The following is a 114,341-nucleotide window of genomic DNA, read 5'->3' as shown; positions in this document are numbered from 1 at the left end:
TGTTCCTCTTATCTCCCTCTTACAACTCTGTGGATTTTGTAATTTTTTTCTTCTAATACCTGTTTATGTAGATCAAAATCAAACAATGCAATGGATTTAAATGGTAAAGCATTATCAGGTATGCTTCTAAAATGATGTTTTATCATCCTGAAAAATACATCACTGAGTAGAAATTGATTAACAACTTTTTTTTTTTTTTAAATATGTATGGATTTAATCCTTCTTTAGAAAAGAGTGGATAATCTGAAATTGTTTTATACAGCTACTGCCATGAAGCAAAGAACAAAATATCATCAGATTGTGCAAATTGCTGTCACTCCATTTATAGCAGCAGAAGATTAGATGAAGCTTGGGTCAAGATTGTTATTAACGTTCCTGTTAAGGCCTATCACAATCATTGCAAGTGAGAGAGGAAAACTAATTTCTACTCTGTTACTGTTATTGTGTGCCTGGAATAAATGCACTGAGGATACATTAACAAGACAGTCTCACATAATGCTACATTTTTAATTGGAAAAGACAGAAATATTTGTAATAAAATCAGCCCCCTTCAATTTGTATAGAATAGTATGGTTCAGTGTTTCTAAATAATTGGCATTTTGGAGACTGCTGCTAGCATTGTAACAGGGTGTGATGGATGCCTTTAAAACCCAATACTGACAACTTTCAGTCTAATTCCACCTTCCCTACTGGTCCAGCCACGAGAAGCTTTGTGTTTGCATTGCTTATCCTGGGCATAAGTCTAAAGAAACAAATTGAATTCATCAAGGAATGATTTATTACCCTTATTTTTCATCAGCCAGCAAGAATTTAGAATCCATCTGTATTCTTCAGAATCACCCTGCCTTGTGCATTGGGAGGTTCATCCCAGAGTGCCTGAGGATGCCTGGCTGGCAGGGCATTAGGCAGGTTCCAGTCTCCAGAGAGAATCCTCGCAGTGGCTGTGCTGCAGGCAGCCTTCAGCATGAGTTTGGAGGGAGGCTGACACCTGGGTGTCCCCCCCAGCTCAGGGCTGGGGCCTGTAAGAAACAACTGTTCACTTTGAAAATTTAAAAAGGCTTATTAAACCTTAACAAAAATACAACAAAGGACTACATAAGGAAAAAGCTACAGCACTGGGATCTGCCCCTTGCACATACCACACAGCCAGTTCATCTTCAAGATGGCTGCTCAGTCTTCTATACCCCTGGGGGTTGTATCATCCAGCCCTGGCCCTTCCCAAGGTCTGTCAGTCAGCTCTTCTTTGCCATTTATCTGTGGAGACTGCTTTCTTGTGACTGGATTGGAGATCAGGTGTTGCCATGCCACACCCTCTAAGCAACAAGCTTTTCCATTCCCAACTGCCCCAGGTAAGGGACACATGTGCAGACCTTCTTTTTATGTGACCTAGACAACAATACAGGGAGGGGAGAGGGAACTATGGGGAGAACAGAGGACATCTAAACTACAATAACATAACTATACATCACTAAAGCTTTTCTTAATATTCACACAATAGTTATCTTTTAATTGTGAGAGCAAATCATCTCATTATCCACCTATAACAGGCCAGTCCTGTTTAATATCTTCATGAACGATAGGGACGAGGGGATTGAGTAGTCCCTCACTTAGTTTGCAGGTGACACAGCTGGGGGGGAATCTTGATCTAGTGGAGGGCAGGATGGCTCTGCAGAGGGATCTGGACAGGCTGGATCGATGGGCCACATCCAATGGGATGAGGTTCAATAAGACAAAGTGTTGGGTTCCACACCTGGGTCACAACCCCACACGGTGCTACAGCCTGGGGGAAGAGTGGCTGGAGAACTGCCTGGTGGAAAAGGACCTGGGGATGCTGGTTGACAGTCAGCTGGGCATGAGCCAGTGTGTTCCCAGGTGGCCAAGATCAGAAGCAAATTGATTACTGAAATAAGTTTCTTTTTTTACTAACCCTTAAAATACATCCATTTGTCCATCCAACCAGCCAGTCAGCCAGCAGAACCACTGGGGAACATTTATGTATTTAAAGAGAAGATAATATAATTTTTTAATTTTATACATCTGCAGGGATATTATTTGAGCTACATTGATTCACACCAGCTGTTAGTGATCTGTTTTATCAATGGCCTTCCTTTCATTCTTAAAGGCAGTGAAGACTTATTACACTCAATTATGAGTTTTGGCTAGGAATAAAGTTTGCCAGTCAGGAGCGGCAATACAGAGGTTCTGATCTTCTTAAAAGGTAATCATGAGGAACTAAAGATGTAGGATTTTAGTATTTGCTCCATAAAAGCATTTTGCTGGAACAAGAAAGTAGGAACTTAGGGATCGTTCTGCTGTTATCATTCTGATATTTTGGGCATTGTGACCAATTTTGAAGACATTAATAACACTGGTGGGATCAGATGCAGCTTACCATCTATTTTGAACAAATTAAAATGTGAACATGTTGAACCTCTAGCTGTTATTTAACTGGCTGTGGGAGTTGTCCCAGAAAATGGAGCAACAAATGTAGTGCCACAAAGGCTCTGGAGGCACCTGCACAGCTTACCCTTCTGAGAACACATGCTGCAGAAACCTAATAGCATAATTTCAAAATGTTAGTGAATGTATGAATAAAGGTGATTTGGCTTCTGCAGTTACCTAGATTTCTAAAAAAGCCTTACACAACGTCCTCACTAAGGGCTTTCAAAGCAACTAATCAGTCACAAAATGACAAAAGAGGCTCCCCTTTCGATTAATAGCTACTAGCAAAATCCATCAAGGGCTATTGAGCATAATTGTCCAGCTCCAATCTCTATTCAGAAAATCCTTAAAATGGTAATTGCTGGAACTGGAATGGCAAGGCTGTCACCACCTGCTTGTCCTTCAGCTACACTCTTTCCTGAAGTATTTGCTATTGGTCTTGTTGAGGGACATAATGCTGGGCAAGAGGATACTTACCCTGACCTAGTGCTGAACTCTTAGCTAAGTGTCTTACTGTGCACTGAGTTGTAGCAACTATGTAGGGTTTTTTTTAATGATAAAAGGACTCTTCCTTTTGTAACTTAATAATTTTAGTCAAAAATAGAGCAATAATTTTCACATAGAACCATAGGAAGGTTGGGGTTGGAAGGGACCTTAAAGATCATCTAGTTCCAAGCCCCCTACCATGGGCAGTGACAGTTTCCACTAGACAGATTGCTGAAAGCCCCATTCAACATGGCCTTGAACATTTCCAGGGAATGGGCATCCACAGCTTCTCTGTGCAGCCTGTTTAGGCTCTTCTGAGTAAAGAATTTCTTCCTAACATCTAACCTAAAACTGCTGCCTTTCCATTTAAAACCATTGACTTTGTCCTGTCACTATCTGCCCATATAAAACGTCCCTCTCCCTTCTTTTTATAAGCTTCCTTTAAGTGAAAGGACCTCATTAGGTCTCTTTGATGCCTTCTCTTCTCTGGGCTGAACAAGCCCAGCTCTCTCAGCCTGTCTTTGTAGGAGAGATGCTCTAGCCCTCTGAGCATATAGCGGGGGAGGGGGTGGGCAGTGCTGAAATCTGTCATTGCTCTTGTTTTTAGAAGATTTTGGAGAAAGGAACGTGGTACGTGCAGTTTGCTAAGTTGTACCAAGATCCCTTCTCTGCAGAATCCTGAGAGACCAAGGAGGGGCACAGGTTGGCCATAATCCTTCAACCAAAGAGCTGCACTTGTGTGGGGAAGGCGAAGGTGGAATTTGGACATGTATGGCTCGCACAGTCACAAGCACTGGAGGACTGAATATAAAAAGTTTGGATGACAGCATGAGCTCTGCATCTGTGTAAACTCACTTAAGAGAGCAACACTCTTCAAGTCAACATTTGTAAATCCAAGTGTTCTCCCTCACTGCTTCTTCTCTCCCAGCGCGACCATACATGTGTTGGAGGCAGGTTCAGGTGTAAGAGCAAGCAGTGCTGGCCCTAAAACAAAGCTGTTAGGTGTAAAGATTTATGTCTGTGTACCAAATGGGCAAATTGCTCTCTCAATCTGTTAAGCTGTCGCTATGATCTCTTGGCAAGCAACAACAGTTTGCTGCTATTTTTTGGAGTGGAACAAATTGCCTGTGTGCAAATATAGCCTAATAGTAAAACACACCATGGATATACTGATCAAGGAACGTTCAAGGAAGTAAATCAGAGTTTATTTTCAGAATACTTTGACTTCATATGGAACCAGTTTTTAAACAGGGAGAAGAACAATCAATGTTTTCAGCAATATAAATTAATATGTTAAAAATTCCTCTGCAGTCCTGTTAACTTCAGCTGAACTGTCTGGTTCTCTGGATCTCCTGCTAGCAGATCACTCTGGCCAATCATGCTTAATTTGGAGTCCTTACTTCAAAGAAAAAAAAAACCAATCTTGAGAGAATGTTTAGATCCAAAATTCTCTTTCAACACTTGCTTATTTGTGAAGATGGACAACTTAGTTATTTTGCAGAAACCAAAGTTAAACTGATTTAATACCATGAAAGTAAAAAACCACACACTGGTCAACAAAAACATACTTCTGCCATTTTTCTTCTCTGGCTTGACAGGTTAGTTTCTGGAACAGTTTTTAAATCTGCTAAATCTGAATTTCATAATTCATGGTGTTCTGCACTGGAGTGGTGGTATTGGAACAGCCACTTAGTAGCAATGATAGAAAAGCTAGAGAAAGCATTCAGAAGCATTGTTATTTCTGAGACTGCTTTGGAATATGCTCAGCACTGATTTCTTCTCTGTGCCTGTGAGATTACACAAGCACAGCAAGGTTTTGTTGCACACATCTTCTTCAGTACACAGCATGTTGAGGTTTGTTATGAGAAACACAGGACTCTCAGTAATTTTCTTTTTTTAATAGAGACTTTGTGCCAGCTCCTCTTTGCACTCTCATTTGTCTTGCACAACCAGCCATACTGTTTTCACACCTATCCTGACATGAACCTTCCAAATGCTGAACTAGATTAACTCCTAATTTTGACTCTAGGACTTTAGCCAAGACAGAAACTTCCTATCTCCTTGCAGCAAACCTATTTCAGGTGGGCATGCAAGGTCTAGTAAAAAAGGCAGTGAGATTTTCTGCCAGCTCTGAGCAGCGAACCAGAGCTTGAGGATAAAAATGTTCTTGCCTACCCACTTGAAATTGAGGTTAGAAGAGCCAGCTCCAAGCTACCCAACAACAGAGGCAGACTTAAATTTCAGTGCTCCAAGAAAAGGAATAAAATAGAATTTGTCTTCTTTCTGAAGTGGTAAAATCTGTGACAGCATTGTGTCAAGTGAGGCAGATGATATAACAGGCCTGAAGGAGGTCAGGTACAGTTTTAGGACAGTGAGGATGGTGAAAGAGAAAGGCCCAAGTGTAGTGGTCAAGATGGTGCTGGATTAAAGGTCACTATCCAGTGTCCATCATCTGGGGTAAATTACAGGCCCAGGGATGCCCTCATCTATCTCTTGCAATGTACCAAATAGAAGGCAACTCTAAAGCTTTCCCAGTGCTTTCTTAAATGATGTGCCTGAGATAAACATCTGGTTCCCTAAGCTCCCCGACCCTACGTGGTCAGTGAGCAGATGGTGGCTAACCCACCAGTGTTTTTCTTTTTGATTTAAAGATGGAGACTTGGGGCAGAGAGCTTTGGGCTATTGGTGATGGGACCCCCAAGTTTCAGGACTGGAGACATGTTTCAGGAGGCAGACAATCTCTTTCCTGCCTGTATATCCTAACATAGATGGTAGAGAATGAAAGTGAAGAGCGTCTACAAGGGCACAATCAGTGAATTGGAGTGAATCATGGAACACTTTGAGCTGGAAGAGACCATAAATATCCTCTAGTCCCGACCTCCCTGCCATGGACAGGGATACCTTTCAGTAGACCAGATTGCTCAGAGCTCCATCTAGCCTAGCCTTGAACACTTCCAGGGATGTGGATGGGATGAATCTGGATTTGCACGTCTGAGCAGGCACAGCCTGGTGTCCAAATATGTGTGATGTAATTTGGGCCTATAAATATGCAGCATATATCTCTGCATATAAAACACAGACATTAGAGCAAAAAGAATACATTAAACCTATAATGACTATTTTCCATTATACCATGCTTATAAATTGAATTTACAGTGTTATGTTGTCAGCTTTACTAGTGACAGATGCTGTCCTGATCCCCAGGTAACATTCCTAGCATTCCATGTAGTAGCAGGTATTTTCATATGCAATAGTACAAATGCTGGAACTCATGTTTATACAAGTCTTTATGCACATTTCCTAAAGAAAACACAACAGATAGAAAGTGCAGAAGAGCTGGGAAGGCTGGCACCATTTTGTGGATCACTCTGTCATTCTCATGTCAAGACTAGATGTGCCATTAGCAGAAAAAGTGGAGCTCTTAAAGATGACTGCAGGAAAGGGAAAAGACCAGTCCCAGAAAGTTTCATTCTCCAGGGGTGAAAAAAAGGGAGCAAACTATAGATCCATTGTACTCCTACGCTGGCACATCTGTGACCATCTCATGGGGATTTTGTGGAAGGGAGTCTTAAAGCAGCAACGCCTCCTCAATTTGCCCGTGTGATCTAGGGGAGAAAGAAAACCTAGATGAAGTAAGAATAGAATGAATTTGAAGGAGAACTGTCTACAACAAAAATGTGCATTGGAACAATCAAGTCTAAGGTAGTTTCACCTTAAAACTGTTTATGTTTGGTAACTTATATTTTAGTTTTTGCTCCTGATATCTGTCATATAACCTGGTTATCCAGATAATGCTTAAGAGCAAAATAATTAAGAGGTTCATGTGCATTTAAGCATCCTTAGAAAATCCTTAAAATGGAGAAAACCCCTATGGAAGTTATATCTTGCCATTTAGATTTTTCAGAATAAGATGTCATACTTTGTTTTGGATGTGGAGCTGTACTTAATTAGGTGTTAATTAAAACTAAAGTTTCGAAATTTTTTTTTTAAACTGCATTTCAGTGTTTCAATGAAAAGCATTTTTTCCTTTTGTTATTTTCACATTCCGATTCCAGGCATTATTCTCTCATGATCAAGTTGTATTGTTCTAAATTAACTAAACTAAAAAAAAACCCCAAAACACCCCCAAAACACACAAACTGAAAAGAAAATGTCAGTTTTTCTGGTTGGGAAATATCTTTTTTGCTGCATATTTCACATCTGTAGTGTAGCAGAGGAAATTCTTGGTTCTCTTGCATGAAACCAAACCAGAAAAAATATATAAGTCTATATTTAGCACTTCCCATGTAGCAAGAACCACATTGTCTGTCCTCTATGTGAAGACTTAATTATAGTAGCAGCTCTATTAAATTTAAAATCACATTCAAGTGAGTAAACATTGCATAAACTCTAGACAATATAGCAAATGAACTTTTCAGTGCCAGCCCCTCAAATAATATGGTTACTTAATGTAGAAGACCAGCCATCTCTGCACATTGTAAACTGTCCCATGGTATGTCTACAAATCTGAAAAGGAAATAATATTTTCTAGTGGACAATTAGAGGAAACGTGTCTTTCAGGGATTATGAAAGTGGAAAAAACCCTCAGGCTGTGTGTCCCCTGCATAGTGAAGATTTGAAAGTCTAGCATTCTACAGTAACCAAGCCCTTTACAGTTGCTAAATTATTGTGGCAGGAAGGAACTTCACTGTAAGTTTGAGTTACGGAAAGACCGCATGCACGATTTCTGTAGTCATCAAACTTTTGTGTGAATCACTGCAGCTGTTCTCACCATCCTGGAGAGCCTGCGAATGGAGGTGCTGCTCTGGCAGCCCAATAATGTATGAATAAATTGGAGATAGGCCTGTTCAGTGGCTCTGCATAAGGACAATGAAGATGATTTCTTCTTGTAACTGTTTGGTAGTTTTGGTTGGAAAGGTTCCCATTTTAATTGCCACCAAGGGAGACATATCTCTGTTCTGCTTTCTAAAACTTCTTATCTCTCCCCAACCCTTTACTGGTGGTTTTTCTGTTGGAGAGATTCTAGCTCAAACTGCCTACCTCAGAACTGATCAAATCTCAGGTATTTTCATCCTTAATCTCTTTCCCTACAGTCTCATTACCTGGTATGATACTTTGGACCTCCAAATCCATCATTCTCTTAAAGATCTTAAATATTTTCTGATTTATTAATACTCCCATCTTACAAGAGCCTGGATAATCTTATACAAGGTTATTTAAGAGGGTCAGCCTGTATCTTCAAATCCATTGTCTATGCCCTAGACATGTTCACCTCCTGAGACTAATAAACACAAAGTTAAGAACTTTGATCTTCAAGGCTGCTTAAATTTGAGATTAATTTTGTGACTAGGTGATGATTTTTTTAGGGGAAAATGTATTTTTGAAACACAGACCATTTAATGAGGGAGCAAGAATTAGACTACAGGTGATCAGTCACACTGCTTGACAACTGAATTATAAAGATTAATTCTCCAGTAATGTTGGTGAGGCACTTCTGAGAAACTTCCTGAAAGAAATTAATTCACTGAATCACTGAAGGTTCCTGAATGGTGAATACATAGAAACAGTCTGTTTTGTAATGCTAACTTGATGCACTCCAAGGAGCTGATTCATTCTGAGAGGTTCTTTCATGAAACATCTTCTCTTGTCCTTTTTCTTTTTTTTTTTTTTTTTCTAAAACAAAAAGTCCTTTCACCCCTCTTGGCAATTTATTTTTTTGCTTTTCAGTATCTCAGTATCCACGTGTTCTCTCCCTGGAGACTTCTCTCAACCAGGCATGAAATCAGTACCTCCCAGGAAGACAAAAAGCAAGCTTATTACTGCTTACATCATTCTTAACATAATGATCCTTACATCTGAAGTGGAAACTCAGATTCAAGTCCACTCTATTGTCTGATTTATTTTAGTCCAAATTACTTGCATTTAGTGTCTTCTATAACTGGAACTTTGTAGTCCAGATTACTCAGATACTAAATTTAAATGACAGCTAACGCCAAATTAATAGCTACTGATGTGCTTAGAAGCCTGTAATATCAGTTCTCCAATCACTTTGTGATGGCATGCACTTAATTCTCCCCAATGTTATTTCTTTTGTCTTTTGTCTGTCTACTGATTCGTGTTTCATTTGTCACTGATGCATCTCGGTGCTTGGTTGCTCTTCCAGCTGTTGCAACCACTGAGAGTCCTGTTCCTGTCCCTTTGAAAGCTCCAGCTCCTTTACACACTGCTCACTACTTAAGAGAAGTCTGAGCATCAGCCTGGCTTTGTCCAGACGACCAAGGTAAGCTGAGTACCTTAACACGCCACATGTTTAGCTGGGACTGCCATCTGAAAGGAGCAGTTCTCCTAGGCCAATTCCCAGAGCTAAAAGAGAATTTATTATTTGTTTTACTTAAAAAAAAAAAAAAATCTGAGACAATAATATTGTAAAACACTTACAGAAGTATCAAGTACATTATAAATAGCATGAGAAGACCTCAGAGATGTCACTGCAGCCTGTATATCTATGACATAAACAAATGAACAAGAGGAATGCTGTGAACCTTGCAGACTGTGAAAACTGAAAATTATTCTTCATATGCAACAATTTTTCTTTCTCTTATTTTTTTTCTCAGTTTACTGCCTTTTTAGCGCTTTCTCCCAGTAACTACAGTTTATTCTGGGCATTTGACAAAACTGCTCCTGGTAGGAAAATTTCCCAACATTTCTACCTGCAACTGGTTCATATCCCCATCCCATATGATCCTTTTGTCTATCTGCTATGGTGTGCAAATGACAGATAGCTCAGAAAAAGTGAAAAAGTTCAGCCCAGGAATTCATACAGTTTCTGACATTACTGCAGCAGCCAGTGTTAGCAGCTCTGAGAGACTGAACTGACCTTAGTTGTAAAGAAACACCTTCCAGACAGCCACACAAGTAAATGTCTTCTAACCCCAGAGATCAGGAACTGTGTGAATCTTCCAACTGAACTAACTTGCTATGAAATTTCTGTCATCACCAGAAGTTCAGGGGTCACTGAATAGACAAGACAAAATCATGAACACTAGAGATGGTTAAGAAACTATTTCACAAAACAAGAACAATTTTGATTGTTTTCCTCACTGCTATAAAGCCAACAGACAGCAATTTTCTAGTGCCTGCATTGAGCCTTTTCTGTGCCTCATGCTGCTAAACTCAGCTATTAGGGCACAGGTAATGGCCTGACAACCTTTCTGCACTGCTTCAGTTGCACTAGGAACTTGGATCTGTGTGACAAAAGGAGTCAGTGTCTTCTCTCTAAATGATGATGCATAAACTGGATGCCACCCCAGCAGAACCATGTCTGAACACACGCCAGCTGGTGACACACAGCTCTGCCAAGTCAGCCCAGGTCTTGACCCATACAATTAAGCACATGTTGATGGTTGCAGTGGAGCAGAGCTTAAGGGGAGACCATGCTTTCCTGATAAGCCTCTGGCAATATTCACTAATGCCTGTGGCCCACCCTATGCTCCATTTGCTGCTCCTGGATCCAGCATGAGCCCATGGGAAGTGATGCACCTTTTCATGGAGCTAAAAGTGACCATCTGTGAAGTAGGCAGAAGAAATCCTTAACTCGGTGTTGTTACCAGCACATTCAGATAATGAAAGCTCAGTCTCAGCTGCCTGTCTTTCTGTTGTAACATCGCAATAATATGTGTCAGGCCTGGAGGATGTTTCACAAAGCTCAGGAAAGGCTCATGAACATATCCACTTTGGGTCTTCTGAGCGTCTGTGTGATGCTGCTTCTCTCCAGAAGTCCAGTCACATTTGACACCCTACCTTGCCTTTTTTGTCTTTTGGGAAATGTACTTACAGCTCTGTTGCTTCGGTTCATTACTTCAAACAAAATCTTTGTCTAATTATTGACCCGAAAGAGAAATGTTTCATCCCCAGCTGGGTGAAACAGAAATATAGACTGGGGAATGACTGCAAGCACATTGCACTTCTCCTTCTTTTTTAGGATATCATCTATTTTTCCTTATTTCATGCTTTCACCCAAGTTAGCTGACGCTGTGTAAATTAGGCTGTTGATTTCAGAGGCATTCCTTTACTTAGTGTGATGCTTTGTGAAATTGTCAGTTAAGCATTAATCATCATTTAGCCTGTCATTTTGTCTGTGTCTGACATATATTAAACTGTACCTCAGGATATACACATCTGGCTGTGACAGTCATTTGTTAATTGAATGTGACTTTTAATGAACTTTTCACCCAGCAGGCTATTCCAGGGATTTATGAACAACTGTATTTGTTACAAGTGCTTCTGTAATTTTTAGAAGCTAACATCGAACAACAGTGTCGTGACTTCATGGCAGCTGCTGCAGCACACAGAGCTGCATGTCTTGCCCATTAATCCCCACAGGCATCAGGTTCACCAAAGTTATGTCTGACTTTGTAAATGCAGATTCCGAATGGCAGGTGTTTTATAGCCCCTCTCAAATGCATCTCCTGAACATGGCCATGCTTCACACCAGCCATCTCAGCGAGGTGCCTGCTCAGTGGCAGTGTCACCAGCCCAGCCAGACTGGGCTTCCTTCTTCTCCATCCTTTGAAGAGCAGACGGCTGTCAATGGCATGGTGCATGTGCTGTTGGTGAGGCTGCCTGTGTGCCTGTGTTCCCCAGGGCAGTGACTTGGCAGCTGCTCCCCTTCCCTTGGAAACCAGAAACAGCCTTCAAAGGGTAGCATAAACTTTTCATACAAAAGAAGTAAGGGTGACCAAAATCGTAGGACTCCAATCCACTGTGTGTATATCTGGGATGCAAAACACCAACTTTGTAGTGGGAAAGATCCTTTCCTTACTCTTTTGGTTCTGTTTATAATAGGGATTTGTTTGTAACAACTAGTTCAAGAGATACTTCTTTATCTCAATTTCTGATTGCCATTGTATATATTTCTTTGGAAGAACTGGAGATCAAACACAGAACAGGATGAGGGAAGCTTTGGAAATTAGCTATGTATACAGAGACTTGGCAAAAACATTAACAGATGCAAAAGAAAACTAAAAAAAAAAAGAAAGAAAATAATCCAAATGAAGGCAACACACAATATGAATATGAAAAGAGAACAGTTTGGAAATGGAAATACACTTGGAATTAATGTAGACTCTTTCTAGGCCTGGCGTGATTCATGCAGTGCCAACAGGCTGTACGATTTGCATCAGTATCTATGTTTCAATGCAATTTTGTAACCAGACTATTTAAATCCTCTAAGGCTTTTATGAATTCATGTGCAAGCCTGGACATGAAGAGGGGCAGGAGGCAGGAACTGGATATCTGCAAAGCACATTGCACATGCAACCTGTCAGGGCCAACTCTGGGCTGAAAAAGCAGCATCTCTGGTCAAACCCTGGCTTTGTCATTCTGATGCAAACACACATTTCAGCAGCAGATCCTCTCTGCAATGTAATCTTCTCCCTTCTCTTCAGAGTGCTTTAACTGGAAGTGCATTTAGAGCTGTCAGTTCTGTTCGAGGTCGCAGCAAGGCATGATGCTTAATGCTGTATCACAGCCGACAGTTTCCATGTATTTGGATGCATGTATGTAATCAATCTCAGAAGCTCGATTTTTGCTTCACAGTTCCTTTCAACTTCTGTGGAGTTCACTCTTGCTTTGTGCTAATTCAGAGGCCAGTTGCTGGAAGCCAGCATGCTGGAGGCCATGTCCTGCTTTGGATCAATGTGAGGGTATGATGGTAACAAGAACAAGATCTGTCATTTAGAGCAAGTGTGCTGTGCAAATTAGGGAGGGAGCATGCACTGCTCATGCTGCTGGTATTTTAATGGAAATATTAGTAAATAAGTAAATTTTAAAAAGTAGTATTCCTAGTATGCACCTTTCCCAACTAACGTTCTCTCTGAGAAGATTTCTGAATGTCTCCAGAGTCTGAGCTTTCCTCAAGAAAAGACAGGTATTAAAGCTGCAAGGAGCTGAGACACAGATGATGCACTTGCTTTTTTATTTCTGTAGCCTATTATAAGCCTTGTTGTTTTGGGCCATTTATTAGAGGCCTCTTATATATATAAAGAACTAGGAATCTCAATTTTTGCACCTGATAAATATTTCTTTTAATATTTTGTTTAATTGCACCTGATAAATATTTCTTCCATAATTTGCACTTTTTTAACCATTTATGATTTTTGTTTTCTGATTATGTGGGCAAAGTGTCATTTAAGAATGTGTGGCATAGAACAAGTACTTCTTTTTATTTGTTTCAAACACAATGCCTAAGGATTTCATTCAGTGATTATTTTCTTGTTTTGTGAGACAGAAGTTGAATCTGGATGACTTTCTTTAATATCCTGTCATGGGCCTTTAAGTAGTTATTAATCCTTTTAATCTCAAGTTGAGACTCCTTATAAAGGTCTTCACAGTTCTTTCCTGAAAGACCTAGACAGAAGTATTAATGAAATATAAGAGTTTTTATAAATTGGATCATTTAGATACAGAGGAGCTTGATGAAGCCTCCAGGAGACAGGAGGAGGCAGAGCTTCCTCATAAGAATTGTACAATAGAATCATACAATAGGATCACAGAATCATTTAGGTTGGAAAACAGCTTTGAGATCATCAAGTCAGCCATTAACCCAGCCCTGCCAAGTGCACCACTAAACTATGTCCCTAAGCACCACATCTACACATCTTTTAAACACCTCCAAGGGATGGGGACACAACCACTTCCCTGGGTAGCTTCTTCCAATGCTGAACAACCCTTTTGGTGAAGAAAGTTTTCCTGATGTCTAATCTAAATCTTACTGGTGCAGCTTGAGACCTTTGCCTGTCATCCCACTGCTTGTTACCTGAGAGAACAGATCTAACTCCACCTGGCTACACCCTCCTTTCAGGCAGTTGTAGAGAATGATAAGGTCCCCCTGAGCCTCCTTTCCTCTAGGCTGAATAACTCCAGCTCCTTCAGCTACTCCTCACAGGACTTGTGTTCCAGAATTTTACCAGCTCCATTGCCTTTCTCTGGACACACTCCAGCATCTCAATTCTTGCAGTGAGGGGCCCAGAACTGAACACAGAATTTGAGGTGTGGCCTCACCAGTGCTGAGTACAGGGAGACAATCAATGCCCTAGTGCTGCTGGCCACACTATTGCTGATACATGCCAGGATGGTATTAGTTCAGAGTCATTCATATGCCAAGTGATACTATTTTTTAGTGGATTGTCTCAAATACAAATACCCTCTGGAGCCCTTCTCAAGATTTTGCACCTTTCCATTTGGCTGAGTTCAAAAAGTATTTGAATGGCAAATTTACTTCAAACTTAGTGGGACAGTTGTTCAATACCTGACCTCTCAAGATACTTAGAGGTGAATAGGACTCAGGCAAGCTGATTTTATTATCCATTTTCTTTATATGAGCTTTTTTTTCCTCCTTAAAGCCATTCAATATGGGAGAACTCTGCAGATCTGATTTTTGTGAAGAAAGTGGATGGATATGAATGTCTCCAAGCTCTTTGGCAGAGAAACTGCAAAGAAAGAGTAGCATTAGCATCTCTTTCATGGCCTTTTTTGTGGTCCTCCTACTCCTTGGTAATCCCTCAGCTCTGCAAAACTTCCTAGTTCTTGTCTAAGGTTTTATGAGTAACTTTTATACTTGCCTTTAGCAAGTTGTTCTACAAACTCTTCATTTATATTTTTAAGCCTAATTTGTTTAGATTTAGGATCTGTGTAAGCTTCCCGGTTTGCATATGACTTCTGCTTCTGGAAAAATGTCTTTTACCTTCTTTACCTTTTACCTTAAAATCTTCTATTTAAAATCTCTTCTATTTGTCGTCTTTCTAAGAATCTTTCTCCCTTTTTTTTTCTTTTTTCTTTTTCCCCAAGGATTATTGATTTCTTTTGCACCTCTTAAGTTGATGCTTTTAAGGAGTCCAAAATGTCAGCTTTCTAAAATCAGTTCTCTAGCAGAAGGGAGAGAGTTCAGAAGCCTTTACTATGGCAAGATTCTGTCTCCAGCTTAAAGGGCACCTTCAGCCTCTGATACGTTGCTACATCCAGTACCACAGCTGCTCAGATCCTATGAAAACCCAACTCAGCAAAGCTCTATCCCAGGGAAGGGCCATTGGCAGGAAGTTTTCTGCATGGCCCACCCAGTGAGGTGGCTGACAGAGAAGGATGGTGCCCCTGCAGCTCCCCAGTGCTCCCCAGGTGTAATCCCCTTCCCCTCCTGGTGGTACTGCCAGTGCCAGTTTTGCAAAGAGCAAAACAGTCATAGAAGTCTGAATTTTGTTTTTGTTTCATTTTTACTTTACTTATGTCCTGTTTATCTTTTAAATCTTAGATGCTAAGTGGAACGTGGAACATGGTCACAGGACTAGCAAGGATCTGGGCCATGGACTTCGTTCTCCGTCTCCTTGGCACCACAGTAAACCATAATCTCCTTCATAAATTTCACAACTGGAATTCAGCACAGTCATCTACAACATTTTCCTCATTGGTTTGTTTCCTGTGACAGCAATTGATTTCATTAGAAGTGTCTTTGGGAATCTGAAACTCCCAACAATAAGTACAATATAATATAAAGAAAGATAGATTTGGCACGATTATGATTAAAGTACACTATGATTTTTTCCTAATCCTGCAGATATTTGAAAATACAGAAATTGCACAGGGCTACAATATGAAAATATTCTCAGCAAGACTTACAAATACAAAATCTCTTTTTCAAGTGACATTGATTTTGCTACAAGAAAGGAGAAATTAAAATAAAGAAATAGCAGTTTATAATAAAGAAATGAAAGAGATACCCAGTTGTGGCGCTAAGTAGGGAAGCTCCACATTTCTGTCAAGGCATGCCCACAGCAGAAAATAAGTTGATCCCAGCTGCTTCAAAGCAGCTTTCCACTGCTGAACACCACTAAGGTATCTGATTCACTCCTTTGCAGAAAGGATTTTTCTCTCAGTGCCACACTGGGAAGACACACATTCCCGAAGAACTTGTTGTCATGGAATAATCATCTCACTTTTAGGCATCAGTGGCTCCTCCAGGCGCTCATGTTGGATCTGATTCAGGGCAGGTGTCTGCAGGGCTCCACTCCAAACCCCACGCACGGAGTCCCACCTGCACACAGCATCTGCAGCCACACCAGGAAAGGTGAGGAGCATCTCCTGCTACCTCACAACTCCCACCACTGCCTCAGCCTGAAGGAATACACGGCTTGGGTTCTCCCTCAGAAGAGATACAGGTGGGCTAGAAGGATGTCAAGGCCTCCATGTTACCATTCTAAGTGCAGGACTGGACCTTGGCACCAGTATCTCTGTATTCTCCTTAACTCATGTGTTCTCACACAAACAAAGCCCTGAAGGTGACCAGCACACTGGATTTCAGTTTCTGCTGAATGTAAATCTATAGCACAAACACTAACTTTGTGAGAGAATAACTGCAGAATCATTCTTCTGAATAAACCTTCCTTATAACCTGGAAAAGGAAAGACGCCTACCAGTTATTTTTGTCATTAAGCTAAAAATAGTAGTCATAAGAGGTTTTTTTGAGAAATCAAGCCATCTGCCCAAATAATGAAATAAATTGCAAAGAAACTAATCATTAAAGGAGATACAGCAAATTATATTCTAAGAAAAATATTTCAGAGGGAGTATTGGCAGGACTCCAAACTACAGCTCTTGTACTTTAAGAGGACATTTGGAAAGATCTGATAAAAATGCAACATAATCAACCAATTCTAAGCCATCACCTGAGTTATTTGGTGCTTAGAGTTCCCATTGTAAATAGGATTACTTTAACAACATGGCTTAAATAATGTTAAAAATAGATCCTAAGTATTCTAGGTCACGCCAGAAATATGTAAGAAATAAAACCAAGGGATTTTAGGTTCATGAAAGCCAACCTCATTTTCAAAATGGAATGAAATTCTAATCCTCTGTTTCTCTTTATTTGTTATCATAAATAAATATGATAAAAAGCTTGACATGGTTTGTAGTCTAAACACTGAAAAGCACAGGTAAGATACCCACCTTTGTCTGCATTTGTCCAGTTCTCAGAATATAAATGGAAAGTTTCTGAGTATAAATGAAAAATCTCTGTGCAGATTCTCTTGTCATTTGGCTCTGACTGGATACAGGGAAACAGCTGGATGAAGTCTCATATGTATATTGGTAGTGATTTTCAAAACTGTTTAAAGTGATTTCAAAATAGATAATCTAGAGTCCTTTTGGTACAATTAAAAAAAAAAAAATAACACAACAAATCTATGCTATGCTCAAAATCTAGATCTTTTAAAAAGCTTTCAAAGCCACTTTGGTACAATATGGTAGAATATGCCTGAAGATGTTAATTTTGTGTTCCCACTGAACACAATCTTTAAGGCAGAGAACTTGCAGCACTCTTCACAGGGCACCATTTGAAGCAGAAAACAGCAAAGATTGCTGGTTCCAGGCCAAGGCTGGGTTTTTCCAAACTCCTGCATGAAGGCATGTCCCAGAGGCCAGCAGCCTTGACAGAGGCGTGCAGCTGCACCACGGCCTCTCCCCGTGCGACACAACGAGGCTCGGAGCCAAAAAGGGTCACATATGGCTACATCCAGGTGCCAACTTTTTTGTCACACGCTCGCTGCTTGCGTCGGGCAGGAGTGGGAGGATGTCCTGTGTCATTTTGCTGGTGCAGTTTGAGGGACTGCAGCCAAAAGGAGGAGAAAGAAAAGGGAGTAAAGTCAGCAAAGCTCCAGGTAAGAGCTGTTCTCCCCATTGTTTTCAGGGCACCGGGACCTGCTCTTTCCCCCCACCTCAGTTTGCAGCGGGACAGCTCTGAGCGCTGTGAGGGCCGCGGGGGACAGGGACCCTCGGCAGGTGAGTCCCCCCGCGCCGGCTGCCGCGGTGTCCCAGCCCGGTCCCCTCTCCCGGCGGCAGCGGCAGCCCGAGTCAGCCCTGCTCGGTGTTTTGGGCAATGGTGCCCCACGCCGGCCACCTCCGGGCCCGGCAGCCCCCGGGGCCCGGCCCCCCGCTGCTCCCGCCGGGACGGGCTGCGGGGGGCGGGCACGGCTTCCCGCCGCCTCCCGGCGCGGCGCCCGGCACCACATCCCGCGGCAGCCCGCCGCCCCCGGGCACGGCCGCGGCTCCGGCGCAGCGCCATCCCAGGGCACGGACCTGCGGCGCCGGGTGAGGGCGGCGGCGGCGGCGGCGGGGGAAGCCGGGGCTGGGCGGGGGGCGACAGGCGCGGGCGGGGTCCCGTGGCCGTGGCTGCCGGGACTGGGTCGCCGCCCGGGCCGGCTGCAGGACGGGAACATCCCGCAGGAGCGGTGGGGTCGCGGCAGGGGCCGCCCGCAAACCGGAGCGTTCCCGGCGACGCGGAGTGCCCAGGTACCGAGCGCGTCCCTCCCGGCCCTGGGCAGCCCTTGGGGCATCGAAGGGAACGGGGAGAAGTTTGGAGCAGAGGGCGGGCGAGGAGCGGTGAAGCTGCTGGGGAGGCTGGTCCTGGGGACGCGATGTCCCGCGTCCGACCGCCGCGTCCCAGGCGTTCTTCGGGACAGGTCACGGGCGATCTGGCCGTGCCTCCCTGCCCGGGATGCTTCCGGACTGACCCGGTTTGATGTTAATAATACCTTAGCCCCAGGTATTATTAACCTTTCGGGGAAGCCGCTAATCGGTGTCACACATGGGCTGCCTCTAATGGGGAAGGAAACTGAAGTGACTTTTTCTCCGGGAGAAAAGCAATCAGAAGTGCGCCAGGTGCGATTTTAAGCGCGTCTCTTTCCTCAAATTATGTTTATATGGTCAAATTAATCAGTGGTGACAACACGAAGGCTAGAGAGTATTTTACTGCTTAGGCATATTACAACACACATGTGAAATATAACGTTGTGCTTGAAGTCCATAATTTAATCTACACGGACACGATAATGAACAACTGACATGTAGTTTGTGGATGCAAAATATATTCCTGGAAGATCAGTTAAAATACATCACTGACTTTCAGCTTTCTGTGTTTGCAAGGAATGTTCTTGTATTTAGATCACATGCAAGGCAGGATTTTTTTTCTTTCTGAAAGAGAATTGTTTCTTAATCCAGTTATAAATGATGCTTCTTAGTTGTAGAAGTTATTTTTGGACTCTGCAGAGCAGGCAAGTGTTTTTAGCAAAGAGAGAAATAAAAAAGTATTAAAAATTCCTGAAGCAATGGATAAAATTACCTTTGGAGATATTGTGGTTAGGATTAGTAATGTGGAAATACACAGGGCATATTGTCTTACACAATATAACTTCATCACCTTCTGTATTTAGGAAAAAAAATGTTGATAATTTTATCAAAACAGAGACCTTAAAAACAGCTGAAGGGAACACAATGACACTTCGTTTATCTTTTCTGGCTGAAGAAGTCATGGGGATGAGAATGGTCTGAGTTACTGAGCTTTTTGTTTTAACTTATAATATTCTCTTTTAAGTTTTGAACTTGAATGTGCGTGCCAGGATGGTTTTGAAATATAACATTGTGGTTGATACAAATACTTACAAATTTAAGTGAGATAATTTGAAACTTAACTATAAATACTCACATAACTTCCAAAAGCACACACTTTAGAGTGTACTAATAGAGTGAGAGTGAAGGTTTAGTTTTCTACCTTGATTTTGTAATAATCCTGTTGGAACAGAGACCAGTCTCTTCTTTTTTTCTTTTTCTTTTCTTTTAAATTAGATGTGTCATGACAGTTACAAATTAAGGCAAAAGAGCATAACACATCACTATGCAGTAAAAATATGCATGAACTTGAAATTCATGACAAATTTTAAAAATATTGATGCAAGTCATGAAATGCAGAGAAACTCAGTCAGGTCGTATTGTTAATCTGTCTGAAAGTGCAAAACTGTTCCCTTGTGTCCATTCACTGACTATCCTGCTAACAAATAATATTTTCTGTTAGTATACTGATGAGGGTTTTTAATGAGCCTTTCAGAATGTAACTGTTTCCTTCAGTTTCTAAAACCTGGGGTGGACAATTTGTGAGGAATCATTTGTATAGTTATCTCCACCAGCTCAAGATCATGTGTTCCCTGAACTCCTGTTGGCCTTTCTGCTGCACTTTGTTGATTTCTCCTCCTGGTGAAGATGCCTCAGGACCACACTCATTCTCTGGGCGTAGCTTCCTCTTTGGCTTTGGGGGGAAAGTGAGGGAAATTGATGTGTTCTCTTCACTTGATGTCCAGAGAGCCTCTTGCATTGCAGCTTCTCCCTAGGGAGCACCTCGTTCTTCCAAATAATTTTGTGAGCAGTGGAACAGTGCAGGATTTTGGATTGATTTTTTGCACTCTGTGGCATCCAGACTGGCCACTCAGTGCCCCATGAGATCACCCCCACCACTGAAAGGGGAGAATTACAAAAATAAATCCAAGTGATCTTGTCTGGTAGAAGTATTTAGACAGTCAAACATCTGTGTTAGAATGGATTAAGATTCTGGTGTTTGTGTTTTTACAAGGGGATCATCCAGATTTTCATTGCAGCCTAAGAGTGTGGCTTAGCAGAAATCCTAGAAAGTCAGAAATGGTGATCTGTTTGTGAAAAGCTCCCAAATCTGGCTTTCCTCACGTGAAATAATGTCTTCTGTACTTGACTTTAAAAAATTCTGGTTTTAGAAGTTTTTCTCATTCTAGATTTATGTTTGTTATTTCTTCCCTTCTTCTGCCCTGACTATATTAATTTCAGCCTGGTTTCCTAAGGAGATGAAGCTGAAACAATAATAATGCTGTCTGACTGATAGCTCCCCTCATTGCCTTGGTGTATTTTGTTTACCCTTGGGGATTAATTTCTGCCAATATAAGTAGAAGAGCAGAGATTTCAAAGTGATGAAATTTTCCAAACCTCAAGGCTTCTGGTGGCCATGGAGATGAGGTTGATGCCCCCATTGAAGGAAGCGCTGTAGAAAGCATTCAGCTTAATAGACACCAGAAAATTTGTGTGGGTCCTTCATAGGATGCTGAGCTTTGTAACTTCTGCTGCTCAAGGCTTGGTGATTATATTTTTCAATTTCTTTGCTTCATGGGAGTGCGCAGTTGTGGAAGTTTTGATCAGGCCTTTTTTTCTCAAAATAAGCTCAATAGGTCTGAGATGTTTCTGATAATGAGCTATGAATACAAACACTGTCATTCCTCGACTTCGTAAGCTGATGTTTTGCTTTCCTTGTTCATAATTTAATACTTCTTGATACAGGGTTGATAGCCAGTGGTGCAATAATTTTCTTTGTTTTCTTGACTCAATGCAAACACTCGATTACTGTGGTCACAATAAAACCTAGCTTCTTCCACAATCAGTTTCTCTCAATTGCTTACAAGTTTTTGATTAGACTTTCATTTGCTTGCTACTGCCACTGCTGTTTCTTCTGGTTAAGGCTGCATGTGAACGTCCTCTCCTGCTTTTTCTGCACAGCGGGATGCTGTAACACTCCCTGTTTCCTGAGAAGGATAATGGAGGAGAAATATGAAAAGGTGTTGTGAGTTTATCTAGCAAGACCTTCATGAATACATGTGCTTTTATTGACTTCTAATTGGTGGTTTTTGTTCTGATTATTTGTTTAGTTACACAACCGAGGAGCTGTGTTTACGGGTAATTGCCCATTTTCTCCTTTCTTGTCTTGCCAACATTAATAGCATGACAATACTTGTGTATCTTTTCTCTTTCATTATCTCCCTGTAAAATTACTGTGGGTAGGTTTTTTTGAGGTGCTTGGGATTGGTTGATTTTTTTTTATTTTAATTTTTTTTTCTTTAGAAAGATTTAATAGTGTATTAAGTTGATTTGCTAGCTTATTTCCTATTTTAGAAATTGTATCAACTGGCCTTGCTCTCTGAATGTGCATATATAAGTGAAATTAATTTAATAAAGTGCTCACTGGATAATGTTGATTTCTTTGAAAATATTTTCCTGTATTGACGTTGCACAAAGCTCTCCTCTATATCTTTTACATTAATTTGTATACATTAAAGCCTTCATTCCCCACTAAAGACAGAACACCGCCATGTTTGTTTAGCAATTCCATTTGACTTTATCCTCGTTAGATATTAGCAAGAGGGAGGACAAGGTGCACAGTGATGTCTTTTTTCTGGGAACAAGCACAAATGCTTATGTGGGGTCTTGCCCTGCCTCATCCCCTTGCACTTGGCCAAACATCCTTCCCTGCTGCAAGGACCTGACGTGGCAGCCCCACGCAGCTCTCCCTGTGCTCCAGTAGCTGCCACCCCACAGCCTGGGCTGGGTGCCTCCCAGCTGGTGTCAGAGACGACTCCCACAGCAGTTTCTCACCAGTGGTTGCATCGCTCCCAGAAGCGTGGGATGTTGCATCGTACGTAGGTGCTACCCAGTCTGCTTCACTTCCAATGCATCCAAGGGATGGATCTGAAAACCCTGCCAGTGGAAGTGTTTAACTTGTGCTGTGGGGAAAGTTTGGGTAGGATGTGCGAACTTGTGCCCTTACCTCGGCAGGGCAGAGAAGGGCAGTGACATCCTGCTCAGAGGGAGTGTGGCCTGTGCCCAGAGACCAGGGGGAGGGCTGGGGTGGGCTGGCAGCAGGAGTCCTTCGCATGGTTTAGCTGTGGCTAAAGCAGCGTGTCTGACTGCAGCCAAAAAAAAACAGTCAAGGAAAAGGCCTGATCAGTCAGCAAAGGGAGGTGATGATTTTACCAGGGTCAGGTTTGCACTGGACATGGGGAGACAGACCTTGAGCAGCCTTGGGGTGAGGAGCTCTGGCCAGGTGCATCCAGGCTGTAGCACTTTGGCAGGAGGATTTCAGCTGGCTTCCCAGAGCACAAAAAGCACTGAATATATCCAGCAGAGGTTTTGCGCATGTCTTTGCTTTGGTATGTGGCACACATCTTTCCATGCTGAAACCAGAGGTAGGGGCAATTTCTATGCTGGTCTGTGCTGGAAGGATGCAGCTCTGAATGAAATATATTCCATTTTCTGTGTCCCTAGGAAGATCCCAGAAGAACAGTTGCAGATCAGGGAGCACTTGCTTTTTCCTTTTGCTGCTTCTTCTTTTAATCTACAGATTAAGCAGTATTTACTGCACATATAATAATAGCAAAGCTGTCTCTGTTGTCTTTCCCCATCCTGTCCACATATTCCATCCAACAGAGGAAGGTGAACTGGGTTTACAGTACACAGTGATGTTTATGCTTGCCATTCTGAGCACCTGCTGAGGCAGAACAGAGGGAATAATTTATACTGCTTTCCAGCCCCCATGGACAAACGGGTAGCCTTTTATTTTAGCCTTTTTCAATTACCTTTGCAACCAATCCACAACATTCTGTTGGAAATCCAGAAGTTTGTCCATAGGCTCCTGAGCAACCTGGAACTGTGATTAGTAATGCAGTTTTGGAGTTGAAATGCCCTTGGAAGATCTGCAGTGTTCAACACCACACAACTTGGTGTTCTATCTGTATAAAGTACTGCCCTTTGCTCAGGCTCAACATCCCTTTTAAATTTTGTTTTGCCTACTTTGGAATCTTGTGTCATTTGTATCCTTTAGCCGAGCACCTGACCCATTGATATTTTATGTCTTCTTCATTACAAGTTACCTTGGTCTTGCTCAGACAGATGCAGAAGCATTGGCAGCTCTTAAATATTTCATACTAACTGATGAAAGTGCTCTGTGGTATTTCACTGAGTAATGACAAAGAGATTGTCATTGAAATGATTCTGTACCCTTCCTCTTCCTCATCAAAAATAGCTTTAGTTCCTGGGCAATACATGGTATGCTTTGTTCATAAGCAATTTCTATGTACAGAGGTGGATTTTATAGTCCTTAATTGAGACCTTAATTAACACCATTAAATAGTGTTGGTAAGATTTGTCCTGGAAGTATACCTTGTTATGTCTCTTCCATCTCTTGTGGATGAAGTTTGGTTGGGTAAGAGGACTAAAGGAAACAGAAGATGGGAAGATGATGCCTAGAAATTCTGTCTCTGAGTGGACAAGCAGTTCTGAAAATAGTGTTTGAACTAGAATTTCCCCATAGTACCAAGTAGAAGGTTTGCTTGAAGTATACATATTTCTCAGGGCTTAGCCAGTTGTGAATAGCATTGTTTGCTTTGGCAGATGACACAAAAAGTGTTAAGCAATCATATGGCACTTCATCTTGATTTTAGTCCACAGTACAGTGGGAGTGCTGAAGTTTTTCTGCTGTTTGTATGAGTAGAAAGCTTGAGGATTGGCTTTAATACTGCTCTGGAAAAAAAAAGGAAAGTCACCCTGGAACTGAGGAGCAGGGCAGAGGTCTGCAATTGTTGCCATTTCTTCCAGAGAGTGGATGGGATGCTGCCACAGAGACAACTTGTGATGGGAAGATCCTGATTTAGCTGCAACCCTGCCTGTAACAGAGCCAGGCTTGGACACAGCATTGTGGTTCCCTGGACACAGGGAGTCAGGTGATGTTGTGGAGTGTGTCAGTGTAGTTCACCTCTCCTGTTTCCTTGCAAAACTGCAAGGAAATGGAAGGATGAACTCTCCTCCAGGGAAGGAGCCATTTTCTAGAGTATCAAAAGCATGATGGTCATGGCTGGAGCAGCTGCCCCATGAGGAACGGCTGAGGGATGGGCTGGCTCAGTCTGGAAGAAGATGGCTCTGGAGGTGCTGACAGCAGCCCCTGGTACCAGGGGGAGGGAGGAGGAAGCCAGAGAGGTTCAGATGGTGCACAAGGAAAAGAATCTGAGGAGGCAGAGGTGTGGACTGCCCACAGTGGCTGCTCTGGGGAGTTCCAGCCCCAAGGGAGCACGGTCTCATCTGGACCAGAGACTCCTGAGCCCTGTTCAGAGCTGTCCCGTGACCCTGTCATTCCAAGCTCAAAGCTGAACCTCTGAAAAGTTGCTGTGACCTTTGTTAACCATCTATGCATGAAAAACATAACAGGGAAGAGGAACCTTATTTAACAGACTGAAATAAGGCTGGTTGACAGTACCTTTAATAAGAAATAACAGATGCTAACAACAGCATAGTGTTTTGCAGTCCCTGCCTTAAAATATCTTGCTAATACAGTCCGCCTTAGATATGGTTAAATTCAATGTTGTAAAACAATTTCTAAGTGTACAATGTGATCTATTTTAGGCTTCAAGTCTAATTAAGTCTGCTGCAGCCTTTGTTCACTTTAGAAAAGCTTTCTCCAAGGCACAATACAGTAAAATAAAAATGCAGAGACTTCTGTAAACATGTTTTGCTAAAGCTTTAATGTGAAAGTTATGTTCTGTGTTCAGAAATGAAACACTGAGCCTATTGCTTTCTTGGGAGCAGGCATCGTATGCAATGGTGTGACTTTAAAATAAAGGTCCCTAAGTGGGGATGGGGTCTTGCTTGTTTTTCTTCTTGGAAAGGTCAGGTGTTAGAAATTCTGTTGTTACCAGCCTTCTGATATTTTCTCTAAATTTCTTCCCAGAAGAGCTGGATTGCAGTGAAGCCTCTCGGTAACAAAGGCTCCAGAGAAGACAGCCACTGACTAATCTATTATTAAGACTGTGAGTTGCTTCTGTTTAACAAGAAAATACTAAAGAACCATGCCAAAAAGTAAACTATAAGCAATTGCTTCTACAATAGATGGAGTTTCATTTAAGCAAACATCAAGCAAAAAGCTCCTCTCCGTGTTGTCAAAGCTGTTTCATAAGCAGTGATTGAACATGTGTTCCCTGAGTAACATAAAAGAGTTGGCATTAAGAAGCCAGTGGTGCTTTCAACCACTTCCCCTCTTTTCCCCATCATTACTCAGAAACTGTCACTAAAAGTGCTTGCTGTTTACCTCAGAGAGCTTAAAGAAGCTTAAAAACATGAGTGTGTGAGAGTTGGAGGAATATTTGTTTTCTTTCCCCTTGAACTTGCATTTGTTTGCTGGAAAAGCTGGAATTGTGGAAGGAATTAAATTGAATAAAAATATTTCTCAGCCAATTTCTAATGGAAACAACCTATCATTGATGTGATTGGAAGGTCTCCACTTGAACATAGAAGGTGTTTATCATAAGGCGTGATGCTTTTAGAAGGCATCACTGAAAAGGCAATGCTGCTTTTTCTGTTCTGAATTGGTAGTTTTATTATTTACAGTTTGAAGAGAGAGAGTACATGCTGTCCATGCAGTTCTTTTTATTAATGAGTAACTCACTTTTATGTGCCTTCTCTCCTTCTGGATTCTCATTAGTTACAGGTAGCTGGAAGTAACACTCCAAAGTAAAACAGAATAAATTGGATGTGTTTCTTGAACAGATTTCCCAATAGACTCAGTGTGTTCTATTCTAGCAAGTTTTTAAGCAAAAAAAAAAAAAAAAAGATTATTATGATACTAATATTGTTATACTGATTCATTTTGCTTTACTGAGTATTAAAATAATTCCAAATGGACACCTACTTGCTGTAATCTCATTTGAGGAGATGCAATTTCTTGGGTTGAGTCAACTATAATAATTCACACATCTTAGCATGGAAATTGAATGTTGTTACAGAAACTTAGTTATCTTGGAGGGATATAATGAGACATTCAGCTGTATAGTCATAGTGTTAAGTGACTGGTTAACAATCCAGCCATTGTAGAGAGGTAAATTTTGTCATATGAAGGGAGAAGGAAGAAAGCTGGAGGCCTCTTTAATAGCAGTTGGTGGTCTACAGAACATAGAAGAAAGATGAGCAAATTTATCCAGCTGATCAATTTTGCACATCCACATGAAGTGATATCCACCTCATGATTCTGGCAACCAAAAAAGTCAATTAAAGCTTCACACCTTAATGATTTTAAAAGTTGCTTGTTCTTTTTGGTAAAACCTAGAACCTGAAATTCTGTTGCTTAAAATTAAATAAATATTCTGGAAGAACTGAAAGATGAGATTTAGAGATTCACCTTTTTTTTTTTTTAATGAAGCTTTTTATGGCTTAATGGCTTGATTATTCCTTACTAGAAATATTAACTATGCATTCTTTTCTTTTTTCTATGTCTTGGCCTCATTTCTGTACTTTTTCAGAATTTAGGAAAAAGCATGTAAGATTAGAGGTGAATCAAAGCAAATTTAAAAAATCAATTTTGATTTGAATGGCTCACTACCACCCCACTCTCACCACATGCTCACTCTCACTTCTCCTCCCAATGTTGTTGCATTTGATTAAAGCCATCAAAAAGCTGGGATTTCCAGCCCAGGCCTTTCTGTATGGCTGCCTTTCAGTGTAGGATTGAGTGCATTTGTTACTGCTCTGTTCCTGAGAACTGGAGAGCAGAGATAACAGCTGGCAGTGCTGTCTCTGGGGCAAAGGATTCTCCCGTAATCCCAGTTTCCTTGCTCAGACTTCCCAGTGTCAGTGTTCCATGGGGAGGAGAGGCGAGGCTGAGAAGCAGCCCGAGCTGCCATCTGACAGGAGTCACATTTGATGTGCCGATGGCAGCAGATCCCTTGGCTGGGGCTGTGGCAGGGGAGGCAGTCCAGCCTTCAGGCTTAGAAAAGCAGGAGCCCCTCAAAAGTGGAACGTAATTACCATCTGAAGTTAAGCTGTTCCCAAAATGGGAATATTTGTTCAGATGCCTTACCAGGAGCTGGCAGGGGGATCTGTCTTCACTCCTCCTGTGCCAGTCTGAGCTGCTCCAGCAAGACAGCAGGTCCAGTCTGTAGCCATGATATTTTCTGAAAAATCCTTTCCTTAGGATTTTTCCTCCTGAGAAGCTGAGAGGCCTCAGCAACAAAATGTAAACAATAATTATCTGCTGCTGTGGAATGCAACAGGTGGATCTGTGATTGGTCTCCGGTGGTTGTTTCTAATTAATGGCCAATCACAGTCAGCTGGCTTGGACTCTCTGTCCGAGACACAAGCTTTTGTTATCATTCTTTCTTTTTCTATTCTTAGCTAGCCTTCTGATGAAATCCTTTCTTCTGTTCTTTTAGTATAGTTTCAGTATGATATGTATCTAAAATAATAAATCAAGCCTTCTGAAACGTGGAGTCAGATCCTTGTCTCTTCCCTCATACCTGCGAACACCATCACACCAGTCTATTTATACAACTGAACAAAAAGAGGTGCAGGGTGAGGCCTCCTTCTGGTTTTGGGGCAAAGGCCTCGACAGCAGAACACATAGAGACATGCTTTTTTGTTGGAGCATGTCTTTTTAAGGCTCCATCTCCTAAGAGAGAATGTAGCATTCAGAAGCATGAGGATAGATGGCTCATCACTAAATGGGATGTGATGAGGGGGAAGATGCTCAACCTCAGGCAGCATGGGAGCTAAAAACAGCTCAGTGGTGTTGCAAGATGTGTTTGCACAGTGCCAGCACAGCCACTGCTGAACTTGGGAGAGGCTGGAGATGTTCTGGAAATGTTCAGAGGAGCGAAATCCTCAGTGGCTAATAGCCCTCAAACTGAGGAGGAAATATTACGGCTTGTTCGTGTCTGGTGTCAGTACGGGAGTTTCAAAAATTGTTAAGAAAATAAGCGTATGGACTGTATAAAAGGCACATAAGCTTATTTTGGGTGAGGAAAATACACAATGTTGTTCTCCTTTTTACATCTCTTCAGAAAGTGTCTTGGCATGTTTTCTGTAGATCTGTGTCTCTGAATTTAGAGGGGGAGGATGAGGAGGAAGGGAAGCTGAGGTGAGGAAGAAAGAAAGCTGAGAAGAGAGTGCTGCTGGGATATGACAGAGTTTAGCACCAGTTTGTTTGCAAGTGGAAGATGCAGAGGACCTGCAGTGATGTGTTATATTGTTAATTATTTTTCAGTGTAGCTCTGGAGTTGTAGATCCTAGGAGAAATGCCACTCTGAACAAATATGACATTGAGAATTTGTTGGTGAACTGTAACATCTGAAATGATACTTCTCTAGAGAAAAATAGAGCTTAACTGTGCTAAACATTCAACAAACACTTATTGCAACTCCAATTTGAATGTTTAAACTGTGAACAAAATGGCAGGAAACACTGACTAATAATTCTGCGGCATCTGCTTTCTGGAGAAAAAACTGTGCCCTCATTTTCTAAATTAGAGGAACAAAAATAACAGTTAATTATTTTATTTTATTTTATTTTATTTTGTTTTATTTTATTTTATTTTATTTTATTTTATTTTATTTTATTTTATTTTATTTTATTTTATTTTATTTTATTTTATTTTATTTTATTTTATTTTTCTCAGGTCATGCTGCACTTGGTAATAAGTCACTAGTAAACAGCTCCTGAACTGTGTGTGCTTCTTCTCTTGGGTGTTGAGTTTACAGGATGTTTACTTGGAAGCAGCTGCCAGTGGGAGAGAGGGGCAGAGCTGAGGTGGCAGAGCAGGGGGAGCTCAGGGAACAAGGTCTGTGGCACGGGCAGGGGGCTTGAGGACCCCTGTCTGTACACTTAGACAGTGGGCACCAATGCTGCTGAGCAGAGGAGTGAAATTAAAGGTCAGGATGATTTTGTTTCTAACCAAAACAGGCAGGATGTCTGTTGAGGAGAATGGTGCCTGACTAAACGAATGTACTTCGGCAACAGCAGCTGCACCCAGGTGTTGTCTCATCTTTTGAGGGCTGTGGCACGGTATTCCAATGCAGGGTACTTTTCTTCTTCAAGGTAGAGGACATTTTGAATGCCATTTTGAATCTTGGGTAACTCCGTCCTCCATTTAAAAATTAATGGATGCTATAAAAGTACCAAGGCTAGAATATTACCTTTGGTCATTAATCTCCCATAGGAAAGCTGCTCCATATTCAACAATTTAATGCTGGGGTTGGTACTGATGCTTGGTTTTAATAGGGTTTATTAAAGCATCTTCATTATTCTGAAGAATAAAATTGTTTCAGTGATTTTGCATGATTTTGCACTGCATAAACAGCACTGTTGTGGTGTGGTAAAGATTGTCTTATTTTTGTCTCCACAATTCAGGAAGAACTGGGATGTTAAGTGTACTGCTGAAACTTTATATCCAGAAAAGATACTGGTAATCAAACACGAGTATTGTAGGAAAGGTCATCTTAGTTATCAGATGCATATGCCCTTTTCCCATCCACCAGCTTGCTGTTTTAATGGCTCTGGGGTGGCACAGATTTGTGACTAATCCTTGCTTTGAATCAGCAGTGCCTACTGAGATAATGCAGGAATTGTTCAGAGCTTTAGAGGGATGGATGGTTCAAAATTAAAAAAAAAACAACCAAGAAACAAAAAAGCCAAACAGATCAAAAGAGCTTTTCTATTACACTACCAAATTAATTACTTCTAATTCAGAAATTCATTTAAGCTGTTCTTATTTTTCATAACTTGATCTTGAAGAAGCATTTTTACTATGTAACCCTGATTTTTTTCCGTTTCCCCTGGTACTGAATGGTGAGGGCAGCTATCCAGTTAATCCAGAATGAGCTTTAACAAAGCCTAGATGTGTGGGCTCACAGTACCTCCAGGCAGCATAGCAAGGGCCACCTTATCCAAGGATATAAACACCGCTGGCTTTCGCCTCACACCTCCACCTCAGCTTGGTGGATTTGTGGCTATCTGTGGCCAGAATTTCTGCTCATCTTCAGCCTTTACTTCAGCCTGATGATGAGCCACATCTTGCTGTCAGAGTTGTTTTGTGCCACAGTCTAGGCTGTGGCACCTGAAAGATCCCCTGCAGCATGTGGTTTGGTGACACGGATGGTTGTGGGGCATCCTGCATTGGCAGTGTTCATCTGTGGCTGAAGGCCATCCTTCCTTTGGGGATCTTTGAGGTATGAGCAGCTTTTCTCATGAATCTCCAGTTTGTCCCTGCTAAAATGGGAAAACATTGCCTTCTAAGTTGTGAGATGAAGCCCTCAAAGCACAGAATAGACAACTGTGTCACCAGGGAGGCTTCTTGAAAGACTGAGCTGTTCGTGTCCTCCAGTGAGGCAGATGAGTGATGTGCCCTGGATTTAGCTGTGCCTACCATGTGATAATAGAAATTCATTGTGAAATGTTTATGGTCCCAGAAACATGTACTGGCATGCTGCACAAAGCAAGGGTTCTGACACTGCACACACTGGGCAATGTTTTTTCACTCAATTTGTTCTTCCCTACAGCCTCTGACTCCAGATCCCTTCAACTATTTTTGGTCACTTTGTTATCGATCTGCAACCACCTCTACTAAATACAGCTTTCCTGGATATGTAGGTTCAGCACATTTTCTTGTTTCATGAAATCTCAGAAAGGCTATTAGTAAATCCTGACTTTGATTTTTCCTTTTATAGTCGTTTACAATTTCAGATAAAATTGCCACTTGCACTAGTAAAGGACTAAGTGTATACCTGCAGCTCGCTCTCTTTTGACTAAGTTATTTTATCTGTGTCAGTTTGTGATATCTGATGCCTGTTTTTCAGCCTTCAGTTCTGTAGATGAAAGATCAAAATTTCAGGAGAGTAGTTTATTTGTAGAAGTTGCTTCCTTTTTCTTCACGTAGATACAATTTTCCTATAAATATCGAGTATTTTGACAATCAGCTCCCAGGTGTGATCAAAGCACATATCTCTAAAGAGACAAGTATTAGCTCATGAAACTCAGTGACCATGACACTGAGAGGATGCTGTAGGACTGGTTAACTGATAGATCCTAAGAGCCTGTGGTAGGAAGAGGGTTAGGCACAAACCCCTGACTGATGTTAATTGGGGCAGAGTATTTTTTGTGCTACTAACAGACATGATAGTTCTGCTAAATACCTGGTGTCTCCTTCTTGCTGCCCTGAGGAGTCTTTGGAGAAGCAAAACATTACTAAGGACAAACAGAAAAAACTCAGAGTGCTGTATGATAATTTGACTGTAGAGCCTGGACATCCTTCAGTGGGAATGGACGTGCTTGAATTGCTATGCACGAATATTTTTATTATATTGAATAAAACTCTGAAAGGAGCTTGGCTGAATACAGGGAATCTTAAGGCCCTATGCCATGTGTCTCTTCCCTTCTGTGAGATGAATCCTGCCCTATTTCTGTTTCAAGGGGGTTTTATGCATTTGTTTGGAAACAGTGCACCCTTGAAGAGCTGTTTAACAGCTATTGGAAGAACAGTTTCCTGCCTCACAGGGTATTTTTAGCCAGCTTAGACCCACAACTCATCAAGACCTGAGGAATGGACCACTCAGGACTTGAAGGATAGACTTTTGTGTCGGTACCTCTCTGCCTTGTGGAAGTTGAAGGTAAATTAGGGTGAATTTGGCTTCCGATATGCATCAGAACATCTGTTACAAATCGTGCCTGGCTACAGTAGCCTCTCAGAGGGATCTCTGCAGCACAGTGGTACACTGGCTCTGCTTTTTTTTTAGATGTCCTTCATACCAAGGGCAAATAAAAAAATCTATAGGTCTGCCTGCTTGTTGCTGTAAAGCTGTGTGGTTAATTGATGTGTGGCCTGACCATGTGCCTATATAGAGCATTGACATGTGATCTGTGTTCAGAATAAGCATTCGTCCTTTTCCTCAGCATAAGTGAAGGGAAGAATTCACTCCTGGAATGAGCAGAGAGAATGTTTTTGCTGTGCATACCTGACAGAGATGGACTAGGAAAAATACCCAGTGAATTAATATCAGAATTATGTTCACTCACAGGCTGCTAAAAGCTGCACAGGTGGTCTCCCACCATTTCAGTGGTGTACATACGCAGCAGAGAGAAGAGCAACAACACCACCACACTGCCTGAGGTTTGGTGTCACAGCACACTGAGTCTGCAGGTGACCTTCAGTTCTCATCCGTGTGATACCCCACGTGCCAAGGCTTTCTTCCATTGTTTTATTTCAGGTTTGATCTCTGTGACACCAGAAGTGGGGTATCACATGGTCAGTCACAGCCTGTGAGGTCAAAAGAAGCATTAGCAAATGCAGTGACAGGGCCTGGCTGATGGGTACCCTTGTGCTGACAGACAGTTTCATGTGCAGGACACTGCCTGAGGGCAAGGCAGGACAGTGTGACATGGAATTAGAGAGGGCAGCAGTGTTTGAAGACACTTCTCTTGAGGCTTTTCATCCAGGCTTCAGGCTAATTGTTCTGCTATTAATACCAGTTATCTGATATCAGCATCTTACTGTTGTTATTTGCTACATGCAGCTATAAATACCATGTTTTCATGACATGTAAAATTGCATTCCCCTACAGATAGCAGCAAGGAATCTTGCAGGGAGGATTGCAAAGCACTTGTAAAAATCCTGTTTATTGAATGAAGCCATAATTGCATATGCAGAGGTTAGGGCTGGGGTTTAATGATTCCTTTTCTTCTTTGCTTTTCTTCTCTGCTCTTTGCAGAGATGCTGTTGTTCCAGGGAGTGCTAGAGAACCCCATAGGCTGCAGCTGTGTCTGGCCTGCGCAAAGCAAGAATAAAGACTGAAGAAACCACTTTTGCACTTCTGCTGTCCCTCTACCTCTCTTTAGGGATCAGATATGATTCATTGTCTTCCCTGGGACTGCCTTCCTCTCACCTCCAAATGCCATTCAGCCCAAGAGAACCCCCATGTGAGAGCAGATTGCTTTAGTTAAACATTGGCAAGTGACCACATCCTGCAGCTGGGGTCTCTCTGGGCTTCTGACCTCTTTTCCTTTTTGTCATAGGTTTTAAAGAGGGATTTAGTTTTGGAACTGCTGACTTCAGCTCTCACATCTATGCTGATGGCTTTATTAACGGTAGAGGCATCACATAAATTGTCATTGTCTCCTGCTCTTGACTGCCCAATGTCAGAGATGTTACCGGAGATGTCCCTGTAGACAGGAAAGCAGGTGCTCATTCTTTGGGACATTTGACTTTTAAATTTCCTCATCATCACCTTGCTTTTAAGGGCACTGCTAAAGGGTTTGGTTGCTTGTGTTGGTGCCCTTTCAGAAGGGCAGCACTGCAGGGCTGCCTCTGCAGCCACCAGCCCAGTGTTGCTGGGTTTATGGAATTATCAGTATAGAAAAAACTATGTATTCTTCATGTCTTTGTTCACTGTGAAACTTTTCATTTTACCATTCAAGCAGAGTTTAGCCCAAGTGAAGGGGTAACACAATTTCAATAGGAAGATAAAACTGATAATCTTAGATTCTTTTCTGATTGAGCTCTTTCAGTCTTTAGAGTGCTTTTTCATTGTCTAATGCTTCTTTGAAGTTAATAAGATCCTTTCCCATTTTCATCAGAAAGCTGATGGCTTATTAGCACAAAATACCCTTGTAATTTTCCACTTTTAGATTTTGCTTTCTACCTCTTGAAAATCAGCAGACACAGTAGACTTCTTGACATAGGAGAGGATCGTCCTTCCTCTCTGCCAGAGATTGTTGTGGGGCTAGTTGGAGGTTATCTTAGCAGTTCTGGAGGTTGAAATCAAAACTAAAAATTTTTTTGTAGTCTTCTTTTTGTTAGAAACATGATGTTCTGCCTTTTCACAGAAGGAATACATTTTCTTAAACAATGTTGAGTAAATGATTTGGACTTTTTTTTGGTATGGAAAGGAAGTTTTGCTAAGATCTGACATAATGGGGATTTCTTTTGGGAAGTTTTTGTTTCTATACTTCTGTCCAGAGCAGCTGGGAACAGTTGAGCTGGTTCCTACAAAATGGATATTTAGTGTGCGTGTGTTGTTGCTGGGAGGTCAAAAATAAGGGAAAACACTATGAACACATGAAGTTGCTTTCTGCTGTATTGTCTCTGTGCTCAGCAGCTCATGGGTTATTTGAGTAAGACATAATATTTTTCTGTTTAATAGCTTTTGATAGATTTTTCTTCCTTGAGGCTTTTTATTACCTCCTCAACATTATCGATTACCTCCTGAGCCTCCCACTCAGCTCTTTCAGATTGAACGCAGTTTCAAATCCAGGTTAGGTTTGCTACAGATATCCAGAAACTGCTCCCTGAAACCACCTTCCTGACATCAAGCAGGTTCTGTCTTGCAAACAATTGATATTTGTTGCCTCTTAATTCTGTGAATATTTGAAATACTAAGATGATGTGTAATGGAAAGCAAACCATAAATCTGTGGAAGTGTGTGAATTTGCAGCATATTGGTTTCTGACAGACATCCGGCCAAGTGACAGGACATCTGGAATGATAGCACAGTCTTCCCAAAGCCAAGCCTTGTTGCTGCCATATTTCACCTCTCTTTTGCATGGTACTGTTGTCTCATCATGACCCTCTGCAAGCTGGTGGGATTCTCTCATTGTCCCTGCCACAGCTGTTGCCATTGTTTTCTTGCCTGCTTCAGGTATGTAGAGATGCTGCCAGTGCATTGCAGACTGAGCAGTTTTGAAGACAAAAGCATTGCTCTTGTGCCTCTCAGCACACACATAAATCATGTGAGGTGAGAAGTGGTGTATGTGCAGTGAGCACCCCTCAGATGACCAATCTATTGATTATGCCGATGGTTTACGTTGAGATGTGTCACAATAAAAGAATGAAACAGGAACTATTTACAACTCCTGGAGAAACAGGAGCTCTGCTCTGTTGAGGAGAACAGTTACTTGGTATATTTGAAGAGCTGAAGAAAATGTATGTTAACAAAACATCTGAACTTGTGTAATTAATACTTAAAACCTAATTACAGCAGATTCTTTTTACACTCTATCATTTAACTTAAATTCTTAGAGATTCCACATAAGAAGTGCAGACACTCAGCAGTTCTGCAAATAAGTAATTTAGTATGTGCTTACAGCCAGGACTGTTAAGGAAATGTTACTTAATTAAGCCTCATTAATACAGACAGTTCTGTTAAAAAAAATAATTCCTGCTGCTCAAAACAATCTTTATTTATTGCTCATTCCTAAATGTTTAGAACAGATTTAGAGTTTTAAATGCTTATCAATAAATATTAATAACACTGTGTATGGAAAGTTTGGGGTTTTTTTCTCTGCATCTGTGAAATTTCTTTTGAAAGTAGGAGGATGTCCTTATGCAAGTTGCTGGTAGAGGAAAGAACTGCAACTGTAAGCAAATTTGGCTTAAGCATAAGATAACCTACCAAGGAGCTATAGATTTGTTTTTAACCTTGATAAAAGAACTCATGAAATGTCATTTTTTTACGTATTTCACTGCAGATGATGCTTATGGCATAAGTTGTTTAGCTTAATAGTTACAACCATGGGCTTGGAAATTGAATTGACCTCTAGTATCTGTTCAGATGTAGAGCCCACCCCTCTCTGTGTATGGGAATGGCAAAAATGTGCAAATTGATAAGTTCCATCAATTTTTGAAAGATAAGCTCCTCAAATATTGCTTTACAATGTGGAAATCTTGCCTGCCAATATCCTTCATGTTCAGCAGAGGCTGTGTGAGGAGGATTAAGTCATTGTGCATCCTCTCAGGTTGCAAAGATGCTTCACAGAAGGCAGAATTACTTGCTGCTAGTCCAAACCTGTACAAAATCCCCCTCTTTGACCCCTGTTCTGCATTTGAGATCATGGAAATGTTCCCACTGACATAAGTGTGAGTTGGATAAATTATTAAATCCACCTTAACATCACATCTTTATTTCTTGAACGTAGGCACCTTTTTTTTACTTCAGAGCCTCTAGAGACTGGGCACCACGCTGAAGTGGGGAAACAGTGGTCCAGATCAATACAATTAAACAGTACACAGTCTAAATTGGTACCATATTTGTGTATTGCAGAAGAAAGAGCAAGTTTGCCTCTTACAGCCTATAAGATGTTGTAATTGCAGGAGGAAGGATGGAAGGAGGAACCATGAAGGAGAAGAGTTTGTGTGTAGGCTGAAGTTTGGTCCCTCCCCTGCAGTGGAGCTCAGTTCAGCCAGCAATCTTGTGCCTCTCAACAAGTGGTATAAAATGCCTCTTAACAGAGGTTAGCACTTAGGAGGCTGCTCCTAACACAGATGGAAACTCAACTGAAGGCTGAATGAGGCAACAGTTAGCCTGAATTGTCTCTTAGGAGGCTGTCACAGATGAGTGGTTTAGGTCACTTAAGGAATCACTGCCAAAGGTAATAGCAGCATCTGGTTTAATCTGAATTTGAGAAGGTGCATCTTGACAAAATTCAGTGGCAAGGTTCATTCTATGAGTGGCTATACAGACAAAGCATACAGAGCAAACTTGGATTAGAACCAAATTTTAGAAGATTTATGTTGAGAGCAAGGATGAAAAGTGATCAAGATCTAAAAGGTAAGGCAGATGATCCCAATGAGTCATGGGTTGCTAAGAGGACCCCTTTGATTTCTAAATTCCTACTGGAGTGTTGGTGCAGCTGAATCCAATCTTAGTCCCTGGCTTGGTCAATGGTTTATGTCTAAAGGACTTCATAGGGAAATACAAGGAGTAGTGCAGACCGTCTGTCTCCAAATGTTTTTGAGCCTTTTTAAGCAATTTAAGGCCATGCTGCCAGCAGCAAGGAGGTGAATTTGTGCCTTTCTTCCACACTGCTTCAGAGGATGTTGGTTTTTGATGTTTTCGAGTGAAAATTCAATAAAGCACATTAACCTCATTAATCACAGTGTGAAGAAAAACCCTGTCAGAGAATCCAGGCTTTATCTTTGCCTTTTGCTTTTTGAGACACTGAAAGGAGGAGAAAAAAAGACATCAGATGTGTCTGAGTGATAGTACTGAGACTCAGAAATTGTAACTGGACTGGGGAAAAAAACCTTTTACCATAGGTGTCAGGAATGGAAGTCTGAATCTGACAGGGAAACTTGAAAGGCAGACTGTGTGACTTGTTTTGCTGGAAAGGTCTGCTGTTCTTTTCCTGTTTTCTCTTTATGGGCCAAATTTTTATGAAATTATCTTTTCACTGCTTTCTTGCACAAATGCAAAAGGAAAATATATAATTAAATCTAGTGGGTTTGTGTTTGTACTTGTATAAATAACTATTTATTTATTGTTACTGCACAGCAGCAAGGGGATAAAAAAGACTCCCAGTGTAGATGTGCCTACACAAATATTGTATTCATAAGAGAGCTCTAAAAATGAGCCCCAGCCTAAAAGGCAGATGCCATGTCCACTGTCTGGAATCTGGTATTTGAAGTTCATACACATAAGCATAGTAGCAGCCTTATCAGAAAGCATCAGTTTAGCATATATTTCAAAACTTCCAGTACTGACAGCTCGTACAGCACTGATGAGTTGGCTGCATAGAGGTGAAAGATTTCTGATCTTCCTGTCAGCAAAAGCATATGTAGACCTGATAGAGAAGGTAATGAAAATATTCATGGCAGTTTTGACCCTCACTGCTATTTTTTTGTGCTGACCCTTCATTTATAAATGGATATGGGAAACAAATGAATCATCATTTTGTGGCAAGTATAAGGTTCAGTTTCCAGGCAGAAGTGGGTAGTTAATTAGTTATTGACGACAGTGCTCTTCAAGAGCGAGGGTAGACTGCATTTGTGTGTGCATTTGTTTCACTGTGTGGATTGTGTTGTTATCTTTAAACCATGGATTTGGGAAGGGCAGGTTTTGAGTGCTGTTTCACAGGCTGATAAAGCACAGGAAGCCATAAGAGCTTTCTCAACAGCTCTCTTGCAGTTGCCTGATATTCCCTTGCCACTTACCTTTGCAAAAGATACTGGGCATAATTGAAGTATGGTGTCTGATCCCAGCCAAAATCAGTGGAATCAATGGGTCTCTTCTGTCATTGATTATGTGCAGGTTGAAAATCGTAATTGGGCCCTGCCACAGATTAAAACCCAGTACACTGTTAAGGACATCTTCATTTTGGTTTTGGAGCTTTGTATTTCTACTGCTGGAATCTGTTGCCCTGTTGAGCAGAAATGCCATTTACTGTGAGACAAACGTCAGAACCACACTGAATAAATGCAACTTCCACACTATGAAAGCAGATTTAGAGCTGGACTTCCTCATGCATAACAAGACTGCATGGCAGCTAGTGCTGACTCGTAGAACATCACAGACAGTAAAAATACCTGGTACAGCTGCTGGGAATTATTTGCATAACATATTGAGGGCTGAGAACAACTGCCACAAATTTTACATATCATCAATTCCCTTTATTTTTCTCGCATCAAAGCAACATGCCTTGCTTTTCTCCTGAAACACACCTGTAGGTAGAGGCCAATATTATACTAAAATGGGAGACAATTGGATTTTTTTATACCTACCTGAGCTAAACAAGTACAATTTGATCTTTCAGTTGGATATATGCAAAGTGACATATATATATATATATATCATACCCACCCAGTTACTACACTTTCTTTCTCAGAAAAATCCTGATAGCAGTCTTCTTGAACAGCAATAGTCACATCTTTTTTCTAAGTGGCCATCTGATGAGTTAAGCAGAAGTCTGGAAATAAGTTTTGGAAGCATTTTCCTAATCAGCTTTTGTGTGCAGTGTAGACATGAGCTCAAGCCCCTGTGGCAGCAGTTCCTGTGCACAAAATCTGCTGTGGTTGCTCAGCAGTGAGGAGGGCATGGCAGAGGGGGCTCTGTTCTAGTGACTTCGGTGAGCCTATGAAAGCATGTCTTGTTACCTCCTTGGACTCATGTGGTTTTTCCACGCATCTCCAGGATGCTCAGAGAGTTTCTGTGCATATTTGTTATCAGTTCTACAGCAGTTGGATATCCAGCTTTTGTCAGTCAATGGTATTTGCAGTTTCAGTGCCTCTTCTGTTCTGAAATCTTACTCAGTCACAGAGAGGCACTGTCAGAATGGATTATTACAGCTCAGAATTACTTGAAAAAGTGAATGTAGAGGAAATGGAAGATGACAAAGATGGAAACCATCTGAAAAAGAAAGTCTTTTTCATAGGAAAATTAAGAAGCAGAGTTTCAAATAATGAAAGTAGCAATAACTTGAGATATAATTAAACAAGACTGTGTTGTAAATACTGCTGAGGCTGTTGAGCTTTGTGCATGAGGTATTTTCTGTGATTATTTGTCCTTACTGGGGTAAGAGGAGGTGTCAGAGAGTTGAAAGAGGTAGAAGAGCAGTCACAGCACAGAGAGCCCAAAGGCTGTTGGGCTGGAACTGAGCTGAATAAAAAAAACAACCTGCCAAAAAAACCCACAAAGACTTTTAGCAACTATATCTGCTCTTTGGCTGCTGGATGTGTCTGGAGGGCAGAATGTGCTTCAGAAACCCACAGTACCAAAGTGAGTGCAAACATCACTTCCTTAAACATATTGTTCTTCTTGTACCCCCACGAAGGACTACAACTCTAATCAATGAAATTGAGTTGTGGATTTAGAAAGCAAAAAGGGAGAAAGAAACTGATGGCATTTCTGGGGGTTTTAAACATTTGAGGGAAATCTGTAGTCCTGGGAAGGTGGGGGGGCACTACAGTAGGCATATTTCTATTTTGTTTTAGCAACCAGAGCATGGCTGTATTCTCAGAAACCACAATTCAGGCTCTAGGGGAAAAATGCAAAGTATCATTTACATGTCAGCTGTACTTCAATGTTTGTTACTCTTCTCAACACAGCACCATTGCCTTTTTTATTTTTTATCACTTTCATAAACTTATACAGGATAGGATTGTATGGAAGGAGAGTCAGATGAAAAGATGGTAAGGTAAAACTTCAATTTTTGTTATAAGAGAGCATCTTCATAGTTTCAGAAAGAAATCTCCATCTGCAGTTTTCCGGGAGGCTGTTTCTTTAAAAAGATGTTTTCAAGATTGATTGGTATCAGGTGTTCACTGCCATGTGCTGCAGGTGTTACCATGGTGACCACTCCACTCCTTTAGGCAGGCTGTCAGAGGCTATAATTGTGCTTTAAAAATCCTGTGTGCACTGTGATAACCTGCACGGAAATAAGCTGTAGCCTTGCTCAGACACAGTCTGCCTCTGAATTTGCTGATTTGTGACTGCAAGCCAGAGAGGATTGTATACTGATGTTTGGGGGAGATTTCTTTCCTCTCTCCCTTTTACATGAGACCAACAAGTACAATAGGCCCTACAATATAATGGGAAAGATTAAATTATTTTCACCACACTTCCTCCCCAGCCCCATTTGAGTCTGTGGCTCTTTCTGGTCTCAGGCCAGGAGATAAAGCTGGTTGGAGCTCTGCTGTGTCTATGTGGCTCTGCTTGTGTCTGCCGTCTGCTATGGCACGTGAAAAACAGGTGTTTTACTGACACACTGGCGTCTGTGTGGCTGTACTCCAGACAGTGGCAAGCCTGAAGTGCCTTCTCTGCCTGTGGCAAATCTCTGACCAGGGGTTAAAATTGAATTACCCTTCAAAATGCTGCTTGCTTACCCTTGTATTGCATGGGTCCTTATGCTGCAAACACTCATTTGCCTTTTTACCAGTGCAGCTGGCAGCAGTGCTTCATTTCTTCCTTAGGTTCTGCAGGATCAGGGACAGAGGTGCTCCTCTTTCCATACACTGCTTATGTCTGTGCAAAGGTAGTTTCCATTTTGCCTGCCACAATCTGCATTTCTGCTTCAAGCCAAGTAAGTTGTAGTTGACACAAAAAAGTAGTAAGATTGCAATGCTTATTTATTATCTTGAATTCTGCATCGGTAAGATGGAAGGTAAAGAGAAAAGTTGGTAAAGAGTGAGGAAATTATTAGGATGGGTTGAAGGTCAAGAGGCAAAGGCCAAAAGTGCAGTAGAGTTAGAGGCTATTGTGCATCATGCCCCAATTTCTCTGTATCCCAGCTACTGCTTCTCAGCAGCAGCCAAAAGTCCCAGGCTCATATTCCTATGGATGCCCTTAGGCAGGATGGTATCCTGGGAACCATGTTTTTTATAACTGGCTGTATCTTTGCTCTGTTGGTCTCAGAGGGCCTGGGTTCAAGACCACAGCAGCAAAAGAGCCCTACAAGAATGACTGAGTCTGTTGCATGAGATCAGATGGCAGGAAAAACTCTTAGAAAAAAAAATTTCCCCCATTAAATAAACCTTTCTGATTAATTCTTTCACATTTCTTTAATTTAATAGGGCTCGATCCTTTAAGTTGCTAAACAGCTTTTACCTCTCCCCAGCAGAGGCAGAGAATTGTAGACATCAGCAGAACTCAGTACTCTGCAGAGTTAAGAACAGAAATTGACCATTTGGACCTTCTGTGTCCTGGTAGTCTCTCTTAAGCCTCCAACTGCTATTTTGGAAGACAAAATTATAAAATAAGATGAAATAAGTATTTATGGCCCCAGTTGTACAGAGTGCTAAAGAAATTGTTTCAAGGATGCAGCTATGAAAACTGGACATGCAATCGAGTGCTCATGTGTACCGGAGCTGTGCGCTACAATGGTGTGTTGTGCTGCAACTTGGATTTCAAATGGCATTTGATTGTATAGTATGCTTCAGTTTATTGATTTTACATTTTCCTCTCTTGTATTTGAGATGTCTTTTGCTAGGTATTAAGTGGGCTTTAATACCACACATAAATGGAAAACCTACACAGAGTTGAAGGTGAGTGTAATTAGCAGTCCTCTAGGTCAATTTTATCATGTCCCCACTGTATTAAGTATGTGCCCTGCAGCTGTGTTGGGCATCTTTTAGCAGCCACAGCTTCTCCAATGTTCAAATTCTTAAACTGAAATTTCCCATTGGCTTTTAATTAGATTAATAAATGAATGTGCAATCGGTGAGCTGTAAGGAAAGTTTCCAAATATAGAAACAACTAAACCAGACCCTAATGCAGTCATCGAGCAGTTTGAATAATTAAATATCAAAAGCAGATAAAGAACAAAAGAAGTCAGACTTTGCATAAGGTAGAGCATGATATGAAGACTGACTGGTATCTGAGGGGATGGTAAACAAGAGCATCTGTCCTTTCAAACACTACATTTATTAATAAATAACAAGCATTATAATGGGTTGCTTTGCATCTAACTGTGTAAATAAGACTGGAAAATGCCAGCCAAAGCTACAACAGACAGCACAATCAAACACTGAATTGTTTGGCATAAAAGTGAGAGCTTCCATGGCTGGTTCCTTAGTGGAGAAAAGTGACACGGAAGGTGATGTAACTTACTAATTATTGACTCATTCTTCATGTTTTTACTTCTGTTTCTCTGATTCCTTCTTTCTTTGTGGGGAAGCGCTTCCCCTTCTGCTTTTGCTGTGTTCCTCTAAGCAACAGAAACATGCAACAAGAAAACCGTCTGGAAACCGGACTCAGTGCCAGCCCTATTGAGAATAAAAAAAGCTGATTTTTGTTGCCTGATTTGGAGTACCACATGCTCTGTTCTGTATGTCTCACAGCCAAACTGGAAATCTGTCACCGTGCCCAGTTTCCAAAACATGGAGACTCTTAGAATACAGATTCCTGCTGTATCAGTGGATAGTTCCCCATCTTTTTCACACCTGTTGGGTTGAGCAGCTCAACCTGAAAACTCTTTATAACTGTAACCATCTTACCTTGCTCTGTGCGTTGCCCACAGTAAACCTGAGCTAAGAAGGAGCCTTTTCTTCATGATGACAGTGAAACCCTGGCACAAGAGGTTGTGGAGTTTCTATCCTTGAAAATATTCAATAGCTGAAAGGACAAATCCCTGATAAATGTGATCTGAATTAGTTATTGACTCTGCTTTAAGTAGGAAGTGGGAGTAGATGACCTCCTGAGGTCTTTCCCAACCTGAATTATTCTATGATTTTATAACAGTGAGTTTTCAGCCTTGATACATCCTCTGCTTCTGGCTCTTTCGCAGTCACCTCCTCCTGTCCTGCTCTCAGAGACCTACACGCAATGCAGAGTAACACTGCTGTTCTTCACAAGAGAACCTTGGTGACATGATGAAAAGTGTGTTGGTTTTGAGATGTGGACAAAACCCTGCCTTGTCTTCATAAGAGAGTTGCTTAGCCAGGACTTTTAGGCAGCTGTCTCAGCAAGAAAATGTTTGCTTTCCTTTCATGCTGCCATATATTTTATTTAGAATGATTCTTTGCTGTCTTTCACATTGCTGTTCATCTGGAAGCTGGTACTTGACTTTTCAAAATGGTGGCTGGCAAGAAGCCATAGCAGTAATTAGCAGGAAGGCAGAACAGAATTCCAACCAACACTTAGCTGAGGTATTTTAGTATCTCAAAAATGAAGGGGTTTTTCTGCTTCAGCAAATGAATAAATAATACTGTCTAGAGTTCCAGCCTCAAGCAAGTTCAAATAACTTGTATTCAGGGTCCAAAATAAAGTGGAGGAATTTCTGGGAGCAGGAGCAGGAAATGAGCCAAAGACAGTGGATACATGTTCATTTAGGCAAAAAGACAGATGGGAAAAAAAAATTAAACCACATACATCAAAACCAGGTGTCATTGGCAAGAGACTGAATGACTTCTTGCATGAGAAAAGTGTAAAACATGTTTCACACCCAGTCAACACCTTTACTGATTCTGTGCCAGGGTTCAAACCTATGCCAGCCTGTCCCTGTGGCCTTGTAAATGTGCTTGGAGAAGAAGATGGTTATGACCAATGCTGAAGTTTAAGCTACTGTTTCTACCTGACTGCCTCATCCATTTACTCCCATCTGAACAGAAGAACTCTGTTTTGTTAACTTGTTTTCACCATGAAAGAGTTGATTGTTCTTTTCTATTTTTTCAGGATGCAGACATTTTAGTGTATTCCTAAATTTATGGGTGTTGAAATTCTGAAGCAAGCATCAGTGGATTGTAGCCTCTGAGAAGCCACCAGAGTCTGCTTCCTCCCAGACCTTTCTTCATGTCTCATGCACCCCATCTGTTCAGAAAGTCTTCAGCAAAGTCAAGCAGGATTCCTTGCTTTGATTTAAATAGGTTTTTTTTAGTTGCCCCAGAAGCAGTGACCCTAATTCATTTTTATATGCAGAGCTCTTTTTCAGAAGACTAAACAGAATAAAGTTGAACTACTTTGTACTTTTCCTAATTATATTACTTGTTCCCTTCTCCTCCTCAGCTGACTTTGAGAAGAGCTCAGCAAGCTCATGCTTTTCTTCAGCAGCAGAGTCACAATTCATATAGAATGGGCAGATACAAAGACATCATCCAAAGTGTGCCTATGAGTAGTCTGAAATAATGACTTAATAATAAATCTGAAATAATGTTAGGAAAATTCCAGAATTTATTTTCTTTCCTAGAATTGAAGAGACTGCAAGGTCAAATTTCTTATGTGGATTAATGAGTGTAGAGTTTCTAAAATTGTGTTGAAGTATATTACAAGAACACTTTTTTTGGCCACTGTTGGGTGCTTGGTATTGCATTTTTCTCTAAAAATGTTACTTTGAAGAGGAAAATTGCAAGATTGGCTTACAATAAGGAGAACAAAGAGTCTCTCCCAGAAAACACAGGGCCTTGGGTTGACAGAGAGGTGGAATGATAACTTTGCCTGTCAAAAGTCACTTCATTTCATCCAGTTATGCCACGTTTAAAATTGGTCCTCATTGTTTTCCTTAGCAATTGCAGAATTTATTAACTTCAAATTCAGTTATTAACTTGAGATGTGTCTGAAAACTTCTCTCCAAAAAAGCCATGTAAGCAAGGCTTTTCAGAACTTTGGCAAAACAACTTTCTATTTGGTGAGGGGAGCAAAAGAAAGGGCATTTTATGACGTGTGATGAAAGATGTGTTGTCATCAGTTCAGGCCTCACTGTGTGATGGTCCAGCTCTTTAACTTGGTGCAGCTTGTCATTGTTTGGCAATTGGGGTGACTGTAGGAGTCACATGACAAACACAAAAATTGATGCCCAGAGGGTCTAAAATAATGGCATAAATAACTTCTGCTTATTTTGGACGTGTTTGTGGTCTCTTTATCTCTGGAACTGTGTGTGTCTAACAGCTTACACTGACCTCCTTTAGTATTTTCAGAATTCTAACTCCAGTGTTCCTCAGAAACTAGAGTTAGAAACTAATGTATGCCATGCACTTAAACTTTACCAAAGGCTGGCAAGAGGCATAGGGTTTTTTTCCTGAGTATACTTGTATTAAAACTGTCAAATAACTCTCTCTCCAGTGTGAATAATCACTGTTTGAGTTTGGTACATGCACATAATATAAAGAATTGGCAATTGACTCTTCAACTTTCTTTTAATGCGGTTACTTTCTTTATAGATGTGGTCACTCCTCATTGGCAGGGACAAATTCTAACAATCTTTCCCCCAGGGAGATTAGAAAAACAAACTATTAGGTGTGGTGAGTCAACATAGCATGCAAAGAGAGGCAATTACAACTGTCCTGTCATCAGATCAGTAGGTCTGTATTGTGATTAATCTCATTTACTTCCAGTTGCAAGAAGCATGTAAATGTCATAAGATGCTTTGTCACTCTTGTCCCCAAGAGAACAGTGTCTTGTTGCGGTCCTTTTTAGTCCTTTGTCAGTATTTTGGTAATGTAATGTTGGCAATACAAGAAAAATATTCCTTCGGAGAAACATTCAGCAGTTCCTTGCTGCATAGCCAATGTTATTAGTGTCAAGTCTTACTTAAATAAATATACAGTGTTTTGGTTTGATTTTGTTTTGGTTTTGCTCATGTTTGGTTTAACCCTTTCTAAAAGCTCTGTGCTTTAGACAGTTTTTAGCTTCCAGTTTTTAGCTAGGAGCTAATTGGAGAAAAGGACAGGTAAGAATTCATGGCTTGTGGGGAGAAAACAAGCACAGTTACTACAGTACTCAGCTGGAAAAGTGGAAGTTATGAATGTTTGGTTCCAAGGACTCTTCTTGTATAAGAAATAGTCACTGCATAAATTACAGAAGCAGGTTTCTTTAGGTTACAAGAATAATATTTTTCCTTTGTATTTCAAGTGGTGGCCTGACAAATGCCAGTCCTGACCCCCAAATTTTGTGACATGGGGTTTTTTCACTCAATAAAAGCATTGCCTTAGTGGTTGAAGTGTGAAGACTAGAGCAAAACTGGAGTTGACATCCAAAAAATAGAATTTCAGTTACAATACTTCTGCACAGTGGAAAGTGCTGTTGCTCAACTTAATTTCTTCCCTGGGGATCAAAGCATTTGCCTGGGAGACAACAGCTCTAGGCAGTTTTTCTTCAAATCCCAAGGTATTCCTCTGAGCATGTTTTCGAAAGGAAGAATGAACCATGCCTGGTGCTTTGAAGGAGTCATTGCAGAGGTGATGATTTCTTTATCAGCTGAAGCGAGCAGTGAGTAGATGCAGGTGCTGCCTGGCAACCAGAGCAAGGCAAAGTCTGTGATGAGTGGGATCCCTAGGCGGGCCCTTCTCCTAGGTGTTACCTGATGGTTAGTTCCAGGTGGCTCTTCCTTCATATATGAAATTTGTAGACTGAAGTAATTTTCTGAAGCATCCAGCTTGGGAGAAAAAACGTTGGCATCCAGTTCTGCAGTTTGGCTTCTCTGTACTTAGCAGATCTGCTACCTCAAGCAAAGGTGACACAGCACCTCTCATACATAGACATGTTCTTGGCTTAAGAATGTAGAAAGTCCACCCCCAGATGCTGTGAAGAATTGTGGTGTGTGAAATGAGAAAAAAAGGCACTATCAGTTACAGGGACAGTAGTGGGCCTTCATCACAGCAGTCCACAAAAGGTTTCACTTTGCAAATGACTACTTGCACTGGGCTTAGCTCCTCCTTTATTCGCTTTAGACAAAGGTCTGGGTTTATTAGTTTTAGGATAACCCTAAACAATTTCATATCCAATGAAATTCAGAGAACTTCTTTTCATCCCTAGTTATCTCACCTTAATGGCTATGGCAAGAGTATTCAGAAATAAACAAAATTGGATGATGTATCTCCTCAGACATCAGCGTAGGAATGTCCACATCTAATAATACAAAATAAATGCATGTTACAAATAAGCTGAAATGCCTTTATATGTGTCTCATAAACCTAAGAGCATTCATCAATCCATTAATGTTTCATGGTCTAATTTTGATTTCGTCAAAAATTTCAAAAATTTGGCCTTTAAAAAGACTTAACTAAGCTTCTCAAATGCACTAAATTCAAGTTCAGAATACTTTGTCCATATGTTAACAAATTAATAAATAGAACTTCTTATTGTAGAAAAAGTCAGCAAGTAAGAGTCTCAGAAGTAATACCTGAAAAATAAATTTCTTGAAATGCAAAAGCGATTTCATAAATGATGACGTGGCAGAGTGGACTTTACACAACCCAAGTATGTTGTTTGGGAGTCTCTGAATGTACTCAATGCTGCAAGACCAACAAAGTTCATCTGGGTTTACAGCAAATAACCTGTCCTTGCATATGTAATGGGCAAACTTTCCTTAAAGTGTTCTGCTGCATATTAGGAAGCTCTTAGATCATTATTTTATCTGGCACCAAACCACTTCCTAAACTTCAAAGTGTGAAAGTTTGGTTTCTAAGTCACAGTTTTGGAAGCTGCAGTAACTGTTCAGAAAAATCTATCCTTTAGCTGGTAGAATCCCTAAAGAGCTGCAAAGATGTGTAATATATGTGCTTTTGTTCTTCAAAGTAGAATAGAGAGAACCTATCAGCAGACCTTTTGTATGTGCATGGTGTTTTCTGCCTCTCCTCAGCACTTAGGTACCTATAAAGCAGCCAAAATCAATACACAAAATGTCAGGTTTGAAAGGGCATGTGTGCAAAGAGAGCATTTTGGGCTAAGCCTGTGGTTCAAAGCACTGACTGTACTAACAATTTGTCCAGTAATGTAGTAAAAGCAAGGGGTTTGGTCTTCAGGTGAGCAACAGATTTGGAACAAGGCAGCATTTTAGCTTGAGATAACATTCACAATTTGATGTTTCCCTGCTTATAGCAGGCATGAATTACTGAAGGGAGGGGAATGGAAGGATGACAACAGTTTGGGAAAAGGGCTAATGGTGCTGTTGCCATTGCATTACCCCAGCTGGGCTGTGTGTGAGCATCAGCATGGTATCAAGGACGTACCTTCTTTCTGCCTCTGTAGAACACGTAGTGTGACTCTGATAACATTTTCTGTCTCCCTGTATTCACATTACTCTCTCCAGATCCTGGTTCTTAATTATAAACCCATTCTTGCTTTGCCTTGCCAACTATTCTAAAATAAATGGAGCATATTTTGTAACTGGTGGCCAAAGAAAGGTACATCACTGAATTTTCTTCTGGATGGTGTTAATTGAGCAAAACTAATAAAATAGGCATAGCTGATATGCACAAGAAGTAAACTAATTTTACAGAGTGCTAAAAGCTTCAGGCAAGATTGTGGTTTTCCTGTACATTTATGCTCTCTTTAGTGTATTAGCTGCTGTGGCAGAAATGTTGAGGTGGAAGCTGAAAAGTAGCACAACTTATTTGGAAGTATTTTGAAATCCAGTAATATCTCTGGGGTGTACCCATATCTACTTCAAAATGCTGACCTTTGTTAATATTCTAATAACTTTCTGGAGCAGCATTTTTGTAACTAGCAGCTGTGAAACAGGCAGGAGTTCTCTGAGCCCTCCACAAAGTTTGTACAGTGTTGCATGAAGTGATTACATTATTTCTCAACATGAAAGTGCAGTGAAAAGAATGTTCATCCAAAAGAGAATCTGGAGAAGAAAAGGTTATACTTGCCAAGAGCTGAATTGTCAAATACATTGGTGTAGACTCTAGTGTGGTTTCATATTGTACCCAAATTAATACATAAGTTGTTTGAAGGCTAAATAAATAGCCATTTAAACAAATTGTTTCCTTTTTCAACCTTTTTTTCCTGTCTAGGTCAAATATTTCAAATAGAGATGATGTTGTAGAGAAAAGGAATCTGTATGTGGGCAAATTATTTTCTGTTTCTGCTACCTAATTTTGTGTCCACTGATATCCACTGAAATATCCATTTTTCACTTAGTAAATAAGTAATCAGCTGATATGAACAATTTGTGGTAAAATCCCTATCTCAGTTGCCCCAGTGCATATCTAGAGAAACATAACTCCTGTGAGATTGATTAGATTTACAGCAGGTGAGTTTTATTCAGCTTGGGTCTTCTGTGCTGGAAGAAACCTATTCCGTGGTAAATAAACCCCCTCAGCCCCCCCCATTTGTAGGTGACCCTTGAAAAATGTCAGATAGGAGCAACCTTGACTTAGTGCAGAACATTGAATCATTTCCTCAACCAAGAAGTTAATTTTTCTTGATTGTTTCTTTCCCTCTTTTTTTGCCCTGTTGACGTACATGGCTCACAAGATGTGTGTGGCTTCAAATTGCTGCAGCCTTTCTGATTTTTACAAGCAGAGAGGCTTTTCCAGTGGCAATTTACTTCTCTTGTAGTTATGTGATGGCAAGTTATTTTTGTGGAGACAGTGGAATGTGGAGCTGCTGGCACAGCTTGAGCAGTGGCTCTCTTCTGTAGCTCATGCTGGTCCCTCCTGAAGGCATGCTGTGGGGCTGAAGGCATACCTGAACCATGAACTTCAGGGTACTTAGCATTTTGGGGGGCAGAATTGTGCAGATCACCAAGAAGCCGTACTAAATGACCCCCACCCCCTTACAAGCTTCTTGATTCTTCATCCAGATCAACTGACAGCTAATACAAAATTAAGCAGTGTGGTTATTTCCAGCTAGCTTTCTTGTCTGCTGTGAAACTCTCCATGTTCAGAAGCTGAAATACAAACTCCTGTTTAGATATTTGCTGAAAATGTGTTGGCAAAGTAGTATTTATCTTAGAGCAGTGTGAGGGCAGTTTTTATGCCGCAGTGACGTGTTCTCTGTTTGGATAGCAGGATGCCACAGAACAGCCACGGCTTGTTGCTTACACGCTGTCCAGGCAGCAGTTGCCACCTTTGGGGAGAACGTAACAGTGCTGCTGGTGCAGAGGGATTTGCCTTCCATTATGAGAGGATGGAGAATTCCTTTAATGGCACTGTTGTTAAGGATTTACTTTTGTACCAGAAGCACCCTGAATGAAAAGGCTGAAGTCCAGAAGTCTACCTGTATGGCATGCTCTCTGTATGGGAATTTGTTATCTGTTCGTTTATTTCAAATGTATGCAAGTTTATCTTCCTTCTTGGCAACAGTTCAGCTTTCCCTTGGTGTTTTGCTGTAGTCAGCTGAGAAGACAGACATTGAGATCACTTTCCAGTTGTTTCTGGGTGTTTCTGGTATTCATCAGCCTCCTCTTTTTGCCGTCCTGTAAGTAGCTTTTTTCTTATGCTCTCATTTGCTGTATTGTATTCTGTACCTTTTTGAGCTGTTTTTAAAACATTTTGACAGGGTTTCATTAGCATCTGCCTTTTCTAAAGAACTTTAGTTAATGAGCTATGCATGTTTCTTTACTGCCTTGAACAGACTAAGCAAACAGAGAAGTTCCCCTTTATTTAAATGTTCGTAGCTTTGCCAGTGTTCTCCTTCTGCTGGGTTTTGCACACTGTGGGTGTCATATTTGTCTTCTTTAGGCTCCCGTTTGAAATGCTAGAGCTAGCTTGTTGTTTGGTATAATAAATGTGTTAGATTAAAAGCCAAAAAACATCCATATTATATGTTAAAATTATTTTCTTTGGCTGTGACTACCAGTGCTTTAGGGAGTTCCCTGCTGAGAAGTACAGAAATGAGTTCAGTTTCTCTGTGGGTACATCTTTTCCTCCTTCAGAGGGGAAGAGGGATTCATTGGGTGAAACCATTTATTTGGCCCTAAAATGCAGGCTGTCAGGTCAGCCCTGCAGAGACATCTGTATCAGAGCCAGGTTTCTGGAGCTCTTTGTGACCATGTGGAATCTGAGATGGAGTATTGGACACAAACAGCCCTGAACTGAGCAAGAATAGCTGGTTTTGCTTGTCCTTGGCCTTCACGCAGTCATCACAAATGTGAGGGACTGCAGTTGAGGGAGAAGTGCTGAAACTTCTCAGGTAGGAGCAAATCTTGCTCTTACTTTTTTCCCTCTGTCAGCAGACATGAGCAGGAATTTTGTGGAGGGGGTATCTGCAGGGATTTATTTTCTGACAGCGCTCTCCTAAACCTCCATTTCATTGAACAAAGCTGAAGTGGTTTGGTTGATGTTGTAAGGAACAGAATGTGATCCATGGTTTTAAAAAGAGACTAGCATACAGGGGCTTTTCAGTGAAAGGTTGTGCCTGTTCATCTGCAGTCAAGACAAGGCAGAACTATTTCTGCATTTTTTAAAAGAAAAACACAAGTTAGAAATAAACCTTTCAGCTGCTCATTTTAAAGTGATACATAACGATGCAGCAGAGAAGAGCAGAGAAAAATGTTACCATGCCTGTAATCTTTGCTAGCTCTTCAAGAACAAGAGGTCATCTGCAGAAAGAGTCCCTTGAAATCTCCCTATCTGCAGTTTTCCATCCAGATTCATGCAAGGCTCTAGAGAGGAGATGTAGGCTCTACTCATCTCCAATGCTGAGTGAAGTTTAGAAAAAGAGAATCCACCATCTCTAAGGGTATGCACTCAACGGGAGACCATGACAAGCATCTTCATATTTTTGACCTTTTTAATATATAGGTCTTAATACAGTAATAAATCCCTGTGGTGGTGTTCACAGGGCTCCTAGGATGAGGGAAGAGACGAGAATCTTGGCTCCATGTTTCAGAAGGCTGATTTATTACTTTATGATATATATATTATATTAAAACTATACTAAAAGAACAGAAGAAAGGATTTCATCAGAAGGCTTGAAAGGAAAGGAATGGAATGATAATAAAATATTATAACTGACCAGACAGTCTGAGACAGCTGGACTGTGATTGGCCATTAATTAGAAACAACCACATAAGACCAATCAAAGATGCACCTGTTGCATTCCACAGCAGCAAATTATTGTTTTTCTTTTCCTCTGAGGCTTCTCAGGAGAAAAATCTTGGCAAAGGATTTTTCATGAAATTATCATGGCTACAAATCCCAGTATATGAACCAAGGAGTAAATATTTTGGGTACTACAACATCAGCATAATCTGTCAATGATCTACACTTGTCAGTATCACTGCCAGGTTTTCTTTTGAAATGTTCAACCCATATTTCCACAAAAAAAAACCCCAAGAAACCCTCCTATGGAATTTCCATTAAGGAATGCACATTAAGGAATGTGTGTTTCTGGGAAAGACACATGTTTGCAGAGTATGTCCTCTAAAATGGTCTTGGTGTTGGTTTCAATCTATTTAGAAACAGATGTATCAGCTTGCAGAAAGATTCGCTCAGAGATAATGTCTGTTTTTTTGCCTTTTCTCTCTTTCTGTGCTTAATAGGATAAAATAGAAAAAAAAAAGACTTCTGAGGAATCTGCATGGAAAATAAAAAAATCAAAGAAGACATTAATTTACACTGTCGAGTGTCAGACTGTAATTTGATTATGCTGAAAATACTAGAAAAGGAAATGTTCAGAGCTCATAGGCATTTTAGGAGAGGTCATTAGCTTAGCAGATGGGGAAAAATTGTTTCTAAGCATTCTGCAGTTCCTGAATTCACACATTACACAGGTAGATACATGCTCTGACCAAATGTTGTGGAGGCTGCAAAACCTTAGGAGTTTGCCAGGGGGTTGTTATTTCCAGTTAAACATAAAATCTGAAGGCTACAGGATGTCAGTGCTGAGCAGTAATCTTTATACAAGGGGAAATGGGTCCTTTTGTGTTCCTCATCCCCCTGCAGCAGAGTGTCTTCAACAAGGGATTGAAATGGCAGGTGTGAGTAACTCCAAATGGCACGTGTGACTCCCCCTCTGCAGGTTGTGTTGCTCATTCTTGTGTCTTTCTGTGGGGAGATTCACCTCTGGTGCTGCCTGGGGAAGAGCCTTTGCAGGGATGGTGGAGAATTTTGCTGTGGTCCTTCTGTGGGGCAGGGTGGGAGAGGCTGGGTGAGGAGGGGGACACTGGCCCTTCCTTGCCATGCATGGAGAGAGCATGTCTGTGAGCATGTGGATTTGCTGCTGTAGCACAGAGAAAGAGGAGAGAAGGCATTTGCTGCCATGGCAGGGTAGGAAGACGGGAGGCAGGGCTGGTGCTGCCTCTTTCAGGGTAAGAGGAGGAGTTGAGGTGAAGGATATCCCATTGCCTGCATGACCTCTGTGGCTGTCAGGGTTTGACTGGTCTTGTCTCAGTGCTGGATGAGAGCACAAAGGAACAAACCTCCTCTGATAAAGCCAAGGTCTGGGATTTCCTTTTCTTCTAACCTTCTAGGAAATGTGCTGTATTACTGAGGCTGTGTATGGGCTCTTTCCAGAGCAAGTTATGTTTGTGGGCTTACAGGGATGAAACCACAAAGTGAAAATTTTCAGAAGGGTCAAAGAACCTGGTGACTTAAGTAGTGGCCATATCCATAGCAACTCAAGCTCACTATCCTCCCACCCTGTGCCAGTCCCTGAATACTGGCAAGTAACTCTTCAGGAGCAGTCAGAGATCTGTGTCTTTCCTAGACCTGGTGAAAAAGTTTTATTAAAATTGATTCAGGAATTACATGGTACCATCCCTACAGAGTGGAAAAGCAGATTAACCTTTTCCTCTGAGCTTTCAAGATGAAAATCCTATCCAATTCTGCTCCAAAGGGAAGCAATGTTTGCTTAGACAAACCTTGCTTGTTACTTCTGCTTCTCTTGTGAAAGAATGGCATTGCTCAAACATGTCAAAATCACCCACCTCTCACTCAGAATATAGCAGGCTGAATGTTAAATTAAAACTAAAAATATGAGGAGAAAGCAAGCTGATTGTTAAACTTTTAAATCCAAAGGATTCAGTATGTGGAACTTACACTCAATGTTGTTTGTATGACAAACAGGAACAAGACTTGATTGCTTGTTTATATTTTGGGTTTCATTCCTTCACTTTCCTTAAGCCCATGAGAGCCCATGGGTTAATGGCCTATGCAGATTAAGAAAGTTTAAAAAATGTTCTGTGGATCATGGTATCCAAGCTAAAATAGCTTAAGGGTCCAGCTGTACTTAGAATCATTCACATAGAATGGTTTGGGTTGGGAGGGATCTTCAGGGGTCATTTAGTCCAACCCCCCTGCCAACGGCAGGGACACCAGCAACAGGATCAGGTTGTTCAGAGCCCCATCCAACCTGTCATTGAAAGTTTTGAGTGATGGGGCATCCACCATCTCTCTGGGAAACCTGTGCCAGTGTTTTACCACCTCCTGTAAAAAAACCATTCTTATGTCTAATCTAAATCAATTTCCTTCCGTTTAAAACCATTTTCTCTTGTCCTGTTACAATAGGCCCTGCTAGAAGTTTTTATACTAGATCCCCTTTCAGTATTGAAAGTCTGAGTATTTCATTCAAATAATTTATGAAAAGCACACTTTAACCTTCTACTGTCATCTTTTAAATCATCCTATATGTACTGGTGATTTTCATAGCCTCCTTATCAATTGAAATATAAATACACCTTTTTTTGGTCCCTATTTAAAGCACTTAATCCAGGTGTTTCAATAGCTGGGCATGTTTATTGAAGGATCATTTATCAAAATGGAAAGGGTTCTTTGAAAGCCATCTGCCTTAATTAGAGATATTTTTAATTGAATTAATTTAAAATACATTAATTCAGCTGTGTGGAAATGACTTGCCTGCCACTCTCATACATGCCCTGGAAAGGTCTGTTTTGTGGTTCTTGTTCTTGAAAAACAGATAGGCTATAATAATTGGAGGTAGGGATTTGCTTTTATGGCTTAGATTTTTTGAGAGACAATAATTTTTCTCAATTGCCAAGTAAGCTTGCTGAGTCCATAAAATAATTTCCTTAGCATTTTAGTAGAATTTTGATTGAAATATGTCTTCTTTTTATGAAAAAGGGTCTATAACTGTGAAGACCTAAGATAGGAAGGCTGGTTTAGTGTCCCAGGCTAAGGTCATTAGAGTGTAATAGAGATGATTCATATGTTCATAAAATAGAAGTATATTGAAAGGCTAAATAAATTAAACCAAATTAATCCCATGTGTATTTTACTGACTTGTTTAGGCTTGTAGCTACTATGAATTTTACCTATTAGACGTATTCTCCTAAGAAAAAGGGACACTCTGAAACAGCATGAAAGTCAGGGAGGTTTATAAATTGCTGTGATCGATGATATCCTTTCAGCAGAGGAAACAGAATCATCTAAAAGTAGGAAGGGGGAAGCAAGTATAGCCCTGCAGATGAACCCTTCACCTGAAGCATAAAATTAATGCAAAATAAGTTTTAAGGGGAAAGTTCTTAATGTGCTTTATGGATAATCATGTAGCCTATTTCTTTCCTTCATTACTCCTCAAGAGATTGTGGAATTGTGGACTTTTGATTTATTTAATTTCTTTCATTGGTGATACTCAGTGGATCAGTACTTAGCTGGCTTATTTCCAGAAAATTTAAGAATAAGATGCTCTCAAATACTTATGCCCCTATATTCCTTATTCTGTGGAAAAAGCTTTTCCCTCAGTCTGAATCTTCTGGCAGAGGATTTAATCTGAGGGTTTTGTTATTCTGATCCTTTGAGCCTGTGGGTGTAAATACCCTGTGGTCTCTGCCCATGGTGCCGTCACAGATTTTTCTGGTGCACAGGTAACCAGAGATGGCATCATCAGGTGTCCTTTCCCCTGGAGATAACTCTAATCACCAAATCTGACTGGGACAAATCTGACTCAGTGATCTGCTCTTGAATGTCAAAGCGCTTGTTCCTAGTACTGTGTCCTGGCTGTATTATCAAATTTCAGTGGAAGCAACACAAGCCTTGCAATTAGGTGAAATATGTGGGGAACTGCAGGGTCAAATTGTAAACCTGTGCTATCAGGATATGTCTCAGTGAATTGTAATTGATTGAATTTATTTTTTTACTTGCAATTTAAAGTCTATTGTAAATATAATTGAGAAAGTCTTGTGAATCAAGGTCATTATCTAACTTAAATTATAAGCCTAAAAGAAGACGGATTTCTTAAATCTCAGTCTGTTTTCTTGGTGAGTCACCATGAGAGGGGGCAAATTTTCCTAGCTGTAATTTCATCAAAATCAGTAAATAGGACCACTGCAAAGATTGAACAGGTAAACTGTGACCTCAGTGAAATTGTATTAGAGCAAGCATGATGTATGCTGGAGAATGAAATTAAAATGAAGGATTATTCATTGAATATTGAAGAAATACTTTTTCTGAAGCAAAAAAAAATATGGTAAAGTATAATATAGTATAAATGGAACATACCGAGCAAGGAGCTGAGGGTCCTCATTTAAAATGCAATTGTTGAAGACAGTGCAGCAAAGTCATATAACTTCTCAAAATGTATCCATATGTCCTATTGATTTTTCATCTTTGTGAGTGTTAAAGCCGCTGACATGTCAAGGAGAGCAGTAGGAAACTTAAGTAACTCATTAAAGGTTGTTTCAGGGCACCAGGTTGACTTGCAGTTGGAGGTAAGCTCCATTTTCCTTGTATTAGACTTCACTTGCCAAATGGCTGTTTCCTGCCTGGGCTCACTTTAACAGTCACCAGATTAAATCTGAAAAACACAGTGTTCTCTTCTCTGTTGGTTCATCTTCCCCTGAGGACAAATTGAACCAGAATGATTTTGCAGAATTTTGCAGCACCTGTGGTGGTCTAAGAAAAAATTCTTAGGGAAAGAAATTATCTTTTATTAGTTAGAAAAATGTAATTGGAAAACCTTTGGGTAGACCAGTAGAGATAGCTTTTTAGAATTATCCTGCGATAGTTCACTTATATAAGCAAAATCAAAGACCTTTTACTGTCCTTGAACTGAGTTAATAAAATAATATTTTATTAACTATTTAAACATTTACTGAATTGAGCAAATAGTATTTTCTTTCCACCATCCTATTCAGTGAAGAATGCCAAATGAGGTTTTTTAGATTGGATTTCCAGGAGCATTCTTGGATGAGCCGGTAAAATAGTTCAGGAAGCTCAGATCATTTGAGGAGTATGAGACACAATTGAAGTGAGAAATAGATTAATAATTTGGGGGGAAATAGTTATGCAGAGCTTCATGGCAAAAGCAAAGAGCACTGAGACTCCAAGAACCGTGTTTGAGAGAAGTGTTGGGGTGATGTTTGCAAGATACCCGAGTGGCTCTCAGACTGATACTTGCTGAAAAGGGTGGTAGAGATGTTCCCATCAACAATAAGCACTACTGAAATAGCTGAAGTTGTCAACTGCTTTGCCTGTCAGGCAGAATAATAAAAAACTTGGAGTGTTAGATTTACAGACTTGCTTATGACAAAGACAAGCAGGCTTTCTTGCAGCTTTCCATGGTAAATAAAATGAAATTAGCCTTTATTAGTATGTTAGTACTTTTACTACTCAATAAAGAATAGATTTAAGCTTACATTGTTTTAAATGCTGTTTCCAGTCCTCTATGAGTAAGTAGCAATTTAATACTAAATTTCACTTCATTTTTGTTCGTTTGGTTTGTGTTGGTATTTTTGCTGTGTTTGGTGTTTTTTTGTTTGGTTGGGGTATTTTGTGGTTTTTTTTCTTTGTTTGGGGTTTTTTGTTTTTTGTTTTTGTTTGGTTTTTTGTTTTGTTTTTGTTTTTTTGGGTTTTTTTTTTTTTTTTGTTTTTTTTTTTTTTATTTTTTTTTATTAGAACAGACAGCTATGAGTCATTCTTGTTCTGGAAATTGTGATTCCGCCTTGTGTGTGCTTGCACTATGAAACCAGAATGCAGAAATTAAAAACTTAAATAGGAAGGTTTATGGTGTATGAATTTTGTTGGGCTTTAGCTTTTCCAAAGTGTTCATCAGACATAAACTGTAAGGCAAAGAGTATCCTCTCCTGTGCTCAGGTGAAGAAATGCTGGGGGGTGTGACTGCAAAACTGGCTAAACCCAAGTATTTCCACATCAGTCAAGTGAAACTGAGATAAGGAGGGAAGAAGTCCATGAAGAGGATGGGATGGTCTGGTCTGAGCCAGGCTAAAAAAATACAGCTTCTAGGTGTGAAGAATGAATAATCATACAAATTAAATAAAATTAATCTGGCTTTATATATAATTATAGAATGTTACTTGGCTGTGACAAAATAAAATATCAGGTTTTATTTGCATAGCTAAATCAATAAAGTACTTCTAAGAGCTTGTCCTTGCTTTTTAGTGGAAATGGTCTCAGTCCCATGCTTTGAAGGCTTAGGAGCTTAGCAAGGTGCCTGCAGCTATTCACACTGCAATTCCTGCTTGCTTCCAGTCTGTTACCACCCAACTGCTGGAAAGTGGAAAGAAGCACAAGTTTCTGTCCCTCACCAATTTCATAATGGAAAGGTAACCCTTTCAACAAACCCACTTCTTCTTCCTAGGGACACTCTGGAGGTCTTAATATGAAATAACAGGAGCTTTTCTCCTAGGAATGGTGCTGCCTGCAGGGCAAAGAGAATGCACATCTGTGCAGAAGCTCTTATTGGAGCTGCTTGTTCTTTTGAGGGTTCCAAACATTATCAGTCTGTAAAGGTTGTCACAAGTACTACATATTTGGTGGCCAAGGTGTTGTAGCATATGTCAAATTAACACAATAATTTATCCCCCTCAAAAAAACCCTGAGAAGAAAGATCCTTGGTGTAGTAAACATTTTTAAGTTAAAAAAACCAAACAAATCTGTTATACTTTTACCTAGCCTGTTTGCTGCTAAGTGTAGGGTCTCCATTGTGCCCATATCTCTGCTCATCCTGCACCAGAGCTGGTCTCCTGCAGTGTTCCTCAGAACTGAACAAGCCTCTTCCTCCCATCTTGCTTGCCTTCCAAAGAAACTCCTCACTACTAATTTTGTTCCTCTTCCTCAGTAAAGTTCCAGAGCTCTCCTTTCTTTCCATGTCCCTTTAGCTTCCTGTGTAATTTCTTTGTCTCACACAGACCCTCAGGTGATCTCTCTTCTCTACACAGAAGCACAGTTAAAGCTCCCTGTGGTTTTTACTTCTCTGTCGGTCTTGTGCTCCCAGCTTTCAACCCTTTGTGCCCACATGTTGCTACCAGGAAATTCTTCTTGCTCCACAACTCCTCTTCTGTAAGCGCTTCCACAAGGACTTCCCTTCCTGGGAACATGCTGTACGTACTGGTACACTTGGATTCACTCTGAGCCAGATGGAAACATCCCTCATTTATGTCAGTAAGATCTCAAGGAGACTTGGGCCTTCCCCAGTGAGAGACTTTGGGTACACAGCCATGTTGGTTTCGTGCATGGAATTGTTACGTTCCCATATATCTGCTAAATTCTAAATTCATCTTCTCACAAAAACATTTTACATGTCACCGGGCTGATTCCTTTACTGGAGTGCATTGTGTAAGTGTACTCCAGTATGCCTCAAGCTCTTTGCTTGCCTCAGTTTTCCCAGTGGTTTTGTCAGAATAGTTTTCTTCCACAGAGCTGGCAAGTAAAGAACCAAATCCCTTGCTGCTTCTAATGAAGAATACAGATTGACACACATATGCTGGTTTATGTAGAAGACTTGTCTGTGTTACAGAAGTGTTTGTGGGATGCGGGGGCAGCAGATATCAAAGCAGAGGGAAAAACTTATTTGATGCTTCCCTAAGGAATTCCCAGTCAAACGGCTGAAGAGAAAGGAGATTGGAGAGGTTGGGGTATACTCATTTCCTTGTGTGCCTTTGAAAGTACAAAAGATTATAAATAAAATTGAACTGCAATGTTGTAGTTGCAGGGACTCTGCATGGCAAGATTAGCTGTAAAAATTACTTCTAATTCTGAAATTACTCCTCATATATATTCCTGAAAGTGGGCAAAATTCTCTTAATTTCAGGCCTGATGCAAATTCTAAGAAAGGATTTATAGCAGGTTGGAATTGTGTGGCTGAACTCAGAAACTGCTGTGTGCATTTGCAACAGGAAATGAAAACTCTGTGGGGATGAATGGACGAAATATAAGAGGAAGAATTAGGTTGGTCAGTTGATTTGTTACCACTGAGCTTCATTTCTCATTCCATAGTAGGGGATGTGTTTGATTTCTTTCCAGCATGGCCGATGAGCTAGGATTGAACTGTGTTTCCCATGAAGTTGACTAACGTTTATGTCTGTCATTGCTCTTGGTCACTCACAGGCATTTGGAAAGTGACATGCTTGGTTCCCTGGTATCGACTGCCTTCAGCTAATGTCACTTTATTTATTACTCACTGCAGATAACTTCTGATTCAGTTGTCATGACCCCTTCTCCTCTCTCCCTTATTTCTTTCACAAAGAGAAAATTGTGCCATTATTTAGAAGTGCTGTTAGTTCTGTAGTGTGTTCTCCTGTGCATCAGAGCACTTTGCATACTCAGTGGTCAAATGCAGCTCACAGTCAAGCTTTCTCCTCTGTACATGTTTGTAGAAGGTGAACTGCACCATTGGTATCTGCACATTCTCCAGAAGCTTAAAAGCAGCAGGATCAATCTTATGTTGCCTTTTTTCCCTACTTGTTTTTCCCATGAGTATAATATTGGCTCTATGGAAGTGATCAGAAAATTCAACTGAAAGTTTCAAAGTTCCATTCTGAGGAAAAAAGAGTCCTACAGCTTTGGCTAAGTTTTTCAGATTCTGTGCCCTAAAATTATGGACTTCTGAACAAAAGGATCAAGATCTTGGGTATTCATTTGGTACTTCTGAGAGCAGGAAATGGAGGAATGGTGCGATCATGATATCCCAGTCTGACCATCTTGGTATTAAGAAGATCATGGAAGCTGTTTTTGCACACTATTGATAAGGATGTTGCTTCTGGTGCAAGAGTGTAGAGCAGGTCATGTACCCAGAGCAGAAGTAAATCATGAGACCTTTGTGTAAAATGTCTATACAGCCATGTACACTGCAAAGAACCAAGAGGGAAAACCCGTTATACAATGTACCAAACTTTGAAATATCATCCCAAAAATACCACATCCTATATGGGCCGTAACAGAAAGACTGAAACATATGTAGAAGGACATGCTTCTTCACTGTAGATTTACTGAGATGGGATATAAGCAGTTTCCCTGCATAGGGACAAAAAAAAAACAAAAACAAAAACAATTTTCTGAGAACATTTTTCTTAGAAAAGCCAACTCTGTACAGGAAACCCAAACCATCTTTTTACATGAAATAATAAAAAGTACTCTTGTTTCTAGTTTAGTGATACATTAAAAAACCTGAAAAGTAACAAAATACTTGTTTTTCCTTAGTGGATCACTTCTAATATTCATATAGTTAGCTATATTGCTTCTGCATACCCAGAAATGTGTGATTTCTTGTCCTAAGCCCTAAATAAAATGGAGACCCCTGTCTTTGGATATATATATGGTAAAGATGCATTGGTAAAGAACACTTGCTTATCTTTCTGTGTGCTTCCCAGCAGTGGGGTTGCCAGTGTGTAACAGATGTTCCTGATATGAAAAATCACATAAGAGAAATTTTTCTCACAAAATTTATGTGAGTGCCCAGGTTACTCTTAGTCATCATCGTAATCTCTATACTGTCTTCCTTAAAAGCATGGATGTTCCTAGGTGTTTTTTTTTTTCCTTTTCTGTGGTCCAGAAACGCCTCAGGATAAAGCATAATGATTACGTGAGCATGGATAATGCGAATGTTCCTATTTTGAGACCTTTGGTAAGAGGAGACAAAGACATGAGGATGCAGCTGCAGCAGAAGTGGATGTGAAAATGTGGCAACTGCAAGCAAGAAGATGTGGTTTCCATCTCAGTTGCACAGTTGGAAGCACTTCATTCAATATGTTTTCTGTTCTCCTTACTTAGAAAGTTTTGAACCTACAGGCTTTTGGGGTAGAGGTACACGGAGAAGACTCATTACAAGTAAATAAAGACAAACTAAACACCATTTGAAGGACGAAAGTTTTTTCTGAATATATTGAGATGCTGAAATGCATCTCACTGTGAGAGACCCACAAGACACAGAATCAGTCACTCTGGTTCTGAAAGTACTACTTGGCTATTGAATTTTTCATCTGTTTTATGAGAGGATTTCATGCTTTCCAGTTTTTTTCTGCTAAAGGGCATTCACAACAAACATTGTTCAGGAAATGTAGCTTTCTCTGATAGCACAGGCAGAGACTATTCATAAGTTTTTGACAAAAGTGCCTGAATAGCAAGGAGTAATGTGTTTGGTCTTTCAGGCTCCTGCATGGAGTGGAGTTGCCACAGTGCCAATGCTGGGAACCTTTTGATATTTATTGAGGAATAGTTTGTCCCTCCAAGCAGAACAAATCTGGTGTTTTGTCTGTGTTAGACAGTAGAAAGATCAGAAGCAAAATTAGGTTTCACAAACACTTAAGGTGGTGATTTATCTGTTTTCTAACAGATAAGAGTGAGGAACACTGACATTAAATGTGGACTGTGGCACCTGCTACAACTGAGCACCTTGAAGCATTCTTTCCCTTGATTCTCAACACAAACTGTTTCAGGAGAATTATTTGCTCTTTTCCTGTCATTTATTTAAAGAAATTGTCACCAGATTCTGAATCATTTCCCCCCAAAGGGCTGGCTATGCTGTCAGCAAAAGAAGACTCAAAGATTAACAAACTAGCTGTCTTTTAGAGAAAATGCCACTTGTAGTTTACTTGCCATTGTTTTGTCTGGGGACATTTACCTAAATATCTGATACATCATTAATTGAGTTTTGCTTTTGGCTGTAGTGAGTTTTCACAAGCAGAGCATTTCCTTCCCCCATGCACGCCTGAGTCATCTGTTGTGCATTCTGGGTGATCCTGCAGGCATTTCAGAGGCACATATGAGAGGATTAATACTCCCAAAACCTCCTTAACACTGTCTTGGCCCAACAATGACCTGCAAAGTTAGTCCTGGTGATGGAGTGCTATCTGGGATGCCAGCATAGCCTTCAGTCTCCACTGGTAGATGAGCCCTTCTGGGACATGCACCTGCCTTCCTGCTATTGACCCTCTGCAGACAGCCTCCATCCCTGCCCAGTTGCCTTATATTTATGGCAAAAAGGGAACCGGCGTAGTACAGAACTTTGTGATTTGGAAATCTGGCGCTGCTCTTTTGGAACTGTGCTCCATTAGTCTGGTGAGCAGTCACACAGGAGAAAAATGACAACAGTAATTTGGAAACTCAAAGAAGCAACTGCACACAGGCATTGGCAACATGGCAACATTATCTTTGTCTTGGATAAGGCTGGAGCAAAATGGGTTCAGTGAAGCAGAAGAAGATGTTGGCAGCAGGAGGAGGAGGAGTGGATTTGAGAAAAATAGTTGCTGTGCACACTGTAATTATTGTTTACTCTGTGAAGAGGCATGAATAATACTGTGCTTAACAGATGCAAGGAGATGCCAGAAAGGTAGATATTTTCCAATGAATGTGTTAAAAAATGTAAAGGTAGAAACATATGAAAAGCAGAGAAATTCTGTATCCTTATTTGGATGTAGGCCTTAGAAAATACTGATAAAAGAGAGCCTCAGAAATGAAATTGAAGAAATCCCTTAGAACATTAATGAACAAAATGGCATTTCTCTCAAGTATAGCTGCAAACTACTTTGAATAATGTCTGTCATATGTTGGGAATTGAGCTTAAGTTTTTGGTTATATGGACCTATAAATGGACTTAGATTTTGCAATGTCAGTTCTAAGCCTATTGGGGTAGTCCCTCGTCTTTCAAATATACTTCGAGAACATGCTGTGCTAGTGCAGTGTTGATAGAAAAAAACAAAGGTAAAAACCCTTAATAGTAAATATTATGTATATAAAGGATGTATTTTTAGATAACCAAATTTTAATTATGGCCACCAGATGGATGGATAATGGATAATGATCATTATCAGCTGATTTTCCGTCTGACAGATGTTCTAGATTTGTCTAGATTTGCATACTTTTTTAATCAAGTGCATAAATCAAAATTCACTTATGCGGAGGCACGTCAGACTGTGTCCTTCATCATTTTCCTGGGTTGTCTAGTATTATGTAGTGAAGGGAGATTACATCAGAGGGGAAGGAGATGTGCTGGAGAGGAAAGGGACAGCTTTGAAACAAGTGCAGAAGTGCAAACTGCACTGCAGAAGAGAGTAGCTTCATATGGCATGAGTTGTAGACAAGATTTTCTCCATTTAAAAAGTAATAAAAAGTTTTTAGGGGCCAAAACATCCATGCAAGAGTGAAAAGTGGGGAGATGAAAAGTCCCAAAGCAGGCTTGAGAAAGTGTGTTTTAATGTTAATGTCATTCTGTAGATCTTACTGAACAACAGCCTACTCACAACAGTACTTTTGGCTCCACCATATTAATGAAATGAAATTCATTATGAAATGAAATGGACAGGAAATGCAAGCATGCTGGTATTTTGGCATTGAGAGTAATTTTGACAATTTTGCTAAACAAAAGGAGACCCCAAACATTTTCTGTGTAATTTACAGTCTCTTTACTTTCTGTGGTGAGCGTATGAGGAAAAGGATTTAGGACACCTAGAGTTTAATAAATATGAACACCCCCAAAAGCCATGAGGCTGTGTATATAATAATGGATTCATACTCCTTCTTTTCATATTTTGTGGCCAGTGCTGATCTCACACTCTGATAGTATAATGCTAAATCTAACTGAGAAAGTCAAAGCATGTTTGACCGTTGCACTGGATCATCTTAAAGATCTCTTCCAACTTTGATGACTCCATGATTTTCACTTGTTTTCTGAAAAAAGTCATTCTTGATGCCCATGTATAGTTTCTACATTTTACCACTGATGGAAAAGTTTCATTTGGATTTGACCTGTTTTCCTGCAGAGCAGGAACCTTCTGCTAAATTTCTAGGTGAGACCTTTCCCTTACTGCCCTTGGTTAAGCAGTTTATTTGCATGTTCAGGTCGCCTCTCAGACTTAGCGGTCCTACTTGTGCCTTTGTTTCTTGTCAAGAAGGATTCATTTCTTCTATTACAAGGTACTTAGAGATGCAAAGAAAATTAAGAACATTTCTTCTTGATTTTGGATTGATGAAAGACACTTTGATGGAGAAAAGAAAATATTTGTGGTAGAAATGGCAGGTTAGTATCAGTAATCTAAGTTCTGCCTTTCCTTCCTGCACATCAGAGCAAGTAATGTTTGATATCTATTTGTATAATTTTTTCTATCCGTGAAAGGAAAGCAATGATATTTTCCAAGCATGGCAGAAATTTAAAAGGGGACTGTGATGCTCTGCATCTTATATGATCAACACTAACATGATTGATGCTTTCCATATCCAGTTCTTAGTCTAAATACAGCCAGTTGTCAACCAAAAGCTGACAGCCTTCAGTCAGATTGGTCTCCAGTACCATCTGTATCCCTTCCCACACAAAATGTTGACCATATTTATACAGAGACAACATTCCTGCTCCCACATGGCAAACAAAACTCCATTCATATGGAGCAAGTAACTATTGTTTTGAATTGAGTAATGGATACCTAATTATTATAAATTGGTCTGTTAATTATCACATTATTGTGTAAATTGATTGTATTATAGCCTTTTGGGACTGCTAAGGGCAGTTTTCACACTCTATGTGCCACTTGCAGCCAAGTATCCTTCTGGTCTAGGTGTTCACACTTCATCTGCTGATAGTGACCATGCAAACATCTCTGAACCTGATCGAAAGCCCATTGTAGTCCTCAGTTTTCCCATTCTGCTCAATGGGCTTTGAGACAGGGATCGCAGGAGCTGAATACAGTTGGTTTCATTATTTCCAGTATTCAGTTATTTATTAGATAGAAGTCACATGCTCAAGTGAAGGTTAAACCAGGCTAACAAGCAGCAGAGGAAAACAAGTGGTTTGATCTGTGAAGGATAAAGAAATTCTACAAAGAGTTTTATTTTGTGCTTTGAGAGGTCATTTTATGTAGTTTGCTTCTTTGTGAAATAAGTTTGTTCTAACAAGATTCTAAATAAGAATCTCAACAAGATTCATAATAAGGAAAACATGCTTTACTTCACACAGACTGTACGACAACAGAGTTTTAGTTTCTTCCAAGTGGTTGTATGGCAAAACGCTTTAAAAAAAGGGAATAGGTCGTTGTAAAAGGACGTAGAGATGGCTGGCAGAAAGGGCTGTTGCTGACCCTATTCACTGGTTTCTTGTCATGCAGAGTTGTTCATTGTGCTAGTCTGATGTGCCAATGGCACGGGTAAGGACGTGCACAGACATTCTTCTAGCCTCTTCAGGGGAAGAAATGAAGTTTAAACACTCAGTATTGAAATGTATCATTTTTAATAACAAAAGAACCGTTGGGCAAAGCCTCTGGCTATTGGACCATTGAGCAGGTGCTTAGAATCTATCAGGCTACAGCTGTTTTCTTCTTCTGTTTGTTCTGTATGCAGATGTTGCTATGAGGAAAGGAGTCAGCAATGACTGATGTAGAGCCTGTGGTCACAGATTTTGCCTCATCAGGACGGTCAGGCCGCCGAAACGCCTTACCAGATATCCTGGGCTCTCCTGCTGGTGCTGGGACTTCAGACCTGCCACACAAACTGGCTGAGCTCTCTGTTTCAGAAGGTAATGGCTGGGCATTCAGAAAAGGACATTTATATGAAGTCGTCCTTCTTTTTTTTTTTTTAAAGACTTCCACCACCGTGCAGTTTTGAAACCAATACTACTATTCCTTTCATCATTTAGAATTAAATTCAACCTTCCAAAGCAGTTATCACTTGTGCCTCCAAATGAGACGAGTTAATATTAACCCATATCCACCCACAGATCCAGTGTTAGCAGCTTAGGGAAACAGCTCAATGCTGGGAACTGAATTCCAGTTCCCTTAAGGGTGAGAAAACACAGTTGTATGTCCGGGCAACTTGGAAAACACATCAGCTATAAGTTCCAGTGTCCTACTGCACTGAGATACTGCATAAGACAGCAGAGCTGTGCTGTTGGTACAATGACAGCTCTCAGAATATACAGGCATATACATTAAGAGCAGTGTTTAGAGTATTTTACTCCTGCTTAGTAGTCTTTCAACTTTGCTGAGACCAGTGCCCTGTTTTGCCACGTCCTCTAATTTAATAAGGTGCTCTGTTGATATAGCACAGGTGTAATCAACACCAGCTTTGTGAGTTCTTTTCACTTTCAGAGTTACTTCAGATGAATTTTCAGAAAAAATCTGATTTCTAATACCTAAGAAACAAAAAATATGAACTGGGCCTGAGCATGGTCTGTCCCTACTTTTTTTAATCTGAATCAGATGAATTTTCAGAAAAACTTTTCTTCTCATGCCCTTCATGGTTGCTGTTGTGGTGTCACCACAACAGATGGTCCCACATCCAGGAGCAGTGATGGTGTGAGTGCAGCAAAGGAGAAAGCAAGCCTGTGCTAAGGTGTGAACAGTTCATGAATCTCAGAACTGAAGTAGATCATTAAAGGGATTCCTGGTCTCCAGGGTTGTATATCCTCCTTTTACACTGCCCGGAGAAATTACAGGATGCTAGGTGAACAGCCTCCTAAAGCACAGTAAAGGCCAGGGAGAAGGATTTATTTGATCTCAAATTGTTATTTTGGTGATTTAATTCATAGTCAGGTGTTTGGGGTTCTGTAATCTAAACCCCACATGGGCCTATCTACTGAGCATGGAGAAAGAACATTTCTTGTTGGAATGAGAAGGGTGGAATGACCACATCCTGACTTGAACCCGAAGAAGTGAGGAAAATAAGAATCTAAATGGATTCTGGAAGAAGGTACTATTTTGTATTGAAGAGACATTTTTTCCTATGAACATGAAAATCATGTCCCTACAAAACAAACACAAGGAAAGAGTGCAAGTCTTTCAATAAGAAAACTTATTGCATGGCATAAGATAAGTGTCTAGCCCTCCAGATGACACAATAGTCCTCCTCTCCTGGTCTCCATCCAGTTCATTAAGAAGAAGAAATGAAATGTAGCTATGTTAGGTTTAGCAAAATGTACTGATGCTTTCTTAGAAATACAGGACCAGCACTGCCAGGATTTGAAGAACAATTAAGAACCTCGAATTGTCCTTGGCTTTTGTCATTGATGTATAACTGTGCCAGAGAACGTTGGAATGCAGCACATTCTGTTATCAGCAGTTTACAGTAGTGATAATAAGTGAGTACAAAATGCAGCACCAAGACAACTTGGGTGCTTTCTGGGGATGGGAAATCCACAAGTATCAGATGGGAATTTCAGCTTCATTGTGTTGTAAGCTAAAGTTTTGATCAGGCAGCAAGCAAAGGAAAATTCATCAAAATGGAGAGACAGTTTTGAAGTTCAAATGTGGTGGCAGGGAAACAGTTTGTGAAACATTTGGGACTCTAACAGGCATTTCTTTTGCCTATTTCTGACTAACAATAAGTAGTTTAAAAAGGAAAGTCATTCGTAGCTCTGAACAAAGATTTCAGATAAATGAGAGAAGTGGAGAAGATGGAACATGTGGCTATATAAAGTATGCCCTATTTTGTTGCTACTCTCAAATTCAGATTAAGTGAAGATTACGGGAAATGGTGAGGAGGACTCTCTCCATCTTGTTTCAAATTTAGCTACTGTTCATTGGATCATACATTTCCTCTTTCTAAAACACTGTTAGCTACTATGAAAAGTCAGGAACAGGATGTGCTAATACTTGCTGGTTTAGAAGAGAAAAGAGACTTTGCTCTATTTTTTTTTTTGAATACACAAGGACCATACCTGTATGATGTAAATATCCATGTGCTCTGTAAGCCACACAGAGTTGACATTCTTGTGAGATGAATAGAAGATATCCTGGCACCAGCTATTTATATTGGAGCCTAACTCTGAAATGCAGACCATCTGTATCATATCTGATCCTCCTCTGGTGGTGTGTAAGTTTTGGAGTGCTGAGACTTTCCACAGGTGGTCTGGAACCTCGTTGAATAGTTGATAGGTGTCACTGGTGATCCAAAGGCTGCAAGAAGTTTGAGAGCAAGAAGCTATACTGGTCTCCCACATTTGGTAACCTGTGTTAGGGCACCATTCTGCCAATAACACTCAGCAGCTTAACTAGCACCTATTGTACTCCTAAGTGCCACTAAGTATGAGATTAGATTTCCTCTAACAAACTGTTTTCCTCTGCCCTGTCTGAAAGGCTCCACTTATATTCAATGTCCAGCCTGCACAGAAAAAGCCAATAGAGGATATTGCTCTGTCTCCCTTTCCACAACAGTGGTGTGCTACATAAGACTGGAGGGTGTCAAGTAACTCGGTTCTTTATTGCTATAGAACTCCAAAGCCTCTGAATCTCTGAGCAGACTTAAAACATCAAGTAGTTTCTGCCAAGGGCTTTAGCTGATTAATTGTGTACAGCATTATGTATTTGCTGTGATATGTAGAGACCAAGATATATAACTTTTTTGGGTGTTTTTGATATTTTATAGCAAGTGTGAAAATGTACCCCTTAGATTCTGACTGTGGAGGAGATGGAGGAGTATAAAGTGGAGGACTGTACAACCAGATGTGCTGAGCAGGCCTCTCCTTGTCCCCAAAAGCTATGGACTGCCATAGGTTTGGGTATGCTATTGCCACTGGTGCTACCATGTGGGGCTTGAAGGTAATGTGAAAATTATTATTATGGTTTGCAAGGAAACCAAGGCAAGAGGAGTTTCTGCTTCTCAGTGAGTAAACTTGATCAAAAGAAACAGCATGGAACAGTACATATAATGACCAGAAACACTGGGAAGCTTTTATTTATAGCAGTCATGCGAGCATTCTACTCTAATCTGTGGAAAAGTGAACTTCCAACTCAGAGTAACAAAAACTCTTGTGAAGACAGGGTAAATTCACATGGGTATTTCTTGTCAAAGAAGGTCAGACAGAACACTGGCATGTCCATAAACTGAAATGTTATCTACCTGAGACCACACAGTGCTCAAAGGAATGTGACATTTTAATTTGATTTTGGAAATTACCCAAAAAAAAAAAACAATAATACAAAGTCATTTCCAATCTATTTTTTACAGACAAATGCAGATTGGTCACCCTGTACAAGAAGTGGGAAAATCAACATCAACAGATGCCTCTCAATCTCTTGAGTTAATCTCTCTTTCTAAAGCACCCATGACTGGTAGTAAAGAGCCGGTCCAAACAGAGATGATCAGTGAATCCAAATAAAACCACGTTAAAAAAGCTGTGAGAATGTGTGTGGTATAAATGTTTAACTCTGTCTCTGTTTAGATGCAGGAGCAGAGGGTGGAGAAGAGTCATCATCCAAAGCCTTGCTGGAAAGTCAAGAGGCGGAAGGAAAACACAATGATTCCTAACACCTAAGGACTCCTGGGTTAATGAATCCCATCAACAGACTTCCCAGTTTCCCTGTGTCACCCCTTCTGAAGTGTGGTAGCAACTTTAGCAGCACAGACGTGACTTGGCAACACACTTGTACCTAGATGATTATGTGGATGGCATACAGTTCTTTCCACTGTCATCCTTCTAAAGCAATGTTCTACATATCCAAATAGGAAGACAATTAAAGAATGTATCTCTTGTTTTCAGTTTTCTCTCTAGTTTTGGTTATAGTATTCATCCTAACTAATCTTCTTTGACAGTTCCAATTAATATACCTACCAGGAACTAATCATTGTTTCAAAATAAAAATTCTGTTTCTTAATTTCCCAAACCAGCTCCTTTCTCTCTGGCACAGAGATGTGTTCACTTCCCACAAAGTGATATTAAGTGTATATTAGATTACAGACATTATCTGTAATTTATCTCCTGAGATTTTTGTTCTCATTAGACATATGTAGATGGGTGTGAGAAAAAAAATTAATTACATAAAATAAAATTTTCTCCTACTCCTGTCACCAGAAGGCTTTATAAACTACATAAACATCAGTGTTTGTTTTCAGACTCTCCTTACCTCTGTTTGATTATGGCAGATCATCTCAGTTCTCCCACTCTTAGCAGTCTTGCCACTTCGGCCATTTGTTTTCATGCTGAATATTGTAGCTTTCATGTGTACCTAAAGTAAAGTAGGTATGTTTGTATATGATGAAAATTGTTTAATCGCACTGTGGAAATTAAATACCTATAATCTTTTCTGTCTTCAGTTTATTTCTTAATGTTTCTCCTGTAGGACAATATTTAAAACCCAATAATGCATATTTCTTTTATTTCATCTGTGTTTTGCTTTCTTGTCTGCTGACAGTGAAAAATGTTTCAATCATTGTGACTTTTACAAAAATTTTAGGCAAAGTTTTTTCTCTACTGAAAGGACTTGTTTTGTTTTGGCAGTCATGCTCTTGAAAACACTTGGCATTCATTCCTTTGTTGTAGAAGACTTAAGATTCGGGTACAAACACGAACCTCCACGATTCCTTGAGCAGCAGCCACTTACGTACAGCATGAAAATAGCAGAAGCATCTCTGATGGGTACATCCCACATGTGATTGGTATTCCATCTATGAAATATTTGTGTAATCTAAACCTGGCTGAGAGCTTGTAAGGCACAACTTTCATTCCTACTGTGCATTTACTCGTACCCTGGCTTTTGGGGACCATTCAATAAAGGATGCAGTTTAATTCAACTGAACTGACAATTAGTTCCCTCCTCTTAAACCTGTTTACATTTAACAAGTGCAACATCCCAGCTTTTTTTTCCAATTTTGAAAGGTAAAATAATCTATTCCACTGGATCAAAACAGGTGGCTTAAGAAAGTCTGAGAGAGTGACCTAGCTGACACTAGAGGACCAGAGCTGAAAACCACAGTGGAGAGGGACTAGGAGGTACCTGTATTTGTGGTACACACTCTTCTTCTGGGTTGTAGTCCCATTCTCCTGTACCAGCCTCCTTTACAGCATCACAGTACGTAAAAATGGTAAATTAGAGGAAGCTATGGTGATCCCATCAAAATCAAGATTATGAGTATTACTGAAACATAAGTTCTTATATACTTTGCTCTTTGGGTCATGGCCTATATCAAATTCTGCACTTCTTTCACACTTGCAGCACTGGATATATTTAATTTCCTCTCTGATACAATACAGACATTGAAATTTGGGTTACAGGAATAGATACTTTAGGTACTTTGTTAATCTAAGCTAGTTTGAAATTTTTTGCTATAAAAATACCAATTATGAACCAGCTGAATTTAGCAAATTATTCATGTGCTAAATTCTATGTAAAAAATCCCCAATCTATAACTACATACATAAAAGGCATTAACTGCTCACAAATATATGTTGTCATCTTATTGCAGGGGTTCCATCGTGTTGTCTCCTTATCACAAAAGTTTCATATCTTCTTGGTATTTCTCATGGACAACTCCTCAGAGCACTGACTCTTTCTTCTTCACCAACCCACTCTTTTATAGCACTCTTCTTCTCATTGGTTACAGCTGTGGCCTGTTAAAGTCAGGCCTGTTCCTAATCTTTGATAATTGGCCCAGCTGCAACTCCTTAGGGGTAAGATTACTTTCTACACTATCTTTATTTTCTTATATTCTATCCCCCTACAGATGTATAATTTGTAACTTGTCCAAAATGCTTGACACCCTGGGGAATTTATTGTAAGCACTCAGGTGTTTACTTTGTACTTGAGCTAAATGAACCTGCCTTTGAAAATATGTTGCATATAAAAAAGAATTTTAACAGCAAATTTGAAAAAAATGCAGTAGTAAAAACTAAAATTTAAAACGGAATTTAATTAAAAGCAGGATGAACATTTTTAAAAGATCTGTAATATGTTATATGTGTATTATCTAACTGCAAATTAACCAAGTTACAAATACAGAAATGCTTCTTTGCCATGTGCATGTACAGTTTGTGTCTAAACAAGTATTAATCTAGACTGCATGAGAGATCTCTTTTCGAGTTAGTTGTTGCAATAAGAATATTAAGTAATGCCTGAATTGTACCAAATTTCTCTAGTTATGAGCCAAGTGCACATTTCTGACCAGTATAAACTGCCTCACAAACTGACTGATGTGGGAGACATTGTACTGTATGAGCTTTGGTCTTTGGAGCAGAGTTTATTAGTTGTGCATGATTCTTGCCTCAGGCAGAAGGGAGCTCACCCCTTTAGGGTGTCTGAGGGGCTTTGTGCCATGCTGTCCAGTACTCTGGGGCTTGGGCAGAGTTCCCATCTAAAGCAAAGCTGAAGTTGGGGGAAACTTTGGTTCATTTTCTTGTTAGTGTGCTGAAGACAGATAATAGTCCTACTAAACTTTGGCTGAGTCTGTAAAGAGCAAATGAAGTGCTTCTGAATATGTTTATCACTGAGCCAGTTTATCCAGTTTCAACCATTATGCTGGCCGTACCAACCTCCCTTAGTTCAACTAATGGGTAATTGAGAACACTGCATTCTCTTGGTTCACATGGCCACAGTGTTATAGCCCTGAATCAACCTGAGTATTTTAAAACATGCTTAACTTTAAATGCAGACAGGTCTCACAGCAGTCAATAGAACTACTTAGGTGCCTAAAATAAGGTACATACTTAATTACCTTGATAAATGACAGCAGCAAACTTCTATTAAGGCTAATCTGGTATTATAATGCATTAATCCCAATTTCCATTCCAGCAAGTTTGGTACAGGTAATAGCATCTTTTTCATTATCTTACAGCGCTATCCTGGGCTTTCACAAAGCAAAGAATTTCATTTTAGTACCAAGCAAAAAAGGTAACTTTGTTGTGTCCATATTTTAGAACATAATTGAGCAATTATCCATTCTTATCCACTTAGCATGCTAAAAAAAAGGCAGGAAGTACCCTTGTAATTTTATTGTGCATATATAAAACAATTTAGGTATTTTGAATATATAGAAAAATTACCTTGATGTTTTCCAGATATCATTAAGAAAATATAACTGCACTTGGTTACTTAAAAATTACAAGAGAGCAGTGGCTATAAGAAGCTTAAACTATCCTTTACCACTACTATCATTTTACCTGCCACCATTAGTAGGCTAAATAGCCTTTATGTATCATGCACATAAAGATGAATACTTCAAGATTTAGCAAATTAATATTAGTTCATACTCCTCTCTTCTGTCTGCTAGTGCTCTGTGTGTGCTAAAGTCCATGGAACAGAATTGAACAAAGACTTGTCCATGGATTTCTCCATGTGTGTTCAGTGAGCATAAGCCCCAGAGAGTGGCGAGTGTGGGTTTCCCCTGGTCCAGACAGCACAGACCAGTAGGGCTGAGCCCACCGGGACCCCAGGGCACTTGCTCTGAAGTAGAAATAGCAAAGGCTTAAACTGTCCTGCCATCTAGTGGGATCCCGTGCCCTCCGGTAGGCTGTGCAAGGCAGTGAGAGGAGACACGTTTGAGAGACCTCAAACCCGGCTGCCAGCTGGGCTGGTGAGAGGCAGAATGTCTCTAGCATGTCCAACATGTTCTTTTCAGGAGTTTTGCTGTGGGCCCAGAACCTTGGTGCCTCTGTATACAGAAATCCATGTGATTGCAATCAGGAGGCATCTTGTGTTTCAACCCATAAACTCATACTGTAAAACAGGTGTCTGAGTCTGGCTTGCAGCCTACCTTGCTTTAGATGCCCTCTCTGCAATTTGGGCTTAGGTGCAAATCCCACCACAGATGACTGTTTTCACCATTTTTAGGGGTAATTGTGTTTCATCTTCTCAACCTGCAGCTTTTTTTACTTTCGCTAGTAAGTAGCAATGATTACTGAGAGCTCTTCCTTTACTGTCTTGGTTTATTTCCATCTTCAGCCCACTGGGACCATCCCAATGGATTGTAAGCAACAGGAAGGCCACCACTTCACCTTGGCATGTGCCACATCCTGATCCCAGATCTCTGGATTTTGGTGCAAGAGTTACATTTGATAAATAGTGTTGTGGGGTTTCATGGTTGTTGTTTGTGTGGTTTGTGTGTGTGTGTGTGTGTGTGTGTGTGTGTGTGTTTATTTCTTTTTGTTTGTTTGTTAGAGGGGCAGGGGTGGTTACCTGTGTGCTGTGGGTTTTTCTGTATTAAATATATTTATAATAATTGCTTGCAATGTAAATGCCCTGATGTGAGGATTTAGACAATCCCTACCAGTGCTTTATTCCTGGGGCTCTGCTGTTCAAGGGTTGATGCTGTAAATCCAGAGTTTATCACACAATGTATGGGAAAGCTAATCTGCCAAAGACTGACTTGACCCTACTGTGTAGGGCTTTCTGTGCTTTTATTTCCAGACTCCTCGGGCATGTTTATCAATGATATATCAGCAGTGCAAACCTAAAAAGAAGGAGCATGTGAACTGCTGCTAATGCCCAGCAGTATTCCAAAAGCAGGTTCCCAGTAACGTACCCAGTTTCCTAAGGGCGCAGCAGCATTCCCGAGGGATGGGCTCCGCAGCCGACAGGCGGCACCACAAGATGGCGTCCGAGCCCGCGCCAGCCACACAGCCGGGCCCTCGCCTTCCTCACAGCCTCTGTCCGTCCCCCGGCTCCCGGCCCCCCGGGCACGGCGGACTTCGGGTCTCCGTCCGGACCTGGTTCTCCGCATCGCTGCCCTGAAGAAGAGCGGGGACAGTGGCAGCGCCGCGGGACCGAGGACGGGACTCCCCCGGGCGCTGGCGGCAGAGGGCGCTCTTGCCCTGGCGCGGCCTTCGCTCCAGCGGCTGCTCGTCCCCACACGGGCCCCGGGCGCCGCAACTCCCGCGCCTTCCCAAGCAAGGGGAAGGGGACTCAATATTCCAATCCTATCCCGTTCCTTCCTTCCCTCTTGATTTGTCCTCTTACTCCGTTCAAAGCTTATACACCTGCTCCTTTTCTGTCTTCAGTGCTCAGCCCTTGCTTCACACACTCACACCTCAAGCCCAACATCAAGCGTTAGTGCTTTCAACACTCCATACAAGAAACTAATCTCTTTCATTACCTCCGTATTCACTAAAATAAGATGGTAGAAAGACATTTCTGTTCCTCTCACAAAGTACTGGGTAAATTTTACTTTATCAGACAGATTCATGAGACACCCTTGAGCCAGGCCCAGAACGGCCCTTGTCTCTTAACAGAGGCAGGGAAAGCTTCTGTGGAAAACAAATAACATGTCATTATGCAAGTAGAGGTGCTGTTGCAATCTAAAAAAAGTGCTGAAATAAGTTTCTTCCGGGCATCTTCTTTCAGACAGCCTTTGAACTTTGCATCCTTTTTTTTTTTTTTTTTTTTTTTTTTTTTTTTTTTTTCTTTTAGCATTGACTATTGTGACTCGAAATTTCTAGGTAGATTTACAAAGGATGAAATGAAATGCTGGAATGTAAGAAGGAGTATATTTAAGGGAGGGAAGACGAAGGGCAATGAGGTGGAGTTCAAGGCATGACAGTTGCACCACGTTTCTGCTCCATAGCCCTTCTTTTATCAGAGCATCTGAGCCAGTCATGGGGCTAGGAAGTCAGCCTGGTCCTGCACCCTCCACTGGCTCTGGACTCTGGATGTTTTGAGCTCTGGGTGCATGGCTGATCAGTCACTCAAGAAAGTTTCAAAGGTCTGGAGGAAGATGCTATTAGAAGCATTCTTTAAATATTACAAGATTAGTTAATGATTTTGACCACAGAGGGTCTGGTTTATGTTTACTGTTGCCACACTGAGGGGGAAACCTTTCATAACATGTACACATGAATGTAGGGAATTAGTGGCATAACATGTACACATGAATGTAGGGAATTAAAGGAACAGTGGCAGTATCTATAAGTCCCTACTGGCACCTAGTGCAGTACAGTCCACAAAGTGAGTCCCATGATTATCCAGGCAGGGACTACATGCCTGCTTTCCTTTCTGTGTATATCTGTACTTTTTCCCATAACAAACTGGATTTGGCAAACTACGAACCTACACTTAGCAAGTAGGATGTGCTTTTAAGTTTCCTGGTATAGACTTGTCTATTGTGACCAACTCATGTGATTTCTTGCATAATCCAGGATATAGAACTTCTCTGAATTACTTCCTGCATCATGTCCAATAGATGTGGTTGTTAGCATAGTTTACAATTTACAGGGTTGAAAAGCCTTGTAAGGCAGTTTGAAAGCTTGCCAAAGGCTTAAGTCTCCCCACAGCTAATATGCACTTCATTTTCAATATAAATTTCTTCTAACTTTCCTACAGTGACTGTAGTTTTGTGTACCAGACTGAAGAGACCACCATTTCTCTGGGATTGTCTCCAAACATCCAATATGACCAAAATTTTCCCCAAATTTGTCTTGGTTGTAGTCCTTTTTTAAAGCTAGTTATGAGCTGTAGTAAACCTGCAATGCTCAAGTTGCTCTAAAATTTTGTGTTTCAGGAAATTTACGTATTTAGATTAATGAAAACTCAGCAATGAGTCAGGGCTTGGTCACAAACCAATATGTAAAGCAGGGATATGGTTGCACTCTTGAATGAATCAGGTTAGGTATGTAATTCCAGCTAGGTCACCCAGCATGAGGTTTCATTTCAAATGCCTGATCTGTATCAGGCATTTATTCATCCGTGACAGGCCCATAAATTGATAACCTAATTAAATTATTTATCAAGACTGGAATTCATATATTTCTCCAGATGCACTACAGTGCTCTTTAAAACTTCTGAGGAAACAGTTTGCTCTGAGTGAGAGATTCCAATTTAGAGGACACAAACCCAGAGGAGTGTGGCTCCAGCTGCATCTGGGAGATCATATCTGCCTCCAAAAGGCTGTGACTGTGTCCTGTCAGTCCCTAGCTCAGTGGAAGAGAGGAAGACCTTAGTAATATCCAAATGCAGGTAATTAATGAGCTGAGTTGTAACTTTGCAACTGTTTTACAAATACAGTAGTTGTTCTCTTAAATTCTTGAATTCTTGAAACTCAGTGAAATAAACCTGAGTTTACTTCTTGCCTAAATTTCAGCTGGCACTGAGAGTGATTTCAGTATATTGTAGAAAATCGAGTGCTTCAGATGGACAAACTGAATGAAGGTACATTAAGCCATTCCAAAAATTTCTTAAATTCAGCCCTGCAAATTGCACAGTTGTTTCTTGTTTTGCTGAAAGGATTTACCTTGGGATTGATTAGCTTGAGATTCATTATACTGAACTCCAAATACTCATGTTTAGTTACATATTTGACACCCTCCATAGCGTATTCTAGGGCTACAGAAAGAGAACATGATATTTGTGATGTATGACAACTTAAACTTGTACCTTTAACACTGTAAAATTTATATTGATGGAATAGAATATGAATCATGACAAAAATCATTCCCTCCTTTGCTATAATACAGTCCTTGAACCTTAATACAGAGGGTCTTTCTGCTCTATTAATATTCTCACTACTCTGCCCTGAACACCAAATCTACATGTCTCTCAGAATCAGCTGCAACAGGTCAAATGCAAGTTACCTAATCTCTTTAAACCTATGTGCTATTTTTCCATTCCTTCTAATAAGAATTATTTCAATTTAGTATGTTCATAGTATTCACATGCCTTCTAAATTTCTCTGAGTTATTATTACCCCCTGAAATAGTCAGGTTGCTTATTTATGCAAATTTGTTTCTTGCTTCCTTACATATACCCGTGCTGAAATTTTAAGTCTGGAAAGCTTATTTCTTGTATTGATTTTTTACAGTACCTAGAGAGCTATTGTAAGTGACACACAGTATCAGACATTTCTGTTACACTTCAAAGGCTTTTAAATAGTTTTTCTATTCTTAAATGTAAAAGAAAGAAAAGACAAATATTAAAATAACAAAGGCCTAATAGCACAAAATTAAAGGAACTTCATCTTCAATAAATTGAACTGGGAACCAGGAGAGTGGCTGGCTTTAATGCAGGCTAAATCTTTGAGGAAATTGTCTGACTTGAGTAATCTAAATGTAAGTGACACAGTAATATTAAACAAGAGCTAACAACCTCTCAAGTGCCTTTCAGAAGCAGAGAACACCCTGAAGATATTTCATAGCATTTGTTTACTTTAAATTATTGTCAACCAGCCGTCCTCCCAGCTTAAACCAATCCAAATATATGTCTAATAGTTCATAATGAGGTATTAGTGGGTGTTTACTTTCCAGGACTCTCCTAAACTCATGTCACACCAATTTGTAACAGAAGAGAGAGTCTACAAGAATGAAATGCATGATCACAGTCCATTTAGTTTTCACCAATTAGCAACCAACACCAGAATTAGACCTTAACATGACTTGTGTCTAACGCTAGCCTGTCCTGGCATTATTTTGCTTGAGCTTTACAGTGGCAGGAAACCTGCTGAACATGTTCCTAAGTTTTGCCCAAGATATGTCATGCTCTTAGAAAGGATATTGTGGTAACATGTCTTTCCTGCTCCTGCCTACACCTTGCCTTACCTTGCACCTCACCTATCATCCGGTCCAAAGCTCCAGCAAAACCCTTCCCATGGCATTTACACAGCTCAAAACTGGATTCATACAGATGCTTTGTACCTGGGGCCATTCTGTGACCGCTTGCTTGTGCAGCTGCATACGTGGATGTCTTCTCCATGAGGCATTTATCTCTTTTTGAACCTGGGATTTCTAATTAGCTGTCCATTGATGGAGTAAATAAACCTAGGTATTTTCTGTGACTCACCAACAGCACTGAGGTGGTTTCTTTTTATTAGGGAGATCAGCAAATCTCTTAGACAGCTAAGAGACATACACAGTAATTTTAGTTAAGAACATTCTACTGCCCTGTTTGACATTATGTTTTTCTGCAGCTCCAAAAACAAAATCACACTCAGCCCTGAAGAATCACACTCATCCTGTCTGACACAATAGCCACTAAACTCTGTTCATTTCTTTATTACACTAAGATCAAAGCTGCACAAAGATTTACAGCAGGACTTCAAACAAGCTTAAAATTTGCTGAGAATACCCTAGCATGCTGTCCATAAATAGAGGAAACTTCTTTCAGCTGCACATTATTTTCAGTTTCTTTAATTCAAAAGTAGCTCCCTATACGTTTCATAATACAAAGAGTTTAAAGAAATGCCTAAGTGAGCTAGGACCGTGAATCCTGTTGGCTTACAATGGAATTCAATTCCTAAAAGGCTTCTGAGTACCTACATCTGCTTTTGTACCAGGGGAGTTAGGCCCTGGTATCACTGCTGCCCTTTGTTGCACATATGGGTACAAGATGTTCTGCAGTTCCTGGACCTTCATTGCCAGAAATGTTTGAATAATGCAATCATCACTGCGTTATCTGAAGGTCTTATAACATAGTATCCCCTTAGCATAGTATTCCTGACTATTGTACTACAAAGACGGTGAAAAGACAGAGATTAACTGAATTGGTGTAGCAGGAGAGCCCTGCCTGCATTATATGCAGAGAGGGACAGAGAAGAAGTTTTACTTTTCTACAGTAAGACACTAAGCCTATAGTGACTGGCTGGTGTGGTTAGATGCTCCGTAGTTCCTGACACAGATTATGAGGAATCCACATATGACAGAACCTCATGGTCACACTTTTCTACTTCAGCACCTGGTGACCATCTTGTGGTGCTCCCTTCCTCCCCATACCCCTCACACTTTTTTTTTTTTCCTGAAGAAGTAATGTTTTTTTTTTTTCTTTTGAGTACAGAATGAAGGCTGAATGAGACTGACAGCCTCATTCTCTGAATGTGTGAGAGCATATGAAGCAGGGATATAACAGGGGGAAAAGTAGCCAAAATCAGGTCGTCTGTCCTGTATTTGAAGGTTGAAGGTTAGAGCAGTCTCACTAGATGGCCTTTGGAAGCAAGGATTACTCATTACACAGGGATATCTTGCTGCAGAATTTTCATCTTTTAAGAAGACCTTGTACAGGGACTGCAAATGTGCCTACTTACACTGCTTGGGTGGTGTAAAGGGTTTAGTGTAAAGGAGAATGAATCCCTGGCTGTTCAGAATCTCCAGAGATACTGTTTGTCACAGGAGTACTCAGTGTGTCAAAACCATCCAAGTGCTGACAGCACAAAAGAAACCCCAAGCTGGTATCCTGTGCAGGAACCCAAAATGCACACCAGGTCCGTGTATTTCACACCAAGATCTCTGTTTCAGCCATAGCAAAGCATTTATGTCAATCAAGATGACTTGTTCTAGTTTTTGACATTGGCATAACTCTTGCATAAGGCTCCACAACCAAACACAGGGCATAAGATGCTATGGAAAACATTTTGAACTGTGGCTTGTCACCCCACAAAGGAGTCAGTAATGTAACATTTCCTACTGTTGATTTACCCTGGTCCCAAATCATCACTAATGCAGACAAGTGGTATCTCACCATCATAAAACATGATGTGAGGACTCTGGCAACCTATCCGCTTAAGAGGGAATGTGAACATTTTGACAGACCCTGTTTTATGTTTGAAGCATGGTGCAAAGTGTTAAAGAACGTATTTTTCTTAAGAAATTCTTATGTGCTTCCTTCCCCTTAAGGGCAGGTCATCCCACTAAGTACTTGTCTTATTTAAATACATTGAGAAATCATAGCAGAACAGAGCTGTCCCATCAGTATAGGTATGACTGCTTAAATTATGAAGGATCCTGAAGAGGCTGCCTCCCAAAGGCCTGGCTGCAGCACTGTCTGGAAGAAGGTGCAAGGCAGAAGTGTGCTTGAGGAGTCCAGCTACCAGGGGTGGCACTGAATCATTTTCAGGAGTTTTAGATCACAAAGTCCATGAGGCTGGTTGTATACAAGCCCCAGCAAGCAAAACAGCACGAGCTCTCCCATGCTCTGTGCACACATCTGCACCAGAATAATAAACAAGGGCTCCAGGGCTACTGCAAACAAAATCTGTATGAGCAGATAACTTTTCCTGTCAATACTGGGTGAGGAGACATTTAATGAGAATATTGCTAAAGTAATTTAGAATTTAATATCACAGAGTCATAGAATGATTTGGGTTGGAAGGGATCATCCAGTTCCAAGCCCCCTGCCATGGTCAGGGACCATTCCACTAGTCCAGGCTCCTCAATGCCCCATCCAATGTGTCTGACATGCTTAAATCAAAATCCCACCAGAAATATAATTTGCCCTACATCCAAAGAATATGCCATACTACAAGAGCCTGAATGAAATGCAAATGATGGTCAAAAACTAGTTTTAAAATATTAGGAAAGTATTCCTAATTGTTTCTATTTTGTATGGCTGAACTAGATGGAAAATTGTTGAGGTTTTGTTCCTAAATCACGTAAATTCTCTTTCACTCAGTCCCTGAGTTTTGTTGCAAGAGCTGAAGTGCTGTATTCACTATTCTGGAATCCATCCAAGCCAAAGGTCAGGAAAAGCTGGCACCATGGGATGTCCCACAGAGACAGGCTGCTTTCTGAAAAGCACTCAAGATGAGACAAGACGACCACCTAATGCCTTCAACAAATTTCGAGGAACAACTAGAATGAAGATGGGAAAAGAAAAAAGAAAAAAAGAAAAAAGAAAATGAAAAATAAAAGGTTTTAAGCTCTTTTTCTTCATTCTTAACCTCCAAATGATGACACTTGTGGAGCCAAGATGCCCTTAAGAGCCAGGAACACCAAATACCAAGTTCAGGCAGCATCCATACAGATGCCATTGTGGGTAAAGGGATCTGTACTTGGTGAGCACCAAAATGGCCTTGAAAATCTTCATGGGAAAACTTTTAGAGCTGGCGTTCTGCAGTAGCTTTACGATCCCATGTTTTCACTCAGTAGCCTTTCACGCTGGGTGCCCGCTTCTCGTTCAGCCCGCGCGTTCCCGTGACGGCGGGCGGGCGGGGGTGTCCCCGGGGTGGCTCAGGCCATGAGTGGCGCGGCCGGCGGAGGCAGCCCCTCTCCCTGCCCCCTCCACGTCCCGCCGAGCGCCCGGCCGGCCACCCCGCGCCCCCTCCCCGGCGGCGGGAGCGCCCTCCCCCAGCGCTGCGGGCGTCGGGGGCGGACCGCGACCGCTCCCCGCCTCCGGCTCCCCGCCGGGCGCCGGCTTTAAATGCGGGGCGGCGCGGCGGCATCGGCGCTCCTGCTATCCCCGGCACCGCGCTTGGAACTCATAGCCGGCCGCCATGGTCGAGGCTTTCTGCGCCACCTGGAAGTTGGTAGACAGCCACAACTTCGATGAGTATATGAAGGCACTGGGTAGGTACGGCCGGGCGGCGGCACTTTGGGATACCCTGGAATTTTTCACCATCTGGAAAAAAATTTTTTAAAAGGCTCCCCGCTATTGCAAGAGGCGTAGATGAGATATTGGCAGCAGCGGTGGTGATGGAGGGGGTGATTTTGGCTGTGCTTCCATCCATAGAGCTAATTCGATGCGAGTCACTCACCTGGGGGGGCGGGTGTGTTTGTGTGGGAGAGGCTCCGGAAAATGCCCCCGGGCTATGGGAAGCGTGTGAAGGACGAGCACGTGCTGCGTGCGGATAACTTTGAAACAACCAAGCAGAAAAGCAATCATTATGCTGGAGTGATAAGGAATTGGAACTCTGAGCGGCGGAAGCGATCGCGGCCGTGCGTGGGGCCGCGGACGGAGTGCGGAGCTGCCGTGCTCGGCGGCGAGGGAGGGCGCGGAGCTACCGCGGGGCGGACAGTAGCGGTGGAGAGTCTCGGTACCGGGGCACGAGAAAAACAGAAAGCAGCGTTTCACAGGGACAGCTTGCAGCTGGAGAGCGGGGTGAAAGATCTCTGTACTTCGATATGTGGGGGGGGAAAAAAAAGTAAAAATTCCGAAGTTTGATGTTTCTCTTTTCCCTTGAATGGTCTAGGAGTGGGGTTTGCAACACGGCAGGTGGGGAATGTGACTAAACCCACTGTGATTATCAGCACCGAGGGGGACAAAGTAGTGATCAGAACTCAAAGCACTTTCAAAAACACAGAAATCAGCTTTAAACTCGGAGAGGAATTTGATGAAACTACCCCCGATGACAGAAACTGCAAAGTAAGTGAACTCGGGCTGCAGCCGCCTCTCTTTTTCTTGCCTCCCCTGCCTCCCAGGCTCTGCCATTGGTAGGGTCAAAAGAAAAAGATGTAATTTCTGCTGCAACTTGTTACAGCGCAGCAAAGGGCAGGAAAAAAAGGCAACACTGAGTCTTGCTTGCCCTGCCTGCTTAAACACCCCATGCCTTTTCTGAGTGTATCGCGTTGCCGGCTCCCTCTCTGTCTTCCAGTGTCAATTGTGTTAGTTGCCTGCTTTTCTCACAAGCTAAACATCATTTGGCATAATCCTTCCCAGTCAAAATAGTCAGATGCCGTTTTCCCTGCACTTTTGGGGGCTTAACATCAGATATTATTCCAAGGCACATCTGAAGCAAGTTCTTGTGAGATTAGAACTCAGAGAAAACAATTTTTTCATCCTTCGACACAAGCAAGAGTTGTGTGGATTTCATGATTAAAACGAGGATGATTCATAGCCTTGGCTTTAAAATGGCCAGGACTCTTTATCATTCTCGATCCACATCCATCTATTGAAGAGACTTCAATAGAAGAGTGCATGCTGAATGTGTGAGCAGAATCCCAAGTACCTTAAATAAAGGCATGTCTTTGTGTTTCTGGGTATCTCACAGTCAGTTGTGACCCTGGATGGAGAGAAGCTAGTGCACGTACAGAAATGGGACGGCAAAGAGACAAACTTTGTGAGAGAAATAAAGGATGGCAAAATGGTAATGGTAAGTATGGAGTACACTGAGCATTCACATGCACCACAAACACTCCCAACTTACCCTTACCTCAAACTTTGTGAACACTGTGACTTAGGCAAATTCTTAAACTGGTTGGCGAGGAAAGCTAGCAGGGATTTTTAAAATATTTATTTTGGTTTGGTCTGTGTCTTGTTTTACAAACAATTAAAAGTTGCTAGTGGCGTTAGGCAGGCCAGCCTGTGGATTTCCAGAGTATATATGTTCTTTCTAGACTTTTTACAAAAACCAAAGAAAAAAGTCCTGGTGAGTTGTAATGATATAAAGTTCTTGATTAGATAGGAAGTTATCTGTTGCCAGTGGCAATTTGGACTTCTCTGAAAACTTGCTTTATGTATACACCCATAAATAGTATTTACTTACACAGAACAAGTAGTTTTCTGTGAAAATAAAATTTCAATATTGCAGGACCTAACAGCATTTTCATTTTTAAAAATAAAGGATTTAGTCATCCTAGCGTGTTTAAAAACTAGGATAAACAGCAATAATGTGGAGAAAAGTCTGAGTTTAAATTTACCTGCTTTTCCAGACTTCTTAGAAACAAGACTATAGGGTGCATAAATGTTGTAAGTTACTATAGCTAATGTCCAGGATAGCACTTTTCATGGCACAGAGCTGTAGCTTTCAAAAAAAAAGTTTTCAGCTATACTAATTTATCAGACTTGGTTGTTGAAGACCTCTTATTTTGTTTCCTAATTACTTCAGAGTATCTGTGTGGATGAAGACTTGCAAATAATACAAACTTTAAATCATACTGATACACAATGTGCAAGTGTTTCAAGGGAAAACCTATACTTTTGTTTTTGAAGCACTATGCACAAATCACACATATACAGAAAACATTGTCCTTTGGAATTTGAATACAATGCGGTGCCCTGATTTACTTCAGGAAATCCCTCTAGAACACAACTGCAGTGACTTAGAGTATTTGGTAGTTCTAGCTACACAGGGTACAGAATGCATTCTTTTAAGACATGTTCTCCTAGAGTTTGTATTTATGCATAGTAGTATAGAGGCCTTGGAGTTTTAGATTGCTCATCTTAGTGGGATACGCTTTGGGAAAATTAGTATTAAATCTGTATTAAAACAACCCTATATTTAAAAAAATAAACAGTAAGTTACATTTTTAGCAGCTGCCTTGTAAATGTGCATTAGGCATTTCTTGGGTGATAAAGCAGCAAGGGGAAAGTATCATTTCTTGTGGGAACCTTAGCTAAGGTTTGGCTTCTTGTTCATTTAAAATGTCGATCTAATTTATTTGTTTTTCTATAAATTACATAATGTAAACCAACCTTGATATCTAGCGTGGATTTCATAACGTGTCAAACCATTGTGGAAAATGGTCCTGCCTCTAACATGTTTGTCTTTCCCTTGGACTTGCAGACTCTTACCTTTGGTGATGTGGTTGCTGTTCGCCACTATGAGAAAGCATAGAGCATACCTGCCTTCTGTCCAGATGTTACTTCAGCTGGATGGATTCGTGTCCTGTCCATGATTTATCTTAGCTAAAATGCACATTTCTGGCATGAAAGGTTAATAAAGTGTTTTTTGGGGTTTTTTTTTGGGGGGGATGTTTTTTATAAAAAAAAATAGTCATGCCATCAAATTGGCATGCTTGTGTTATATAGTGAAACAGGTTAAACTTGGCATTAAATTTCTGAAACACTTGCCTTTTTTTTTTTTTTTTTTTTACAATAAATATTTGAATTGTTTTGGAATGCAGATAAAACAAATTTAAAAAATTAAAATGTTTTTTGAACCTGTACTTCTTTTGTATTTAATCAGCTAATATTCCAGTGTCCTGGAGGGAGGTGTTCAAAGTTTCTTTTTCTGAGCTAAAGGCCAGAAAAGTATGTGGCACACAGTGATGCAGCAGCCTTTCTATGCAGTGTAGAGTATTTGGGGAAATGAAAAACTTACTTTGGCTTTTTGCTGGAAAATCTAAACTTATTTATGTAGACAGAGAAGTGAGATATTCACATAAGTTTCAGCTCTTGTCTTCACTGGGTATTTGTTACTAAGTGCGGATTAAGATCAGTAGTTTGACAGACAGTGTTCCAGAGTTTGTAGTCTTTTGGTTTTAATAGTTATACAATTTTTAATTTGCTTTGATAGGTTTGGGTTTTTGGGATTTTTTTTTTTTTGTTGTTGGTTTTTTTTTCTTTTGCTAATATGAAAATACTGAAGTCTTTCACAGGGTGGGATGAAAGGATCAACAAGGTAACTCCTTTACATCAGTCTCCACAGCAATGGGAGGAAAACAGTACAACACGAACCTACTGCACTTCCCTCTCAAAACTGTTGTTTCATAGCTAATATGCACAAGAGATAACAATTTGCACTGTGAGCAATTTAAAATAAAGTGCTTTTAAAATGAGAAATTAAAACCTTATGCCTGAACAATGTATCCCTAAAAGGCCAGTGTGAGAAAAACTGCCTTACTCTTAGGAAAATTGAAGCAGATTTTTGGCACCATGGAGGCGATAGACTCTCCAAACAATGTTTTCTACACACTGACTCTGAGACCCACATGGAGGTGAGCTACTCACAGCCTTGTAAACAAAGGCAAAGCTGAGCTGTGGATTTAGCTGGTCATTGCTCTGTGAGTGCTTGTGTGGCTGCAGCCAGAGGTGCAGGAGGGGCATCTTGCCCAACTTCCCAGGCCTCATCCTTCAGATCTGCCACGTGATATGGGAAGAGGCTTCTTGCTTCCCTGGATAGATAGGGTAACACGGGTAACTCATCTGATGAAAGTTCACACATAACTGGCATCTATCCCATACAAATCTAAAATCCAGTGTTGTTAGCTTTAATTTTTTTTCACGAAAACTAGTTTGAAATTAATATTCAAGTCTGTGTTCTCTTGTGGGGAACACTATACAGCTAGAAGACAGAGACCTTCATTATAAACCTTTATAAATATATTTATTTTGGTGAACATTGATAGTTTTTAAAATCTAAGAGCTGTCTTTTCTTAATCAGAGAAATGAAAAGTAGACTGTGATCCAGTGGTAGGGGGAGCTCCACTGTCTATGCTTTGGGCTGTTTCACTGGTAATAGCAAGTTATTTTTAAGCAGCATCTTTTGCCATTTGTTTTTTTCAATCTATTTAATCCTCAGCTTCAGTACCTAATACTGCCTCCCCTCTGCTGCTGCCTGCTTGCCTGTGGGTGCATGTACCATATGACTGTCCTTACCAGCCACCTTTTCTCAGAAAGTTGGGAGCAGCTGCTTTTCCCTCATTGGAGTAAACAGACTTGCTTTCCCAATACTGCCCTTTATCTGCACAACAAATGATTTGTGGGGTCATGAATTAAAAACCCAGTTTTTTTTTTCTTAAATACTAGGAAAGGAATGTAGAGGCAAATTTTTAAGACTTGGTTTACAAACAAATCTTGAATGGTAAATATTTTGCATTACAGTCACTTTTAAACAAAGAAGAAAAGTATTCTCGTAAACAAAAGTTACTTTTCCCTATTCTAAATATAAACAATATTAGTGTCAATTACGGGAAAGAGAAGTGGAGAAGTGGTGCCTGTGAAGTAACTTACATTGCTTAGAGCAGATGAGAGAAATATACTGACAAATGGGACTTCCAGCTGCTGCTGATACAGCTTTGCAGAGCCCTGACAGGAACAGCACAGTGAGCAATGGGACGTTTCAGGGTAGCCACAGGGATTCATGACATTGTTATTGTGATCTGCTCCTAAAACTGACACAAAGTACTCTTCCTCTATACAGAACTACTCTGACTTCAATAAACAGCAGTTCTGAAAACCTTGGCCGGGGAGACTTGTATTTACAATATACCTCATCAGTTCCCTTAAGCTGTATTAAAGGCGTACTTGATAGTATTTTTCATCAAGTTGGGTGGTTTTGGGTTTTTGCTTTGTTTTGTTTTTTAAAGCCTTTTATAAGTAATCAGGATCCGTTTTTACATGTATGCTATGAGAAACCTTCCTTCCTTCCAAGAGATGCTTGAGACCGGTGTGGGGTGTCGGGCACAGCCTTCCTTCAGGCCGCCTCGCACCAGCCGGTGACCCCACTGCAGCCCTGCCCGCGGCCAGGCTTGGCTCCTGCGAGCTCCCTGGCGCTGACCCGGGGGTGGCACCTCCTGAAGGTCACCCCGGGCACGGCCGGCTCAAGGCGACGGCCCGAGCCGCCGTCCGACAGCGGGGTGGCGGCCTGAGGCGGCTTCTGGCCCCGAGAGGTGCGGGCGGGGCGCGGTGGTTTCCGGCGGCCCCGCGGAGCGCCGGGGCTTGCACAAGCCGGCCGGGGCTCGCCTCTTTCCCGGCCGCTGGAGCCGTCGGCGGGCCTGGCGCTCCCGCACGGCCGACATGGAGCTGCGGCTGGCGCTCGGGCTGGCGCTGCTCTGCTCCGCGCTGCAGGCGGCGCCGGCCGGCCCGCAGCGGCCCCGCTCCGCCGTGGGTGAGTCGGCCGCGGGTCAGCGGCTGAAGGGCCCGGCCGGGGCCGCCCGTGCAGGGCGGGGGAGGCGGGTGAGGGGCGGCCCTGCGAGGGAGGCCCGGCCGGGGGCCGCTGCCAGCCCGGCGGCGGGGAGGGGGGTGGGCTGCGCGGTCCCTGCTTGCGCTCCTTTTCCTCCCCCTGGCACTGCTCCCCGCACAGAACCTGCTGCCGTAGCATTCCCTGTCCCAGCTGACTTCGGCCACACGTGACTGCTAAATCAGTCAACAGGGCACTTTTGAGGTACGGGGGGTTACACGGGGTTTATATTTAGTTGCCCGGGCAGGCCGGCGGGTGAAGTGAGGTGAGCCCTGCCCTGCCTCTGGCTCGGTGTCCCGAGGCACGCACTGCAAACACCGCGTTGTGGGGCCGTGCTGGGCTGTGCTGGGCCGTGCTGGGCTGGCAGCAAACACACACGCTCTTTTGGGCCTGATCCCTGCTCAGGGCGTGCGTGCAGGTGAGTGCTCCGAAAAGGTTTCCCACAGAACTCTCATTCCGTGTTACACGCGCTTGCCTTGGAACAAGCACGCAGCAGCGTCCCGGCGTTTGTCTTGTCTCCTGTTGCTAGGCGTCACAATTGTAAAGATTTTGAAGATCACCTCTGGTCTTTGATTCCTGAAATAAAACTCCATAGAGTTAGTGTGTGACCTTGGGAAAAATCAATTTAAATCTGTCCCTATTTCACAACCACTGCCCCAGATACCTGTGTGCCTTCACTAAGTGCTTTGAAACTGACAGAAAGAAATTAATCTTATTTTACATGTAACTTGACGGTCAATAGTCTTAACACAGATTTTGTTCATCTTATTCAGCATATTCCTATACTTCTCAGCTCCTTTATCCATACAGTCATGTGTCACAGTGGCTGAAAGCATGTCAGCCTGGAAAGTAGTGAGTAGGTAAAGGCTGACACGCTGCTGCTCTATGGTGAGAAGTCTAGTCTCTGCATACATGCTGTTTCTTGCCTTTCTTTTGAGACATCTTTCTTGTCATCTTTTACAGTAGCTTCCAGCCAGGGAAGGTCTGGAAAAATAATTTAAAAGCAGCTCCCTTTCTTTATCAAATGGAATAGAGAAGTCCTTATATTGCCTCCTCTACTATCCAGTTTCCAGATTGCTATTAATGAAAAGGAGCTGATTTTTCAGTTCCTTCCAATCTCCATTTCATTTTTGGTGAATAGCATAAAGCCATGCCCCTGCTTCTGTTTTCAGTTTTTCTAAGCGGTTTACTGGAAGGACTCCTCAGGAAGAACTTGCCCACACTTATCAGGCAGGCTAATCAACAATTTGTTAACTTTGAATAGGAGTCACAGTAGATAAACTACAGTAAACTTGGCATTACCCGGTATATCCAGTTCAAATGCAAATAATGCATTTCCTGTAATCTTTGTTTTCTGAAAACAGGGCAATTCTGGCATGTATCTGACCTGCATTTAGATCCAACTTACCACATTACCCCTGATCGCACCAAAGTTTGTTCTTCTTCCAAAGGAGTCAATGCCTCCAACCCAGGCCCTTTTGGAGACTTTTTGTGTGATTCTCCTTATCAACTTATTTTGTCAGCATTTGCATTCATGAACGATTCAAAAGAGCAGGTTTCATTCATGATTTGGACAGGGTAAGTGTTCAAGTCGCTCTGTAGTTAAAGCTGGATAGCCAGATAGTGTGGCACCTCACAAGTTTGTATTTGCACCAACAGATTTGAGTTCAGTATCTCATTAATGCTAGTTGTCCCTTTAGTTGTCCAAATGGCTACTAAGTGCAAGCCTGAGTGAGAATATAAGGCCTCAGGAACAGACTTTGATCTCTGTGGTAACTGCTGGACTGTTCACTGTGATATTTAGCATATGGCTATATTAGTGTGAGTTAACAGAAATGGTGCAAGGAGGGTGGGAAGTAGAAAAAGCAAAAGGAAAGGTCATGGCAGTAACTGACTCACTGCAGGCCTCTCTTGAGTAAGAACATTTACCTTCCCTCTTCCAGTCGACAGTATTATTAATTGTACTGCCTCACAGAGGTGTTACCTGTGAGGCTTTGTGTGCCACAGCAGTGGGACCAGACAAAGAAGTGTGAAAAGGAGTAGCTTCATAGTACTATGCTATCAAGGCATACTACTGTGTGTTGTTACTTTCTAGGTATTCATAATAGATAGAATTGATTTACCCTTCTGCCATAGCAGAACTCTCAGTTCTGCTATCACACAATTTCTTAAGGCATACATCAATGAATAATTTATCTGAGAGATTAGTATTTTTGAGTGTGAGAAATAGTTTGTTTGTTAGATCACTTACTTTTGATGGGAAAGTGTTAAGAAATATATGAAGGCAAGTGATTAATCTATTTCACTTACCTTCTTGTACTTAATTTTCAACAGGATATTGTTAAAAAGGAAAAAAGGAACTAGCAATGAAGTGCAGGTGATGAAAGATATATAAGGCAAACTTCACAGTAGCTCAAAATTATGACTTTAATGTCTAAGAAATCTTCATTATGATAAATATGAATCATAAGATACGCATTGTCTGAACAAGTCTACTTGTTCGTGGTTTTTTAAACAATAGCCTTTGCAGAGAGCTTTTGATTCTGTGATTTTAATTAAGGTGTATAGTAATGTTAGATGCTAGAATGTAGATCTGCTTGCAGACTTTTTTGCCTTCCTTGTGTTGTTAACAACCTTTATTGATCAAGCCTTTTCCTTTTTCAGAGATAGCCCTCCTCATGTTCCCATAAATGAGCTCTCCACGAAGCTGGTCATTAGCATCATTGGTAATCTGAGTTCTACAATTCGTAATTTCTTTCCAGATCTTCAGGTTTTCCCAGCCTTAGGCAATCATGACTACTGGCCACAGGTAAAACAAGTTAGAAATTTGTTCATCATATTGAGTGTGTTCCTAACTCCTGGGAAAGCACATCTGAAAAATAAGAGTTAATTATGTGCAACTGTTATTCTGGAAACAAAATTCTACACCTCTTCAGTTAGCATTTAATATTATAAATAGTTCCACTCTTGAACAGAAGCTATACATCACTCTGTGCTCTTACCTAAGGAAATGTTGATGCCAGGTAGAATCTGTACATGGCCTGGGATCACACAAATTTATCACTAATCATTCCTCATGGCTTAGAACCACCAGGTGTCAACATAGTTAATACGCACATACTTTTCCTTACTGTGTATGTCATGCATGTGTATACAGTAACTTACATCTATCAGAAGTGACATCATTAATGGAACTGTGAGCCTGTGGTAAGTTTAAAACCTACTCAAAGGCCTACTGGAAATCTGTCAGCTGGCATCACTAGACTTTTTGTGTTGTGTTTTAGCTAAAGTAATGGCAGAATTTTTGTAAAGTTCCCATAGTTTTGCCATTGATATTAAAAATATGTCTACTTTTCTTTCCTCATTGGACATTCCGATATAATCACATTGATGATTCACTAGTTATGTTCAGCTGAGGATGGTGCTTTTTCACTTTGACTGTGCTGAATTTTGTTCTTGGCATACTCCAAAGTAAACAGTTGCTTCATTTGTCCTTTAAAGTGTGTTGTGGGTCGATCTGGCAGCACACTGGATCAGAAGCAAATGCTGTCATTGGATGTGAGGGGATCAGAAGGCATGTGAAGCGAGTCAGCTGAAGTATTTTGTTTGAAATTCTTCATGGGAATTTAGTAACACCCCTTCACACCCTCAAGGCTTGTATTCCAGCTTTCTGTGGTATTTATTAGGCCTGTCAGGGTGTAGGTTGGTACAGCAGGTGATTGTGTGACAGCCTGTGTCATTGCTGGAGTTGGTGGTTTCCTAATAGGGGTGCTGAGAGACAGGGTAAAGGAAACGTGAGAGACAAAGTAACCACTAGATGTATATCAGAAGTGTGAGTGCACAAACCAAACTGTGACTTCAGTCCTTGGAGCTCTTACTGTGGTGGTAAAGCTTTGGCTTTTCATATGCATGTACATGGGGACAGGTTGATTCACTAGAAATGACTAGGAAAGTATTTCAATAAGTAACACCTGAACTGAAGTGTCACAAAGTGTTTCATGTTCACTTTGTTTCAGTTTTAAAAATGTCTTAGCAGAGAATTGTTGTTATTCAGCAATCTCCTTTGGTAGAGGAAAAAAACCCTACAAAAGCCTTGTAAGCAAAGAATGTTGGGACTTTTTCAACAAGTATGAATTTTGTTTGTGAAATTAAAGCTAAAGACAGGAAGAAAAGATGGTCAGGAGGGGCAGATGGGCAGCAAATAGAGAATTGACACAAGCTGGTGATTGGAATAACTGGTGATTGTTGTTCATTCTCCCTGCACAAAGCCACTCAGGAGCGTTTCTGTGATACTTCAAAATGGCATGCTTCACTAATATGCAGAGCTGGCTTGCTTTTCAGTTATTCTTTGAAAAAGGCATGGGATCAGACAATCCCCGCTATGGGGTCGTTTCAGATTGTTCAGTTTTTTAATATTTGTTTTTTTCTCTTTATGACATTTCTTTTCTTCATATGGATATGGTTGGCAGCTGTCCTGTAGACTGGGAGTGATATAGAGCAAGCCACACACTGTATGTAGGCTGTTCCAAAGCAAGTGTAAAATCTGTGCACTTACCATGAACCAAAGAGTTTAATTGCTCTCTTGTGTTCTGAGCTTAACAACTAAACAGTCCTGAGTGATTTTTCTTGCAGAACATGTTAAAATACTACTCAGGTTGATCAAGCATTGGGATACCTTTCAGATCATGTATTGTGACCTCGGCCTTACTTATTTCACACTCTTGCTCCTGCTTAAGACAAATCCTGAGACTGCTTCTAGCAGTTCAGAGAGCACTGACTTCCTGGGCCAAAGCACCTTCAATCCATTACATGGCCTCTTATCTGGAATCAGGTTTTTGTCTGTTAGTGACTGTTAGCTCTGGCTCGAAGGTGTGTCCTAACAACTCATGTCTGGGCACTGCAATCAACAAATGTCTCAACAGACATCGTCTGATTGCTCTGCTCCTAGACAGAGACTTACTTCCTAAACCTCTAATAACATAGGTTTAGTTTCAAAGATATTGGAAAGGTCAAATTTTATGTTTAAGAAAACATGCACTGCAATTTTTTCAACCCCTGTGTTTTTCCTTCTAGCACCAAGACTCCAGATATTTTAAGAAAGGCAAGGACAGGCTGGTATCTTCCTGTCAGGGTTAGATCAGAGCACGGGTGCCATCAGCCTGTGGCTCAGACTGAAGAGTGCTACAGTCCTAATGTACTGTTTCACACCAGAATGTTTCTGAGGGCAGAAGTGGCATTTTGGGGAGCTGCTATGAAACCCAAGTTATTGAAAAAGAAACCTGTGTTAATCCAAATGACTTTGTTTTTAGACTTGATATGTTTATTAATTTTGCAGAATGTATGGTTTTCCATTCTACTGTATTCTTAAGGCTTGACACATTTCTGGCATTAGTTTAATAATGCATTTACAACGCCATGCAGTCAGTTCTAAGTTTAGGCATTTGTTCCTGATCAGCAATACTAGACATTCAGAAATTGGTTTTTTTTCTTTCTTGAATTCCTCCTGGTGATGACTGGATACACTTACATGTTATGTAAGAGGTCAGGTAGGATTATTTAGTGGTTTTTTTGTCTGTGTGTCTGAATACTAAGACTTAGGCAGGTTCTCTTCTCTCACAGGACCAGCTTCCTGTAACTACCAGTGAAGTTTACAATGCTGTAGCAGATTTCTGGAAACCTTGGCTAAGTGATGAAGCAATCAGTACCTTCAGAAGAGGTAAAGTATGGCAGTAATACATTGTGAAGCTAGGGCTTCGAGAATTAATGTTTCTGTGGATTTGTGCTGTTTGTTTAGCTAAGTCTCATAGGTTGAGTCAGAACAATGGATTATCTCTAATGTTTCTCCTGGAAGAAGTTACTGATCTTTTTGAATGGCAATGCCTATATTCAGAATACATTTATTACTTTCTGCTGCAATATTTATCACTTCTTGTAACATGTTTAGTGTTATTGACTTTGTACCAATGCATGTGAAATATCTCTGCTTTCAAGACCTCATAACACTTTTTAGATGAGGACATATGATGCACACAAAAACTTTACTTTGATGGGAAAAAACTGTTAAAATGTTGTTTCTGTTTTAATGGTATATGTATTTCAGAGCATACTGAATAGGTGCATTTTTATTCAGGGTATGATAACACATAGCTGTGCTGATTATGCTATTAATGTTTGTATGCAACTTACTAAACTGGCAGAATAATTATATCCTAATTAGAATTTTTCCTTTTTGCAAAGGACTGAAAGGTTCAATGCAATTTCCAATCCACTCAAACATTAGGAATTTGGAAGTTTCATTTTTGTTTTTGTGTCCTGAATGAGAGCAAACTCTGGATAAGAGTGAAAGTAGAAACTTGGATAAGGATAATAAATCTCAAAGAGGCAGTTAAATTATATTGCTATGCTTCTGTTGCCATGGCTCTATTGAAGTCCATGAACAATGAAGTTATACCTATTGAAAAAGCTCAGCATGCCATGGAGAATTTTGGGAGCAAGGATTGAAAAATATGATCCTTACTTTTCATCATATCATCAGTCTGAAGTTAAATGACTTTCAAAATGCAAAGCTACTAAACTTAAACAGTTCCTCCTGAAGGAGCCTGTATGTTTGCTGTATTTCATGAAGTATGGACCTTTAACAGCTACTGTATCTGTCAAAGTGGAAGAAATATTACAGGGCGCTTTTTCCATGTCAGTTGAATAATTGTATCTAAATACTGTCAAATAAACACAAAGATAATACAGGCAATAATTCATAAATGATTCAGTGTCAACTTTTAGTAAAATGTGGCTGAAAACATTGTTAATATGTTCTAGTGGGATAAGGTGACTGTGGCTTGAATAAGCATGATATTCTGTTAGAAAGAGGAAGGTTGGGTATTTTGTCAGTGGTGTGCTTTGATTGTAAAGTTGTGCTTTGAGGCCTTTAATTTGTCATATGATGTTGGTCTTATTTTCACAGGCGGCTTTTACACGCAGCTGTTTGAATCCAGTAACAGCCATCAATCACTCAGGATAATCAGTCTGAACACAAATTTATATTACAGCCCTAACAAGGTAACTGTGAATATCACTGACCCAGCCAACCAGTTTGCCTGGCTGGAGGACATACTTGAAACCTCTTCACAAAAGCAGGAAAAGGTAGGGATCAGGATCAGAAGCTATCATTATTTGTTTCAATTTTGAAAAAAAAAAAAAAAAGAAGGAAGAAGTAGAGATAATGAGAGTGTAAACATGCTTCTAGAAGACTAAAAATGCTGCCAAAGATACTACAAAGTCAGAATTTCAAAATTTTATTTTTTAATCATTCCTCCTTTAATATGCCCATTTTACTGCAACAATTAATAAACTGGTTGAATGAAGTTTCTCAAATTATACAGTAAAATACCTTTTCTCTCCTACCATGTAAAATACTGCAGAAGTCAGTATCTGACCTTTTTTACACATAGCCTTTTATTTTAAAACATGCTCTTGACCTAAGACAAAAGCTAGCATATTTTATTGTAATGTAATTTAAGGTGTCAAAAATAGAAATTAGAAAAGAGTTTGTCAGAACAAAACTTAGTCAAGCTGCAGTAATTGCTATGATTTGAGTGTTATAATAACTTGTCCTTTAATACACAGGTTTTGAAGTGAAGGTTTAAATTGTTGGCTCCTGATGGATTGATTGATTGATTGATTGATTGGTGTGGAGATTGGATCATCATCTGAGCAACTCTGTTTAATTTGAAACATGGTTACATTTTGCTACAGTGTTGCAATTATAGAATATTATATTACAATCAGGAGAACGGAGGGACTTCCTTTCCTCGGGAAACCCTGCAGCATGGTGTGTGCAGTTGGTGTTAAGTCTCTAACTCAGACAGAGGGGTTTAACCAGTTATCCATGTTTCTGGTGACTCTCTGACTCCCTGGTGCAGACTCTATAATGCTCAAACATAATTTGTTTCTTGTGTCCCCTTGAGATGCCAAATTATAAGCCTTGCCCTAGTAACTTTTTTTTTTCATGTGAGGTAATTGATAACATTTTCCTTAGGCCTAAAATCATGCATAGATTTTTTTTCTCCCCAGCAAGATACTAAATTTGATAGTATCTTGATATTATGAACTTAAGCAATTTTCCTGTTGGGATTTTATATTAAAAAAACCTGTCATGATTTACAGCTTTTAGAATGCCATTTTTAAAGGCAGCATTATTATGAAACTGGTAACCACTTCTAGGATACAGCTACGATTTTAAGTTTCAAATGAAGGTGCTAATTGTGCTTTCTGTATTTAATCCCTTAGGTGTATATAATAGGTCATGTCCCAGTAGGATACTTGCCATATGCAAGGAATACTACAGCTATCAGGGAGTATTACAATGAGAGACTGGTAAAGATTTTTCGCAAATACAGTAGTGTTATTGCGGGCCAGTTTTTTGGACATACCCATAGAGATAGTATCATGGTCCTCCTGGATGAAGAAGGTAATGATGCTTGTTGACTTTTGAACTTTTCCTTCCTGATTAAAAGCAAATCAATACTTTCTTGCATGCTCTTTGCAGTCAGCCTGTCTTATAAATAATTGAAAAAAGTAAACTTGGAAATACTGTTACTTATCTGCAGGAGTTCAAGTCTCACAAACTCCGATTTCCAAAGAGAACCTTGAAAGGGTGACTGTCTTTTTCTGTTGGTGTCAGCAGAGACTCCCCAAGCTTCCTAATTTTTTTTTAATGAATCCTTATGCCTAGACAAGAATTTCTAGTCTTTCCTCTCTGCTCTCACAGTGACATGGGCAAATTATACCAGCCAGTTGCTATTGTGTAATGTGTCAAAGGGAATGTTCTCAGGCCAGCTAGACATGCTCTATGTTCTTGTATTTCCTGGATCATTACTGTGCCTCTCTGCTGAGTTCCCTGCTGCTTCAAAGTTAATTAAGATAAGGGTAAGCAGGAGGTAGGGGAAAGAAAGTCTCTGCCTGTTGCATCTCTTAGATCAGCTAATTTCCCTTCAAGAAAATCACCCACGTTGAAATTTTTGTTTATTGCTTTGAAATCCCTTAGTTCTAAGCATGGGCATGGCCATATGGAGCACTCAGCATCTCTAAAGAAGAAGTTTTTTCTTCCCAATAGAACAGTAAGAGGTTCATTGCTTTGATTTATGTAAAATACCCAATTGTTAAGTGGCTCTTCATCCATGATTTGTATGAACTCATATGAGCAATGTCCAAAATGCTAAGTAATACTATTCCAAATTTTTACTTTTTTACATGGTGTTAATCTCTAGTAAAAAATAATCCAGCCCAGTGAAAGAACTGCCTTCATTATTTTTTTCTTTCAAATGATGCTCCATGCAGTCTTATACCTGTGTTTTTTTACACTGTCCCATTTGTTCATGAAATCATCATCTCTACTGCAAATTTCACTGGGAACAGACTGATCTTAGTATTTGACATTAAAGTTTGCATGTGCAAGTAACCACTTCCCAATTATTTTAGTAATTTTGCATCTTTTGACAAAATTTAAATAGCAATCAAATACACATTGTGTTTGTCTGTACAGTTTTAGACTATCTTCTATTCAGGACATTTTCCTCTTGACAAAATTCTAGAGAATTCAAGATAAATGCAATATTGCAGCCAAAACCAGTGTACTGACATAGAATTCATCTGTATTTTCTCCAGAAGAATCTACTGATTTCCAAACTTTCAAAACTTCTGCCTATATGTGAAGGCTGACCTTGTGATTTCACTACTGTGATGCTGTCAGAGATGGGAATAGTTAGGGCTTCCTTTTTGTTCCACAGAGAACTTCCCAGTGTACTCACCTGCACATTCTATCCCAATAAAACTCACATCCTCATGTTTCAGTTGCTGTAAAGGTTGGTGTTCACACAATAGGTGCTGGGCTCCTAAGGGTCAGGTGATGAAACAGACCCTGGTGTTTCTGATAACATCCTAAATACATAAAGCAACATGTAAAATACTGTATAGAAACAGCAACTAAAGTTTTCATATATTTCTTTAGTAGAAATATACAAAATACAGAGACTTCACATATAGGCAAGACCATTTTGCAAATTTGCACAGGCATTTGAATTGGCTGGGAAGCCTCTAGTGTAAACAGTGGTACACACTGGAGTGGGTACCATGATATTCCACACAAGGTTTAGTCTATCCATTGGAAGTATGGCAGTTCACAGTGATGCAGATAAATTCTAATGTCTTTAAGCCTGTCAGTCTTGTTTTTGCTGTGTTGGTACTCTACAAAAACATTTGTTTGAAAAAGAAAAGTTTGAAAAGAAACTATCTCCTCAATTTCCCTTTTTCTGCAGAAAAGCCAGTCAATTCCTTGTTTGTGGCACCTGCTGTAACACCAGTGAAGAGTGTACTGCAAACAGAGTCCAATAACCCTGGTGTCAGATTGTATCAGTATGATCTTTTTGACTATAGCTTGCTGGTAAGGAAAGATTTTAAAGCATTGTTTAAGACATTATAGTGTCAGTAAAAATTACAGCAAGATGTCAGCCTTTGTAGTATTATGGCTGCTGGTGATGGGATTTTGGTGCCTACTCTTAGTTTTTCTTCCTGGGCAAAGGAAAGGAAACATGAAAGATAACTTGGTTGGTCTTTCTGTGCCTGCAGAACTACCCAGTACTCTCTGGTCTGTATCAAATAGTCTTATGATGTAGGATCAAAGACATAATTTTTCTGGCCAAAATCCTAAAACTATTTGCAGGGAGCTCTGCAAGAGTGAAAGAGATTCACCTAAATCCTGGGCATGCTTACATACTAATGTTGTTAGCTGGTGATAGCCTGAGTTTTGGGATGCAGCCCATGAAATGTTTCTAAAGGGTGTAAAAGAGCTGGTGAAGAAAGCACTTTTAACCATATGATGTCTTTTGCAATCACAAAACTTCCTATAAAGAGTTTTTACAGGAAATGTTAGATATATTTAGAAGGAAAATAAAAAGTAGAAGACTTCTACTTTGTAGTTTCCTGTGATTTTTGGAGATAAAGTGAATCCTGTGTAATTATCTTGGCTGTGAATGGTTTAGACTTTCTGTAATTCAGGATAAAGTCTTGACCCTGCCGAGTTCAGTGACAATGCACCCTGCAGTTTGATTGGGACTGGGGTTTCTCTCTGGAGACCCATGCTAATTCAGGCTGCTCCTTTGTTGTGCAGATTTCACTCCTGCATCGGCATCCCTCCTTTTCCTTAACTTCTCTCTGGGCCGTTCTTTTTCTGTCCATTCTGCCCCTCAAGTAGTGCCCACAGAAAAGCAACTTCTGGCTCTCACCCTTTTGCTTCACTCCTAAGGCAGACACGAATGTTGTGGAGTTTGGACAGGAAAGACCTCCAACACTGCCACTGCTGCCTTTGTGGCTCCTTTTTCTTCTCCTCCCCATCCCCCCGCCATTACCGCTCTGCGAGTACCAGCTTTGGGTGAAAGCCCAGCTCTTGGGGTGGGACGTGACCTTCTATTCACATGTGAATAATGAGGAGTGACAGCTTCCTAATCAATATATCACTCCAGAGACTTAATGAAGCAGGGAAGAAAGCAATACAGCAGTGCCTATGTTTTCTTTCATTCTTTTTTCTTTTTTTTTTTTTTTAACTGTAGGATCTTTGGCAGTTTTACTTGGACCTCAGAGACGCCAACAAGAAAAATGAATCAAACTGGAAATTAGAATACATCCTGACTAAAACTTATGGCATCAAAGACTTGAAGCCAGAAAGCCTACATGAAATGGCCAAGCAGTTGTCTATGCCACACAGCACACTGTTTGAGCAGTATTACAGTAACTATATTGTGAGTTATGACAAAACTATTCTCTGCGAAGAGGGGTGCAAGACCTGCCAAATATGTGCAATCCAGTATTTAGATTCCTACTCATACACAGACTGCATCAATCGGGAGGCAGTGTGGAGATGAAATCTCTGTGCAGTTAATGCAGATAGTGGCTTTAGCCTGTGATTTAAAGAACCTGCTTGTTCTTTCGCTCAAGCACTGACATGCTGACAGGGAGCCTGTGGGACTTCTCTACATTTCAGGGGTGCAGTAAAACTCTCTAGATCTTTCTTCTGGCAAATATGTTTTCCTTTATAATCTAAATAAAAGTTTATTTGCTTTGCAATAGTGGCCAGATACTTTGCTGTTGTCTCAAGTGTCCTGTACTGTACCTTCTCTAACAGGCATCCCAGTGTGTGGGAATAGAAGTTCCTCACTCAAGCCTTTGTAAATCCAAGTTTTATTTCTCAGGGTGTGTAAACATAGGCAATGCCATTCCAGGCATGGGATTTTTATGGGGGCAGGTTTCAACCATTTGCAAACTGAAGTCGGCAAAACCTGCATTTGCTGAGACTTGAGTGCAGTTATGTTGATGATTCAAAGCCAGTATTATAAATCTCTCTGTGCCAAGTTTTCCTTGTTAATCCCTCAAACTCACTTCTTAGGGGCATTTTCTAATGATGGCATAAAAGTGACTTAATGGAACGTAAACCTCAATCCTGTAAATGCTTAATCTAATTTTTCAGAATATATTTGCCCAGCACAGAGGGCTTTTTTCTTACTATTGACTATGTATATACCATTGTGTCTCATACCAAAAAGTGTCCTGGTATGAGATTTTGCAGCAGACCGTATATCAGGTTTAAATTGATCAACATCAGTAATTCGACTTAGCATATACATTCTCTGTGTGGCACGGGTAAACATTTACTTATGCTGTTTCTTAGGTTTCTTTTTTTTCAAAGAGAATCTTTAATCTTTCACTTAATGTGAAGATTATCACATGTTCAAATTTACAATTGCAGAGATTGCTTCTTCCTCTTCTTATGGCTAAATATGTGCACGAGATGATGCTATTAAGATGGCCCTTTATTTGGTGTGTGTATAACCAAGAAGGACCTTTACCCATTTTTCTGCCACATGAAGAGCTATACTTTTGGAAACTTTGGTCAACAAAATACAGTACAGAACCTGCTCTATATTATCCCTGAGTAAGGGGAGCTGTAGAAGTGGCTACAAAACAAATCCAATTGATGGGTTTACTGCAGCTGTTGAGGAACTTCCTGGGTTTGTTTCTACTCAAGCTTAAAATATGCAGCAGAAAATTTTCAGATAGTTTTGCAGTCTGTAGCATGCACAACTGTAGACCTGGATACCTCAGGTTTCTCATGCATCAATCATCCACAGAGGAGATGATTGGTTTGTTAAATTTGCATTCAGAAACAAGTCCTCCAGTGCACAGCAGGCAGTCCTGTATTTTAAATTCAGTGCTTGGATAAGATATGGTGAACATAACTCTTTAGAGCTATCAACTCTGCCTGGCCTCAAATGGATATGTAAATAATCTAAATTAACGTAGGCACTGTACGGACTGTGAGTGTACAGACTGTGAGGAAGTGCCATAAAGTTTCTGTTCTGAAAGCTCATGATTCCCTGTGTGTTGTACGTGTCCCTTGGTTGTGATTCTCATGGGTGTGTTTATTTAAAAAATGCCTGTTACCAGTACCCATTTTCCAAGGGAAGCAAGCAGAGTTGTGGGTGGATAGCATAAGGCAATTGGAACTGGTAGGACAGCTGAGCTTCTTCCAATTTGCCAGATGGGTTTTGTTCAGTTCAGTCTTGAGCTTGAAACCATGCTGGTTTGTTTCTGTGAGTTCTGTAGCTTCCATTTAAGCTTAATACCTACAAGACATCCTGGAAACACTGTAAAAAATCTTCCATTACAGGCTTATTTATTGCTAAACTTTAGGGAGAGCTGGACCATGTGGTGATTTAGCTGCTACAGAATTCTAGGAAGAGGGGTATTCTGCTCATGGGATCATACTGCATAGATTAGTTGGGGTTTTTGGTGGTTTTTTGTGGTTTTTGTTTTGTTTGTGTGTCAGTAGATGTTGTTCAATGAGCATGAAAAACAAATGAATGCCTCCAATGTCTAAATAGCAAGCTATGGTCCAGGCATACCTTTTTTTTTTTTTAATGTGGACTCCAATTGAAGCCCAGAGTTGAATAGCACCAGCCAAGGTCTTTTTTTGTTTCAGACAGAGGGTTATAGCTACCAGGGTTACATTTAGCCAGGCTATATCCCCTAAGATACATCCTGTTATGCAGGCTGGCATTCTCTGCTTTTTCTGTATGTAACTATAGCCATGGAAGTGCAAGCATAAATGGACGAGAAAGATGCAGCTATATGTTTGACTGCATCATCTTGTAACTGGGAGGTAAGTCAAGGAGAGAGCTTCCAGAGATGTTGCAGTTGAAAATACATGACATAAATCACAGGAATAGCTTAGATACCTAGGCAACATGCCCGGGTGTAAGGGGAAATAGAGGGAGACGTTCTTGGTTTGGGTTCTTACTTTATTCCTTCATGGATCTAGGAATGTTCTGCAAGAAAGTTATCCTATGCTGACAGAAGCTTTTCTAAGGAATCATGGAAAACGTCAAAGAAGCATGACCTGATGAAGTAGCTGACCCTTGTAGACCAGATTCCCACTTCACTTTTCAGGTGATATTTTTGTGGCCTCATCTTGAAATGAAGAATTAGGGTGAATATTTGTAAGGTTGCATTTGACAGAAAGACAAATTACACCACCTAGTGGAGTAAAAAGGTTTTAATTTATCTGCAGTTGAGCTAGAGGCATATGAACCAGGATTTCTGAAATATTCGAGGATTTAAATTCTAGCTTTTGAAGGTAACTAGTTTTCAAAGGAAGTACTGCTGCTTCTTTATAGCAGTACTGCCATGTTGCACTTCTAGGTAGTAAATGTTGCTGGCTTCTAAGAGGCCATGTCACTTGATGGATCCTGAACCCTGTGGTAGGTACAGGTCTCAGCCCCCATCCAGGGAAGAACTGAGTGAAATTCCACAGGGAATCCTGTGGAAGCTTATGTTCACATTAATAAGAACTGCAGCCTAGTAGGAGTGCCCTCTTTAACAGGAGAGTTGGTGCTGAGGAGCTGATCTGACTGCTGCACATTTCAGTAGCAGCTGAAGGATGGTAGTTGTACCCTTGAAATGCAGCTGCCAGATGCAGTTACATCTGAAAGAACACTCTTCAAGAGCTCTGGGCAACATGAATAAAGGCACAGTAAGTGAGGATGATCAGTAAACTGTGTTCAAAGCTGCGTTTCTGATCCAAACCGAAGTGAAGGTGCATCCAGACGGATATGTTAATTGCTTTAGATTGCACTCATTAGTGTCTGGATGTGATCTCATCAATTCTATTGTTTTCACTTGTCAGTTTGAAGAAATGAAATGACTGAAGGAGATGGGACTGGAGAATATGTGAGTGATGTATTGTTAGTAAAATTTATGAGCATAAAACCAGAAGCAGAAACTTTGTATTCTTCTGTGGTGAAATGGACAAATGATGAGCACACAGCATTTCCAAGGAAAAAGTATCTAGTTTAATGCTGTATCTAATTTCCCTCCATGGAAAAGCAATCTCAAGAAGGTGAGTTGTTACATTGGTCTGAGAATAAAATAAAACTCGTGGGAGTCCCTCTCATTCCCAGTCAAAATGAAGTATGCCAATGTCAATGAAGAAAGAAACTTTCAAGATTGCTTTTCTTCCTTATTTTCCAAAAGCTGAAGACTAGGTTCTATATGCTTACCATTAGAGCTTTCAACAAGAAAATACTGCTTTAGATAATTAATTTGTCATCTACCAGGTCTGGGTTTCTTATTCTGCTGGAGGAACATCCTACCTATGAATTCCACCAGTTTAGTTATTTCCGGATCTGCAAAGAACTCTAGTGTAAGGTGAATGTTGTTTTCATACTGTGTGTGGAATATCACAACTGTAGGAACTGAAAATAACATCAAAAAAACCCTCTAAAAATTTAAAGTACCCTATGTATGCTTAATTAGTTTCTGGTGGTTGTGGGAATAGTGAAGCATTGTACGAAACACTGCTTTTGTCCTACTCATCACCATATATGAATTCCTGCCAAAGTAGGTATCAGGAGAGTAGCCACATGTACGATGGAACATTGGTTGATGACTGAAAATACAACCAAGTGATCAACTGAAAAAATGCTGAAAGGAAAACTACTGGAAATGTGGCAACCTCAGCCTCAAAGACTTAGTGAAGCAGTGGGAAGAGCACAAGATGTGCTTACAGATGTGGTCAAATTGCAGCTGTTCAAATTCAACTTATGTTGCCTTCAGTGATAGAGCTGTATTTATAGAACATTTAGAAAATTGCTTCTATTATCTGCATTTGTATCAAATTTCATCTGGATCTACCTGTCAAATATATTACATCTAATTGCTGAAATATTCCCCCATCGTGCCTTCTAACTTCCACTGGATGAGAAAATTGGACACCGTTCTCATACCCTATAAACTCTTTGGTGGATTTGAAAGCAACCACTTAGACATCAGGAATAACTGAGCTGGAGAAGTTGCAAAAAAAGTTGGGCAGAAAAGGTTTCTCCCATCCTGAAAAGCATCCTGATATTTCAGTATTCCCCACTGGAATAAAATCAAGGCTGTCAAGGTTTTAGGCACAGAAGTGCAAAGTGGGGATTTGCACCTGAGCCTGTCACCTTCCCCTCAAGCATTTGCTAAGCATTATCATGGTGTTGACTATGCTTTCTCCTTCTGCCCTGGAACTGAACTACTTTCTAAATTAAAATTTTAATTGGGACTGTTATGTTTATATATAAAATTCCGATAGTGATGCAGCATTTTCCACTGAAACTGTAAAGCAATCCTCAAAACTTCTCCCACATGCTAGAACTGACACCTTGTCTGTCCAACAGAGTACATGCCAATGGATGCCAATAAAGCCGCAGCAGCTTTAGTAGTCCTGAATAGTCTAAGATGTTTGATATTTTGTGCAGATCAGATGATCAGCTGGTAAATACTGACTTAAGAGCACTGAAATTAGTAAAGTGATGAATTAATAAAAAAATGAATAATTCTGCTTGAGATTAAGGAATGGCTTTTCAAACATACCTAAAAAAGTATTTCTGTGTGACATAATACAGTCCTTCCTGGAACTGAATAAACAGACCCAGGTAGCAGTAGCAGAGTATCTGTATCAGTATACTGCTTTTCCTGGAATAATTCCCCTTGTAGCCCAGAGTGACATGATAACACAGCTATCCTGCTTCCTTTCCAAGTTCCCCTGGATGTTTGCCTGTATAACGTTGATTTATGACATGCAGGTGCATACCAACAGACTTAAGTGTACAAACCCAAATGAATTGTGCTCCCAGATGTTCTGATGGTTTGATGTTTGTTGACTATAGATGGAACACCCTAATACAGTGTTTCTAAGGAGTTAGAACACTCTGCATCTTGTGGATTGGAGTTTACAAGACAATTCAGGCATGCCTAAGGCTGCTAAAGAATAGCAGTTTTTCTATGATCTTATATAAGCTTTGAAACCGAAATCTCCGGTATTCAGTCTAGCAGGATTTTCCTGCAAGTGGGGGTGGTGATACAAGCCTGTGATTGTGTCACTCAAAATATATGCAGAAAAACTCCTCTTCCAGACGGGTAGAGTGCTTTAAAACTCTTGCATGCTGCTCTGGCCTTTTTATGCTGTATAAAATGGGAAGCATCCATTTTTAAGCACATTCAAAAACATTCCTTGGCCAACTTCTCATTTTTATTTTGTTGGATGTTTTAGGCAGAACTTGTCTGATATATTAGAACATTTTACATCTCTGTAAGCTGCCATCTGCCACAGAGCCAGCTGAAATTTAAGACCTTGGTAAAATATCATGCTAAAAGATTCTGAGGTTGTTGGAGCCGATTGCAATGAAGTGTGCATTCTTATCTATCTTTGACTGAATTACTGCAAAGAACATTTAACTTAGTCTCTCACAGGGTATTTGATGTTGTTTTTACATCAACCTAGCTGAAACCTTCCAGCATTTCTAATGACTTTGTTGATAGCTAACAAGACATGTTTCAAGCTGTTTGTTCTTAACAAAGTCTCCCCTTTTGTTGTTTCTGGTTTTGTTTTTTTTTTTTTTTAATGTAATTGAAAGTATTTATACAGAGCTTGAAATTCTAGACAGGCACAGGATTTGCTCAGAATAATTGCCAGTATACAATGGAGGGATTTTCTACAGTATTTTTTTTATATTTCCCCTCCTCCAATCCCATGGCCAAAGTAAATTTCTGCTAAGCAATGTCAAAAAACCATAGCAACTATCTTGTGACAGAGCTGAGGAGGTTTTGTTCTGCAGAGGACCCATTAATCTCTACACCGCCCCAAGCCCACAGTCTCATCCCCTGTAATGCTGGGAATTTTCTGCTGAAGACACTTGCTAAATATTTGTATACGTGGTGAAGAGCTCCCCACAAAGTGCCCCACAGTAGGAAGTGGAGTGTGTTGCTTGTAGTGTGTGAGACTCTAAGGATGGACAGAAGGGATTCTGTCAGCAGGAAATAGGGGTTTTCCCTTTAGTCTGGTCAGGGGAAGGAGGATTAGGAGCAGGGAGTTTGCCAGGGGAGTGGGTCAGAGCAGGCTGGTGGGGCAGCAGGGTAGAGCAGAACATTCTCACTGGGCTCATCAGGGCAATTGTTCAGCGGTTCTCCATCCCTGCAGGTGCTGGGGCTGGAGTGCTGCTCAGCAGGTGCCACTGCTCATGGCAGTACGCATGAGCTCTCTGCCCTCAGCAGCTCCCTGCCCTCATCATTCCCTGGGCAACCTCCACCCCTGTCCTAAGCCCATCCCTCTGCCCAGGATTTTCAAGTCACTTCTCTAAGGCCCCAGATTTTTCCCTGTCATAGAATCATGGAATGGTTTAGCTGGAAGCTTAAAAATCATCTCGTTCCAAACACCCTGCCGTGGTCAAGGACACCTTCTGCTAGACCAGCTGGCTCAAAACCCCATCCATCCTGGGCTTGAACACTTCCAGGGCTAGGGTATCCACAGCTTCTCTCAGCAACCTTCTTTGTCACCCAGTCGTATTTCCTCTTTTATTTAATTGCTAAATGCCATCTATTACTTGTTGGGTTGTTTTATGTAGTATCACTTCAAGTTTTCAGGCAAGTCCATCATTCAGAATATGCCTACAATTAAGGTTTGATCCATTGAAACAGTTAAAAAATTAACACTCACTCACCGCATTTACTTACTTATTTAGTCCATAAGACCTTTCAGCTGCAGCAGAAATCCATCCCACTGGAATTTGCATTGAATATATTAGCTGCACTGACACAAACAGTGTCATAGTGCCTTGAATGACTTTGGAAACTTAGAACCCAGAAAATCAGCAATTGGAAAATCTGAATGTGGCTTTTCCTGTATCCCAATTATCAGTATTTACCACACATGCACAAACAATAAACTCCTTGCAATCCTTATAATTTTTGCTGCTTTCATTTAGTTATGCAGAAAAGCAATTGCTGTGTGAGCAGCTGGGTAGAGGCAAGAGTGGTTGTTTGGGCATGGAAGAGGGGTGGCCCTCAGCTTCTGGAGTGCTTTTTGGATGGAAAATAGGATCCTGTCTTGCCTAATGATTTATGTGAAAACACGTCAGTGCTTCTCAATGCCTCCAAGGGGGTGTTTTCCCACAGAAATTTGCATATCTGCCCCAGTGCTGTCTTCACGTCTTTTCACCAGGCTGTGTTTTGCCACCACTTCTCTTCTCAGGACAAAGATAGCATTAACAGCCAGGGCCTCATGGTGTGCCATTTCCTTGCACATACATTGAGTCCCTCTTTGAGGCCCCCAGCTGCATTCAGGGTCTCTTTGCTTTGCTTTCCCTCCTGAGGGAGAGCTAAGGCCCTTTGAGAGAGACCTGCCCCTTCTCCTGGAAGCCAGGGTAAGTCATATGATGACCAGGGGAGGTGAAAATCCCTTCCTTCAGCTGCAGTTGCACAACTGTTGTCATACTGCTGCTAAATAAAACCTCACAATAGGTTTGGGGTTTTTGGGGCTCTGTCTCTGATACCCCTTTTCTTAGATTTCTTTTCAGGTGATAATTTTTTCTTCACACTTTGTTTGTAGGTGTGGTGACAGACCAGTGCCCTCTGCTTAAATTGCAAAAGGGTAGCTCTATGTAGAGTATTGCATGAAGTATTGAAGAATAATCACACACTTTCTTTGTTTAGGTATAAGGCCCACGCCAGCTTAAGGAGTGTTTAGCCTCCTTTTAGAAATCCAGATTTGGGAATTTTTGTTCGTTCACATTTATGAGCAATGACAGTGTATTCCTGAAGACACAGTTTGACAAACAAAGTAAGGAGTGGTGAAAAATGTGAATTCACCAGTGCTAATTGGTTAGGCTAACACCTAGGTTGGCATGTTTAGACTCTGGTGCAACTCCAGTGAGGTCAGGATAAAGTCTGCATATACATCATCTACATAATTTAACTCAGGATATGAGAAAGCAAATAATATGTAGACTGAAAACTATGTTTTTGAATAATTTTCCAGGAGAAAAAAAGTCTTCAACATACATGCCAAATATAGAACTAGAAATAGCAATTATATTTTAAACTTTCTTACTGTGTAACTAGACAGGGTCCTACACTTTTTAAATTCGTTGCTTCATTCAATGCTTTCAATTGTGGTTTTTACTGTCTGGCCAACTTTTATTTCAAGAATATCCTTTTATTTTTGCCTTTCTGAACTTAGACATTTTCACCCATTGATATGCAAAATTATAAACCATTGAATTTAGTGGTTCAGGAATAGATTCTGAACTTTATACATAATATATGCAATGCATATAAAAGAATGAAAAATTCCATCTCTTTTCCAGTGCAGGTCTTAAGGTGCTCAGAATCAGTTATGGTTTTGGTTTCCTTGTTAAAAATTACCAGATCTCACTATTTTACTCTCACAACTCTCTATTCTGCCCTCATCTCTCTCCCAGATATGAATTACTAGCATTATGGGGGAGGCACACTTTTCGTTTTGTTGAATGTTGTAAAATATTCACTAGAATCATACAAGAATTTGTTCTGCTGCTGGCAGAAAGCAGCTATATAAACAATGTGCTCCTTTGTCTGCCTGAAGCATAGTAACAAATGGATTATGTGTAACAACCATCTATAGGGCTTTTATTTCATCTCCATTCAGGCTCGGCGTGTTTTGCACTGCTTTTAATGAGGCTGCCTGAACTATGGTAACCCCGTGGTACATTTGTAAGCAAGAGATATTGGATGAATCAGCCCCTTCCAGGACTGCATTATGAGGTGATCTGCTTTCATTACAGGATTTATTTTATAGGTGGTAGACCTCAGTGAGAGGATACTGCAGGCACAAGCAGCACTTATCCGCTCTGCAAGGCCAAGTTCAGGGTCTGCATGAATGTGAATTTGCTTTCCCACAGTCAAATCTTTCATTGCATGGCTTGAAACACAACCATTTTTGTGCATGACCTCTCCTTTGCTTCCCCTCTGCTTCAGACTCATACTGGAATGATTGATAGTCCTTTATAAAATACTCCATAAAGAACTATTTTACTTCCCCATGAACATGAAAGCTTGGGTCCCTTTACACATAACAAGTACAAAACCCAGCATCTCACAGCAGAATGAAAAGCCTCTACTGCTTTCTGCCTTTCTAAGTGTGAAGGTTTCCCCTCTGGAACTGGAAATGTTTATTCCCTACAATGGAGCTCACTGTTGTCAAAACTAACCAAACACATATTTATATAAGTACAGATAGATGGCTTATTTTTTTTTTTCCTCTGGAGGTCTATGTATGCTTTACTGATCTTTTATTTTTTTTTTTAATATAATTTATAAATTTTACCAAAGCAATCCATTCTTTGGTATTCTCAAGTAGCATAGTGCCCTAGTTATCTTTTGTGATTTGTTTGAATATTTTCACTACCTTCTGTTTGTTCTGCTGCTTTTCAGTCACTATCAGCATCAACACGAGGTAGGTTTTGCCTAGGAAAACCTGTTGCAGTACAATTGTAAGCATGATAACAAAGATAAAACCAAAGCAATGTGCTTTGTTCACAGGCCTCACCTTCCTCTTTCTAGACACACTTTCTGTATGTCACTTGAAACGTTTAGAGGCTAAAAATTACAGCTCAAGCAATTCTTGACTTTGCTTAGAGGACCCAGTGAAAAACAGGAAGTGGTTGGAGAAATACAAGAGGTCATAGAATCACTGAATGGTTTGTCTTGGAAGAAACCTTGAAGATCATTAGTTCCACCCCTCTACTGTGGGCAGGGACACCTTCCACTAGACCAGGTTGCTCAAAGCCCCATCCACCCTGGCCCTGAACACTGCCAGGGATGGGGCACCCACATCCAGAAGCCATTGCTTTGGGTAACACCCAGAACAGGACTAACCTTTGAGAAATCACTGTTGTTAGTTTTTTTCAGATTTCATGTTTGAAAGGTGGCTTTGGGAAGGAATTACAAGCAGTGAGTTAAAATCAGGTTGAACAGTGAATTGCCAAGTCATAATGAGAATCCTAACAGCACAGGATTGCAACACCTTGTGCAAATTGTAGTTTTTGCTGCAGAGCAGAGCACTGAGATGAGAAGTACCATGAAGAAAAAGGGTGAGGTCATACAACATAGCTCGTTTTTATAGGAAAAGAAAAAAGTCTAATGATGAGGACAACTTAATTAGCAAAGAAAACTGCTTGGGGGAAGACTGAAATTTTCTCAGTTGTGACTTGCTTAGTTTTCTTTTTCTTCCAATAACAGTCAAGCCCAAACACTCCTCTCCTCAGGTCTGTTTTCCATAAGAACATACAGTGGCAGGCTCAGGGAATTCACCAGCTCTTGTTAATTTTACTTTTTAATACAGAAATCCTTTCCAAGCACTTCTAATTTCTGATTTTACTAGTGCAATTGTAGCCCCTCTACTGCACGCATTTCCTGCTGTCATAAACATCTCTGTGTGTGCATGTATGAGATGTAGCAAGGTAAAGAGAAGAGACCCTGAATGTCCTGGTGGGTGTATGGCTTTGCTGTCATTATGTGTCAATGTCCAAATGCCAATGAGAGACTGAACTACCCACAAGACAACTTCTGATCTCCCAAATGAAAATGTTCATTAGACTTTTTGTGCATGCACTGTATGTCATTGAGCTGCAGAAACAGGCAGCACCTGCATACTCTTGAGAAATGGATGTAGCAGATAGAAAATTGCCGATGTATTGTGAAACACTTAAAAAGTCTGATTGACTGATGACAAACTTGAGGGGAGGCTTTTTTGATGAATATTTGTGTTGTTGGGTGATAATCAGGGCTTTGCTGTTTATTTTTTCTATGTGTTCTAATGAGTATAAAGGCATGCAGGTCAGCTACCTGGGCAATTTTCATTATAATTAACAATTAATTATTTTACCACCTATAATTTGGCTGAATTAAAATATAGCACGTTTCAAACTCAAGGCTCTGGAAGGCATGTAAAACATGCATGCTGTCTGACACCCCTTATGCAAGTTTAAATGATACCACAATGTCTTGGGAAGCTGCAGCTGAACAGTACTTTCACTGATACTTTGGAAGTTGGTCCAATTTTAAGGTGAGAGATGTTTCAGATAACATGAAATACTTCATTCCTCCCACTTGTCCTCCTCTTCTTTCACTTAGGTCTAATATTTTCTCAGAAAAACTTGGCTATGTGCTTTCAGTGTCTTGCCCCTCTGAAAACAAGCTGCAAACTTCCATTGCTTTGCATTCCCCATGGATCTGTCAAGAGGCTGTAAGCACTGTGAGACACAAAGTGTTTGAATGTGTCACCCCAGGAGTCAGTCTTTAGTAGGCAGAATGAAGGCAGAAAGAAGACTGAAAAACTAGACCTAGTTAACAAGTTTTCTAGCAAAGATAAATCCTGTATTTACTACATTCTACTGTGAATAAACCTCAAATATTTGGGGAATTGCATTCTGTGCTGGGTGTCCGGAGAGATCGCACAACAAGCCTGAGAATTATTCACTGTCTTTTTGCGGCCACCTATCTCTAGTTGTAATAATGTAACTCATTTTCAAAATTAAAATGGGAAAGCAATCACCAAAGGACTGCCTAAGGATTTTCTTTTCCCATTGAGAACAACAAATATTTTTTTGGCAAAATGAAATTTCAAAAATGACAAAAGACAAAAAAAAGAAAAAAAAAGAAAAAAAAAGGGAAAAAAAGAAAAAAAAAGGAAAAAAAAAGAAAAAAAGAAAAAAAAAAGAAAAAAAAAGGGAAAAAAAGAAAAAAAAAAAAGAAAAAAAAAGAAAAAAAGAAAAAAAAAGAAAAAAAAGGAAAAAAAGCGGACTGGTTTTAAACTTACTGCTTTAATGTTTTTGTTTAAATGTGCGCTAGTAGACATCTAGCTTACTAATTGCCCGACAAGGAACTGTGCAACAGTTGCAGAGATAAACCGCCTTCGGTTATCTGACATATGTGACATCACGGACCCGCTTTTGATCTGATCTCTATGCGAATCTATCTACCGCTGGTGGCAATGAGGCTCTGCTGATTTACATCGGCTGAGATCTGCGAAACCCAAACAGATTTGGTTCTCTCCCTTCTGCGCTTACTCCCCCAGCCAGCCCCAATTTCACAAAATCCCGTTCCACCAGCTAATAACGATCGCCACCATCACCACCATCACCATCACCATATCGGCAGCCCAGGCGGGCTCCCCAGCGTGAGCCGGGCATGGTGCGGGCTCCGGGCGGGAGCTGGGAGCCGTCCCTGTGTGAGGGCACATCCCTGTGCCGAGGGGCACATCCCTCGCCCTTCATGCTCGGCTGGCGCTCCGTGGCCGCCCTTGCGCGGCGGCGGGGCCGAGGTGTGAGGCGGCGGCAGCCGCGCCATGCCTGGACAGAGCATGACCAGTCCGGCCGCAGCCACTCAGCGCCCGCCCTCCCCTTGCATCACCATCAGCCCATGGCTTGGCGAGACGCAGCCTAACAGGCTCCTCGTTGTTTCTCCTCTTTTC

The 114,341-nt window shown here is 40.7% G+C and overlaps 3 protein-coding genes across 6 annotated transcripts; all 3 read left to right on the top strand.

Annotated features, from left to right (window-relative positions):
* Positions 1–17,571: 17,571 nt before the first annotated feature.
* PKIB (cAMP-dependent protein kinase inhibitor beta) lies at positions 17,572–71,790 on the top strand. Of its 4 annotated transcripts, none has more exons than XM_058802325.1 (3): positions 17,572–17,633; positions 66,797–66,971; positions 70,614–71,790. In XM_058802325.1, exons 2-3 carry the CDS (start codon positions 66,824–66,826, stop codon positions 70,697–70,699), a joined length of 234 nt encoding a protein of 77 aa, XP_058658308.1. In that variant the 5' UTR covers positions 17,572–17,633; positions 66,797–66,823; the 3' UTR covers positions 70,700–71,790. The 4 variants fall into 4 exon arrangements, with proteins under 4 accessions (XP_058658308.1, XP_058658307.1, XP_058658311.1 ...); XM_058802324.1 differs by lacking the exon at positions 17,572–17,633 and adding an exon at positions 18,017–18,063; XM_058802328.1 differs by lacking the exon at positions 17,572–17,633 and adding an exon at positions 18,215–18,264.
* An 11,475-nt stretch (positions 71,791–83,265) lies between these two features.
* On the top strand, positions 83,266–86,661 carry FABP7 (fatty acid binding protein 7). Its single transcript, XM_058801838.1, has 4 exons — positions 83,266–83,420; positions 84,044–84,216; positions 84,842–84,943; positions 86,357–86,661. The coding sequence occupies exons 1-4, from the start codon at positions 83,348–83,350 to the stop codon at positions 86,405–86,407; spliced, it is 399 nt and encodes a 132-aa protein (XP_058657821.1). The 5' UTR covers positions 83,266–83,347; the 3' UTR covers positions 86,408–86,661.
* A 2,533-nt stretch (positions 86,662–89,194) lies between these two features.
* On the top strand, positions 89,195–101,590 carry SMPDL3A (sphingomyelin phosphodiesterase acid like 3A). Its single transcript, XM_058802086.1, has 8 exons — positions 89,195–89,401; positions 90,838–91,051; positions 92,138–92,282; positions 95,093–95,189; positions 96,435–96,613; positions 97,760–97,940; positions 99,787–99,911; positions 101,077–101,590. The coding sequence occupies exons 1-8, from the start codon at positions 89,311–89,313 to the stop codon at positions 101,386–101,388; spliced, it is 1,344 nt and encodes a 447-aa protein (XP_058658069.1). The 5' UTR covers positions 89,195–89,310; the 3' UTR covers positions 101,389–101,590.
* The last annotated feature ends 12,751 nt before the right edge of the window (positions 101,591–114,341 follow it).

This window comes from Ammospiza caudacuta, chromosome 3, assembly GCF_027887145.1.
Source record: "Ammospiza caudacuta isolate bAmmCau1 chromosome 3, bAmmCau1.pri, whole genome shotgun sequence".
Lineage (NCBI taxonomy): Eukaryota > Metazoa > Chordata > Aves > Passeriformes > Passerellidae > Ammospiza > Ammospiza caudacuta.
This window is presented reverse-complemented; position numbering and strand designations above follow the sequence as displayed.

What these genes read in the sequence shown, in the direction of transcription:
- PKIB (XM_058802325.1), top strand. Translation starts at nt 66,824, where the DNA reads ATGACTGATGTAGAGCCTGTGGTCACAGATTTTGCCTCATCAGGACGG. An exon ending in TGAGCTCTCTGTTTCAGAAG is followed by an intron (nt 66,972 to 70,613) that starts GTAATGGCTGGG and finishes GTCTCTGTTTAG; the next exon opens with ATGCAGGAGCAGAGGGTGGA.
- FABP7 (XM_058801838.1), top strand. Translation starts at nt 83,348, where the DNA reads ATGGTCGAGGCTTTCTGCGCCACCTGGAAGTTGGTAGACAGCCACAAC. An exon ending in TGAGTATATGAAGGCACTGG is followed by an intron (nt 83,421 to 84,043) that starts GTAGGTACGGCC and finishes TGAATGGTCTAG; the next exon opens with GAGTGGGGTTTGCAACACGG. An exon ending in CCGATGACAGAAACTGCAAA is followed by an intron (nt 84,217 to 84,841) that starts GTAAGTGAACTC and finishes GGTATCTCACAG; the next exon opens with TCAGTTGTGACCCTGGATGG.
- SMPDL3A (XM_058802086.1), top strand. Translation starts at nt 89,311, where the DNA reads ATGGAGCTGCGGCTGGCGCTCGGGCTGGCGCTGCTCTGCTCCGCGCTG. An exon ending in ATCATGACTACTGGCCACAG is followed by an intron (nt 92,283 to 95,092) that starts GTAAAACAAGTT and finishes CTTCTCTCACAG; the next exon opens with GACCAGCTTCCTGTAACTAC. An exon ending in GGTCCTCCTGGATGAAGAAG is followed by an intron (nt 97,941 to 99,786) that starts GTAATGATGCTT and finishes CTTTTTCTGCAG; the next exon opens with AAAAGCCAGTCAATTCCTTG.